Source organism: Pleurodeles waltl, chromosome 6, assembly GCF_031143425.1.
Source record: "Pleurodeles waltl isolate 20211129_DDA chromosome 6, aPleWal1.hap1.20221129, whole genome shotgun sequence".
In the NCBI taxonomy this organism is placed as follows: Eukaryota; Metazoa; Chordata; class Amphibia; order Caudata; family Salamandridae; genus Pleurodeles; species Pleurodeles waltl.
This window is the reverse complement of record NC_090445.1, coordinates 1,101,245,797-1,101,389,975: the sequence shown is the minus strand read 5'-3', so window position 1 is coordinate 1,101,389,975 and position 144,179 is coordinate 1,101,245,797. Positions and strand designations below refer to the sequence as shown.

Genomic DNA, 144,179 nt, shown 5'->3' with positions numbered 1-144,179 from the left:
ATTTGGGGCATGTCAGATAGTAGTAGGATAACCAAAATTGAGAATAGCTTTGCACGGGCCTTATGTGCTTGCCCTACTAGCACCCCATTAACCCCCCTATTTTTAGACCTAGGGTTTAAACGAATAGCTGATTTAATTATCTTACAGCCTCTATTATATTGGGTGAGGCTTTGGGTAGTTCCCGAACTGGCCATATATAAGTTTTCTCTATTAGAATTGTTAAAAAGCCCTAACTCTACGTCCATCCCATGGATCAAATACGTATCCGGTTGGTTTTGCACGCTGGGATTTAGGAATTTTTGGGAGAATCCCCAGCAGCTTGTGAAGTCCCATGTAAAAGTATTGAAAGGAGCTTACTGGTCCCACATACGTATTAATTACATTTCTCAAAAATCGAATGGTCATTTAACTAATTTGTTTATTGATTTTAAATGGTACCCAGAGTTTGAACTATATTTAGATATAATACCTGATTTATTAGGCAAAAGTTTGTATGCCAGATTTTGATTCGGAACATTACCCTTGAAAGCTTTGACGAGCAGATGGGGACCTAAGTTAAGCTCTGATATTTGTCCCGCATGTGGCACTTCTTCCGAAACAGTAGAACATTTTATGTTTTTTTGTCCCGCTTACTCAACCCCAAGGTTTAAATGGATTCACAAAATCTGTCGGGAATTGAACTTAAGGAAATGTTTTTTAGCTTTGAGCATTTTAAAAAGCCATAATTCAATTGTGACAATTTATGCAGTAAGTACGTTTTTAGTAATGGCATGGCGCATACGCATCTTTTATTTACAATGATTTGAAATTGTTCCAAGTCGGGCAAACATGGACTTTACTTTTTTTATTTTTTATTTTGCTATGATATTATGATATTTATTTATATTTATATTGTATTGTATTGTATTGCTTTGATGGTCTGTTGGCCGAATAAAGCTTATGTGTGAAATACAAAGGCAAGCGTTACTTGCGCTTTAAAACAAATGTTATGCCAGGGGGACCATGGAGATATGAGTGGCACTTTTGCTGGGTGGTATTGAGGGAATTAGAAGAGGAGGTAATGGGAGGCAGAGCACCAAAAATGACTGTCGCACTGGGTGCCAGCAGCGCTGAAGGCTGTGATGATGGGTATGTGGTAAGGTGAAGTAATACATTATTTTTTGTTTTTTTCAGTGTTTTCAGAGAATCTGCAGAATTGGAGAAGAAGCGAAGGTAAGGTGACAACATTTCCTATTGTACACAACAAACATACCCACGAGCAATTTTGTGACTATCTGCCTTCTACGTAGGCTAGCAATTTAGAGGGACAGTTTAGCCAGTAGCAGAGATGGCGTCTCGTTGGATGACTGCTGATCAAGCCCTAACTCGGGTTATGGAGGACATTTCTGATGTAGGCTCGGAGACTGAAACAGCAGACACTGAGACAGCATCTGCGGGAGAGGACAATGGGGCAGAATCTGGGAGTGATTTTTCAGTTGGCGGAGTCCCATCCGACAACACCTCTTCCAGTGAGTCTGAAGGAGACAATGACGACAGCCGTGCTGTCCCTTCGCAAGTAAATTCTTTGCAGCGGGACTACATTGGGTTAGCCGAACCCAGAGAGCACGTGCTTGCGGCCTCAAGCACAGAGAGAGTGCTCTCTTGGCAGCCCCCCTGTTTAGTTCAGCCCCAAATTCCACCTTTTACTGGTGACGCTGGATGTAAAGTCGATACAGCTAACTTTTTGCCAGTCGACTACATCCATCTATTTTTGGATGTTGACTTCCTTCAGAAAATTATGCAGCAAACAAATTTGCGTGCAGACCAATTTCTGAGAGAGCGTGGAGGCACTCTAGGGCCCCATTCTAGGGCACGCCAGTGGACTCCCACTTCGCTGGCGGAGTTGAAGAAATTTTTGGGCCTTACGCTCAAAATAGGGTTAGTGCAGAAACCCACCTTGCAGTCCTACTGGACAACTCGCACGGTTTGGGTAACTCCCATCTTCGCACCATACATGAGCAGATATCGTTTTTTGCTACTGCAGCGCATGCTGCATTTCAATGACAATTCTGCTGATTGCCCCGGGACCATCCAGACCATGACAGGTTGTTAAAAATTCGGCCTGTCGTGGAACATTTGTCTGCCTGGTTTCCAGAGATCCATACTCCTGGAAAGAATATAGCAGTCGATTAGTCCTTGATCCTGTACAAAGGACGACTGCTTTTCAGACAGAACATTGCGAGCAAAAGAGCTCGCTATGGCATAAAGCTGTACATACTATGTGAAAGCTCTTCTGGCTATGTGTACAGCTTGAGAGTGTATACAGGGAAGGATTCTACCCTAAACCCTGTAGGTTGCCCTTCCGCGTTAGGGGTCACAGGTAAGATTGTATGGGAACTTGTCCAGCCACTTCTTTACAAAGGTTATAACCTTTATGTGGACAATTTCTATACAGGAGTAGAGCTGTTCAGTGAGCTTGTAAACACAAAGCATTCCCGCAGGAGCTTGTTTGCAAGAAGCTCTAGAATCAGAGAGTACTGCATTGCATTCTAATGAACTGCTTGCAGTCAAGTACTTAGATAGGCGTGATGTATACGTGCTCACTACAATTCATGATGAGAGCACTTCTCCCATCACGGTTTGGGGTCAGATGGCCTAAGTCCACAAGCCCATCTGTATACTTGATTACAATAAGTACACGGGCGGAGTGGACAAGAACGACCAGGTTCTTCAACCGTACAATGCGTGTCGTAAAACTCACACTTTGTACAAGAAACTGTTTACCCACCTGATTCAGATGGCAACATAAAATTAATATGTTGTTTACTGTCAGACAACCACAGGAAGGCTCATGACTTTCCTTGACTTCCAGTTGTCTGTAATTGAAAGCCTCACTGCTGTTACAGAAGCAGCAGCAGCCTCCACCTCATATGTTCTGTAGGATGTGGCAAGGCTGCAGGAGCGACACTTTTCTGATCGCATTCCTAAAACACCCTAAAAGGATTGTCCATGTCGTTGTTGTAAAGTGTGCTCGAAGCATGGAAAGCGGCAGGAGAGTCGGTCCCCAGTGTCCATCACAACCAGGCCTCTGAATCCCTTCTTGCTTTACATTGTATCATACTAAAGCAAAGTTCTGGGAAATCGACTGAGGTTGAGCTGCCTTTGGTCAATCCTTTCAGTGGCAGTGCATGGATACTGAACGTCCATGGGCCACTGCTTCGTTAGGCAAGGAGCCACAGAACTTTATTTCATCTACTTCATCATGGACTTCCTTTTGGACTGCTTGAGAGCTAAATCCACTGTCAGAACGTGGTCGGGGTTCTGTTCAATTAACATGCATTATATTCCTCCTACTGCATATACTAGTGGACAGAACATATGCCACATTGTCACGGAGTACCCTTTCTTCACCAGTATGTCTACCTTACTTTCAACGGTAGATAAGCTCTCTCAGTTCGAGGAATCACTTTGTACGGCATACTTGGAAACCCCCAACTTGCATCCACAAACTAGTATAGGTTCACTTGGCAATTATACAGGATGCACCAGGACTCTGATGGGAACAGAGACATGAATGGGTAAGGAAAGCTTATGGTAGGTGTGCCTTCACAGGGTTATTGCACAGGCAGAAGGAAGATAGTAAAGGTAGTACAGATGTACATCATCTACACCTATGTAGTCAAACCCATTGGTGCCATCCCAGCACTGAAGGAGAATGACTTGTATAGGTCAGTGTTTGACCTGCTTTTCATGTTCATCCTCCATCAGAACTTAGTAGATGTTTAGTTTGCTGTATAAGTGCATTACAGTCACATCACTGCACATAATGTTGGCTGGGACATATGCTACGTTCTCATGGACTCCCCTGCGTACCAAACACTACCCTTTTTCATAGCCTATGACCTTCTCTTTAGGGAACATCATGAGAAATCCCCAGCATGTCTCCCTTAGTTTCAAAGGTAGATATGCTCACTCAGTTCGAGGAATCGCTTTGTACGGCATACTCGGACACCCCCAACTTGCATCCACAAACAGGAAGGAGTTGGATTTAGCACAGAGAGTGTGTTAAAGGCGCATGAAAAACATGTCTTCCTGAGCCTCAGGTGGCTGTCACAGGAGTCATTAGTAAAGATTAATTATGCATGCATTTGGTAATGTTAAGGAAGAAGGAGGCAGTTAGCCTATGACCTTCTCTTTAGGTAACATCATGAGAAATCCCCAGCATGTCTCCCTTAGTTTCAAAGGTAGATTTGCTCACTCAGTTCGAGGAATCGCTTTGTACGGCATACTCGGACCCCCCCAACTTGCATCCACAAAGTGGAAGGAGATAGATTTAGCACAGAGAGTGCGTTAAAGACGTATGAAAAGCATGTCTTCCTGAGCCTCAGGTGGCTATCACAGGAGTCATTAGTAAAGGTTTGTTACGCATTCATTTGGTAATGTTAAGGAAGAAGGAGGCAGTTACTTGACAGGTGGTAAAATGTAGTCAAACTTATTCCGTTCTGTGGCGTGTGAATGTGATGGGCCCTTGTCTGGCAGCGGTAAGTTAATGTGAGTGCAGTGATTGGTTGGATTGGGCCTGTGGCTGGCGATATGAAAGGGTTGTTTGTTGTGCGTGAATGGCGTGTGAATGGACCATAAAGCGGTTGGTGCCTGGAAGCGGCTTTATGGCCCACGTTCAGAAGGCTTGGTTTCAATATTCAGATACTTTGATAAGTATTCATGCTTTGAAACCATAATTTCTGGAGGTGCTAAAACCAACCAGTGTGAGTGGTGGGTTAACTTTAACAAACTAGTACCAGGGGAGTCCAAGAGTGCGTGGCTCTCACCAGTTTTCCTTCACCCAGAATCCTCTTGAAATCACAAAATGGGCTTAAAAAACACATTTGCCTTGCATTCCAATGAGCAGAAGATTTGCGGGGAGCCCCAAGTTCCACTAAGTCTCCAGCAAAAAACTGCTTCACTTTAGTGAGTGGGCAAGTGACCACAACAGGGAATTACCCAAAACGGATTGTGGAGACATTAAAATTACCTTCCACAAAACAGCCTCGTTTTTTGAGACAGTCACCTAAGTATTTGGTCCTGGGCTCGGCAGCCATGTAGGGAAACCTACCAAACGCAGACATTTCTGAAAACTAGATACCCAAGGCAGCCCACGTAAATGTGGCGTGTTTGGATTTAACAACGTTTTCTTACCCAGAATACCCTGCAAAAGTGAAACGTTGATTAAAAGCACTATTTTTCCTTTTTTTTTTATCACAGAAACTACAGGAATGTGCAGGGATCCTCAAAATTCCTACCACCCAGTGTTTCCCCACTTGTCCTGATAAAAACACAACCCCGCTTGTGTGCCTGCGCCTAGTGCCTGCTTCAGGAATGGATCACTCCAGGGTTAACAGTAGCCCTCATGCAAGGACCACCATTGACCCTTGTGTGATCCATTCCTGTCACAGGCACTAGGCCTACCCACACAAGTGAGGTACCATTTTTATCGGGACACTTGGGGGAATGCTTACTGGAAGGAAATTTGTGGCTCCTCTCAGATTCCAGAACTTTCTGTCACCGAAGTGTGAGGATAACTTGTTTTTTTTAGCCAGATTTTGAGGTTTGCAAAGGATTCTGGGTGACATGACCTGGTTAGAGCCCCACAAGTCTTCTCCCCATCTTGGATTCCCCTAGGTCCCTGGTTTTAAAAAATGTACAGGTTTGGTAGGTTTCCCTAGGTGCCGGCTGAGCTAGAGGCCAAAATCTACAGGTAAGCACTTTGCAAAAAACACCTCTGTTTTCTGTCAAAAAATGGGATGTGTCCACGTTGTGTTTTGGGGCATTTTCTGTCACAGGCGCTAGGCCTACCCACACAAGTGAGGTACCATTTTTATCGGGAGACTTGGGGGAATGCTGGGTGGAAGGAAATTTGTGTCTCCTCTCAGATTCCAGAACTTTCTGTCACCAAAATATGAGGAAAACGTGTTTTTTTAGCCAAATTTTGAGGTTTGCAAAGGATTCTGGGTAACAGAACCTGGTCAGAGCCCCACAAGTCACCCGAACTTGGATTCCCCTAGGTCTCTAGTTTTAAAAAATGCACAGGTTTGGTAGGTTTCCCTAGGTGCCGGCTGAGCTAGAGGCCAAAATCTACAGGTAAGCACTTTGCAAAAAACACCTCTGTTTTCTGTCAAAAAATGGGATGTGTCCACGTTGTGTTTTGGGGCATTTTCTGTCACAGGCGCTAGGCCTACCCACACAAGTGAGGTATCATTTTTATCGGGAGACTTGGGGGAATGCTGGGTGGAAGGAAATTTGTGTCTCCTCTCAGATTCCAGAACTTTCTGTCACCAAAATATGAGGAAAACGTGTTTTTTTAGCCAAATTTTGAGGTTTGCAAAGGATTCTGGGTAACAGAACCTGGTCAGAGCCCCACAAGTCACCCGAACTTGGATTCCCCTAGGTCTCTAGTTTTAAAAAATGCACAGGTTTGGTAGGTTTCCCTAGGTGTCGGCTGAGCTACAGGCCAAAATCTACAGGTAGGAACTTTGCAAAAAACACCTCTGTTTTGTGTCAAAAAATGGGATGTGTCCACGTTGTGTTTTGGGGCATTTCCTGTCGCGGGCGCTATGCCCACCCACACAAGTGAGGTATAATGATTATCGGGAGACTTGGGGGAACGCTGGGTGGAAGGAAATTTGTGGCTCCTCTCAGATTCCAGAACTTTCTGTCACCGAAATGTGAGGAAAATGTGTTTTTTTAGCCATATTTTGAGGTTTGCAAAGGATTCTGGGTAACAGAACCTGGTGATATCCCCACAAGTCACCCCATTGTGGATTCCCCTCGGTCTCTAGTTTTAAAAAATGCACAGGTTTGGTAGGTTTCCCTAGGAGCCGGCTGAGCTAGAGGCCAAAATCTTCAGGTAGGCACTTTGCAAAAAACACCACTGTTTTCTGTCAAAAAATGGGATGTGTCCACGTTGTGTTTTGGGGCATTTCCTGTCACAGGCGCGAGGCCTACCCACACAAGTGAGGTATCATTCTTATCGGGACACTTGGGGGAACGCTTGGTGGAAGGAAATTTGTGGCTCCTCTCAGGTTCCAGAACTCTCTGTCACCGAAATGTGAGGAAAAAGTGTTTTTTTGGCCAAATGTTGAGGTTTGCAAAGGATTCTGGGTAACAGAACCTGGTGATAGCCCCACAAGTCACCGCATCTTGGATTTCCCTTGGTCTCTAGTTTTAAAAAATGCACAGGTTTGATAGGTTTCTCTAGGTGCCGGCTGAGCTAGAGGCCAAAATCTACAGGTAGGCACTTTGCAAAAAACACCTCTGTTTTCTTTGAGAAAATGTGATATGTCCACTTTCTGTTTTGGGGCATTTCCTGTCGCGGGCACTAGGCCTACCCACACAAGTGAGGTACCATTTTTATCAGGACACTTGGGGGGATGCTGGGTGGAAGAAAATTCGTGGCTCCTCTCAGATTCCAGAACTCTCTGTCACCAAAATATGATGAAAAAGTGTTTTATTAGCCAAATTTTTAGGTTTGCAAAGGATTCTGGGTAACAGAACCTGGTGAAAGCCCCACAAGTCACCCCATCTTGGATTCCCCTAGGTCTCCAGTTTTAAACAATTCACAGGTTTGGTAGGTTTCTCTAGGTGCCGGCTGAGCTAGAGGCCAAAATCCACAGGTAGCCAATTTGCAAAAAACACCTCTGTTTTCTTTGGGAAAATGTGATGTTTCCACTTTGTGTTTTGGGGCATTTCGTGTTGCAGGTGCTAGGCCTACCCACACAAGTGAGGTACCATTTTTATCGGGAGACTTGGGGGAACATAGAATAGCAAAACAAGTGTTATTGCCCCTCGTCTTTCTCTATATTTTTTCCTTCCAAATATAAGAGAGTGTGTAAAAAAGGCTTCTATTTGAGAAATGCCCTGTAATTCACATGCTAGTATGGGCACCCCGGAATTCAGAGATGTGCAAATAACCACTGCTCCTCAACACCTTATCTTGAGCCCATTTTGCAAATACAAAGGTTTTCTTAATACCTATTTTTCACTCTTCATATTTCAGCAAATGAATTGCTGTATACCCAGTATAGAATGAAAACCCACTGCAGGGTGCCTCTCATTTATTGGCTCTGGGTACCTAGGGTTCTTGATGAACGTACAAGCCCTATACTGTATATCCCCACAACCAGAAGAGTCCAGCAGACATAACGGTATATTGCTTTAAAAAATCTCACATCGCAGGAAAAAGTTACAGAGTAAAACATAAAGAACAATGGCTGTTGTTTTCAGCTCAATTTCAATATTTTTTTATTTCAGCTGTTATTTTCTGTATGAAAACCTTGTAGGATCTACACAAATGGACCTTTGCTGAGTTCAGTATTTTGTTTATTTTTAAAAAATAGTTAGCTTTCCGGGATCCAGCATTGGTTTCACACCCATTTCTGTCACTAATTGGAAGGAGTCTGAAAGCACAAAAAATATTTAAAATGGGGTATGTCTCAGAAAAATGCCAAAATTGTGTTGAAAAATGTGGTGTTCTGATTCAAGTCTGCCTTTTCCTGAAAGCTGGAAAGCTGGTGATTTTAGCACAGCAAACCCTTTGTTGATGCCATTTTCAGGTCCAGCAGCAAAGAGGTTAAGAACCTATAGTGCTTAAATGCAGTTTGGGAACAAATAGAAATATTAATGGTCAAGTTCGGGTTTGTATTACTATTCTAGAAAATAAATTTTTAGAAAGTTGCCATTTTCCTGTTTTAAACCAAAAGGCTTTCCTGCCTGTGGCCAGCTGTCACCTGGCCTCGGGTGCCTCCCTGGTGGTGATATGTTTATTGCCCCCAAACAGTGACACAGGGCTTGGGAGTGGGGTGGTGATTTTCTTCCTGGTGCTAGGTAGCTGAGGGCTGTGCTTGCTCCCTTCCTGAGCTTCAAATGTTCCCTACCATGTCAATGGCACATAAAGCTCACTCTTTAGCCTACCTCTTGTCTCGCTAATCAGGCTGGCACCAAACCCAGAGAGAGGTGAAACACTTACTAGAACTGGTTTAGAGGGTTTACAAAGGGCTTTCCTTTACCTATGAGAAAACACTGGGCATAAAAATAGAACCCAAAGACCTTTACTCAGAATACTCCTCCAGCTGTGAAGAATGAGAAGGACTGCCATGTGGTCTGAAGACCAGAAGAAAGAAGCAAATCCACCTGCCTTAAAGCCAGGACCCCAGAAGTGATTCCAAAGGTCAGTTGATTGACATCCTATTTGATTTACAGACTCAATAAGCTTCCATGGGCCTTTTTCCTTGCAGCTGCCCATCTGACTAGGTGCCCTGACTTTGACAATGGACTGTACTGGAGTGAGTTCTAAGTCTCAAATAGTGTTCTCCAGGTAATGGACACCAGGCTGATGTTAGAGTGTACTCCTCCTACTGTCCCCAAACTGCAAGGAGAGGAATTTAGAAACGTTTTGGCAGCATTTTGCCCAGAGGACCAACAGAGACTAAGGGGGTGATTCTAACCCTGGCGGTCGGTGATAAAGCGGCGGCCAACCCGCCAATAGGCCGGCGGTCCAAAAAATGGAATTCTGACCCTGGCGGGAACCGCCAACACAGCCCGCCACTTTAACACTCCGACCGCCACGGCGGGACAAACAAACAGCGCAGCGGTCACCGCCAACAGACAGGCGGGAGACAATGTACCGCCCACCCTATCACAACTCACCAATCTGCCACCTTTTCCGGGGCGGGAGCCCCGCCGATAAACACACGGCGGAAACAGACTACGAACGGGAAAACGCACACCTCTATACACTCCACGAGGAAGGAGGACAGCATGTAACCCGAATTAAACATCCTACCTGCTCATCTACCACGAGTACGAACGCCGGCGCAGACGTCAACGGTGAGTACTGCACCTACGACACAGGGGAGGGGGGAGGAGGAAAGGTTACGGCACACACATATGCGACCCCCACGCCCCCCGCCAAACTACGTACACACCAATGCAGAGCAACAAGTCACAGTGACACCACCCAAACCCCCCGGAAAAATGCAAAGACATAATTAAATAGAGAAACAAAATGTATGTAAAAAATAGCCTCTGTTAAGTCATGGTCAAATAGCAATAAAAATAATACAAAAGAAAATAAATATTTTGTGCAATCGATAAACCGAGGCAATTAGTCCTGCACATTTAACGAAATTCCAAGTGTCCGTGGGCCAAAGTGTAGCAACACAAGGGCAAAGCCCACACAGGAGACCTGAGTCCGTTGGAGAGAACACTGCTGGGGCATCTGATGATAAAACTACAGGCACCTCAGGGGGAAGGGAAGGGGGGTCACCACAGCCACATGAGTCCACGACGCCAGATCCACGAAGGGGCCACCATGCCCACTGTGCCATCCTGGGGAGTGCAAAGCCACAGTCTCTCAATGTCTCTACAGTGGGTGGTTTGCCCACTGTGCCATCCTGGGGAGTGCAAAGCCACAGTCTCTCAATGTCTCTACAGTGGGTGGTTTGCCCACTGTGCCATCCTGGGGAGTGCAAAGCCACAGTCTCTCAATGTCTCTACAGTGGGTGGTTTGCCCACTGTGCCATCCTGGGGAGTGCAAAGCCACAGTCCATCAGGTGGATTACAGAGACCACTGGTCATGGAGGAGGCATGGTGGGCACAGTGAACCATGAACAGTAGCTCGACACAGAACCGGCACTGTCATTGTGCCAGCGGTGCTTGAGACGGCGGGGCCCAGCGGAGCGGTGCTTGACAGGAAGGGCCCAGCGGAGTTGTGCTTGACAGGAAGGGCCCAGCGGAGCGATACTTGAGACGGCGGGGCCCAGCGGAGCGGTGCTTGACAGGAAGGGCCCAGCGGAGCTGTGCTTGACAGGAAGGGCCCAGCGGAGCGATGCTTGAGACGGCGGGGCCCAGCGGAGCGGTGCTTGAGACGGCGGGGCCCAGCGGAGCGGTGCTTGACAGGAAGGGCCCAGCGGAGCGGTGCTTGACAGGAAGGGCCCAGCGGAGCGATGCTTGAGACGGCGGGGCCCAGCGGAGCGGTGCATGAGACGGCGCGGCCCAGCGGAGCGGTGCTTGACAGGAAGGGCCCAGCGGAGCGGTGCTTGACAGGAAGGGCCCAGCGGAGCGGTGCTTGACAGGAAGGGCCCAGCGGAGCAGTGCTTGAGAGGAAGGGCCCAGCGGAGCGATGCTTGAGACGGCGGGGCCCAGCGGAGCGGTGCTTGAGACGGCGGAGCCCTGTTCAGCGGTGCTCTTCTGCACGGCGGGGCCCTGTTCAGCAGTGCTCTTCTGCACGGCGGGCCCTGTTCAGCGGTGCTCTTCTGCACGGCGGGGCCCTGTTCAGCGGTGCTCTTCTGCACGGCGGGGCCCTGTTCAGCGGTGCTCTTCTGCACGGCGGGGCCCTGTTCAGCGGTGCTCTTCTGCACGGCTGGGCCCTGTTCAGCGGTGCTTGTCCAGTAATTCAAGGGAGCCAGACCTGGCCTGGACTCCCTGCTCAGTCGCACTCCGACCGTGCAGTTGCTGGACCCTTCGGTGACGGAGTCCTGGGCCCTTGGGTGTCCTCCCTTACACCCGGGATTGGGTTTGTGGGGCCCTCCTGCTCTGCGCTCCTGCTGGCTGACTTCTCCGCCCTGCTGCCCTTTCGCTCCTTAGATGAGGCTCTCTGGGCCTTGCCTCCCCTGAATGTTGTGGCAGGTGAAGTGGCCGAACTTTGGTCCTTGGGGGCAGCCGTGTCAGTCTTCTCACGGCGGCCCTTGAGTTTCTGGGTCCTCTTGCCGTGGGGGGGCTGGCTGTCCCCTTGCTGCTGACAGATGTGTCACTGCTGCCAAAGGGTGGACTCCAGAACCCATGCACTACAGTGACACTTGTAGCTGGGCTGGTGGTGGCTGAGGTGCTCTTGGGACTCTTAGCAGATGGAGGGGGTGGGTCAGGGGAGGGAAAGAGGTTAAGATTGGAGAGGTAAAGTTTTTTAGGACCAAGGTAAAGGGTGGGAGTAGTGGTGATGGGAGTGGAGGAAGAGGATGTGGTTGTAGGAGAGTCAGGTGTGCTGTGTTTGGGTGCAGGTGATTGTGACGTAGGCTGTCGTGAGGTGGATGGCTGTTGGGTGGGTGGCTGCCTGCGTTTGTGTGTCTTGGAAGAGGGGGTGACAGACACAGTGGGAGAGGACACAGGGGACGTGTAAATGGCAGTGGGGGTGGTGACTGCACGTGTGCGGACTGTACTGGAGGGTGTGGTGGTGATGGAAGCACTGGCTGATGGTGGTGTGCATGCAGGTGTGAGTGTAGACGTCACAGGGAGGGAGGAGGGAGACGAGGAGGAGGGGGACACAGAGGTGGTAGTGACTGTTGGCATGTCTGCATCTGGGTGTTGCTTGGGTGACTGTTTGTGGGATCTGTGGTGCTTGTGTCTGGATGAGCTGCCCTTGGGTGTTGAGGTGTGTGCAGGCTGGTCTGATGGTGTGGATGGGATAGGCTGAGGAACAGGAGACAGAGACAGGGTGGAGGCAGTTAGAAGAGGGAGGCTGGAAACAGGGATAATGGCTGCCGTCAGTGCTGAGGCCAGAGCATTGAACGATCGTTGATGGGCAGCCTGACCCGAATGAATGCCCTCCAGGTATGCATTGCTCCGATGCACCTCCCTTTCTACCCCATGGATGGCATTCAAAAGGGTAGTCTGCCCAACAATGATGGTCTGAAGGAGGTCAATGACCTCCTCACTGAGGGCAGCAGGGGTAACAGGGGCAGGGCCTGAGGTGCCTGGGGCGAAGGAGATGCCCGCCTTCTTGGGCGAGCGGGCACGGAGCGTAGGCTGAGGGGCTGCTGGGAGGGCGGGGCTGGTGCGCTGGATGGCGGCTGTACCTGTAGAGGCGGGGGGCCCGGATGTTGCCGCCACCGCTAGGGAGCTCCCATCCGAGGACGTGTCGGTGTTGCTGGTGTCACCACCGGTCCCCGTTGTGGTGCTCCCCTCGCCCTCCGTATCACTGGTGCCCTCGGTGTCTGTACCACGGCCCACCGGGTCCTTGTGAGTTGCAGCTCCCTCGTGCTCCGATGCCAATTCTCCTCCGCCTGATGATGCTAATGCACACATGCACAAGAAGATTAAGAAAAAGGGTGGGGGGAGAAAAAATAAAACAGGTTTAGTGCATGCAATGTCAACACCGTTGGCGGAGAGGACAGACACAGGAGCCTCAAGCACTACGCTGCGCAATCGGGGTATACTACTCAGTACTTGTGACCAGGCCTACAGGTCTATGCACAACAAATACACACATGGATGATGCAGGACCATAGATAGCTGTACTTGGCACCCTACAGAGGTGGGGGGCGGGGGCACTGGGCCATGCCTAAAGGAGAGGACTACACTACAGAAAGCGCCCTGGCCTAATGTCACCCACAACCCTCCTCCCCCACCCAGACGCCTCCACTGCGCATAAAGATAGCAGAATGTGCTGATACTCACCCCCTTGTGTCTGCTGTGATGTCCTCAAGCGCCCATCCAAATCAGGGTAGGCCACCGCCAGGATCCGGGACATCAGGGGGGTCAAGGTACGACTGGCACCCCTCCTAGGTTGGGAGGCCATCCCCAGCAGTGACTCGGTGGTCTTCCTGGTCCGGCAGCGGATGTCCTCCCACCTCTTGCGGCAGTGGGTGCCCCGTCTGATGTGGACCCCCAGGGCCCGGACTTCCTTGGCGATGGCACGCCAAATGTCGACTTTCTGATGGGCGCTGACCAATTTGACATGTACAGGGTGGGAAAGTAAATATCATCATTTATCTGCATGTTAGATGTGATTGCCCCCCCCTCCCCAACTTTGCCATGTGGCACATGCTCTCATCTGTCGTGCGTTGCACTCCTCATTCGCTCCCCACCCCACCATCTTACATCCACCCCACTCAACACAGGCATAGCCCATTCAATGTGCACCCAGTGTACTTACCTGTTGGTCTGGAGGACCGTAGAGTAACGCATACTGGGGGAGGACCCCATCCACAAGTTTCTCCAACTCTTCAGACGTGAAGGCAGGGGCCCTTTCCCCAGTCGCAGCAGCCATTGTCTCTTCCAGACCGAGGTCACAGCAGCACTTGCAGTATAGGTCCTCTCCTGTGGATGATCAGGTCTCGAGTGATTAATCTGATAGAAAATGGCGGTCACGCCCGCGGCGGTGCGTACCGCGACCGCCGGCGCACATCCTCATTGGCTCCTGAAACCCATAGGCTTCAATGTTAACCAATGCGGCTTCGTACAGCGGTCTTCCACCGCCTACCGCCACGGTGTGTCACGCCAGCGCAGTGACCTCACATCCCATTGTCCCACTTCACAGGTCAGGCAGCCGCCATTTCAAGGGCCCACATGGCTTAATTTCAACTGCGTCACACAGGCCTAGGCCTTGCATTGCCACACATACACACCTTTCAATACATAGATAACCGTGTGCTATGCAAGCTGTGGTGAACGTACCTGTGATTTGCTTGACTCCATACTCCATGTTGTCCTTCCTAGGCACCGTCCGCTGGGACTTGCGGGGAGAAGGATGAATCCTCGCGTGTACCGACCGCTGGTGGACCTGTCGACAATGGAAGAACGCCATATCATACTACGTTACCGACTTGACCGTGCCACTATACATGAACTGTGTGCCCAGCTGGAGCCAACCCTGGTGTCCCCCATCCGCCAACCCACAGGAATTCCCCCTCTAGTGCAGGTTCTGTCAGTCCTCCATTTTTTGGCAAGTGGCTCATTCCAGACAACAGTGGCAATGTCATCTGGAATGTCTCAGCCTATGTTTTCAAAGATTTTGTCCAGAGTGTTGTCTGCCCTGATGAAACACATGCGGAGCTACATTGTTTTCCCTGAGGAGGCTGATTTGGCCACTGTGAAGGGTGATTTCTATGCCCTTGGACATATCCCCAACATCATTGGTGCCATTGATGGGACCCATGTGGCTTTAGTACCCCCAAAAGACGATGAGCAGGTGTACAGAAACAGGAAAAATTACCATTCTATGAATGTCCAGGTGGTCTGTTTGGCTGACCAGTACATCTCCCATGTAAATGCCAAGTTCCCTGGGTCAGTGCATGACACGTATGTTATGCGTAATAGCAGCATCCCTTTTGTGATGGAACAGCTACAGAGACAACGTGTGTGGCTAATTGGTGACTCTGGTTACCCCAACCTGCCTTGGATATTGACCCCAGTGAGGAATCCCCGGACCAGGGCAGAGGAACGGTACAATGAGGCCCATGGTCGAACTAGGAGGATCATAGAAAGAACCTTCGGCCTTCTGAAGGCCAGGTTTAGGTGCCTGCATATGACAGGGGGATCCCTAATGTACTCACCAAAGAAGGTGTGCCAGATCATCGTGGCCTGCTGTATGCTGCACAATCTAGCATTGCGACGGCAGGTGCCTTTCCTGCAGGAGGATGGTCCAGATGGTGTTGTAGCAGCTGTGGAGCCTGTGGAGAGTGAAGAGGAGGAAGACGACGGGGACGACACAGACAACAGGGACACAGTTATCCAACAGTATTTTCAGTAGCACACAGGTAAGAATCACCCACGCCATTTAACATTTACTTAAAGCCTCCTGCATCTCTACTTTGTGTATTTCCCCACAGTTCTTTTTAACTGATTTTTGATTTTCCCTTCCCTTTTCAGTGCTGTATGACCCACTGCGTGACTTCTGCTTGGTTAGCCCATGGACTAAAGCTTATTGACATCGGTATGTTGTCATCACAAATTGACTGAACATTATTGAACAGTAATGTGTAATACATTTGTAAAAAATACAGGCTGACTCCTGAATAATTTCAGTGCAATGAGTGATTTATTTTTAGTGCTAGATATTGGTACATGATATTAAAACGGTGATGGGTGATGGTGGAGTAATGTCCATGGCAGAGTCAAGTTCTCAGTTTCACAGGTGCATTGTCCATATGCCTGTGGAAGGATGGAGCAGGGTCTGTTTAAGGTTGGACAGGGTGACAATGTGGGACAGTGGGATGACATCAGGGGGTATCTTATGCTGGCGGGTGTCTTGGCATCCTACTCTGTCTTCCTGTGAGATCTCAGGTTCCGCTTGCGGGTGGTTGTTCTTCAGCAGGAGGTGGGGTTCTGGTGGCCTGTCGTTGTGGTGGGGCCTCCTGTCCACTAGCGCCGGCGGAGGTGGTAGGCTGTTCCTGGTCCTGGCTAGTGACAGGGGCCCTTTGTGGTGCCACATGGTCCCGCAATGTGTTTTCTATCCGGTTGAGGGCCTGGACTATGGTCCCCATAGCGGTACCGATGTTCCTGAGTTCATTGCTGAACCCCATGTAGCGTTCCTCCTGCTGTGTCTGGATCTCCGTGAACCTGGACAGTACCGTCGCCATCGTCTCCTGGGAGTGGTGGTATGCTCCCATGATGGTGGTGAGGGCCTCTTGGAGAGTGGGTTCCCTGGGCCTGTCCTCCCCCCCCTGTCGCACCGCAGCCCTCCCAGTTGCCCTGTTTCCCCGGGCCTCTGTCCCCTGGACGGTGTGCCCACTACCACTGCCCCCAGGTCCCTGTTGTTGTTGGGGTGTTGGGTCAGCCTGGGTGCCCTGTAATGGCGGACACACCGCTGATTGACGCGTCCTGGAGACAGAGGCATGGGCCCGCTGGGTGGGGGCTGTGCTGATATTCCCAGAGGGGGTTGGGTCTGCTGTGGCCTGTATCTGTGTGTGGGGAACCGACTGTCCAGAGGTCCCCGATGGTCCGGGCTGGTCATCAGGTTCTAGGTCGACAGAGCTGCTGTCCTCACTGGGGGCCTGTTCTGGGGGTGGGATGGACAAATCTGGACCCTCTGTGGCGGTGTGTTGGCGTTCGGGCCCTGCAGGGGTAAAAGAGTATGGTTATTGCTTTTGTGTGTGCCATGGCGTGCATTTTGTGAGTGCCCTTGTCCACCAGTGATGGCATTCCCTTGTGGGAGGTGTTGTGAGGGTGGTTGGGGGGGTGGATGGGTATGTGCAGTGGTCATGCATAGGTGATGGGTGTCTATGGTTTGTGTTGGCATTCAGGGGTTGGTGTTGTTTAGGGTGGGTTGTGCTGGTGAGACATTGGCAGGGAGGATGTGTGCTGGGGGGTTGAGATTGGGGGTGAGGGTGGGGGTGTGGGTTGGCATGCTGGGGGGGGGTGAAGTAGTTGAGAATCGACTTACCAGAGTCCATTCCTCCGGGTACTCCAGCGAGGCCATCAGGATGCAGGATGTTTACTACCTCTTGCTCCCATGCTGTGAATTGGGGTGGAGTGGGTGGGGGTCCGCCGCCAGTCTTCTGCACAGCGATGTTGTGTCTTGACACCATCGAGCGCACCTTCCCCCGTAGGTCGTTCCATCGCTTTCGGATGTCTTCCCGATTTCTGGGATGCTGTCCCACAGCGTTGACCCTGTCTACGATCCTTTGCCATAGCTCTGCCTTCCTGGCTATTGTGGTGTGTTGCACCTGTGTGCCGAAGAGCTGGGGCTCTACCCTAATTATTTCCTCCACCATGACCCTGAGTTCTTGGTCCGAGAACCTGGGGTGTCTTTGGGGTGCCATGGGGTGGTGTGGATGAGGTGTGGGGTGGTGTTTGTGGTTATGTGCATGGTGATGTGTGCGTAGATGTGGTGTGGGTGATGATGTTGGGTTCCTGTGAGTGTTGTGCTTTGCGTTCCCTGTGCTCTCTCTCAGTGTATTGCGCCTTCTCTCAGATATTTGTGGTCGTAGGGGTTTGTGGGTGATGTGGGTGTGTGTTTTATATTTAATTGGGTGTGTGGGAGTGTTGTTTGTATGTGTATCAGGTGTGTGTATTTCAAATTGTCCAATGTGGCTGTGTTTTGTATATGTGTGTGTATTTTGACCGCGGCGGTGTGTACCGCCAATAGAATACCGCTGTTAAAAGACCGCCGCGTGGATTCGTGGGTCAGCATGGCATGGGCGTGTTTGTGTTGGCGTGGCGGTGGAGGTTTGGTCATCTCCAGTTTATCGCTGCCCGCTGATGAGGCGGGCTTCCGTGGATGTCAGGTTTTTGGCGGTTTCACAGTTGGAGGTCAGAATGACCGTGGCGGTTTACCGCAGCCGCGGCAGTAGAATGGTGGACTTCTGACCGGCGGTAAGGGCCTTTTACCGCCGAGGTCAGAATGACCCCCTAAGATTGCAGTCAAAACTATAGCTGTCAATGTTGAGTCTCAAGCCTGCTGGTCCAATCCGCTAAGGGAGATCTGACTTCCAGAAAAGTTTTTAAGTCCAAATGCAGAGGGCTTCATCGGGACTGAAATAGAACAGCATTCAATGGATGTCAAGGTCTTCTTGGTTACAGACTGCCGCTTGGAGCTTTCCTGCCTTCATCAATGGCTGTACCTGGGCCCCACTCTTCAGCAACCAGCCTTTGTCAAGCCCCGCTTCCAATGCAGCTTGCATCTTACCCAGCCATTGACTCATTGGCAACCACTTTTTCTCCATAAAAGTTTCCAAGTGTGAAGGTAAACTTTCCACTGGAATGATTCTGGTCCATGTATCCGACCTGTGCTTTGTCGCAATCAACCTTAACTTTTGACTTAGACATGCTCCAGCGCAAAGAAAACCATAGTTTTCACTTGGTGAGTAGTGACATTTTAAATTGGGATGTTAAAAATTCACATCTCCAAATCTACTTAATGGATTTGTTTTGTTTTGGTGTCATTTTATATTTTAAAAAGTACTCTATTGTTCTAAGTTTATTTGCAATTTGTCTTGTGTTCTGGTTTAACTTATTACTGTTTGAGTACTACATAAATGCTTTACAGATTTCCTCTAAGTTAAGCCTGACTGCTTAGTGCCAAGCTGCCAGAGGTGTAAGCACAGTTTATTATGTCTCTTCAGCGGTTCACCCTGACAATGATTGCGATTAATATTCGAGGTGGGTTCTCACACCCCTCCAATAATACCCCTATTTCTTTCAGTATTTAATTTGCCAAACCCAAAAGGACAGAAGGTTAGGCTGCTCCTTCCAGAATTTGATATCATGACCAGCAGACCACCACAAATGTCAACTGCAAGCATTTAGATCACTGATACATTGTGTTCGCTTTTTCAAACAAACAAAAATAAATAATGTTACCAAATGTTATACTTGATTGGTTACAAAGATGCCTGATTTAGAGTTTGAAGGGGTTACTCTGTCACAAACGTGACGGATATCCTGTCCGCTGTATTACAATTCCATCATAACTTATAATGTTTGTGATGGATTAACTCCTCTGCCAAACTCTAAATCAGAACCCATGCCTTTATAGATAGTATATAGTAGTGTACAGGCAAAGTTTTATTTCATACTGTACCGTAAAAATCCCAGTTATTGTCTCCAGGGTATAACCCCAACATAGTACAGAGGTAAGTCCAATTTAAGTCACCAAGGTCCACATGTACAAAAGCATTTTGCATTTCCTAACGGTGCGAATTGCAATTTCAAACTGTTAGGAAATGCAAAATGCCATTTCGGTATGCTCGAAAGGCATTTGTTTTGGTGCAAAATGTGATTCCTAATTAGTGGAAATCGCATTTTGGAAATAGCAAGATAGGAAATGGCAAATAGGGACTTCCAAATTGTGAATCGCTAACCGCATGTACAATGGATTTCTTAATTACGACTAGTCACAGAATGGGCATTTAGGAAATGGAATTACCATTGATTCAGATCAAGTGGTTACCAAGTGCAAAATATAAAAAGGCACCCAAAATGCATCAGGCTCTTTCACAATGGTGGCTATTTAAGTTCTGGTGAGGAGAATGAGAATTTTGGCTGAGAGGCAGAGAAGGAGGAGGAGACAGTAGATGATTTTTAAGGTGAGAGACACTCTGAACAATCTTCTGAGGATGAGATTTATGAGACGTACAGACTCAGTAGTCAGGTACTTCTTGATGTAATTGTTGAGCTAAAACCTCAGCTACAGGCACTAACACTCATAAGCAATGCAATCCAACCATACGTGCAGGTATTGTGTTGCCTACAGGTCCTATCTTCTGGCATACCAGGGGCTCATAGCAGTGTTAGGGAGGGTGCCACAAAGTGCCTTTTCCAGGTTATTTCACAGGTTTGTGGACATCATGGTGAACAAACTTAACCAATGTATATATATTCTAAATACACCCCAGTTATTGCAAAAAACAAATTTATGTTCTACAGGGTAGCACAGTTCCCCAATGCCATAGGTTGTGTTGATGGCACGCATATTGACATATGTCCCCACTAAGAAAATAAATTCATTATCAGGAACAGGAAAAGCTCAGGCTCATTCAATGTGCAGGTAGTGTGTAATGTCTCCTGTATCATGACAGTCCCTGTGGCCATTTTCCCAGGCAGCACCCATGACTCGTTTATGTTCTGCTATGTTGGAATTAAAAAAAGACTGTCACAAGGTGAATATGGCAATGGTTTCCTACTAGGTAAGAGAATTACAGACTCAGTGAATATCAGCCAGGACAGTGTGTGTAATGTGACCTAACAGTTTCCCTTCTTTTGCTCTTCAGGTTACAATGCCTTGCATCCCTGGATACTCACACCATACCTGTCTTCAAGGACTAGAAGTGAAAGGTAGTACAACAGGGCACCTAGGACAATACATTCAATCATACACAGGACCTTTGTGATCCCGAAGTCCTGTTTTTTTGATGCCTAAACAATACTGATGGGGCACTACTATACAGACCGGAGACATGCTACAAGGCAATTGCCACTTGCGCCATTCTGCACAATAATGCAATGCAGAAGGGTCTGCATAACATCCCCATAGAGCTTAATTCTGACTCTGATGATGACTTACCACAACTACAAGTGCAGCAGGAGGTACACATTAAGCAGAGGAGTGAGCACGATGCACAGAGATCAATAACAACTATTTCTGAGGTAAGAGTACTTAAAACATCTAATAATGAGACTGCACAACTGATGGTACTTCTTGGTACATAACTGAGAGGCCACATTTTATTCAGGTAGAAACAACTTGCTTCACACAGGATCAACTGTATCCTGTGGATGTAACAGTGTGACAAAATATGCAATAGAGTATGTAAGGCAAAACAAAACAAAGGCAACTTATTTCTTTAAGTGTTCAGTGGTTCACTTCTTTCGGCCTCTGGTGTCGGGTGCCTTGCAGCAACACTGGGCTGTGGGACTTTAGACATGTCAGTCCCAGAAGTGTGTTAGCTTGAACCCCTGTAACTGTATGCCTCCTGAATAGATGTGACCCTGAGGCTACAGCCCTCTTTGCTCTCCAGTCGGGGCAGGATGTTGGAGAATCAGCTTTTGTGGTTCTGTATATTCTCAAGGGTAGTGGTCACTTGCACTAGCCCACATGCCCCATTAAGACAGCAGTGCCCCATGTCAGTCTACATGTTTACAGTCTGCCTTGCTAGTGTTTTTTATCGCTACTGCCAATTGGTTGATGGAACATGTGAGGGTATAAAACCTTGCCAGGTACTGCTTGTGCCTTTGTCTCTGCACAGAGTGCGCCTTCTCCATTGCAGCTAGCCACCATTCCTGCCTTTCTCCAATTGCTGCATCAACTGAGACATTCTTTGCAGACGCCTATTCACCATCCTTATTTGCTTTGTTTGCAGGTGCTATGCGGAGATGATGAACCTCTTCAAGCCACCAAATACAGGAGACCTCTTCAACATGTTGTTTGACACATTATCAGTATGGACTGTAGATGCTTGGCCTCTGCGCTGTCTGTGTGTTCTGCCCTCGAGGGCTGGGGGGGTCCCTGCCTTATGACTATCCCTCATCACCATCCACAAATTCTGGCAGTGGTGAGATGGTTGATCTCTGGGCAGCTGGATTTGGGTGAAGGGTTGAGTGAATGATGCTGTTGTGTTCTCTATTTCAACATGAGTGTCAGTAGCACCTTCAGCTGCATTGGGTCCGGACACGCCCAGGTTGTGATCTGTGGGAATGCATGTGCATAGTTAGTGCAAATAAATGATTATTATTTGTCAGCAATATTGTTGTAACTGTAATTCATGTGTTTGTGACATGTTCATGTTGTACAGCTGTGTTTGGTGCAGCCATCAGGACACAGTACAACAGGCAGCTGATGTGTACTACAACTCCCATGATGCATTGCCAGGGTGGGGCGAGCATCTCAAAGGAGCCATTCCTGCTTTGATGTATGATATATGGATTTGCTAACAATATGTTATGTTGTTAGGAAAGTAAAGATGCCTGCAGTTTTGGAGGTGTCAATATCAGACACTCGTGCCACATTCTCTGGTTCCGGGGTCCCCTCGATTAGTGTCTACATGGGAGTGGAGGGGGTGATTTGAGGGTCCACCACTTATTTCACATCCCTCAGCTGTTCTGCTGGTCACCTTCTACCCTGTGCAAGACCTCATGTCATACCACCATTTGTGTATCTCTGGGATGTCCTCTGGGTGACTCCTAATGAGTTCACCATCTCCCGGATACTGTTCCACATCTTGGTTTCCTGGCTCTCCAGGACTGTGAAGGAGGCCTTCCCAAATGGTTGGTCCATATGGGAGACCCTGCATCTGTCAGGAGCTCCAGCTCCAGCTCGTTCTCTGAGAATTTGACCTTTCTCCTACTGCTAGCTGAGTCCTTGTTCCTATCTTCTGTGGACATGTTCACTCCAGGACGGGTGTGATACACTGCCAGTAGTGATGCCGGAGTACTCATTACGTCCAGCACCTTCCTAGCCTTCTGGGTAGTGCACACACACTATGGCCCTCATTACAACCCTGGCGGTCAGTGTTAAAGCGGCAGTAATACCGTCAACAGGCCGGCGGTAAAAAAAACGACCATGGCGGAAACCGCCAAAACAGACAGCCACTTTAACACTCCGACCGCCACGACGGTAGAAACAAACACCGCAGCGATAAGGCGGAAGACAATGTACCGCCCACTGTATTACAAGGCACCAAATCACCAGCTTTTCCGGGGCGGTACCAACGCCATCAAAAGCACGGCAGAAACAGTCTTTGGAAGGGAAACCACTCACCTCTCGACACCCAACGAGGAACTAGGACGCCTTGGAGCCCGAGTTACAGGTGCTACCAATGTTGGTTTACCTCCTCTTCTACCAGGAGCAGCAAAGATGGCAGCGACGACCACAGTGAGTACTGCACCTAGTACACAGGGGAGAGGGGGAGGAAAAAGAGAGTGACACACAAACGCAACACGCAACACCCCCACCCATCACCCTCACCCACAAACACCATAAACACAAATACATGCAGCAACATTACATTTACACCCAGTAACCCTCTAGAAGAAGGCAAGGACAAAGGGAATGATTGTAACAAGTGTAATCATCTAAAATTCAGATATGGAGACAGGTCGGTAACAGATCAGTATAAGCAAGGATGTACAGCAACTACACAAGTCCGGATAGTGTTCCATTCATTGTCCGTGGACCAGTGGTCCCAAAATGCATGGGCAAAGCCCACACATGATACCTGCCTCAAAACGGAGAGAACACTTCTGGGGCATCAGGTTGAAAAAAAACAGGCACCTCAGGGTGGAAGGGGAGGGGGGCACCTCAGCCGGATGAAGGGACACCACTGCTCCACGAGGGGGCTCCATGCCCACTGATTGGTCCTGGGGAGTGCAAAGCCACAGTCTCACAAGTCTCTCAAGTGGGTGGTTTGCCCACTGATTGGTCCTAGGCAGTGCAAAGCCACAGTCTCTCAAGTCCCACTGATTGGTCCTGGGGAGTGCAAAACCACAGTCTCTCAATTGGATCCTTTTCTCCACTGGGTCTGGAGGGGGCTTGGCGCCCAGAGTGCTTCATCCTCCCAAGGACTGGGGTAGTGGATGCTTTTCTCCACTGGTTCTGGAGGGGACTTTGTGCCCAGAGTGCTTCATCCTGCCAAGGACTGGGGTAGTGGATGCTCTTCTTCACTGGTTCTGGGGGGGGCTTTGTGCCCAGAGTGCTTCACATGGTGTGTGACAGTTCCCATTCCCGCACATGGGTATCAGACCCACGAGATTTCCTGTGAACAGGTAGCATGATACTCCATAGAGGCAGATGCACACTCCACCCTGCCACGACTCAGCCTGCCAACTACTGGTACTGCCAGTGCTGGTTGTGGTGCCTCATGTATGCTGTGCAGGGTCCCGGACGTCTCCTGCAGCCTCGGACGACTGCCCACTGGGGATGATGTCCATGTCAGCTGTGGTGGCACAGTCTGAGTGCGTCGTGGGGCAGGTGGCGGTGGTTGGGCAGTGTCAGCGGCGGACATGCTGGCGGTGGTGCATGTGTCAGCACCTGTGGCGGGAGACACCAGGACGTCTCCTGCAGCCTCAGACGGCTGCCCCCTGGGGCTGATGCTGGGGACTGGAGCAGAGGCAGTAGGCGTGCAGGTGGCAGTGTAGGTGGCAGTGCAGGTGGCGGTGGTTGTGGCGGTGTCCACCGTAGTACAGGTTGCTGTTCTGACCTGCAGAAGGGGTGTTAACAGTCTCTTACCCTGAGGCTCCGTGCCCTGAGCTGCCTTCCCTTTAGCCTTGTGTCCCTTCCCCACCTTGGAAGTCACTGCTGGGACCATGGCACGTTCACTTTTTTCTTGGAGGAGGCCTTGCTGCTTGATTGGTGTGGCTTCTCCTTACGGCATGTTGTCCCCTTCTTCACCTTTGCAGGTGGCGGAATAGGGTAATCCTTTGCCTCATTAGGTGGCGCACTGGCAGCTCTGATGGGTGCGGCCCGCAATGTTACAGGACTTGCAGGGACCACAGTGCTGGAGGATTTCGTGGCTGAGGTGCGCGGCTGGGATCTGGAGATCCTGGCCCTAGGGGACGGACAGACGGGGGGTAGGGAAGAGGTCAATGTTAGCCAGGAAAAGTTTTTAGACACACTGGGACGGGAAGATGGAGGGGGTTTGGGAGTGGAGGAAGGGGTAGTGGTTATAGGAGGTGTACGCCTACTGAATTTGGGTGACAGTGTATGGGCAGGAGGCTGTTGTGAGGTGGATGGCTGTTGAGTTGGTGTGTGCCGGTGTTTGTGTAATTTGGGAGGAGGGATCACAGATACACTGGGAGAGGACACAGGGACGTGTGCATGGTAGTGAGGGTGGTAATTGCACATGAGCGGTGTGTGGTGAGGGGCGTGCTGGTGATGGAGGTAGTGGCTGAGGATGTAGTGCATGCAGGTGTGAGTGGAGACGAGACAGGGAGGGAGGAGGAGGACGTGGAGGTGGGGGACACAGTAGAGGCAGTGGATGTCAGTGTGTCTGCATGGGTATGGTGCGTGTGTGAGCGCCTGTGGGATGTGTGGTGCTTATGTTTGCCTGAGCCACTCTTGTGTGTTGATGAGTGTGCATGCTAGTCTGATGGTGTGCTTGGGATAGGCTGAGGCATAGGGGATTGGATCTGGGTAGTGGAAGTTGGAGGGGGGAGGCTGGACACAGGGACAATGGCTGCCATCAGTGCTGAGGCCAGAGCCTGAAATGCTCTCTCTTGGGCCGCCACACCAGAATGAATGCCCCTCAACACCCTGGATGGCATTCAAAATGGTTGATTGTCGATTGCCCAACAGTGAGGGATCTCAGGAGGTCAATAGTCTCCTCACTGAGGACAGCAGGGCTGACTGGGGCAGGGCCTGAGGTGCCTGGGGCAAAGGAGATGCCCAACCTCCTGGGTGGGCGGGCACGGGAAACTCGATGAGGGGCTGCTGGGAGGGTGGTGCTAGTGGGGGGGTGGCAGCTGTACCTGTTGTTGCGGTGGGCACAGAGGTGCTTGCCACCGCAAGGGAGTTCCTATCAGAGGAGGAGTCGCTGTCGCTGGTGTCTCCTCCTGTCCCCGTCGTGCAGCTCCCATCGCCCTCCGTCCCACTGGTGCCTCCAGACTCCGTACATTCACCCTCCAGGGCCAGGTGGGTTGCAGATCCCTCCTGCTCCGGTGCCACTGCTCCTCCGCCAGATTATGCTAATGCACACAAGGACAGGGTGACAAAACAAAAAGGGGGGGGAGACAGAGGAGAGACATGGTCAATGGCTGCAACAACACCACAGTTGGCGGACACAACACACAGGGAGCAGCCCTATGCACTAGCCCATGCACTAACAGTTCAGGGGGAAATCACATGCCCATGGTGGACTGTGCCTATACCCATTTGATGCACACCTGGAACCCACAGGAGACTGACTAGGTGTAGAGGGCCACTACCACTTTTGGGGTTGGACTGGCACTGAGCCTGCCTAACAATGGATCTACCCTGGCACACTTACCCTGCCCTAGGGGAACAAACAGCCCTCTTCCCACACCCAGAAACCTCATAAAGCGCACAGAGTCAGCTGCATGAGACAGTACTCGCCCCTTTGTGGCTGCTGTAATGCCCTCAAGCGCCCATCCAACACCAGATATGCCACCGCCAGGATCCGGTACATCAGGGGGGTCATGGTGCAACGGGCACCCCTTCTACGTTGGGAGTCCATCCCCAGCTGGGCCTCCACCATCTTCATGGTCCAGCGGCGCAAGTCCTCCCATTTTTTGTGGCAGTGGGTGCTCTGTCTATGGTAGACCCCCAGGGTCTGCACTTCCTTGGCGATGGCACACCAAATACCCTTCTTCTCGTGGGTGCTGACCTAGAGGAAATGTAAAGTAGGAATGGCTTTTAATCCCCCGTCCAGTTATTCTTACTCATTGGCCACAACCACCCACCCTGGGCCGCAAACACATACACTGACCATCCTCACATGCTGGCCTCTGCCCACCCCCCACTTGTATCTTCCTTCGACGCCACTCCATACATTCATGTCCCATCCATCATGCTCACAGTGTACTCACCTGTTTGTCTGGTGGACCGTAGAGTTGCGTGTACTGGGGCAGAACCCCATCCACCAGTTTGTCCAACTCCTCAGCAGTGAAGGCAGGGGCCCTTTCCCCAGACACTGTCACCATTGTCGCTTCCAGACTCAGGTCACAGCAGCCCTTGCAATGTAGGTCCTCTCCTGTTGAAGGTCAGGTATCAAGTGAGTTAACAGATAGAAAATGGCGGTTACGGCTGCAGCGGTGCGTACTGTCACTACCGGCGTACATCGTCATTGGCTCCTGGAACCCATTGGGCCCAATGATAATCAATGCTTGTTGGACTTTTTGCCTTACGTAGAGTCATCCCCAGTCTTTTTGCCTCATTCCTCCTGGTTTTTCTGACCTCTCGCTGTTGGCTCTAGGACTCTGAGCACTTTATCACTGCTGACCAGTGCTAAAGTGCAGGTGGTCTCCCATCTAAAGTTGGTATGATTGGCTTATACCTAATTGGCCTATTTAATTTACCTCTAAGTCCCTTGTACAGTGGTATCTCTATACCCAGGGCCTGTAAATTAAATACTACTAGTGGGCCTGCAGCGCTGCTTGCGCCACCCACTGAAGTAGACTTTTAAACCTGTCTCAGGCCTGCTAGCGTAGGGCCTGTGTGCGCAGTTTTCTGCCACAGGGACCTGGCATCTAAACTTACTTGCCAGGCCCAGAAATCCCCTTTTACTACATATGTCACCCCTAAGGTACGCCCTAGCTAGCCCTATGGGCAGGGTGCCATGTATGTAGAAAGGCAGGACATGTGCCATATTGCATGGCCTGCCCTGGTAGTGACAAATAGCCTAACTGGTGTCTCACTGCTGTAAGTGCTGCCTTCTCATAGGATTGCATTAGAAATGCCCTGCCTTATGTGTAAGGGGTATTGTCTGATTTATGAGGGGTAGCGTAGGCGCTATTGGTATGTTTATGATGGTGATAATAAATGCTGCTTACTGGTGTGGGTGTATTTTTTATTACCATCACAGAAATGCCACTTCTAGAAAGTGCGCATTTATCTGTGCTTATGACTCTGGTGTTTCGCAGCTTGACTCCAATCCACGTCTGGGCAGAGTGACAGTTGGGGCTTTGTGCATACTTTTCAGACAGCCTGTACACAGGGAGGGTGGAGGTGTCACAGGGGTGCATCTGCATACTGAATAGTCTTCCTGGGCAGAGAGAAGGGAGAGGCGGGGCACACCTGCATTTGTAAAGGCTGTGCCCTGGCCTCACACAATAGGGTTGTTAACCCCCCACTGATGTTTGGAGCCTGTGCTGAAAGGAGAGAGGGGGCACTCCCAGAACCAGTTGTAACTGGCTGGAACCTCCTCTCCCTACCATTGTAAAACACTGTAAGAACTGACTATAAGTACAGGGGAATTTTCCCCACAATTTAGAGACTCTTGGAATCATCTTGGAACTGGACACCAAAGGCTGAAAGGACTCACCAGGAACCACCATTGACTGCTGCTGCTGTGCTGACCTGTGACCTGCTTGGTCACTGTGAAGGACTTGCCACTTGCTGCCTTTCCCTTGTGCTGGCCTGTAGCTGGGCCCTCCACCTGAGGACCTTGTCTTAAGATTCTGCTCCCCAGGGGCAGGGTGCTGTGGCCCCTGACCCCTGCATCCATTTCTTCACGAGGGGTCCTTCTCCGTGGTTGCGGCTACCATAGCGCTGATTGCAGCGCGCTTATGGAGCCTTGGGAGCTCGTAGATTCCTTGCTGCATTGTGCCCCTTTAAATAAGATCACCGTAGCGGGCCGGGAAGCTGGAAGAACACTCGCGCACCGCATCGGGTGCAGGTGAGTGTCTGCTCGGGCCCCAGGAGGGGTCCGATCTTCTTGTGGCTTCACGGCAGGACCAGGGGAAGGCGCGGGGAGTGCCCCCTTCCTCCTGGCCTCTGCGTTAGGAGCAGGACGCTCCTTTTCTACTGTTAGGTAAAACGGGCATTATTGTGGGCTCCCCCCCTTGGTGGAAGGGCCAGTGGAGGCCCGGGGGGGCCCCCAGAGATCGCGGGTCCCCGTAGGGGCCTGTCATTAAACCAGAGGGGGTGCGTGGTGCCCCCCTCCTGCCCTAAGTTGTTTTTGCTGGCTTTGGCCCCCCTCGTGAGGGCCGGTTGAGGCTCTGGGGGGCCCCCAGTAATCACAGTCCCCGGAGGGGCCTGTCTTTAAAAGAGAGGAGGTGCATGTCGCCCTCCTCTGACCCCAGAGTATAAGGGAGGCCCCCGTTTTGCACATAAGAGTGCCGGGGGCCCCATTGTTCGCCTTCTAGGCCCTGTAGGTGCCTTCATCCAACCAGGTACTGTTTAAAGGACCAATATAGTTGCAATCCAAAGTTCTTTCTACGGACTTTTGTTTGATTCATATATTACCTACCTGTGTTTGATGTTTTTACATATTTGTATGCAAATGTTCCTTTTATGGACATGCTTGCTAATATGTTTATCTAACCTGCCATATGTTTTCTAATGTTTCTATTATGGGCATTTTATGATATTCTTATGACAAGTGCTGTAATAACGTGTTTTCCTGACTACTGCTTATGTTGCAGAATAATGAGTAACCTGTGTGTTATGTGTGACTACTGCTAGGTTGCAGAGTAACTAATGTGTAACGTTCTGACAACTGCTAAGGTAGCAGGATAGTACTGATATGTGATGTTTGGTCTGATAATTGCCTTGTGTACAATACAGTATATTTTCATATAATCTGGTGTTGTGTTTCCTTTGTGGTGGGGATATTGCGTCACGTGTGTTGTGTGTGTTGTGCAAACGCTTTACACATTGCCTCTGGGTTAAGCCTGACTGCTCGTACCAAGCTACCAAGGGGGTGAGCAGGGGTTATCTTGGACTTGTAACTCCCTCGCCCTGACTAGAGTGGGTAAGTTCTGCCTGGCTGAGGTGCATACCCTAGCCAACCAGAAACCCCATTTCTAACATTGGTCGTCAGCGGTGAGGATAGGACTTGTGCTTGCACAATACCATTGTGACTCATTATTTCACTACAAGGATTGCGTTTAGACCATCGCATGTTTGGCTTCTCTTAACTTTCTCTCTTTGGTCATTTTTCCTGTTTTCAGTTCTCACGCTTGGGTATTATGGTTGTCACATTTGAGTTATTTGTACTTTTTCAAGATGGGGCTTACCTTTGATTTAGAGGACCTGCCGTTTTACACGCAGGAGGAATTAGAGGGGTTCTGTAGAGAGAGAGGGCTGCCTGTAGAAGGGGACCTCAGGAGATCTCTGAATGTCTTTGAAAGGTTTGTGACATATACCCAGGGAGGGAGTGTGCTTAGGGGGTACCCAGAGGATCCCGAGTGCAGCGAGGGTTTCCAATGGGAGGGCTCCCAGACCTCATCCTTAGAGAGTGGTAGAGAGACTGATCAGGAGGGTGAGAATGACCGGTTGGGGACGCCAGTTGACAGGGAAGGCCCCAGTGATAGGGAGTCCCTTGCTGGGTCCAGTGTAAGAAGCAGGGCTACCTCTCATTCCTTGACGCCGGTTGAGCTAAGAGATAGGCGGGAAGAGAGGGACCTGAAGTTGCAGTTAGCGCGCCTAGCTGTTGAGGAGAGAAGGGCTGAGGTAGAGAAGGCCTTAGTACAGGAGAGAATGGCAGAGGCAGAGAGGGCCTTTGTCAGAGAAAGACTCGCTCTAGAGCGCAGTTTGAAGGTTCTGGACTCACCAGCGCTGCAGGTGGAGTCCAGTGTTTACAGCAATGTACATTGCTGTAGCAAAGATGTTCCTCACATACCCATAGATCTGGTACCTAGGTTCCAAGAGGGGGGTGACATACGTCAGTGGTTAAAGGAATATGAGAGGGCTCGGGTAGAGCGCAGGATCCCTGAGAAGGATTGGGGAACTGGCCTAGGGAGTTTTATTCCTGAGGAGAGGAGGGATGCCCTACTGTCTCTGGAAGAGAGTAACAGGAAGGGGTACTCCACTGTAAAGAATGCACTGACTGTGAAGTATGGTTTTTCCCCTGAGGAATACAGAAAAAGGTTTAGGGGTGGTAAGAAACTGTCCCACCAGTCTTGGGAGGAGTTTGTGGAGGATTGCTGCATTGCACTAGATGGATGGGTGAAGGGTAGCACAGTAAACAATTTTGAAGGGCTGTTTAATCTGATTGTCAGAGAGCACCTGCTTCGTTGTTGTTTTTCAGAGTTACGCCAAAACTTGTCAGTGTGTGAGCTCTCTGACCCCAGGGAGCTTGCAAAGGAGGCAAACTTCTGGTTGCGTACCAGAGGGTCTGGTGTGGCATTAGGGAGTGTTCCTAATGAGAGTGGTCTAGGTGTTTCCCAACCAGGTGTGGTGGGAAAGGCTTGTGTCCCAGGTAGGTCCCAGTGTATTGGGGCGGGTAAGGCACCCCATGTCCAGACTCAGAGGATAGGGAATGGGGTTGTGCTGAGGCCCAGGGTACCCGAGCTCCAGTCCCAGGTCCTGGAGGGTTCCATGAGTGAATGCCAGGAGGTGAGCCTAGCCTGTGCCGTAGGGCCAGCTGTTCAGAAGGATCCCAGTTTGTCATTAGGACTTGGGCGGGTGGCTGGTGATATCGTTCCGCCGGTCCTGGTGTCTGGTAGTCTCGCTCTACAGTGGAGGAGGTGGAAATCCAGGCATAGGGTTGAGAGGGGGCTGCGGGCCCCAGTGGAGAACCTGGAGGGTCAGGGGTCAGCTCTGAGGGCAGAGCCCCCCAGGAATGACCTTGGTGAGACCATTTCTGGGCTGGGGGGAATCCTGACTCTGTCAGATGGGCAGAGGTCAGGAGACCTGCACCAGCCAGACTCTTGTGTGGCCCTTGGGGAAGGAGTTTCCCTGGTGGGGGGTAGGTGTGCCCACCAGGGAGTCCTGGTGCACCAGGCAATGATTCAACCGCAGGGTGGTGACTCTGGGTTGGATGATCAGGTTCAGGGGGTAAACTCTGACCTGATGGGGAGTAGGTGTCCTCCCAAGGAAGTCCTGGTGCGCCAGGCAGTGGTTCAACCACAGGGTAGTGACTCTGGGTTGGATTGCCAGATGCAGGGGGTAAACTCTGATCTGGTAGGGGGTAGGTGTGCTCCCAAGGAAGTCCTGGTTCACTGGGCAATGGTCCAGTCTAAGGGTCTCATCCCTGGACTAGATAGACAGGTTCAGGGGGTAAATTCTGACCTGGTTGGGGGGGGGGGTGGTTAGTGTGCTCACCCCCCGTGTGAAACTTCTGGTGGCTTCTCCCGAGGTGGGGAGACACAGGACTCTGGAAGTGGGGTTCAGGGAGGGGGAAGCCCGCCCCGGACCCTGGTGCAACCCAAGGGTGTCGTCCCTAGGTTGGGTGATCAGTCGCCAGGTAGTGATCCTGGGCTGGCGAGAAAGTTGTGCAGGGCTGCTGTACCCAGCACCCTATCAAGTGTGGATTCTGGTGATGCACCTCCTAGGAGAGGAGGGCGGGATCCTAGAAGGAGGGGTAGAGGGAGGAGAGCCTCGCCTCTAGCCCCTGTAGAACCTATGGGTGCGGACCCTAGGTTGGTGGATCCGTGGCAGGGTAGAGCCACTGAACTGATTGGAAATGGAGTGGAAACAGGTTGCTTTGCACCTGGGGCTTCCGCCACCCACTCGTTATGGTTTCAGAGACCAGAGGCTCCTAGATGGCCTGGGGCCTGGTTCTGGCCATTGGCAGCTAGAGAACCCCCGTGGGTTGGTCTAGGCTGCCTGGGAAGCATTGACTGAGAGATCCAAGTGGAGTCAGGAAGGCGTAGAACTGGAACATGCCCCTGCTGTTGTGGGCCTGGGTCCTTGTTCTATCACCCAATCAGGGAAGTACATCAAGGTATTGATTGTTCTCCCCTGGCTTTTGGCTGGTAGGGGGTTGTGTTGGACTTTTTGCCTTGCGCAGGGTCATCCCCAGTCTTTTTGCCTCCTTCCTCCTGGTTTTTCTGACCTCTCGCTGTTGGCTCTAGGATTCTGAGCACTTTATCACTGCTGACCAGTGCTAAAGTGCAGGTGCTCTCCCATCTAAAGTTGGTATGATTGGCTTATACCTAATTGGCATATTTAATTTACCTATAAGTCCCTTGTACAGTGGTATCTCTATACCCAGGGCCTGTAAATTAAATACTACTAGTGGGCCTGCAGCGCTGCTTGCGCCACCCACTGAAGTAGACTTTTAAACCTGTCTCAGGCCTGCTAGCGTAGGGCCTGTGTGCGCAGTTTTCTGCCACAGGGACCTGGCATCTAAACTTACTTGCCAGGCCCAGAACTCCCCTTTTACTACATGTAAGTCACCCCTAAGGTACGCCCTAGCTAGCCCTATGGGCAGGGTGCCATGTATGTAGAAAGGCAGGACATGTGCCATATTGCATGGCCTGTCCTGGTAGTGACAAACAGCCTAACTGGTGTCTCACTGCTGTGAGTGCTGCCTTCTCATAGGATTGTATTAGAAATGCCCTGCCTTATGTGTAAGGGGTATTGTCTGATTTATGAGGGGTAGCGTAGGCGTGTTTGGTATGGTTGTGATGGTGATAAGAAATGCTGCTTACTGGTGTGGGTGTATTTTTTATTACCATCACAGAAATGCCACTTCTAGAAAGTGCGCATTTATCTGTGCTTATGACTCTGGTGTTTTGCAGCTTGACTCCAATCCACGTCTGGGCAGAGTGACAGTGGGGCTTTGTGCATACTTTTCAGACAGCCTGTACACAGGGAGGGTGAAGGTGTCACCGAGGTGCATCTGCATACTGAATAGTCTTCCTGGGCTGAGAGAAGGGAGAGGCGGGGCACACCTGCATTTGTAAAGACTGTGCCATGGCCTCACACAATAGGGTCGTTAACCCCCCACTGATGTTTGGAGCCTTTGCTGAAAGGAGAGAGGGGGCGCTCCCAGAACCAGTTGTAACTGGCTGGAACCTCCTCTCCCTACCATTGTAAAAAACTGTAAGAACTGACTATAAGTACAGGGGAATTTTCCCCACAATTTGGAGACTCTTGGAATCATCTTGGAACTGGACACGAAAGGCTGAAAGGACTCACCAGGAACCACCATGGACTGCTGCTGCTGTGCTGACCTGTGACCTGCCTGGTCACTGTGAAGGACTTGCCACTTGCTGCCTTTCCCTTGTGCTGGCCTGTAGCTGGGCCCTCCACCTGAAGACCTTGTCTTAAGATTCTGCTCCCAAGGGGCAGGGTGCTGTGCCCCTGACCCCTGCATCCATTTCTTCATGAGGGGTGCTTCTCTGTGGTTGCGGCTACCATAGCGCTGATTGCAGCACGCTTATGGAGCCTTGGGAGCTCGTAGACTCCTTGCTGCATTGTGCCCCTTTAAATAAGATCACTGCAGCGGCCCGGGAAGCTGGAAGAACACTTGCTCACCGCATCGGGTGCAGGTGAGTGCTCGGGCCCCAGGATGGGTCCGATCTTCTTGTGGCTTCAAGGCAGGACCAGGGGAAGGCGCGGGGAGTGCCCCCTTCCCCTGGCCTCTACGTTAGGAGCAGGACACTCCTTTTCTGCTGTTAGGTAAAACGGGCATTATTGTGGGCTCCCCCCCTTGGTGGAAGGGCCACTGGAGACCCAGGGGAGCCCCCAGAGATCGCGGGTCCCGGGAGGGGCCTGTCATTAAACCGGAGGGGGTGCGTGGTGCCCCCCTCCTGCCCTAAGTTGTTTTTGCCTGCTTTTGCCCCCCTCGTGAGGGCCAGTTGAGGCCCTGGAGGGCCCCCAGTAATCACGGTCCCCGGAGGGGCCTGTCTATAAAAGAGAGGAGGTGCATGTCGCCCTCCATCTGACCCCAGAGTATAAGGGAGGCCACCGTTTTGCGCATAGGAGTGCCGGGGGCCCCATTGTTCGCCTTCTCGGCACTGGAGGTGCCTTCATCCAACCAGGTACTGTTTAAAGGACCAATATGGTTGCAATCCAATGTTCTTTCTACAGACTTTTGTTTGATTCATATATTACCTACCTGCGTTTGATGTTTTTACATATGTGTATGCAAATGTTCCTTTTATGGACATGCTTGCTAATATGTTTTTCTAACTTGCCATATGTTTTCTAATGTTCCTACTATGGACATTTTATGATATTCTTATGACAAGTGATGTAATAACGTGTTTTCCTGACTACTGCTTATGTTGCAGAATACTGAGTAACCTGTGCGTTATGTGTGACTACTGCTAGGGTGCAGAGTAACTAATGTGTAACGTTCTGACAACTGCTAAGGTAGCAGGATAGTACTGATATGTGATGTTTGGTCTGATAATTGCCTTGTGTACAATACCGTATATTTTCATATAATCTGGTGTTGTGTTTCCTTTGTGGTGGGGATATTGCGTCACATGTGTTGTGCGTGTTGTGCAAACGCTTTACACATTGCCTCTTGGTTAAGCCTGACTGCTTGTGCCAAGCTACCAAGGGGGTGAGCAGGGGTTATCTTGGATGTGTAACTCCCTTGCCCTGACTACAGTGGGTAAGTTCTGCCTGGCTGAGGTGCATACCCTAGCCAACCAGAAACCCCATTTCTAACAATGCTGGATTGCGCCGCAATCTTGTCCGCCTACCGCGACGCTGCACAACGCCAGCTCAGTTACCTCATTTCCCCTTGTCCCTCCTTACAGGTCAGGCAGCCGCCATTTCAGGTGGCCACATGGCAGGCCAAATAATTGCATCACAGCACTTTTGCGATAGAATACGGACATACAGCACTAAACACAGATTACATCACATTTGTTCTAAACACCCATGTGAAACTTATGTGGTGTTTGACCCTCTGCTCACCTTTCTCCTCCATGGGGCACGTATGCTGGGGCAGATGATGAGATGGCGTCATCCTCCGGTATACAGACCCCTGGTGGACCTGTCGACAATGGAAGACAGACACATCATCATCACATACTGACTTGATCGTGCCACAATCCAAGAACTGTGTGCCCTCTTGGAGCCAGACCTGATGTCAGCTATTCACCATCCCACAGGAATCCCCCTCTAGTGCAGGTCCTGTCAGTTCTCTATTTCCTGGCCAGTGGGTCCTTCCAAACAACAGAGGCCATGGCATCAGGGATGTCACAGCCAATGTTCTCTAACGTGTTGACAAGAGTGTTGTCAGCCCTGCTGAAACACATACGCAGCTACATCATATTCCCCCAGGTGGAGGATTTGCCCACAGTGAAAGGTGACTTCTATGCCCTGGGACATTTCCCCAACATCATTGGTGCCATTTATGGTATACATGTGGCATTTGTCCCCCCCCACGCAGGAATGAACAGGTGTACAGAAACCGCAAAAGCTACCTTTCTATGAATGTGCAGATGGTGTGTTTGGCAGACCAGTACATCTCCCATGTGAATGCCAAGTATCCTGGCTCAGTGCATGACGCTTACATTTTGAGGAATAGCAGCATCCCCTATGTGATGGGGCAACTCCAGAGGCACTGTGTGTGGCTAATAGGTGAGCCCAAGGTCCCAACACAGATGACATAGGTGTCTGGCTATGGTAGAGTCCCTAATGGTTGGTGTATGTCTCACAGTTGTCCCTCTATATTTGCAGGTGACTCTAGTAACCCCAACATGTCATGGCTGCTGACACCAGTGAGGAATCTCAGGACAAGGGCAGAGGAACGCTACAATGAGGCACATGGGCGGGCTAGGAGGACAACTGAGCGTATTTTCGGCCTCCTGAAGGCCAGGTTCCAGTGCCTCCATCTGACAGGTGGCTCCCTAAACTACTCACCGAAGAAGGTGTGCCAGATCATCGTGACATACTGTATGTTGCACAACCTGGCTTTGCGACGCCAGGTGCCTTTTCTACAGGAGGATGGGCCTGGTGATGGTCTTGTGGCAGCTCTGGAGCCAGTGGACAGTGAAGAAGAGGAGGCAGAAGAAGAGGATATAGACAACTTAAACAACATCATCATGCAATACTTCTAGTGAGACACAGGTAAGAGACTAGCACTGCTCCTCCCATATAAGACTACTGTAGGACATTGCTCTGTGTGTGGACCCTGACAGTTCACTTTGGCTTTCCATTTTACAGATCTGTGTACCATTTTGTGCCTTCTGCTATGTTTACTGCTGCCCAACAACTGTCTAACATTGGTATGTGAAAATGAACATTGACATTGCTATTTTTCTGAAAGTTTGCCATAACACGTTTGTGAAAGTACAGACTGACTTCAGATTGATTTGTGATTCAAGGGTGTTTATTTCTGTGTTAATAAGTGGAGGGGGCTGTGCAATGGGCTGGGGTGATGGTGGAGGAAAGTCCCGGATAGAGTCCAGTCTATTGGCATCACAGGTGCATTGTCCAAGGGGGCATAGGAAGTGGAGTGATGGCAGTTGAAAGTGGAAAGGGTAACAGAGTGGGACAGAAGGGTGACTATCAGGAGAGTCCTATTTCCTGGCGAGGGTTTTGGCAATGTTCTCTATCTTGTGCCTGGATCTCAGGGACCATTTGCCTGGTGGTTCTCCATCTGCAGGGGGTAGGGTGCTGGTGGCCTGTTGGTCCTGTGGTAGGACCACCTGTCCACTAGCACCGGCGGAGGTGGAGGGCTGTTCATCGTTCAGGCTAGGGTCAGGGGCCCGTTGGTGTGCCACTGTGTCCCTCTTGGTGTTGGTGATGTCTGCCAGCACCCCTGCAATGGAGACCAGGGTGTTGTTAATGGACTTCAAGTCCTCCCTGATCCCCAGGTAGTGTTCCTCCTGCAGCCGCTGGGTCTCCTGGAACTTGGCCAGTACCGTGCCCATGGTCTCCTGGGAATGATGGTATGCTCCCATGATGTTGGAGAGTGCCTCGTGGAGAGTGGGTTCCCTGGGCCTGTCCTCCCCCTCTTAAACAGAAGTCCTCCCAGCTTCCCTGTTGTCCTCTTCCTCCGTCCCCTTAACCGTGTGCCCACTGCCACTGACCCCTGGTCCCTGATTGTCTTGGGTTAGTGGGGTTGCCTGGGGTCCCTGTAGTGGTGGACACACAGCTGCTTGATGTGTCCTGGGGATAGTGGCATGGGTCCGCTGGATGGGTGCTGTGGGGGTGTTTCCTGAGGGAGGAGGTTCTGTGGTTGTTTGTGTCAGTGGCAGGGGAACCGACTGTCCCGAGGTCCCTGATGGGTGGGGCTGGTCATCTTGATCCAGGCGTGCAGAGCTGCTGTCATCACTGTGGGCTTCTTCTGTGGGGGGACTGGATAAGTCTGGCACCTCCTGTCAGGTGACGTTGGGTAGGGGTCCTGTTCGGGGGTAAATGCATAGTTATTGTATTTGTGTGTGCCCTCTTGTCCAACGTGTGAGTTACCCTCTACTCCTGTACTTGGCTCATCATCTTTGGCCTTGTGTGATTGTTAATTTTGGGGCCTGGGTGTGTATCTGTACTGGACATTCTTTGGTGATGGGTGTCCATGCATTGGTGTGTCATGCAGGGCTTGGGATTGGGATGTGTGTGTTGTGATAGTGGGGTATCTGTGGGGTGTTGGGGTGATGGGTGTGAGGGTAGGGGTAAGAGTTTGGGATGGCATGCAGGTAGAGATGGGGGGATATGCTAGTAAAGATATGACTTACCAGAGTCCAGTCTTCCTGCTACTCCTGCGAGGCCCTCAGGATGCAGTATTGCCAAGACTTGCTCCTCCCATGTTGTTAGTTGTGGGGGAGGACGTGGGGGTCCACTGCCAGCCCTCTGTATAGCTACCTGGTGTCTGGATATCACGGAACGCACATTCCCCCGTAGGTCATTCCACCTCTTCCTGATGTCATTCCGTGTTCTTGGATGCTGTCCCACTGCGTTGACCCTGTCGACAATTCTCCGCCATAACTCCATCTTCCTTGCAATGGACGTCTGCTGCGCCTGTGATCCGAATAGGTGTGGCTCTACTCGGATGAGTTCCTCCACCATGACGCTGAGCTGCTCCTCAGAGAACCTGTTGGTGTCTTTGCAGTGCCATGATGTGGTGTGGGTGATGTGTGAGGTGCTGTCTGTTGTGCTGTTTGTGGGGATGTGTTGGGGTGTATTGTTTGAGGTGCGTGGATGTTGTATGAGTGATGGTGTATGTTAGAAATGGGGTCTTTGGTTGACAGTCAGGTTACCCCCTGTTCAAGCAAGGACAGAGTGCTAGGTGTAAAGTATTTGTACCAACACACACAGTAACTTAATGAAAATACTACAAAATGACACAACACCGGTTTAGAAAAATAGGAAATATTTATCTAAACAAAACAAGACCAAAATGACAAACATCCGACATACACAAGTCAAGTTATGAATTTTTAGAGATTAAACTCAAAAATAGCGCTTAGAAACAAAAATGCTTCGAGGAGATGTTAACACGGCGTTGTGACGGAGTTGTTCCCAACAAGCCGACACCAGCGGCGCCGGACACGGAGTCGTGTAGACCCCCAAGTACAGTACCTTTGGTGAAGAGTGAAAACTAACCGATGCGCGAAGTCGGGAATCGCGGCGTCTGTGCGAAACGTTGAATCCGTGCACTTCGAGCGGCGTCGGTCACGACGTGGTGCGGCGACTTCCACGGAGTCGCGGACTTCGGCGGGGCTACTGCGGCGTCGGGCCAGCGAAGAGCGTCGCGTTCCAGCGAAGGTCACGGCATCAGGTGCAGGCGGCGTTAACGGATTCAGCAGCGCCGTCGGTCCAAAGTCGTCCGAAGTCAATTTCCTTGGATTCCACCAGCTTTCCTTTCAAGGGCCCAGGGACTGGATAGGGCACCACTTGTCGGGGCAGGAGTCTCTCCAGTGACTCCAGGTGCTGGCAGAGAGAAGTCTTTGCTGTCCCTGAGACTTCAAACAACAGGAGGCAAGCTCTAACTCAAGCCCTTGGAGATTTCTTCACAAGATGGAAGGCACACAAAGTCCAGTCTTTGCCCTCTTACTCTGGCAGAAGCAGCACTGCAGGAAAGCTCCACAAAGCACAGTCACAGGCAGGGCAGCACTTCTTCCTCAGCTATCAGCTCTTCTCCAGGCAGAGGTTCCTCTTGGTTCCAGAAGTGTTTCTAAAGTCTGTAGATTTGGGTGCCCTTCTTATACCCATTTTAGTCTTTGAAGTCACCTTTCTTCAAAGGGGACTCACACCTACTTGTGAAATCCTGCCTTGCCCAGGCAAGTCATCAGACACACAGCAGGGGGTTGGAGCCGGCATTGTCAGAGGCAGGCACAGTCCTTTCAGATGAGAGTGACCACTCCACCCCACCCTCCTAGCAGAGATGGCTAATCAGGAAATGCAGGTTACACCCTAGCCCCCTTTGTGTCACTGTCTGGTGTGAGGTAAAAAACAATCCAACTGTCAAACTGACCCAGACAGGGAATCCACAAACACGGCAGAGTCATAGAATGGTTTAAGCAAGAAAATGCTCACTTTCTAAAAGTGGCATTTTCAAACGCACAATCTTAAAATCAACTTTACTAAAAGATGTATTTTTAAATTGTGAGTTCAGGGACCCCAAACTCCACATGTCAATCTACTCTCTAGGGGAATCTACACTTTAGAACATAAAAATGATAAAGGAGGGACCGGGAGATTAATGGTCCAGTGTACCAGTGTACATATTTAAAGGTAGCCCCCATGTTATCCTATGAGAGAGACAGGCCTTGCAACAGTGAAAAACGAAGTTGGCAGTATTTCACTGTCAGGACATATAAACCACATTACTATATGTCCTACCTTATCCATACACTGCACCCTGCCCTTGGGGCTACCTAGGGCCTACCTTAGGGGTGCCTTACATGTAAGAAAAGGGAAGGTTTAGGCCTGGCAAGTGGGTACACTTGCCAAGTCAAATTTACAGAGTAAAAATACACACACAGACACTGCAGTGGCAGGTGTGAGACATGATTACAGGTTACTTGTGTGGGTGGCAGAACCAGTGCTGCAGGCCCACTAGTAACATTTGATTTACAGGCCCTGGGCACCTCTAGTGCACTTTACTAGGGACTTAACAGTAAAACAAATATGCCAGTCATGGAGAATCAATTACGTACACATTTTAAACAGGAGCACTTGCACTTTAGCACTGGTTAGCAGTGGTAAAGTGCCCAGAGTAACAAAAACAATAAAATCAGAGTCCAGCACCCATCAACAACCTGGGGAACAGAGGCAAAAAGTTAAGGGAGACCACGCCAAGGATGAAAAGTCTAACAGTGTAGTATGCCTGTGGAGGCTGGCGTTGTGTTTGACCATCTCTCTCTCTGGGCTTCTTCAAAACGGGTTGTTGTAAGGGGTTGTGGGTAATGTGGGTGTGTGCTTTATAGTGTTGTGGGTGTATGGGTGTGGTGTGTGTATGTGTATCAAGTGTGTGTATTTTGAATTGTCCAATGTGGTTGTGTTTTGTAAGTGTGTGTGTATTTTGAGCGCGGCGGTGTGTACCGCTAATGGATTACTGCGGTTGAATGACCGCCGTGTTGATTCGTGGGTCGTGATAGTGTGGGCGTAGTTCTGTTGGCGGGACGGTGTAGGTTTTGATATCGCCAGTTTATCACTGACCTTTGGTGTGCATACTTGGGTGGGTGTCTGTATTGTGGCGGCTTTCTAGGTGTGGGTCGTAATACCTGTGGCGGCATTCCGTCGCGGCCACAGTATCTTGATGGCCGTCAGCCTGGTGGTAAGCGGGATTTACCGCTAGGGTTGTAATGATGGCCAATATTTGTAAACCATCTGGTCTAACTTCATCATTCTGCATCAAAATTGTGACTTTTCCTGATTTGCAATTTCCTATTAGGAAACAAATTGTGAATATGGGATTTCCAAATTTGCGAACTCCTAATTGTGAATGTGAATCCATAGGAATCACTACTAGTGGAATCACCGGTTAGATACATTCCATTTTGGAACTCCCAAATAGTGATTTCTGCTGTACACAATTTGGAAATTGTAAATGTGTTTTTTGTACATATGGACCCAAGTGTGTACTCAATTGTGCTGGAAGTCAGGAACTTCAATGAAGTTTCCACACACCTAAAATAAGAGGGGACACAGTGTTAAGCCTGTCTTTGGTAATAGCTCACTTTCAATCCACAGTTCAACAAAAAGTAGGCACAACAGAGAGGAACTTGATAAAGAAATTAATTTATGCTGTACAATCAAGCCAATACCAGCTGAATGGAGTACAAAATTATATTGTTGTTAACCTTGCTGAAGTTACACTGACCAATGGCAGTGCTTAATGATGTAACACAAGACACGACATCTTAAGCTCATCTACCAACATTACATTTGTGTTTAAAATGTTTTCTTAAATGTACACATTTTTGCAACTATACTTTTTAAGATTAAATGGTGGAAAACACTTGTTTTTTTGCAAATATGTTTATTGGTTTTTGCAAATATAGAATCCACATATCTCCTAAATGTCAAACAATCATGGAAGGAAGTGAAATTCATCTATATATTCTTCATGCCCAGCAAATAAGCTATACTGCATAACATGCTTAGGCCCCACTGCCAGTACGTGTGTGCTTCTAAGAGGGGGCATCAATAGAGCTGACCAAACAAAGTACTGAACATTGCTAGTGGTCAGAAAAATGTGTCAACAATAACCATATTCCTGTTAAGCATAGACAATAAGAAGGTAACAATTATTAACTGTGTGTGAGTGTGTGTGTGTGTACACGCACGTGCATGTGGTTCCTAATTCCCCCGCTATCCACTCCAAGGTCCCCTAAGCCTCTAGATTGCCCATCTGGGTGTCCACTAATTGATTGACCTACCCCTCTGCGACCCATCATCACACATGCTGACACAGTAGCCGGGTTTTCTGAGTGTCTCCCCATCACTACCCAGTATTGTGAGGAGCTAGATGTGTGCTCATATGGGGCATTCTTCAGACCCCGTGCATAACTGCACCAGGGAAGTATCCCAATGGGTTCTCAATGGGTTCTTTCCCCTTTCCACTTCACATGTAGTGCCCTGTGTACATCCAACTCAGCTGTGGTCCACTTCTTCATCTCAGCCTGCCAGAGAGCCCTCTGCCGACTTCCACCCAATAGCTATGCAGTGTTTTGCTAGAACCAGGGTCAGAATCTTGAAGCGCAGGAGGCCCTTGGTCTTTCTGGTAATGTGACCCGTGTTCAGTAGGCACTGGATGGGATCCAGTGAAAGCAGGCACAGTGTCACACCTGACCCTCTCTGTGTCACTTGCAGCCAGTAGTACTGGGATGTCAGTGGACAAGACAAACCCATGTGAAGAAAGTCTACATTGGCCATCCTTCCCCTGTGGCACTCACTTTTCGCCTGTGGGTACATCTTCCTAATTCATTCCAGGGTCAGGTAAGTGTGGTGAAGGTAATTGATTTGAACAAGTCGGAACAGAGCATTGCATGACACCTCTCAAATTAATCGAAGGCAGCGGGCCCATAACCTGTCTGTTATATTGTATAGAGTGGTCTAGTCTTCCCAAAAGGTTGTCACCTCAAATTAGCATAAAGGCAATTAATGGCTTCCCCATTTCTCCCTCCATTCAGTAGCGCTTCCAGTGGGGTCCTCATGGGTGATACGTTACGATCAGTGCCCCATGTCCTCAGCATCAATCCCCTTAAGGCCAAGTAGAGCAGAAACTGCTCCAGCCCTAGCCCATAGTAATCTGCCTATTCTTCAAAGGTGCACAACCCTCCATCCATTGTCAAGTCTGCCCATGTCTAGGTCCCCTATTCCTCATAATGTCTGGTCTGATATGTCATATAGAGGGTTGCACATTTCAGCATCCCCCAAATGAGGAGGCTGGGGGCATAAGGTGTGGTCTTCACTCTCCGTGGATATACTGCTTCCAAGTTTGAAGGCCTAAGTACAGCAATATACTGTTGGAGTCCTTGGGTGGGGTGAAGTCTAGTAGCCATTGTAGGAGGGCCCAACCACCCAGTTCACTTATTACCCCACATATTCCAAGAGTAGGGCTCAAGCCAGCTATTGCATTGACCACTGCAGCTGTGCTGCAGTGTAATACAGTTCATAATTTGGAGCTCCCAATCCACCCACCTCTAATGGGGCATAGCGCTTCCCAAGAGCCCCTGAAGCCTGCCATCTCCCCACACTGGTGCTGTCAGAAATCATTTCAGTTTCTTAAAGAAGCACTTCCTTCTGACCATTGAAATAGCCACAAAGAAATAAAGGGGCCTGGGCTGCACCAACATTTTACAGATGGCAATCTTCCCCATTGGCGATAGTGGCAATCTGGTCTAGAAAGGGAGTGAGCAGTGAATCAATGTTATCGCCTTGCCTAGCTTACCCTCCAGTAAATTGGCCTTCTTCTGGTACACCTGGATTCCTAAATATTTAATGGTATTGAATTCCCATTGTAAATCTGACCTTGGCAAAGTCGCTTGCTGGTCTTTCATCAGTGGTGTCAGGTAAATAAACAGGATTTGTCCCAATTAATGCAAAGTCTTGATACTTGCCCAAAGTCCTCCAATTCTGCCACTACCACCAGGAGCACTCCCAGTTCTGGCCTCAGGTATATTAGTGCATCATCTACATAAAGTGATTTGACCTGCGGGAGCCCAAGTACCATGAGGTCCCTTTGAGGTGCTCGTTCCCCTAGCAAGCATGCCAGTGGTTCCATTGCAAGGGTGAAGTGAATGGGAGACAGTCTTGGCCCCTACCGATTAGTAGAAAGTCCAACCTTACCTTGCTGGTGTGTACCCAGACAACTGGTGGTGCACCTAGAAGTGTAACCCACTTTAGAAAGTTGTTCCAACACCCATTTACCTCATCAGTCCCATGAGATGCGGCCACACCAGCATATTGAACTTATTTTCAGTGTCTAAGGCTGTGACTCAGCCATTTGCTGTCTTGCGCTTCACCCAGTCCATCATGTGGAACAGCCGGTGGAGGTTAAGGAATGTAGTACATCCTGGTATCAATTTGTTCTGACCAAGGTGCACCAGTGCATCATCCACAGTGACCAGGCAGTTGCGAATACTTAACCAAATGCCTGTTAATCCAAATTAAAGTAGGATAAGGGGTGTAAGACATCACATTAATGGGATCCCTGCTGGGTTTCAGAAGTATCACGCTTACTGCCTCCATCATGGAGCTTGGAAGGGATCCATGGGACAATGACACCTCACAAAGCTTCAACAATTTAGGGGCCAACTGAGCATGGAAGGTGGCCAAAACTTAACGGGGAAACTGTCTGTTCCTGGTACCATCCCCTGCATGATCTGTGCAATTGACCCCTTTATTTCTTCCACGGTTAAGGGACTTTCAATGCCCTGCTTAAGTAAAGGGTGTATTATCTGGGACCTTATCCTATCTAAATATGCCTGATCCGCTTCCTGTGGTGCTCCCATGGTGTCCCTGTTATAACCCTCAAAAGCCTTATTCATCTCCTGGTGGGAAATCACCCCTTGTCCTGATGGCAAGTGTATGGCAGCTATATGGATACTGGGAGATTTTGCTTTCATCAGCCATGCTAGAAGGCTGCTGGCCTTATCCCCTGTTTCACGTTGGCATTGGAGGTCAGTTTTGTAGTCCAATTTGAACAATCTGTGCAGCAGTGCCCCATAGTCTTTCTCAAATCTGCTAGTGTCGCCCGCTGTCCGGGTCTGTCACGGACTCACTTTCTAAAATGTTAATGCAGTCCTCCATGCAAAGCGCTTCTGCAGTCAAGACTCTGCATACCCCATATACATTTTTCATGTACATCCCCTTCAGGACCACCTTAAATGTATCGCACTCAACCAGTGCATCTATTGCTGATCCCACATTTTCCCTGAAGTACGGTTCTATGGTCTCACCAGTCTGCGTGCAGAACCCTGCATCATTCAGAGAAGTCATTGGCAGGCACCAAGTCAGGATCTTCTATTTGGGTTTATCCTATGCAAGTGAGACCAACAGTGGGTTGTGGTCAGAGACGTTGTGCCCCAGGTATTCTGCCCGTACAAATTTTGGAATGTGGGTTAGGGGGCTATACACCATATCTGTGTAATGTCAATACTCCCTGCTCTCAGGATGTAACAGCCTCCAAACATCCCCTAATTGCATGTTGCTTGCCCAAGTATGTATCTGGTAAGAAACAGCACACGATTGTGCACCCAGAATTGTGGGTGTGGATCTATTTTTCATTAGGTCCAGGACACCATTAAAATCTCCACACCATATGGCTGACAGTGCAGGGTCATTCAGGAGTGAGGGTATCAGGGATGTGAAAACATGGACTTCCCCACATTCAGGGCATACACTGCCACCAGCACCAGCGGCTAACCATCTAGTAGTCCTTCCACCACTATATAACTACCCTCCAGGTCAATCCTGGTGTGTGAGATCAAATACCGGACTCCAGGGGATATCTGCAGCAAAGCACCAATTGCACTCCCTAAAAAAGTCCTGCCAAAGACCCCACCAGCGTTTAGGTATATTGGAAAGCTTTTGTGCTGTTAGGTGTGTCTCCTGCAAACATGTTGAGTGTACCTGCCATCTATTCAAGTCTGTGTAAACCCTATGCTTCTTTACAGAGGCACTCATGCCTCTCACTTTCCACGTGAGTAGTCTGCATTCTGGTGTAGCCATATTGGGTCTGTGTACCTGTCCGCCCAGGAGGTCTCTGGTTAAGTGGGACAGGAGGTGGTGAGTTTTCGCACACAACAAACAACACATGGAATCATACAGAACATTTCCCTGAAACTCCTCCCCCCAAGCCATCGCTCAACGGTGCTGAATCCAGCCACAAACAGTAAAAACAACTTGAAGCCAGCGAAAGGTCTCTGTGGACGGTGTGGGATATCAAATGGCAAATAACATCTCTACAGTGAGCTATCTCAAGTTAAATCCAGCACCACACCATATCAAGTACCCACCCCAACATCTTGGTGCACCAAGTTCCCACTTCACCGGCCCGGAACACCTGTTCATCCTGTTTCCTTCACACCATTAGGGGAAAAAAGGATACAAAAACACAGTCATCACTACAGCAGATCAACTGTCAACAGAGAGATCTGTAAGGCCACCCAGTAAGTCCTCCACTATCTCAATAGGGAGAAAGCCATATGGTGACGGGAATGCGTCAGCATCAAGAATCTCAAAACCGGGACCAGGTGACCCTGAACAGTCCAGCTTGGCAACCACCTGTGCCCTCTCCTGCACTGCCTTGGATGGTTTGGCTCAGAGTCTGCAAGCTGACTAGAGTCTGTTCCTTGTCATGTTCTAGGCACCACCTGCCTCAGTGTGTCCCAAGAGGGCTTCTCTCACCTGGCTTCCAATTCCAGGCCTCCCATGATGAGAGAAAGCAAAACGTCTTGGCCCTTTTGAGAACATTCAGATTTGCCAGAAAAATGTATGCATACTTGAGCCCAAGATGCAAAAGCCTTTGTTTCGCCGAGTAGTAGTATTCCCTGTGTCTCTGTACATACGCCGTATAGTTGGATAAAATTGTTACTGGGTGATTATTCACCTGCCACTAGCCTTCGGTTCTGACAAATTGCAACATGTTGTCTCTGTCGCAGAAGTTGAACAAGTGTGCCACCACTGGTTGCATGGGTGCTCGGGGGCAAGCAGCCAGTGAGATTGATCTGCAGAAAAGAAGGTGGTCGTCTTTCCCTCAAATACTGTTAGTACCAGCAATTTCTCCATGTACGGGTCCAGGCTCGGGCCTTCAATACTCTCCAGCAGACACATCACCGTGATATTATTGTGGCATGAGCGTTCGTCAGCGTTATCTGCCTTATCTCGATTCAGCTCTACCTCTCACTGCCCAGACTCAAGCTGTGCCTGCGCCATGGTCAAGATGGGTTATATTTCTGCTGTAGTGGTTTCGTAAGGTGCCACTTTTGATTTCAATTTCATGTGCTCCTCTTGTAGGATACCCATGTCTATTATCAAGATGTCCAACTTCTTTTCTTGCAGTGGTAAGGAGCTCTGTGAATTTGACATTAGTGTCTTGCATCACATGCACCGTAATGGCCGGTGCCAGAGGCTGGGATACCCCAAATGAACTGAGAACCAGTATGGACCACTTCCATTTTAACATTTGGTGCTCAAAGTGTTGTCGAAGGTGGTGCTCAGGCCCAACCAGTTTCTTATTCATAGGGTAGGTTCTCTCTCACCTCCCTAGGCCCCTATCCATGAGTAGCGGCCCGTGACTTCCTGGCCTACCGTCTCCTTCACCTCTGCTCCTTCAGCAGGCCCAAAGGGGTGGAGGAAATGCAGTCCTTCTGCTCCTCAGAGTCACTCCCCTTCAGCAGGATGCACTGTGTCACATGTGGACCAGCACATATTCAGATCCTAGAGTGGGTGACCAAGCCGCTGTTTCTTTAAGTTCAGGGGGGAGTGTCCAACAGCAGCAAAGCCACACAGCCCTCTCTTTGTGCATTTGCAGGGCCTGTTGTACTGAGGCTATAGCTGGGCAGCTACACCGGTCACTGCTCTGGCCCTCACGGTTGCCAGACCATATCCTCCACATCAGTTCCCACCACCAGAGGGAGTGGGGAAGAGCTCCTCATCCCTTATGGCCTGGGTGTTAAGATGCGAGGTAACTACTTTGCACTGTGTAGGCTGGCATCAAGGAGCAGTCAACATGGAGCTGTGATGTGAGGTCCAGGATCACGATGCATCTTGCATTGGTGGAGTTGATGAAACGCTAACAGAAGCTTGCGATGTGAGGTCCTTTATCATCATTGAAAAAGCCACCAGAGCTTGCAGGGCCTTGCACTGGGATATGTTGTGGATGAGCTGCGTCACAATGGGCCAGAGTTGACAGTGAGATGCATTGTGCTGCATCGAGATTCATGGATTTGCATCAAATCCAAAGAAGCCCGTCATGTCCCTGTGACATGAACAGGGGACAGTCAACTGACCCTTGGAGATCCTTGGAGTCCTATGTCCAGAAAGGCAGGCTGAAATCAGCAGGGCAGTTTACAGCAGGAGAGGCGCAGCAACAGCAGGCCTTGGGCAGCAGACTCCTTGGTCAGCAAGCAGGTGAACAGGGCAGACTTCACAGCTGGGCAGTCCTTTTACCTGCCCAAGGGCACAGCTCCAGAGATGATCTCAAATGTTGGGTCTGAGGGTTCACTTTATATACCTGATGCCCACTTTGATGTGGGAGAAGCTTCCAGTGTCCTCCTCCTACAGAGCCTGGAATTTCCTTCCTTTCCTTACCTTGCCCCAGCTTTGTCTGGGAAACACAAGACTAGTGCTAAACAGTTTGTAAGTGTGCTGAGGCAGAGTCTTTGTAATGTGCAGGTGTGTTAGGTGACAGCTCCTCTCCCTCTTCCTGACAGAGATGACCCATTCTGCCAACAACTAATCCCCCTTTGTCTCGTTGTCTGGGAGAAATATACAAAGACCGACTGCCAGCTGCACCTAGCCTTTTGACTCAGGATACACGCTGCATGCTCCAAATGGTATGGACAAAAAAATTGGCAACTTCTTAAAGTGCCATTTTCAGAATTGTGATTTAAAATCAAACTTTACCATTAAAGTGGGTTATAAAATGCAATTCCTCCGATACGAAACATGGCATTCCTGAATGCTCCCAAACAAAATGTATCACTTATTAAATGTACCAAGGTAACAAAATGTTATCCTATGGGAGAGGCAGGCCCCGTATTAGTGAAAAACAAATGTAAGCATTTACACTACCAGAACATGTAAAATTTTGATTTAAATTCAATGCATTCTGTACTATGGGCTGTATAGGGCCTACCCTAAGTGTGTCGGATATGTAATAAAAGGGAAGGTTTAGGCCTGGCAAAAGGGTGACTGTGCCAGGTCGAAATGGTATTTTAAACTGCACACACAAGCTGCAGTAGTAGGTTTAAAAGGGCTACTTAAGTTGGTGGCACAATCAGTGCATAAGGCCCACTAGTAGCATTTAATTGACAGGCCCTGAGTACATGTAGTACCACTTTACTAGGGACTTGCATGTAAATTAAGTGTGCCACCTGGGTGTAAGCCAATTTTACCATGTTTAAAGTAGAGAGCACATGCACTTTAGCACTGATTATCAATTGTAAAGTGTGCAAAGTCCTAAGATCAGTAAAAAACGAAGTCAGCAAAAAAGAAGGGGGAAAACCACACCAAGGATGTCAGGTCCAACTACTGCTATGAAACAGGCTACATTTAAGGTTGCTTAGGGATTTAAGGGATCTGCAAAAGGAATCTTTATGTATCAGCATGTTTCTGAGTACATTAGTAGCTACATAACGTTTGCAATAATTTTGCCTGCTGCTGAGTATACCCTGTGAGTGTAAGCCACAGATTTTTTTCATTTAATGTTCATTACAGAGAATATTGAGTTAACCCTAGGTAACACTTTCAATTATTGCTGGATTTTCCAATTAGTTTTGTGTCTGCTTCAAGAGCTCCTTGTTACTTGCAACAGAAAAATGAAATATGTCATGCTTGTCTCAATCTTTTGTTATTCTAAGTTCCATAAAATTGATTATGATGGACAGTAATAAATACTTAGGGCCAGATTTAGAGTTTGGTGATAGGGTACTTCATTACAGACTTGATTAATATTCTGTCACACCATAGTAGTAGTTGAGGAAATAGCATCAAAAATGTTGACAGCAATCCTGCGAAGCCCATTGAGGCCCATTGAAAACAATGGCATGTCTTCTTTTAACTCCTGCTCAAACAGGAGTTAAAAGTGCCGAAATTAATGACACAAAGAAATCTTTTGTGCCGTTTTTTCGCCCCCCCCCCATAACAGGGGAATGCCCCTTTTGCCCCTGACGCAGGTATAATGTAGCGCAAGGGGTTACAAAGTGGCGTAGTACATGCATTGTGCCACTTTGTAAATCTGGGGCATCGATTTTGTCCTCGTTGGGCCACATTAGTGTACAAACAAATTCTGCTAATGTGATGCAAGGAGGTGCTAGGGGTCCTTAAATCAGCCCCTAAGACCTTTAAGATGGTCCTCATGGTGAAGGACACTGACTGTCCATGGGCACTGCCACATAGGTCTAGTGTAGGAAACTTTCACTGTGGCAAAGTCAGGATTGGGCCAGCCTGGAACCTGTTGTCATAAGAATAGCTCCCAACTCAGAATCCATTATGGTTCCACTCTATTTCAGGACAGTAGTAATCCAACTAGCGTTTTTGAGGAACATCACAAAATGGCAGACTTTCATTGGAAAATCCTCACCACAATCTAAAAGACTGCAAGAATAATATTAGCAAGATGCAAAGCTTTAGCATCTATGTTCAGAATGTTTTCCAATATCTGTATATATACTCTATCCCTACGTAGACTGGATTGAGTAGGAACAAAAATTCAGTGCTTCATTCTTGACATATTTTAATTTGTCCTGAAACATTCCGTGGCTACCTTTGTCGAGGCACCCGAGAAAATTGCAGTTCTGGTGCCCCTTAGGGACAAACATGATATGCCCGAGACAAGGAAACATTGATAATGATGTAAATGACTATTGATAATGGATGGCTTGCCCATGTTTTTGTCCAATGCAATTATTTTTAGAGCCTGTGAAAGAATTATTTGGAATGTTTTTGGTGCTCCCATTTATCAAAAAACAAGGTCAATTTAGAGAACATTTAATAAAATATGAGGCCCACTTGTCTTTTCTTTAATCACTGTAAGACAACGGCTTACCGGTGCCAGTTCGGGTTTTTATGCCTGCAGTGCTTTTGAAGAAATACTGGAGATGCATTCTATCTCATTTTATGAAATTTGTACCTTTACTGGTTTCTTGTAAAGAGGGTACAAAGCATAACGCATGCGGGACCAAATGGAGAATTCAGTAAAGACAATCTGTACCTTAATTTTTCTCTTGCTCTACCCTGTAAAAATATAATTTATGCTGCAGCCTTTCTTTAAAGCTATGTATAGCACAGGAAAGAAAAACGTTGTAACAAACAAAGCAGGTCTTTGTACAGATAAGCACTTTTTTCTAGTGTTAAAAGGGGTTTTATCTGTTGTTCTGAATATAGGGAGGGACAGGAAGTACAAAAAAGTAATTGTAATTTTTTTAAATCCAGATTTCAGATTAAAAATGAATACAAAAAAGTAAAATGAAATGAGAAGGTCTGCACCTGTTTATATTATTATTTGCAAGGAAGATTATGCCCTCAGTCATCTTTGCTGAAAGGCACCATGCAACTCTGTTCGAAAATACCTTTAAATATTTAAAGTGGGAAAAAGACAGACTGTCAGCCTTGCTTTAAGTTGCCTTCGGTGATTTCCAATCACATGCACCAGTTAGAACACCTAGGGCCAGATGTACTAACATTAGCAATTGTGATTCCTAAATTGTGATTCTTAGTAAATGGCAATTTAAAGATCACAATTACTAATGCACTAAAGAATATTTGTTTAAAAATAGCAATTCGTAGTGGGATTGCAAATCAACCTACCTCGTGAATATTAATGGGGTAGGTCACAATTTGCGACCCACTTGGAATCACAGAACTCAGAGCAATGGTGGCATTCTGGGGAGAGCAGATCACAATGTTTGGGTCTGCTCTTAATAAAGCAAACTTTATTTTAGCTGCAGCCCGTTAACCACAGCTTTTGAGGTGTTAGCAATTGTTTCGCAGTTGGAAAGAGATGCCCTAAACAAGCCCCTTCCAAATACAAGATCACAATCCTAAATTGCAATTCAGTAACAAGTTACAGAGTTGCAATTTAACTTTCATATATGAAAAAAACGTTTTTGTAGTCATCGATTTCAACCTCAAAAAAGCTTTGTACATGTGGCCTATAGGTGTTAAACAACAAGAGTGAAGACGAAGGGAGGAAGCCCTCTATTAGGCCTAATGGAATCCTAAGCCTGGAAAATTTGCATGACTCCATTTTAATTTGTTGGCTTGGTGTTTGCAGGGGATAGGGTTAATCTAAGAAGCCACCCAGTGTTCTAACTTTTCAACTATCAGTTGAGTCAAAAACTTTATAGAAATAATGGGGATGGAAAACTGTCTGGTCTCTCCGCCCATTAGTATAGCATTCCACTCCTAAATAGAAATCTAACTTAAACAATGTAGTTTGATTTGCCCTAAAACACACAACAGAACATTCAACAGTGGAAGCTTATTGGGATGCTTTAAGTGTGATCAAGCATGCAAACAGCATTTGTGCAGACCTCTTTTTCTGTAGGTTAGAACATTAAAGGAGGTCTATTGATTTTACCAATGTTTGTTAACATTTTCACTACTTCTCATCTTAAAAGTATGTTGGATCTATGATCTGCAGGTTACAAAACACAGGCTTCTGGATAATGAAGTTCATTCACTCTTGCGTCATTGTGTGAAACAATACCAGTGAAAGACAAACATTTTTTTTTTTTTGGTACACTTTAATCGACTCAACTAATATTTCAATTACGCCAACTGTATAAATGACATTACAAAAATATTTTTATTGATTGCTTACAAGAGCCATTAGTGATATAACGTATGCATGTGTTCTAATGTGTTTAAAGAAGCAGATTGATGTTAAAATGTCTCATCAGTTCAAACAAATAATTGTTGCAACCCAGGGGTCAACTCCAAAACTGTATTAGCATTTTGATTACATTCCTGAAACTTCACAAATCATTAATTGATGTACGGATCAACATGTTTAATTAAAATATTCAAAGTGATTGTAATTTGAGGCACACAGTTCAAAGCCCCCACTAACTTCCTTGTTTCTCATTTTCTCTCCATTCTGTTTTATATTCTATTTTCTATTTTTTGTAAGTGATTGTTTAAAATTGCAACAATACTATATTGCAAAGGCATGCCATTTCTGTTCATGTATTCATAGGAAAACAGAGGTTACAATCCACTTTAGACTATTTTTAGACTATTTACGATAAGTGCGTCCTTGCATTGTGTCAACATTTATGTAGAATTTGTATGCCCTAGTGATTATAAAGTTACAAAAAATTACAAATGCAGTTCTTCTGCCTCAGATAGCTCTGGCGCATTTCACCAGGGTGAAACGAGCTGATAAACAGGCCTTAAGATACAATAAAGGAACCATTGTACTGTAATTACTCAGTTTGGGAAACCCTTCATTTTTGATGGAAGTTTGTTTTTGGCTAAGGCAGGATTACATGTTTGTTTTGTTCTTCACATTTCAACTATCTTAAAACCACACTTGGAAACAGAAATCTCTATCTTTTTGGTTTGAAAATCACACTTTTGTGGTTCTCAAATGAGGACAATATGCCCTTGAAAAAAGTAAACTATGTGGTCATATCGGAAACTTTGGTGCAGGCTGGATGTATGGACCGATGGCTGTACAAAACCTTTTCACTGTATTGCACCAATGATCTAGATTGGACTAGTAATTCGGATCACACAAAAAAACCTGAGGGTAGAGAACAGTTGACTGCTTTTAGAGCTGAATGAGTAGTGCGATCCTTGGCTCAGCCCTACTTCAAAACAGCCATGAGTGAGCAGCACACGATTGTCTTAAAAATACCTGCACGATGTGCTTCACCAGACAATGATCTTGTATTGAGTTATTTGAGCAGGTTCTCTTTCACAACACCTGTAAAAGTCAATATATGTGGAAAATAATGTGGTAACATTTCATGTGTGAGACATTTATTCAAAATTAATTATTTGGGAAATGTAACCCCCCCAATGCAGACATATATCTACTAGTGGGTTCATTCAACCCTCATCTACAGAACTGTCACATTAAACCGTACTCCCATGGAGCCTTTTTCCACCCGGCAAAATTAGTTGCATTGATGGACCTGTAGTTGTTGCCTGTGCTGCCATAAAACACTTGTGTACCTTATGATAAATATCCCATAAATGCGTGGTTTTGTAGGGGCAGTAGAACATTTCACTAGATAAATTGTTCGTAATTATAGTTATCACATTTTCCTGTAATAGAAACTCGGGTCAGAAGGAGATTCTTAGGTTTTACAATGTGTATAATGCTTACGTTCTAGGTGAATATATTGAGAGATAGCTAAAATTAGAATGCCATACCTAATAATATGTGGTGATGCTATTTTAGAACTTATCATCTTAAATAATCTAAAGTCCATATGGTCTCTGAAGGGTATTCTCAAACCTACTCCTGACCGAGTGCTGAGACTGGAGACTGGACTCTGAATTTGGAGGCCGATGACCGGATTGTTCTAGTAATATAAAATGTTTGAATAATCAGCGTTGCATAACAAATATTTTTGAAGAAATGGAAACTGAGAACTCTGTTTACAAGTACTCAAGATCATGACTAAACCCAGGTAATCTTTAGTAATACCCTCAATAGTATCGATCTAGTTCAAATGCATTTTATCTATTCACAGGTAAAGAACTCTGAATAATTTACTGGACATGGGAGATGCCTGATCTATACTTATACATCAGTATAAAAGATCCCCTTTGATATGAAGTTATGGGGCGGCTACAAATGTACTATTGAGTGCTACTCACGGGACCATAATTATGCATTTGTTCAATATTTGAAACTTGCACTGAACAAAAAATGAAAAGCGGCTTATCCTCTGATCCATCCTATGGCTCTATTTATAAACGATCCATGAATATTCTAGGAAACCTATGAGAGTTCTAGATTTCCCATAGTACTTTAATGCACACATTTTAAGAGTGTGACTTTCATGCATCTAAGTGCTACTTAAGTTCAGTTTTTGATCACTAGGAATTAAGTCCATGATGAATCTTGGTATAAAAAAAAAACATTTTGTACTTTACTAAAGGGAATGATGATTTTTAGTGGACAGTCTGAAATTTGTAAACAAAAATGGATATGCATTTTTAGCTATGGCATGTTTTTAATTTTTAATTCCAGAAGCTGGCAAACCTATACTACTGCTGTTAGTAGTATTGTAGCAGCAGGTACGGATAACCTTCCACATTGTTTAACCTTCAAAATGTTAATTATGTAAAGTTTGAATGCGAGTAAAATGAACATTTGAAAGCTTTATAAATGAGTACATTTTTTTTGTTGCAGAAATGGACTACAGAAAGACACGGACTTTAAAATTCACAAATAACGAGTCTCTTATCCCCACACGACCTGTCATTCCATTTGCCGCTGCTGGGCATCTCCACACAGTCTTCAATCCCTTTTTCATTATTTGGCTCCTTTGAAGCCCAGTTGGAATAGCCGATTTCCTCTCCACTGGGGTATCTGAAATCGCCTTCTGTGCGGAGGTCATTTATTCCTAGAAAAGCTACTTTCTCTGTTTGGACAATTATTTCCTTGATGGCATTATTCTCTGCAGCATTCCGGGGTGAGGCGATGGAACCTCCCGCATTTGCACATATCACTTTTGCTGCCTCATAGTTGAGTTCACGATGATGGGTCACAAATAACTTTTCACCTACACTCCTTCCATTCTGTAACAGGATGGCTGAAGGAAAGAAGTGAGACAGGCATTACTCATCGTAAGAAAGACAATAAGGGCCATTTAAGGTTTGGTCGTTTGTATACCAAACCTTTGGGGCATCAGGGGGACCCCCTCTGCTGCTCCACTGGCAGCCCACCCGTCAAATCCAGTTTTGCTGCTGGTGTGGCCCAAGCAATTTCAGGGCAATTGCTCAGTTCCACCTGGCTAGCTGTGTTATGTCGACATGACAGACGTTTGATTTGTTTTTCTAAAAGGCAAACCCACAAAGTGATACAACCATGAAATACAGAAACACCATCAATCCCTAAAATGACACAAGTGGTCAAATTAGCAAAGGCAATACATACTAATGGATCAGGAGTGCTGTAACAATAAGTGATATCATAGTACTCCTACACCCAAAGAGCTCCCAAATGACGATACATCGGTTGGTGAAACTTGCCCGGGTTTGTGGTATTTGGCATGAAGCTTGCCCTGTCTTTTAATCCTCTTCAGGATTTGCAGTTTCCTTACCCCAATATTAGCATTTGTTGTCCTTTGTACCTGTCTCAGAAACAAAGACCCTAGCCTCCATTTATCATGTAGAGCCACACAATTTAGACTCCATCCTTTACATATAATCATTGTGCAATTTCACATTTATTTTTGACAAGATCTTAATTGAGTGGCTTAAATAATATTCAAGTGTGTGAGCATTTAAAAGCCTTCATGAAAAGTACCTATTGAGAAACTGAAACTTTAGAAACGTGCTCATTAATGTTCATTTACCTTGCTTCAATGCATTCATTATTCATATTTACATTTTATGTTCTATTTGCAGAAGTAACATGCATTTCTTTTGTTCATGATCTGCATTTATTTTGAAGATTTTATGTGTGCATGTATAATCATATATTTGAAATGCATAATAAATAATAGTTAAAGTTAGCCTGACTAAAGGCCATCATTTTGAAACGCATTTTGCTTGGTTAGCATGTTCTTTCTTTTACAGGTGCATTCTCATGATTTCATTAACCAGACAAAGGGGTATTATTGCATGTATTAGTTCATTGATGGTAAGGCCTGAAAAGAGAAATTTTCACAAGAAATGTGAGAACCATATGAGCAGATGAAACATCCTATTCATCCTGAATAAGGAACAGGAATTTTCAAGGTTGCAGTAACTGTCTACGTTCTGTGGGATGGGAAATTCAGGTGGTGTTGGAAATGCATGACACTGGAAGTGAAATGTTTGGTTACTGGTAGGGTGGGAAGAGATATGATTGTTGTTGAAGTCTTATTGGTTTTGGCTAATGGTCACTCTGTCAGAAGTCAGAGCAGATTCCCTTTGACTTTGAGGGGTGCAGAACTCTCTGCTTCCTTTTTTCTTGCAAGTGTGAAGCTTCATGCTAAACACTTAGGCCCATATTTATATTTTTTTAGCTCCACATTTGCGCCAATTTTGGACGCAAAAGCGTCTCAAACTTACAAAATACAACTGTAAGTTTGCACAGTTTTTGCATCAAAAAGCGGTGCAAATACAGGGCTGAAATGTATGAATATGGGCCTTAATCCAATTGTAGAAGACTTCTACTGCGGTCTTCACTACGCTGACACCTCTCATTTCCGAAATTCCTTGAGACCCCACTCTATAAACCATCTTTATTGCAAAATTAGAACCTTGATTAGATGACTTTAGAACTTATTTGTGTTTGGGGAGAAAATCAGAGTTTCTATAAGGAACACTCATTTCCAATTCTCAGTTTCTCTATTGCTGTGGCTGTGATTATTTTGTATTGTATCCTACTGAGACTGAACCTTTTGCAATAGTTCAGTTTGCCAGCTGCAATCTTGAATCTTTTTGTTATTTTCCTGACATGCATATATACTAGACTGATTATTAATTGGTAGTAAAATTACTTAACTTCAACCTCTGATTCCTGGTCCTTATTGTGTGGCCAAATGGGCTTTACAAAAATTAAATTGTTTTATTATTGCTAACTCCCTTGGTGTCTCCATCAACTTAAAAAGATTAATCAGATGAGAGATTGTAAATCACGCACCTGCACGCTCTCTGGTGTCCGTGCACAGTGAATAACTTTTTTTTATTTAAACCATGCGGGACCCTTTTATGGTCTTTCTTTTATGGTCTGGATGGGGGTGGAGGTGAAGGTGTGCTCACTCTGCTTCCTTTTGTGGCCAATGTATTTTTGTGGCTAGGCACTACGCCCATTCTTCCAAAGCCCCCCAACCCACACCATGGAAGACCTTAAGCCATGAACGGCATGGGTTGCTTGCAGGGATTGGTCTGCAAAAAGGTCCTGTACCTAATCTGCAGTGGCTGCCCAGCCCATACTGTGCGGGAAGGACTCCTACCTTCCCAGCTAAGCCAGACAGTTATTTTAGTGTGTTTGGCACTGTTTCAGTGTTTTTTACAATGACTGCAAATTCCATGTCAGAAATAACTTGCGTCAGGAGCAAAATGGCAGTTAAATCTAGCACCTTACCGAAGTTCTCAAAGCAACTTTGACATATGACTATGTGAGTTGGCCAATCCAATATGGCACTTTTTTAAAGAGTAGCTTTTGATTTTTGTGACACATAGTTCCCTCCACTGATGCCCTGTGGTTGGCCACATTTAGGGCTGGCCACCCATACCATGTCACTTTTTTGCAGTTGTAAAATAGTGACTTGCCAGTTTCAAAATTTTCAGCCCTAATGCAGCTAATGACATTGTCTTAACGTTTTAAAATTTGATCCACAAGATTGATTACCAAGTTAAAATGGCAGAATTAAACAAAAGTGTAAACCATTTAAAGTGAGCACTGTATGTTTTTTTACCATTAAAATCTAAAAAAAAATGTAATGGTCAGACACCAAGCGAAAAAAGCACACTTTCTGCAAAAACTTAAACTTTCAAGCTAAATATGGTGCAAATTATTTTAGCCATTTCAGACTATGGGAGCTAAAATGGGAAATCATACCTGTGTTCTGAAAATAATTTAAAGAAATATATAGAATGGCAAAGGGAGTCCTCCCTGACTTCCAGGGGCATCTGGTTAGCCACAAAATGGACATGTTGTGGCAGCCATAATAGGACTTTGGGACAAGTTACCATTTGAAATGCATTGTAGAGAAAGCCTGTTTTTGACGCTCTCGAAAAGGAGCACATATAAAGAGTTATAACAGCTTTTAGTCACAATATAAATCACTTGTTGGTGGTATAATACTAATTTTAGGGGTTGTGATGGTGCTCCAAAACCAAACATGAGTGATTTTTTTTCCCTAATTCACACTATCTTTATCTGCCAAGTCTGACACACTAAGTAAAACATACTACCAAAAGCAGCAGTGTTTGTTGAATTTGCAGTGGTCTAATGCATCCTTCCACAGTATTCTGATGTACAACTAGAGTGCTAAAGTTCTTGTCAATGACAAAATAGTGACACACCTGAGTCCATCTCGATTGAATCAAAGCTGCAAAACTTAAAACATTTCCTGTAATGAAATGTGGGGGTTTGTTTTGTCATAGAATTGAGTGCTACAGGAAACATTTTTGTGAGTTTTCAAATATCCATTTCCGTAAAAGATTCTGACATGCAGACCGAAACATATACTTTCAACACCAGCAGCAGCCTGCCAACTAACTTCCTGGTGCTCAAGTGCAGTTTTACCACAGTGTACTAATGAGCAACTAGAGTGCTAACATTCTTTATTTATGGCAAACGTGTGGCATTCCTAAATGCCATCTTGAAGAAATCAAAGATGTAAGGCTAAAAGCAGTTTTTACAGAGGACATAGCAGTAAATGTAGAAATGAGGAAGCTTGATGATAAAGAAGCAAACCGCTCAAGTAACTCGTGGAACAAAGACTCAAGCGATGAACTGGAGAAAAACATATAATGGCAAGTAGTTTGAAAGGCTTTTGTCACTATTGAAACCCAGTAAATATGTCCTCATTTTAGCTTTCTAGAGCACTATCCATAATTTCTATGAGACAAAAAGGTATGATATTAATTTCTAAAGGAAATGCTTTTGGTTTCACAATTTTTGATTCCAATAAAATGACTTCAGATTTGCTTCATTTTTAGTATAAATTCAGAATGTTAGTGCTCTAGTTGCTCATTAGAACACTGTGGGGAGGGAGGGATTGGGGGATCAACTCAGACAACAGAGGGCAAGTGAGAGAGGGCAGGGATAGAAGCTGCAAACTGACAATGAGGGGGCAGGCAGATGGGACAGTGGCAGCACCGCAGACAATGCAAGGCAGTTGGGAGGGGCAGGTGCAGAACAATAGACCATGGATGGCAGGGCAAAGTGGGAAGCGGCCTACAGGCAAGAGTGTCTGGGGCAGCACTATCACCTATGTGGGGCAAAATGAATGGGGTAATGGCATGAACGTGTACAATTCAGAGCAGGAGGTAGGAGATGGGCAACAAGCTGACCACATAGGATAGGTGGCACCGGTAGTGGCAGCACAATAAACTATATAAGACAGGTGGGCGTGCAGTGGCAGCACAATGGACCATGGAGGGCAAGAGGTAGGGGACAAGGGCATGCACACATACAATGGAGGGCACCATGAGGGAGGCAGTAGCAGCAAGCTGACCATGCAGGCAGGTAGGATGGGCAGTGGTAGCCCAACGGACCATTGAGAGCCGTAGGGAGCAGCATGCCCATGGCCATGTAGGGGAGTGGCAAAGGAATAAGGACACTGACTTGGACAACAGAGGGCAGGGGGAGAGGCTAAGGGACTATGGATGTCAAGTCGCCAAAATGCCGGGGTATCGGAAAGTAACATCAGATGCACTTTGACCTTCCCTTTCACTCACGCATGCACATGCTTACACATGCACACACAATCACATACACATACTCTCTCTCACATAAACACACTCTCACTGGCAAGAACCCATACACATACATTTAAAAGCAATTTTCACTTACCTTAGAAACTAGGGAATGTCATATTCCAGCTAATTCTACTTCATGTTTTTGCTACAGTAAGAAGGAATAATGTAATAATATTCACTATTAGCATAATAAGAAAATTACCGGAAAAGGAGATTGGAGCACCAACCAAGCTGCTCCTGTGTTCCTGGCACCGATTTTGCCACCTCTGTGGCAAGGGGTTGCAAAGGCAGTGCCAGAGTTCAGAAAGAGCAAGTCAGGGGTCACAGCTGAGACCCATGGTGACCCCTAAATGACATCCATGTAAAGAGCTGTGGCAGGGACAACAAGCTGACTACACAGGACAGAATGAAGATGGAGTGTAGAGCAACAGAATATGGAGTCCTGGGGGAAAGGGGCTGGGCATGCATAGGGACAATGAATGGCAGGCGTCACGGAGACAAGGGCAGCAAGCAGACCATGCAGGGCAGGCAGGAGTGGCAGTTTCAGCACAACGGATCATGGAGGGCAGGAGGGAGAGGGCAGGAGCCTGCATGTGAAGGAAACTGGGGAGGGGCCAGAGCAGCAAGTTCATAATGGAGGCCAGATGGGAGTGGCAGTGGAAGCAGTATGCACCATGGAAGGTGAGAGTGAGGGGACAGACAAACACACATTGACAATAGAGGGAATGTGGTTGGGGTTGTGAGTAGCAAACCGACAAGCAGGGCTGGTGGGGCAGCCAGTATCAGTGCAATAGACTGGCTGGCAGGAGGGTTAGAGATAGCACAATTGACCATGGTGGGCAAGAAGAGAGGGAGTGTGGCTTGCACAAAGGACAACAGAAGGGAAGATGTAGGGAATGGAATCAGACACCATAGGACAGGAGAAAAAGAGAGAATGGGGTCACAAGCTGAGTATGTAGAGTGGGCAAGAGTGGCAATGGTAGAATAACAGACCATGGAGGGAAGGCGGGAGGGAATATGGGCACGGACTCAGATGATGAATGGGAGGGTGCATGGAGAAGGGCCAGTGGCAGCAAATGACCATTTTGGGCAGGTGAGAAGGGCAGTGGCAGCTCAGTGGACCATGGAGAGCAAGAGAGAGGCACAGGAGGAAAACAAGCTATTCAAGTATGGTAAAGAAGAGGGCCTTGACAGAAAATGCAGGAGCGAGGGAGCTAGGGCAGCAAGTAACACATAAAGGGAAGGTGTAGGGGAAGTGGAGCTCAAAAAACCACTCAGGCCTGGAAGCGAGAGTGGGGACATATAGAGTGAGACAACAGAGGGCATGCAATAAGGGGGCGACAAGATGACTAAGGAAGATAGGCCTGCATGAGCTGAGACAGCACAAAAGACCATGGAGGGCATGTATAGTTAGGTGTTTAAATAAGTTAAAAACTAAGGGGTATAGTTAGGTGTTCAAGTAAGTTAAAAACTAAGGGGCAGATTTAAGAGCCCTTTGTGTCTCCTGATGCCGCATTTGCACCATTTTTTATGCTATCAAGGCCAAAATCACTGCACCAAATTTACAAAGTAACGCAATGAATGCATTGCACCACTTTGTAACCCTTTGCGCTACATTATGCCTGCGCCACACATAATGTATGCAAAGGGGGTGTTCCCCCATTATGGGGGTCAAAAAAATGGCGCTATTGCGTCAATTTTTTGGGCACTTTTAACCCCTGCTAAGAGCAGGCGTTAAAAGGAGGCACACCATTGTTTACAATGGGCTTTGCAAGATTAGCGTCAACATTTTTGACGCTATGACTGCAAAGCTCTGAACTAGCATCAAAAATGTTGACTCTAGTTCCACTAAGTACATCCATGGTGTGCCGTATTTTATATATGGTGCACACATGGTGGCGTTAGGAGGAGCACTAAGGGGCGAAAGAAAATCGGTGCTGCTCTGGGTGCAATGACACTTTTCTTTAATCAGGCCCTAAGGGCCTGATTTAGATTTCAGAGACGGATTACATCCGTCACAATGGTGGCAGTTGTGACGGAGTATCCATCTGCTGAAATCTAAATCAGGCCCATATTCTGAACTGCTTGATCATTTTAGAAAATAAAATAAGTAGTAAAGGGCATGTGTTGTGCTCCAAAGCCCTTTGTAGGTGAAGCTGATTCCTGGTTTAATTTGACTATTTAAGTCTTCAACCAATAAAACAACTGTGCTACAGCATTTAATTATATTTTCCAAGTAGAGGTGTAAATAATTTAAAATCAGGATACTAACATGCCTAACCTATGTGTTGGTTGGTGTTATATCTGTAACAGCAGTGGCCTGGGATCTAAAAGCAGCACTGGAAAATGTGTTTATACCAGTCCCACACTGCACAGAGTGAGAAAAGTGAGTCTGAGTTTGTCCAGGAGTATTTGGTAGTGCATGTTATAAACCTATCTTTAAGATAATTGTTGATGGTCCCACACGGCTGTAGTCCTAGATCGGTAGCAGTTGATCTCTCGAACCAGCCCAACTAAAGGTAGGCCTCTGGTGTTCAGTCTTCTGGGGGGTTTCACTATTGCCAATAGTGCCAATCCAATGCTTATCTGTAAAACTTCAAGCTATGGCATGAAAATCTCAATTGGCATGCTGAAGTGTAACTATTTTACTGTTTGAATATAACCAGATGTATTTCAGTTTGAAAAAAAACAACTTCTCTGAAGATTTTAATGTGCAAAGTCTGAAGGCAGCTTTAAGTTGAATGGGGTGTGTGTTTAAATAAAACTGTATACATTTTGACAAAGCTTGTAATAAAGCATGCGGTTTGCGCATGTGTGATTTCATATCTAGGAATTAATCACAAAAAGCATTTGAAGATTGCACACCTACATTTTGCTTTTAGTATTTTATTGTGCAAACTGACTAAGCAAGCGGTCCATAAACTAGGGAAGTGCTGGAAATTGCAGAATGGACTGCCTAATTTGTCGGGTTACGTTTTGCTGTCTATCCCTTGAAGATTCAGTTCCCATCCCAACTTGGGAGTTTGTAACAGATCAATTGTTTCAGACAGATATCATAGACACAAACCACTGATACATAGCAAATCGACTCAAAATTTGGCGGTAATATCTTTTTCATTCCTCTTCAAAATTGTGATTCAGTAGGAACACCTGTGTTTGAAAAACGTTTTCTGACCAGTAAAATGTTTTTTAACATATCAAGAAGTGTTTTAGTGATCGTACACCCTGGAATTTATTGAATACTGCTAGATCTAATGAAAAGAAATACGGAAATATAGAACAGTCTCAAATTTGAAGTATTATTTTTCACCTTTCTTCAGCTTGGTGGAGGCATCCCGCAATAAATTCAGTTGTAGATTCACAGCACTCATTTGTCTCTTGAGCAGGTCAAGTTCTATGGATACAAAGATATGATTAGGACACGGGTTTCTTTGTAAATATTATGTTTATATGCAATCAAATGCGTTTGCTAGCAGTAAGATAGCGTCAATTTAGTACATTTAGGTTAAAAAATGTGATGCACAATTTCGGCTCATTTATGTAGGGCAAGCAATACTCTGGGGAAATTGGTGAATTCAAATATAAATTTAGAAACTTTTGCATACATAATACAATTAATGTCACACGTCAGTTTAACCTTTCTTTTGTTGTGTGTATGTGTGTATGTATATATAAATAAATATATATTCACTGAAAAAAACAGAAGATAGAGGGATGTTATAGTTAGATTCTGAATTTACTCGCACAAAACTATAGAAATTCATCTGTTGTACTTAGAGTTATTTCAAGTAACTAGAGTTGCCCTAAGATAACTATAACTCACACCCCTCGCCATGCACAGTTTCTCTTCAATAATTTTATTGCAAATGTTGCTGTGATAATATCAATGATGTCATAGAAAATGTTATGAATGACGTAATATGTGGGGTAATTGGCTGTCCATGGCGAGCACGTGAGTTATAGTTATCTTAGGGCTTGAGTTGTAGGGCCAGATGTACATAGCTATTTTCATGTCGCAAATAGCCGGATTCGCAGAATCAGGCCATTTGTGACATGAAAATAGCATTTTGGCATGTACAAATGCCATTTTGCAATTCTGTAGTCTATTCACTGAAACGCAAAATAGGTTTGCGAGTCGCTATTTGGAAGGAGCGTGCTGAAGGCGTCGCTTCCAAATAGTAAGTTGCAGTGGTATGTAAGATTGTTTTGCAACCGTGAATGTGGTTGCAAAACAATTGCAGTTACCACCAACTTCCAAGTAGGTGGTAACCCATTCACAAACAGAAAGGGGTCCCCACTGGAAGCGAAAATATTTTTTCAGAGCAGGTAGTAGTCTCATGGACCACTGCCTACTCTGAACAAAATGAAAAGAAAAGCTTTTCATTTTTTGTTTGAAATGCATCCCGTTTTACTTCAAGGAAAACAGGCTGCACTTAAAAAAACAAAAAAAAAACTGCTTCATTTAAAAAGCAGTCACAGACATGGAGGCCTGCTGTTCCCAGCAGACCACCATCTCTGTGAGTGTGGCCATTCCCAATGGGTTCGCTAACTAGCAGTGCCTCATCTCCACCAAGAGATAGAGATGATTGGGCAGCCGAGTGCATGACATATTATACTTCTCAGGGAAGTCGTGGTCACTCAGGTCCCATCCGGTTCTCTCATTCACAATTCGGTCTCATATATAAATGAAAATAAGAAGCAGTATGAGTTTTAAAGGCTGGTTTAATAAAACAACTGCATTTTAGATAGCAAATCGTAAGCTGCAATAACCAGGACGACACAACATGACCATATTAAAATCGTGACGAGGAGACTGAAGCATAAGAATAACGCTATCATATTGTCACTAGAATTTATGGACTATTTCTTATCTTAGTCATAATCTGAGCACAGCATGTTAAGCTTTAATTCTGCCTTTCAGGGTCTCCCGGGAGGACATCAACCCTCATACCTGAGCAAAGGCCTGTAGTCTGCGTTAGCATCTGCAGCGAAGCATTCAGCAATCAACATACAGTCGTGGTACCCTGGCTGGAATCTCCCTCTTAACGTGTAATGGGACTAGGAAGTGTATTTATAATAACACAGCTAATGTTCTAAGAAGATGTCCCTATGTAAGGATGTGTATTCTCTTCGAATGTTGGAGACTAAACTTCTACCACGTTCACAGGCAATGTACCAAACTGTAGCCTTGACTGAAGCACAAAGTGATCAAGAATGTCTTGTTTGAGAACACAGTGCTGTGCTAAGCAAAAACAGTTAGATAGATGAAAATAAAACAAGACCGTAAAACTGGTTATTGTAAAAATAACAATGCGAAGCCGAATAAAATATGTCTAGGTCAACGTGCACAGCGAACTAGCGTGTTAAACTAACGTGCATGGAGCTATAACTAAAATGGCTACACAACACCCTCCCCTTGTCAGTTGAAAGTGGTTCAAAGCCAAAACTAAAATTTCATTAATAAAAAGCTCAGCCTAAGATGTATATAAAAACCAGGTCAATTTTGACAAGTTAAAAGGACACACAAGCATACTACGTGACAATTTAAAACATGAGCATGTGACTTATAACCGAATTCCAAAGACATGTCAACTTAGAAAAGTTCCAAACTAAGTACGAGTCATAGAAAACAGGAGATCTTCCACTTCGGCAGGTGTCAGAACCGGAAAGTCTGCACCAAAAATGATCAAGGAGCAAGTGTGTTCCATATCCCCAGTGTTAACGAAGGTGGCATCCCGTGGAGTGCCCATTGATGAGTTGTTGGCAATTTCCTCCAGGAAGGGTAACTCATAATTAGCTTCAGGTAGCAAACGCAACCTCAGTGCGCATGTCTGGTAATGAACCCTCAGCGAGAACATAAACAGATCAGCATCTATTGCAGGGGGGCGCTGCTGTGAAAGACAAACTTCCAGTGCATGTTCGAAAGAGCACCAGAGGCACCGAAACATGGACTGCACACAATACAGAACCAGTTTGAATGACAAAGACCAGTTACACTCCAATTGCTCCAGGATTGTTGCTCCAAAATGCTGCATCATACGCTCACGACACAGCTGCGCTGATGGGAGCGCAGTCATTTGTCCTTGTTGCGGCGGGACAGCCATTGCACATAAACAACAGCAACAGCAGGATGCCAGCTAACAAAGCCAAAGTTATCGGAAATCCCCCAAAAATACTACAGAAAATTGAGTGGATAGCTGAAGGTATCAAACCGAATATGGAGGAGAAGGAGTGAACAAAACCAGAACCAACGGCTTTGAAAAATGTGTTATTCCAGTCGTGCTGGACGCATTAAATATTCATCCCACGAGTTCACCAAAATGTCTCAGAAAGTTCATATTGAACTGGGACTGTATTTCTGCTGATGACTTTGCCACTTGAAGTGCGTAGGGCTGGCGCAGATATAAGGGCCACATGCTTTTGAAACAGTAAAGCCTTAAGTCTGCTCAACTTGTCAAAATTCACGTTTGAAGTAGCAATGTAAGGCCAAATATCAGCTACCTTCTTAAATTTAGTGGGGGGAAACAATACGTTCCCGCAGCATGTAACGACCTTAGAGACCGAAACAACGTAAACTATTCTAGCTTGCATGCCACAACAGCTTTCACTATTGAGAAGGACGTAGGTGCCATTTGAAAGCACCTGGAACGTGGGTCTAATCAAAGGGACTGGGACTCCCTTAAGATAACAAGCCAAGTTTGCAGCCGAGGCGTTACACGCCCCATGCAAGGACAGCTGTTTACAAATCATCGAATGGCTGACTGAAGTTTCGCATTCACTGCTGCTAAGAAAGACCTCTTTCATGCCATTGAAGCATTTGTACGAGAAGGAAAGCTCCCAACCTCAAGGATGTAACTATCTCCCAGCTTTTCATATCTGCCTACCGGAATGTGTTTTAAACAGGAGGTGAATTGTAGTGTGGAAATAGGCAGATTAAAGTCATTTTCCAAGTTTTTTTTAATGTTATTTATTTACTATAACGTCCGTGAAACCTCTGGCTTTTACAGGGAATTTCTATGTTTTTTTAAAGAGAGTGAGGGGTTTGCCCACAGGGCCTGGCCTGTGACCAGGCCCTGTGGCCAACCACTCATAGGCATCTAATACCCACACTGAAGGCAGTGAGTGGCAGGACAGAGGGCAGCAAAACAGATGAAAAGTCTGCTCCAAGCGAACAAGATCAGTTTTCCTGCTCCTGCATGCTAGGAGCAGACTGTCAGTTTGCTCTCGCTTGGCAGGAGCTGTCAAAGCTCCAGCCAAGCAAAAGCAAACTTCTATCTTCCAAGGGTGGGCACCTCCGGAGATAGGGAACCGTCTCTGGGGAGTGGCAGGTCCCAGGGCCATTAGTGGCTCCAGGAGGGGGGGCTGCGTGGTCTCACTCCTGTTAGTTGCATAGGGCTGGCCCAGGGGAGGTGGTGGTCCCTGGGGCTGTAAACATCCTTGGAGGGGGGCTGCATGCCCCTCCCCCTATTTTCATATTTATGGCCCCAGGGAGGTGGTGGAGCCCGAGATCCACAAGGGCAAATTAATGGCATCTGCGTGATCCTCCTCCGATTTGATTATCTAGCCTTGGGCAAATGGTGGGCCTCGGTGCATTTGGGAGGTAATGGAGAGGGGCTCAGGGACGCCCTCATATATATATAATTGAAGCCCTGGGGAAGTGGTGGTCCCCGGGGCACTGATTAGTTCATGGAAGGGATGCGTCTGCACACCCTCCTTTTAAATTAATAATATGCATGCCCCCAGGACCCAACCCACCTGATGGCCTAAAAGAGAAACAAGTAGGAAACGGAACTTGTTTTAAAAAAAAAAAAACAATCTCTCCAGATTCGCAGATTTTCTGAGATTTCAGAGGGAAAAAAATGCTTTTTTCCCTGGCATGGTCCCTGGAGCTGAGTCCTAATCCCAAATTGGCCTCCACCATGCCCTGACTGAAGTATTGGCAGCTGATCAGATCTCAGCATGAGATCACTGGGATCCGCAGAGGATCCGCATCCCTAGATATCTAAGTTTGATTTTTCTCTTTTTGCAACTTTTGAGTTTTATTCACAATCATGTCTCAGCCAGGGGAGCCATCAGTGGGAGCAGCAGAGATGGTGTTTGAGCAGGAGGGTTTGGAGACCTATTTCGGCCTCAGCTCAAAACGTTCTGCAGGGAACTCAAATGGCCTATTAAAGGCCTCACTAAAAAGTAGGAGCTGCAAAAGGAGCAGAGGGCCTGGTTGGCAGCAAAGGAAGCTGATGAGCACACAATGGAGGAGAATGCTATTTTGGAGGGAGAGGAGCAAAACCTGGAGGAGGATTTGAAGGAGAATCAGGGTCTGCCTGGGAGGAGGGCACCTTTCAGGGCAAGCAGCAGTGTTTCCTCAAGAGGTCTGACCTCAGAGAAGTTGGAGTACAGGTAGGAGGCTAGGAAGGTCCGGATGGAGCTGGAGATGCTCAAGCTGAAGCATGAGATGGAGGTTCAGTTGGGACTAGCCAGTTTTAAAAGAGAGGCAGAAAAAGAGAATGTTGCCATACATGCTTTTATCTCAAGAGCTGAGCTTGAAGGAGCTGGATCGAAAGAGCAGGTCTAGCACAGATGGTGGCAGCAGTTGTCCAGTGCGTCTGAGGGGAAGGTACATATACCCCAGGATGTACTGAACGATATTTTTGTGGGGGATAACATAGAGCAGTGGTTCAGGAATTATGAGGCAGCACTGAAGATGCACAGGGTCCCTGAGAGAGATTGGGGGTGGAGGGAAGGCCTGTGGAAGTATTTCTCAGTGGAGGGGAGGGACACCTTTTTGGCCTTAGAAGAAGAGGTCCAAATGAGGGATTGTGCCATGAAGGATGCCCTAACTAGGAGGTAGGGTCTCACTCCAGAGAGTTACAGGGTAAAGTTTAATGACAGTACTAAGCTTGGGGCCCCTACTTGGGTAAAAAATGTTGATTCTTTCTGAATAGCACTAGAAGGTTGGGTGAAGGGCAGCGAGGCAACAGACTATCAGACTACAATTTAATTGTTGTTGTTTTCCAGAGCTGCACCAGCACTTGATTGACAGAAAGCTTACTGACCCCAGGAAGCTTGCCAAGGAGGCAGACCGCTGGCTCAGCATCAAGGTCCAAAAGAAGTTGTATGTGGGAGACTTAGCCAAAGGTGGGCAGGGTCCCCAACAGAAGAAGGAGGGGGGGACAAGGAAGAAAGTAAGGAGTTCTCAAAAGTCCTCAAACCAGTTCCCACAGTAAGGATTTCCAACCCCTTACTGAAAAGAAAAGCTGGTTCCCTTCAGAAAGCCTGCAGGGAAGGGACTCCTGTAGTGTTTCGACTGTGGCCAGGAAGGGCATTTCAGGCCGAGTCTCAAGTGTACCAAGTGGGCACAGCCCCCCACCGGTGGGCAGACACTAGGGGTGGCGAGTGTAGTGCTTGGGGAGGAGTCTGCCCCATTAGTGGTGGGGAGCCAGCTGAGTTAACCCTAGACTCCCAGGGTGAGAGTGAGGTGGTCCAGAGAACCCTCATGCCTGACAACATTAAGAAGTATAGGCAGTGGGTGAACATTAATCAGAGGTCGGTGTAAGCTCTGAGATACACAGGAGCCATTCTGACAACTGTCCGCTGTCATCTGGTATATGAGGAGCAGGTAATCCCACCAGGTTGTAGCAGGAGACAACAGTGGGCACCAATGCTTGGTAGCTCAGGTTCCTTTTGAATGGGATTGGGGTCAAAGGTTCCTTGAGGATAGCTGTGAGTCCATCCATGCCTGTTGACTGTCTGCTAGGGAATGACCTGAAGCATACTACCTGGAAGGAGGTAGAGCTCGGGTCACACTTGGAGATGTTAGGATTGTCAGAGTGGTTGTGCATGACCACGCGATCCATGACCACCAGAGCGGGGCGATCAGAATGACCTGGAGACTGAAACAGTGGCCCAGGTGCCTACCATGGGGAGGAGGTGCAAGGGGCCATGAAACCCACTCCTGAGATTCCCACAGACCTGGAAGAGGCTGAACCTGAGGGGGATGCCCCGGAACCTACAGACAAAGAAGTGGCTGAACTGGTGGACCTGCCTGAGAGGACCCATTGGCAGTGGGAAGGAGGCCCTACCACGGAGTTCGGCATAGCACAGAAAGTGTGCCCCACTCTTGAGGGCCTACAGAGACAGGCCGAGGTCCAGGCAGCTGGTGATGCCTCTTGATATAACCTGATTTACTGTGAGAATTATTTCCTGTATAGCAAGCCTAAGGTTGCTGAGCCTGGGGTAACCCGTATGCCGGTGGTACCCCAGTGTTTCAGAGCCTTCCTACTGGGTCTGTCTCATGATGTGCACTGGCAAGTCATTTGTGGCAGGACAAGACCTTTGACAGGCTTGTCACCCACTTCTATTGGCCCCAAATTAGGAAGACCTCAGATGTGTTCTGCAGGACTTGTTAAACCTGCCAAGCAAGTGGCAAATCTGGGAAGATGTGCAAGGCTTCTCTTCAACCATTTCCTGTCATGAGCACCCCTTTGGAGTGTGTGCACATTGACATTGTGGGGCTTCTGGATCCCAAGACAGCCATTGGCAACACTTTTATCCTGTCTTGGTGGATCATGCCACCCGGTATCCAGAAGCTATCCCTCTGAGGACAGTGACTGCACCCACATTACCAGGTCACTTATGGGGATCTTTACCTGTGTAGGTTTTCCCATGTAGGTGACATCTGACTTGGGTACCTATTTCATGTTGTTGTACATGAAAGCCATGTGGCAGGTGTGTGGTGCTACCTACATGTTCAGTACATCTTACCACCCCCAAAGCCATGGGTTGGTTGAAAGGTTCAACTGTACCCTGAAGGGCATGACTATGGGTCTCTCAGAACCCATGAAGCATAAGTGGGATGTCTTGTTACCATGCCTGTTGTTCACCTACTGGGAGGTACCACAGAAGGGGATTGCCTTTAGCCCTTTTGAAATTCTGAATGGGCACCCTGTAAGGTGGAGGAGGTCTGGGAGCAAGCTCCTAAGAAACCACTGCAGCATGTTTTCACTTACATGCTGGCCTTCAGGAACCATAGAGCCTGCTTCCGGAAACTCACCCAAGAGAATCTGGAGGCTAGCCAGGAGGACATGAAATGCTGGTACGACCAGAATACGACTCTGGTTGAGATTCAGCCTAGCCATAAAGTCTGGGTGATGGCCCCTGGTAGAGCACCAGGCCTTCCAATACCTGTGGTAAGGGCCATTTGAAGTGAAGGAGCACAAAAGTAATGTCACATACCTTATAGACATGCATACTCCTAGGAACCCTTTGATGATCCTGCATGTCAACGGCCTCAAACCGCACTTCAAGAGGTCTGTGTTGACCATGCTCTTGGTCACAGACAATGAGGTAAAAGGAAAAAGTAAACCTCTCCCTGAACTCCTGTTTTCGAAAGAGCAGAATGGGTCAGTGGAGGGTGTGAACCTCTCCCCTACTCTGACCCTAGAGCAGCAGAGGGACTGTCACCAGTTACTGGGACAGTTTGCCTCTATGTTCTCGCTCACCCTGGGAGTCACCCAATGGTATACTCTTGACATTGACCCTGGGGACAGCTTACCTGTAAATCACAAGTCTTACAGAGTGAGAAACAGCATCAAAGAGGAAGTCCCTAAGATGCTGGAGTTAAGGGTGATTAACCACTCCAACAATTCATGGTCCAGCCCAGTGGTTCTGATCCCCAAGGCTGCTCCACCTGATGTCACACTGGAACCTAGGTTGAGTGTTGACCACCAGGGGCTCAATGCCACCACTAAGACTGATAGGCACTGCATCCCGAGCTGATGAGCTCATTGACCGGTTTTGGAACTGGCAAGTTCCTCAGCACATTTGACTTAACGTCTGGGTATTGGCAGATTGCATTAACCAAAGGCGCCAAGTAGAGGTCGATGTTCTCAACGCCAGGACATTACCAGTTCTGTATTATGCACTCTTGGCTGAAGAATGCCCCACCACATTCCGGAGGCTGGTCAACCAGGTCCTGGCTGGGTTGGAGAACTTCAGTGCCACCTACCTGGATGACACTGCGGTCTTCTGCTCTAGCTGGGAGGACCACTTGCACCGCCTCCAGGAGGTGTTGAGGGCTCTGCAGAGAGCAGGCCTCACTATTAAGGCCAGTAAGTGCCAGATATGGCAGGGGTCTGTGGTATACTTGGAACACCAGAAAGGGAGCAGCCAGGTGGTGTCCTCATAGGCCATGATTGACACCATTCTGGCTTGGGCATCCCCAAGACCCAGACAGAGGTGAGAGCCTTTTCAGGTCTCACAGGGTACTACAGGAGATTAATCAAGGGGTACAGCACCACTATTGCCCCTTTGATAGGGGTGACTTCTAGGAAGCAGCCCCATCAGGTGAACTGGACAGAGGCATGTCAGACCGCTTTTGAGACTCTGAAGGAGGCCATGTGCACAGCACATGTGCTCAAGGCTTCTGAGGTGTCCAAAGAATTTGTGGTACAGACAGATATACCAGAGCATGGTGTGGGAAGTGTGCTCTCACAGCTAAATGAAGAGGGCCTCGATCAACTTGTAGTCTTCATTAGTAGGTGGGTACTTTCCCAGGAACAGAGGTGGAATCCAATAGAAAGGGAAGCGTTTGTTGTGGTCTGGACACTGAAGAAGCTAAGACCCTGCGTGTTTGGGACTCAGTTCCAAGTTCAAACAGATCATATGCCTCTCGGATAGTTAATGCAGATGAGGGGTAAGAATCCTAAACTATTGAGGTGGTCCATCTCCCTATAGGGAAAGGACTTCACGGTGGAACAAACTAACGCTGATGATCTATCCAGGTTCTTCCACCTTAGTGATGAGAACTCCCAAGAGGTTGGGTAGTTCTCCCCATTTTGAGCTGGGGGGGCACGTGTTAGACCTGTCAGCTCTAAGCGTGGTTTCCCTTGTCTTTTTGGCTTCTGACCTCCTGTTTTTAACCCTGTGCCAAATTTCATTTTTGCTGGTTTTAAGACTCTGAGCACTTTAGCACTGCTGACCAGTGCTAAAGTGCAAGTGCTCGCTGTCTACATTGTATTGGTGAGTGGTTTAACCATGATTGCTATATTTGATTTGCTTGTATGTCCCTAGTATAGTGCACCATGTTTGCCCAAGGCCTGTAAATCAAATGCTATTAGTAGGCTTGCAACACTGATTGTGCCACCCACAGGAGTATCCCTATAAGCATGTCTCAGACCTGCCACTGCAGTGTCAGTGTGTGCAGTTTTAACTGCCAGTATGACATGGCAAGTGTACCCATTTGCCAGGCCCAAACCTCTCCTTTTACTACATATGTTACCTCTAAGGTAGGCCCAAGGCAGCCCAATAGGCTGAGTGCAGTAAATTTAAAAGGTCAGAGATGTACTGGTGTGTTTTACATGTCCAGATAGTGAAATACTGCTATATTAGTTTTTCACTATTGCAAACCCTATCTCTCCCATAGGGTGACATGGGGATTGTCTTGAAATATCTTTTAAGTGTAATTTCCCATTGGGAGCAGGTAGAGATGTTGAGTTTTGGGTCTCTGAACTCACAATTTAAAAATACATATTTTGGTGAAGTTGGTGTTAAAGTGTAATTTTGAAAATGCCACTTTTAGAGAGTAGGCATTTTCTTGCTTAACCAATCTGTGCCTCTGCCTGACTGTGGAATACATGTCGGGGTCAGGATGACGGTTTGGCTGTTTGTGAATATGCTCTAGACAGTCATACAAAGGGAGCTCAGGTGTGCCCTGCATATCCTGATGGGTTGTCCTGGGCTAGAGTGGAGGAAGGAGCTGACACTTGCACCAGAATAAGGCTGTGCCTGTCCTTACACAAACCAGTTTCCAACTCCCTGGAGTGAGTCTGTGGCCAGGGCAGGAAAGGCACGGCTTTCCTTTGAAGTTTGCCTACTTCAAAGGCAGAAATGAGCATAAGTACTAGACTTCAGAGACTGCAACTTCAGAATCCTTCTGGGCTGAGGACATTCTGCCAGGAAGAAGACTGACACTCTGCCTGTTGCTTTGCTGTGCTGGCCTGCTGCTTGCTGCTTCTGTCCTAGGAGTGAAAGGACTGGACTTTGCTTTCTACATCCTGCTTCCAAAGAAGGCTTGGAGTGAGCTTGCCTCCTGTTAGAAGTCTCAGGGATATCAAAGACTTCATCTGCCAGTACCTGGGCTCTGATTTGCCAAGTGGTGCCAAATCCAGTTTCTGGGCCCTTGGAAGTGAGTTCCCGGAGTAACCAAGAAGAAACCAAGGGGCATATTTATACTCTGTATGCACTGAATTAGCGTAATTTTTTTACTCTAATTCGGTGCAAAACTAACTCCATATTTATACTTCGGGGTTAGACCCGTCTAGCGCCACATTTATGGAGTTAAAGTCATTTCTTGGACGTGGAAGCCTACCTTGCCTTAATGGGGTGCAAGGTAGGGGTTCCCATGCAAAAAACGACTCTATGGCCTTAACATCATATTTATACTCCTGTGCAAAAATGGTGCACAGGAGTGAGGAGGGGGTCAAAAAATGGTGCAAAGCTTGCTTTGCCCCATTTTTTAACACCTGGGTCAGGGCAGGCGTTAGGGGACCTGTGAGCCTATTTCCATGGTGGGACACCATGGAATAAGCCTGTTGGTGCCCTCCCCAGGCCCCAGGGACCCCCCTCACCCACACCAGAGGGACTGCGGTGGATGGGGCCCCCATCCCAGGTAAGTATAGGTAAGTACAGGTAGGTATTTAATTTTATTTTTTAAAGTTCCATGGGGGCCCTGAAATGGGCCCCCATACATGGCACAGGGTGCAATAGCCATGCCCAGAGGACCCTTGTCCCCTGTGCTGGCAACTGGGGTGGTGGGCATGACTCCTGACTTTTCTAAGGCAGGAGTCATGTGGTATTGATGGTTTTGTGTCCGAAAATTACTCTAGACAGGTTAGAGTAATTTTTTTTTACTCTAACCTGCCTAACGTCATTTTTTAGTGCAAAACCCCCTTCTTCCATACCTCCAGCCCCACCCGACTAACGTCATTTTTCTTTATGATAGCCTACCCTTTGCACCATTCCATAAATATGGTGCCCAGCTGGTGCACAGAAATGGTGCAAGCCGGTGATAAACTTTTTGGGGCAAAACTGCGTTAGTGCAGTTTTGCACCAAAAAGTATAAATCAGGGCCCAAGTACATAGACTCCCAACTGGATGGTGGGATGTGAATTATAGGGCCTGATTATGTGTTTGGCAGATGGTAAGATCCGTACGCCAAACTTCTGATGGGGAGGTTGCCGACTTACTGGTGACTCGCCCTTTTACGATATCCTGCTGGGCTGATCGGTGGAAACCTTGGTTTCCCGCAGTCAGCCTAGCAGGAAAGTGGCAGCAACATTGTTTCAAGCTCGTAATCAAGCCGGCTGCAACGCTGCCAGCCACAGGGGACACCGGCACCCTTGTAATGCACAGTGTTTGCAAAGCAGACAGTGCACATTATGAGGGTGCTGGGCAGGGGACCCCTGCATTTGTTCTCTGCCAGTCTTTTCATGCCGGTGAAACCATCAGGAAAAGGCTGGTAACTAAGTAAAAAGTTTATTGTTTAGTTACTTAAAACCATAATAAAAGTGAAAAAAAGAGATAAAAACTATTTAAAGAAGAAAAATACATTTTTGATGTTACTAAGTATCCATCGAGGGGTTATACACATTGTCCAGTCATTTCAATTTGAGCTCCGTAGGATCTCGTTTTAAAACTTAATAGAGTGTTGCTACTTAAGATTTTGCTTTCTCCAGTGTGAGTAGAGCATTGCTTGATGCCATTATAGTCCATTGTTAGGCATTGAGCTGTGGGCTAACCTCCTGTGGATTACAGAGGTGGGGCGGCGCTGATTAATTAAATCTTGCTTTTTTGAAACCTGCATTAGAAACTTCACCAAAGCAAGTTAAATTGCAGGTCCCCAGGTGCAAAGCGCTCCATTACTGCTTGTCACTGTGTCCGTATGCCTTTTTCATTCAATTTGATCTTTCGGAGGGCTTTTCGTTCTAGTGCAAGATGGTTGCATGAGCAGAGGACATGGAGGAGGTCTTCTGTGTCCTCACTACACAGGCGGCAGATAGAGTTGGTTACGTCCCTAAGCCCGGGGGCCTCATTTAAAGCAAGTAGTAGTAGACCTTGTCGATACTTCAACAATTCGTCCTTTATTCGTCTCGAAAAGCCCTGGCCTAGGTATGACTGTGGTGTCAAAGAAGTGTAGGTGTGCAAAGTCATCCATGCATGAGACCTCCGTGAGAAGGCTGCTTTGTCCTCCAGTAGTGACGGAAGCCTAAGTCATTTCCCAGCTGCTTTCTTAAAGGTGTTGTGCAGGATTGGGGTCCTCCACAAGTCGGTAAGCACGGTCTTCTTAAGTGAATCATCGAAGTGGATTCTGAACGGGGAGGTGTTCTTGCATTCAAGCTCTTGTCACATATGGTAGTTAAGAGTGCCCAGGGAGGCACCACAGGCTTTGCTCCAGAAGTTTATGTAGGCAACGCTTCGAGCCAGGAATTGGTTCAGCAGACCAAACTCCAGTCTCATTTGGACAGGTGAGGTGTATCTGGGGATGTTAAAGATTGTCCCGTAAACTTTGATCACTGCATGGTTTAAGATGTCACAGTCTCTGCCTCTTTGTACTTTACTCCTGTATGTTATTGTGGGGAAGAGCTTGGCTTTTAGCACTTTTAAGAGGGGTGTGTACGAGGGCCCATTCAGGAGGGTTTTTAGTCTTTTTAGAGATAGCGCTACAGCTAGGCTTTTTCCCATTAGGCTGTTTGTTTGGTGCGCGAAGTTCCCCAATTTGTCAACAACGACTCCAAGATATTTGTACTTGTCTGTTTGAACAAGTCATGTCTCACCCCAATACCAGGCTCTCGGGGGTGCCTTTGGTCTAATTGACAATGTGTGCGTGTTTTGATAAAGTTTGATGTCGAGGCATTAGTGGCTGAATAGTGCTGAGTGGCGTTTAGTAGTCTCTGAAGGTCTATTTCTGTGTGGCTGATCAGTACGAGGTCATCGGCATACATGAGACATGGTAGTTCAAGGCCCCCAATTTTTGGAGGGTGCGAGTTTGTGAGGGTGAGTGCACCTGCTACGTCTGCTAGATATAGATTAAACAGTGTGGGTGCCAGAACACAGCCCTGTTTTAGGCCTTTGGTAGTAGGGATCCGCCTTGAGTGATGAGTGCCTGCACCCAATTTTATCTGGACCCATGTATCCGTGTGAAGGGCTCTTATCAGGCATAGGAGTGGATGTAGAAGCCCCCAGGTTTCAAGCTTCTTCCACAGCAGATTCCTGTCCACATGGTCAAATGCAGCCTTGAAGTCGACAAAGCATAGATGGAGCTGACGTTTCAGTGTTACAGCTTTTTTGGTTAAAAGGCCAATGGCCATGATGTTTGTGATAATGCCGGTATGTTTGAAGAATCCCGTTTGAGTTGTCGGATTATTCCCTTTTCAGTAGACCATGCAAGCAGATGATCCAATAACAGGCCTGCAAAGTACTTTGCGCCGTTGTCAATTAAGGCAATCAGACGATAGCTATCGGGGAGCGACCTGTCCCCCATTTTAAATATGGGGGAGATTATGGACCCCTTCCAGGACTGCCAAATCATTCCTGTCAGACCTATTTCCATGTAGAGGGGTTCAAGACTCTTTTCCCAGAAGGGACTATTGTGCTTGAAGACTGCGGGTGGGAGGCCGTTTGGTCCCGGGGCGCATTCTCGCTGGCCCTTAGCTATCTGATGTTTTATAGTGACTAAGTCAGTGAGTAATGTGAGCGTAGTCTTTAGTGAGGGCCTGTGTAGGGGAAGACTTCCTGGCGAGATCATGCTTGGTGTGACCATGCTAACTGATATCGGTCCGTTGAAATGGACTCCAAGATGTTTGGCCCAGACTGATTCTGGTATATGAGATGTAATGGCACCATGATGTGGACGTGTGAGGTTGCATATTGTACTCCAGAAACGTGCGCTGTTATTACTCCTTGCATCCGAGAGTAGCCTGGCCCACAAGTCTTCATTGTGGCTTCTATTGATAGCCCATTTTTGATTCATCAGTGCCTGTTTGTGGTGCCTTAGGCTTGTCAGAAGGTCTGGATTGCCCGGGCTTCCACGAAGTCGCCTTATACTGGAATTGATTTTTCTCTTTGCTCCCCGTAGCGCTATCCTGTGGGCTTGTGCCAGGTGGGTTACGGCTGCATGAGGTGGCAGTTGCCTGTTAGTGATTGGTTCCGGAAAAATTCCATTAAGCCTGGTTGTAAGTTGTACCCATTTCTCCACTGTGGAGAATCAGGTCGTAATCAGCATGGCGGCATGGACTTCAGTGCCATCCTGGCTTATTACGACCTGCATCAGTTGGGAACATTGGTCCCGGCAGAGACAGAAGTCATTTGACGATGCGACCGCCAAACTTTTAAATTGGTGGTCGGACTGCCAAACCGGCGTTGGACATGACCACCACAGCCAGTCTGGTAGTCAGTTGACCGCCAGACTAGTAACGAGGCTCATAGTTACCTTAAGGCATGAGTTATAGTTACTTGACATAACTCTAACTATACCTGCTGAATTTCTATGGTTTTGTTAGTTTAAAATGTGAGCCAAACTATACTGTTCCTGTAACACTTAATTTTAAGAGAATTTCTATGTTTTTTTCATTCAATTTCCTAACTATAATGTCCCTATAACCTTTCTTTTATTTCAGTGAAATATATATACATATATCTATATGTATATATCTATATATCTATATACATATATATATATATACATATATATATGTATACATATATATCTCTACATCTATATATATATATATATATATATATATATATATATATATATATATGTATATATATGCAAAACAAAGTTGTCCTCCGGACAACAGTGCACTCTCAACAGGTTGCAGTATATTTTGGAAAGCAGCAAAACTAGTAACATTCAAAGAATTCTTTACACATTTTCCAGGCCTTACGCGTTTCAGACATCTCGTCCTTGGTCACAGGCCAAATGCTTGGGTTTAGCAAAAGATTGCATGCACCTGATTACTTGATTAAATGCTCTGGTGAGTTACACAATGCATCCTGGTAGTGGTAGTCCTGCACATTTATATTACATCTTTAGTAGACAACAATTTTTGCCTTAGTAGGTTGCTGCAGCCAAACATGCCTGTGAACAAGGTCATAATGACCGAAACGCGTTGGGTGTTTTGGCAATTCTTGTGAATTATATTGAGCTCAGCATTAAAGCACTTGGAAAATTTACACCTTTGGAGTGCGTTTTTTCCTTTTTCAAAGTTAAGGAAATCGTTTAAATATATATATATATATATATATTTAGATATAAAGTGGTTATAGGGACAGCTGGGGGAACCTGGAGCCCCAGCCGGCTGCTGACTCCTACGGGAGCCAGGCTTGCAGCAAATAGCAGCTCCCTGTGTGCAGAAACAATATTTTCATCTCTTTCTCTGCCCGTATGTTAGTGGGCAGGGAAAGAGATGAAAACTCCGCTTTCAGCAAGCAGGAGCATTTTCAAAGCTCCCGCTTGCTGAAAGCGGACTGTCTGCTTTTGCTTGATAGGAGCTGTCAGCTCACGCCAAGCAAAAGTAAAGAGTTACCTCCTGAAGGTGGGCTCCTCAGGAGGTAGCAAGAGCCAGCCCGAAGGGTGGGAGTCCCAAGGGCCATATATGGCTCCAAGAGGGGGACTGCGTGACCCTCCTCATGTTTTCAATTTTGCCCCAAGGTGGTGATCCCGGGGCCAGCGGTCCACTTTGTACCCCATCTCTAAATCATTCTGTAGCCCTGGAGAGGTGGCAGTCGCTGCGGCAGGAGGAGGTCCACAGGACCCCCTTAGACTTGTTTAGTATATTGCCCCAGGGAGGTGGTGGTCTCCAGGGCATGGGGGACGTGCGTCCCCCCCATATGTTGTAAAATTTGCCTCAGGAGGTGGTGGTCCCCGGGGCTTTAGTAAACCCTAAGTGGGGGGCCCTGTGTGCCCCATCCCTAATATTATTTTAAAAAATGTGCCTTGGGACCTGGCCCAACCTGGGCAAAATTAAAAGCAAGCACGGGAGACCTTGCTTGCTCTTTTTTTTTTATTCACATTAAAATTCATAAATATTCATGAATTTCACTGTTAATTTTAAAAAAATGCTTTTCAGCCCTACCAGGGGCATCCCTGCACCAAGGTTAGGCGGTTAGGGTAAACTCTCCCTCTCCCCTTTTCTTTTTTTATTTGTTTGTTTTTGAGACTCCGCTGAAGCTGGGTCTCAAAATGTCTGCTAACACGTCCTGGTTGAAGTGTTGGCAACCAATCAGATCTCTGCATAAGATCAGCAGTATTTGCAAAGTCGCATTGACCCTAGATATACAAATTTTGATTTCCTTTAACTTCTCTTAAACTACTGAACAGATTTACCCTAAATGAAAAAGTGATGACCTGCAGACATAAAGCCAACTTTTTGCCAAATTTGGTGTAATTCTGCCCAGCGGTTCAGTCTGCAGGCATGTCTAAAAAGTCTATTAGATTTAACATGGGAAATGCAGGTTTGTTGAACCCACTGTTCTCAGGCCCCGCTTTACGGATCATCAATGCACAACAAGACCCAACTTGACACCATTTTTGGAAATTTTTGTGTAGATTTGTCAAACGGTGTCAAAGATACAAGCAAGTAAAAAAAGCTTTCTCTATAGTAGGTAATAGATATACTTACATCTATCTCTCTCTATATATCTATCTCTCTCTCTCTCTCTCTCTCTATATATATATATATATATATATATATATATATATATATATATATATATATATATATATATATATATGTATATATATATATTAGGCTCACATTTTAAACGTACAAAACAATAGACATTCAACTGTTACAGTTGGAGTTATCTCAAGCAACTATAACTCGTGCCCTAAGGTAACTATAACTCATGCCCCCGCCTTAGCCAGGCCATCTGGCCAACCCCCTATAACCACCCAACCTTGGGCCATGGACGGCCTATGGCCATGCGTCCTGCAGTTGGCAGCAGGGCCTGTGGCCAACCCCCTTAACCATCCAACCCTGAGAGAGAGAGAGAAAGTGAGAGATTGAGAGAGAGAGCGATTTAGGCCTTGTTGAATGATGTACTTAGAATGAGATATTTCTGGACAAGTTGAAAAGAAAAATGTTTCTGTCAATTAAAGACAGTAAGATCACCTTTCAGTATGTAACTTAAATATTTATAGTTGAAAAGCAACTAAAGCAGGAAACGAACAAAGACTTGCTTAGCTAGAACCCTTAACCTTTAGTGTGCATATCTGAGACCTTAACCACTAGGCCAGAGGTGACTCCTTACTGTGCAGTGTCTGGACTTAGCTATTATAGTCAACCCCTCTCTCTCACTGTCTCACTTCCATCCCATCATGGGATGGAAGAGAGAGAGAGAGAGAGAGAGAGGGAAAAGAATGATAGGGCCGTGGGGAAGCCTCAAGGCCCACATGGTCCTAGACAGCCTCCTGCGGCTCTAAAAACAGCTCCTTCTTTGCAGGAGCAATGTTTCCATCTGTTTTCCTGCACACATATTTGTGTGCAGGGAAACAGATGCAAACTTTACTTCCTGCAAGTGAGAGGTGTTTGACAGCTCTCACCTGCAGAAAGTGAAGTGTTCTGAAGTGCTCTGACATGGCGGGAGCTATAAAAGCTTTCATCAGGTGAGAACAAACAGCTATGTCCAGTGGGTCAGCTCCCAGGGACATAGCAGGAGAACAACAAGAATCACTGGCACACTTTTTTGGGAAAAGTTTGTGAAGATTCTTCAAACGGTGTCAAAGATATAGGCAAGTCAAAAAAAGTTTTTCCTATAGAAACATGGTCCTAATTATAACTACCTTGTGGTGACCGCATGTATATATGTGTGTGTATGTGTGTATATATATATAAATATATATCAGAAAACAAAATTATCTTTCTATTTCAGCAAGGGAAAACCGCACTCTGTCGTTGTGCCAAAAATACCTTAACTTTTAATACGTTAGTGAGATCATGAACAAACAAACAGGAATCCCCTGACGCATTTCGGTCTCACCGGACCTTGTTCACAGGTGTAAATATATATGTGTGTGTTTTCAAGGTACATAGATGTGGCATTAGGAATAGCAAGTCTATATTTAGCTACCTTCAGGATATTTATATTTTGATAGCCAGTATTATTTTGTATGACAATATCTTTGCACTCAATATTCTGATATACAATTTTTGTAAGTCCAGAGTCCTTCCAGACTCCAAAGTTCTTCACTTTCATCACTGGTGCAGGAGAATTTCCTGTCTACTAACAAAATGCCTGTTAGCCAGATAAAAAGGTGCAGCCGCGAAGAATTCTCTTGTAAATGTTTTAAGTTTCAACTCATATAATACTGTCTTCTGGTGAAGTTAAAAGAAACAGAAAGAAAATTTGGCTTTGATCCTTAATTTAATAGGGGAGAATTATTATAACACTAGTCATCTTTGTAGCAGTAAACAAAAATGCTAGAAGTTCATGTACGCTCCATGAAAGGTGCATATAAAAGTTAAATAGCAGAGGGCATTGTACTGCTCCCAGGAAATCCCAACTCAGCACCAAACTGCTGATTACAACCTTGTTCTCTGCCAGCCTTTTCATGGGGGGTCCACCGCCATGAAAAGGCTAGTGGAGAACAAGTGCAGGGGGCCACTGGGGGCATGGCATGGGCAGAGCAGGGGTCACTCTGCCCAGCACCCTTGAAAAGCATATTGTCTGCACAGCAGACAGTGCACAGTTCAAGAGTGCTGGTGCCTGCTGCGTGCAGCAGCATTGCCGCCGGCTCTAATATGAGCCGGCAGCAATGATGCAGTACCTTTCTCACTGGGCTGTCTGGCAGAAACCTTGGTTACCACCGGTCAGCCCAATGGGAAAGTTGCAATGGGGCCGGCGGGGAGGTCACCAGCACCGTGGCGATCTCCTCATCTGGAGTTTGGCAGACAGACGTTTCCATCTGCCAAACTCGTAATCAGCCCCCAAATGTAGATACCACTATAGGTCAGGCTCTTCCATGAAGAAGTTTAGTTTGCCAAGCTAACCAAGCGGGTGCTAGTGAGCAAGCCAGGTAGTGAAAGCCAAAATCAGAGTTTCTCTAGCAAGATGGCAAGATGCTCTGATAAAGACTGAAAGCAGCTGCTAGATCCAGTGAGATCGGTGCTCTGATACCGTAGTCAACTTCCCGCCTACCTAGGTCATTCATTACATCTGTAATCACTTTGTAAGTGCTTCTAATGGATTATTAGTCTGTGATTTCAACTATCCTCCTAGTATTGGTTTGAGGGTTTTTGAAATGTATGAAGTAGGGTTGCGGATTTGCTACAAATAGGAAAGGCCCGAATGATCCTTATCTATTTTTTCAACAATGAGGTGACTAGAGCTCTTTTGAGACTTGATTGACCACACCTGTCACTTAGCATGCATAGGTAGCATCTGTTAGTGAATATTACAGCAAGTAGTAAGATCAACTTAAATTTGTTATCTCGGCAGATTTGATTTCCTCTGGGATAAGTTTTCCTGAACTTTCGCCCTTATGATGCGTAGTGCAACTCAAGTATTCTCCTTGGTACTCTGTTCATTTTGCTGATTTTCTAGTTGAAAAGTAGGCAATTTCAGCACCAGGCCGGCATGTCATATTTACAGTTTCCATAGTTGTTAGGCCATCTCAAAGGTTTCCAGACGTTTTGTGGAAGTTCCTTTAAAGAGCTGATTGTCAAAATAAGCATTTTCACTTAATACCCAATGTCATGATATACATTTACAGTATGAGGTGTTTTGTTTTTCTTACTAGAGGTTAGGAGATAAAAGCAACAAGCTACGTTTCCCAAATGTTCATAGCAGGCACCCCATTTTCCGTGTCAAGAAACCAGAAAAAGCAGGTAGAAAAGTTGCAGGATACAAGTTCAAGTATGCTTTATAATACAATCTCCATGACATCATTAGAGTTGTCTGTTTAGGCAACATTGCTGACTGGAGTACCTTAGGAAACCTACCAATGTATCTGAGAGAATATCCCATGAAATTTGTCAGTTGGATGGCTGCAGCCAGAACTTCCACTGAGTGCAGAACTCCTTTAATACATAGCTGAGCATTTTCTTTACAAAAGCTCATTATGAGGACTAAAGTCCTTTCAGTGATAGCAGGTCAATTTCATGATGGATTCAATGGGAATAATATGGAAAGATATGATGCAATACTTAAATAGCTATGAAGTTTGTAAATTAAACAGTGAGTACCTTCCACAAAAAGCACGTGTCAGGTGCATGAAGGTAACTTCATCTCTTCTGGTCATAAAGGTTTGAAAGTTTTACCAGCTAAAGCGGATGAACTTTTTTGATAACATGTTGCAATCCTCCATAATGGCTTGTGGCCTTTTTGCGTCAGATGGTATCAAAGAAAGCTGAATCATTTGGTGAAATTGGCTATTGACAAATACAGAAAGGAAAGAAGTTTGGCAAGCAAAGCATGGAGATCAGCAAGTGATTCTCTGACACAGCTGTATTATCCTTGCACTTTGTATTCAGAGAATGTTCACAGCACTCTAACCTAATTGTATAAAAGAAACAGTCATCAGTTTTTTTTATCATGTTCTTCTTTGAGGAATTTCTTTAACTGTAATGCCTGCACCAGCAATCTGTGGAACTATGGAATACTTTTAAAGATATACAGCATTTGTTCCAGAAAATCTGCCATCAGTTTTTTTAACGTGACCCAAGAGGAATAATCCATAATTCGGTAGATGGTCCATCATTCCACCAGGAGGACAGAGTAAATTACTCCGTCCCCATGGCTGAGGGCTATCTGCCAACTTTATAAATGACGGCCTGCTTGCCGGTCATTTATAATGCACTGACAGGAACTGCCATCATGGCACATCCTGTCAATGCATTTCGCAGTTTAGTGCTGGGCTGCATCAAATTAAAATAATGCCTCCCAGGCCATGATAAATGACTCCCATGGTGAGGGAAGCATTATGTAAAGATGAAAACGGAGTCCAAAACGTAAGTAAATTCGTTGTGACTTTATTTGTAATAAAGAAACCACCCTGGCGACATCCACTCTGGAAGGTCCTTCCCCGCAGCTTCTTTCCAACTCCCCTGTTATTTAAAAAAAACATCGCCACACGGAACGTTCGCAAAACGCATCTCCCGTTGACCCGGTTCACGAGAGCGGCACGCGAGTAAATGGAAGTACCGCGTGCCGATGTCGCGAGCCGGTATCACCAGAATATTACATGGGTTTTCTTCTTCCAAAAAAAACAACACATGGAAGAGACAACATAATACAGTACATTGGAAAACTATATAAACTACACTTAAAACATTGCAATAATACAAACTAAAGTTTCACTATTCAATTCTGTTTAGGAAATTACAATGGATTTTAAACATCGACAATAAAACAAATAAAAACAAGTTAATAACATAAAACTATAAGAGGCATAGTGCAATTAAATTTAGAACAACAATATTCTGTAGAAAAAAAAACAGGAAAAATAAATCAAGAAACTGTAAAGTTCCCGTCTCACATACATACTTCAGCGTACAGTGAAGAAAATACGTATGGTTCATGTCTAACCTGTGTAGTACCAGTACAATGGTGAAAAATATCACCACACCTATTCATCTAAATCTGTAAGGCTTACGTCTTATACGAGTACTTCTGCGTACCATGGAGTAATCATCACGAACCTTGCCTGCACCCTCACGCTCTTTGCACACATCAAATTGAATATCACAATTTTTATGACTATCAGCTTCACCGACTAACAAGCTCGTATTGGCTGGTGAACGAAATTTCACAACCTTAGACTTATTCCACCAATGACCACCCTCAACCCTGACGGCATTTCCACATACTTTATTGACTAACACAGGAGACGAAAACTTTGAGTCACCTTTCTTGATGAAATCCCCAAACTTGATTTTCACAAAATCTCCAGCATTCACAGCCAAATCAGACACTTTCCTCCTTTCATCATAATGGAGTTTTTGTGAAGTTTGAGCCCTTGCTACATTATTTCTTACAAAATGATCTAAACTCTCAACACACACCTCTTGTTTCAACAACTTGAACATCCACGCAGGCTTATACTCAGTGGCTGGTTTCCTTCCACGTAATAATTCGAATGGAGATACCAAAGTGGAAGATTGGGGTGTAGTCCTATAGAACCACAACATTGATTGAGTAGCAGAGTGAATATCAACTTTGTTCTGTATGGCCCATTTTATACAATACCCCAGGACCCAGTTAAAGCGTTCCACAAGGCCATTAGTTTGTGGATGAAACAAAGAACTTTTTAGATGTTTAATACTACTACTCCTGAAAAACTGTTCCACTTCATTGGAAACAAATTGAACTTCATTATCAGAAACAATGCACTTGGGGAAACCCTCACTCATGCACACATCTCTGATGAATCTCACAACAGCTTTTGAGTTGGGTTCACTAATGAATCTAACTTCTGGCCATTTTGAGTAACAATCTAACAGAACTAAAGCATACTTAGAATTTGACGGCAGGGTGTAAAAGGGACCAATCAAATCAATACCTACTTTCACCCAGGGTCACTCCGGCAGTTCAATAGGCATTAAGGGTGGTACACATGTTTTAAGGACTTTATCGCTAGATGCACAAATAACACATCCCTTGACTACATCATCCACTTCTCTATCCATTTGGGGCCACCAGAAAAAGGAACGTACCCTACGTTTAGTGAAAGTCGAACCTAAGTGTCCCTCAAGGGCTTTCGTTATGATTTGATGTTTGAAAACATGAGGAGGTATCAATTTGTCCGATCTCATAACTAATCCACCCTCCAACGATAATTCTTCATTAATTTTTAAAAAAGGTTGAATACCTGGTTCCAGCGATTTCTCCTTAGGCCACCCTCTGCTGATAAATTTAGAAACGGTATTCAAAACAGGATCACTGTCTGTAGCAGAAATCCATTCTGCTTCAGAAAATGGACCTGCATCATCTAATTCTAGAGACGCAATTATGCAACTTTCATCGTCAAATTCATCTTTCAAAACATGAGTCGTGGAAACTTCGGGAAACCTAGACAGATAATCAGCCCGCGCATTTTTCCCACCAGATATGTGTTGGATATCAAATTGAAATTGGAGAAGACGAGCTGAGAACCTTGCAATCCTGGGTGAACAATTCTTCACATTCCTTCCACTAAGTATAAAAATTAGAGGTTTGTGATCTGTCTGGAGCAAAAACTTAGTACCCCAGAGACAAGTGTGGAATTTCTCTATCGCCCACCAACAGGCTAAGAGCTCCTTTTCAGTAACAGAATAAAGACATTCTGAATCTCTTAGGACTCTGGAAGCGAATCCTACAGTGTTTTCACCCTCAGGGGTTTGTTGCGTAAGAACTGCACCTAAACCAACATTACTGGCATCTACGGTGAGTACAGACTTCAGCTCAGGATTAAACGGTTTCAGCGCCACACATTTGGAAAGCTGAAGTTTAATCCACTCAAATGCTTCAACGCAATCACTATTCCAGTCAAAATCCACTTTAGCTTTCAGCAGGTTTGAGATCCGCCTGACTCTGGAAGCAAAATCCCTTATAAACCGTGAATAGAATTCACAAAGACCTAAAAAACTTTTAACACCGCTTTTATCAGCGGGAGGAGGCGCTTCGAGAATGTTCTGAACTAAACCAGGTTTGGGTCTGACACCCGAACTAGAAATCACATGACAAGACAGAACTTGTCCGAGTGTGGCATCATGGGATTGACGATCTGGCCCAAAAATCAACACATCGTCTTGGAAAATGGCTACTCTATCAATGCCTTTAAGTAGATTTTCAATTACTCTTTGGAAAACAGACGCAGCTGATGCTAAACCGAAAGGTAACCTGCAATATTGATAGGTTCCCCACGGTGAAACAAAAGCTGTGAAGTGCCTGAATTCAGGTTCCAATTCAATTTGGTGGTAGGCGTATGCTAAATCTAATATAGTAAAAAAATTAGCACCGGCAACCAGAGCTAAAAATCATTGATTTTCGGCAAAGGATGAGAATCAATCCAAATCTCTTTGTTCAGAGCACGTAAGTCTATGCATACTCTAAGCTCTCCATTTTTTTTGTTTGCGACAACTAAAGGAGAAAGCCAAAGTGAAGACTCAATCTGTTCAATAATACCTGACTTTGTTAAAGAAATCAATTCCTTTTCCAAATCTTCACGTGCACTAAAAGGTACTCCCCTCATCTTGTGTTTAATGGCAAGGGCACCTTCTTTTACTTTTATTCTGTGCTTAAAACCTTTAATTTTCCCAAGTTCTCCAGAAAAGACTTTGGGAAAATTGTTTAATACATTTTCCACTACATCTGAAGCTCTCACTGCAAGAACTTGCTCGCGTGTACCCGGTTTTAATATCATACCGAACAATCCTTGGTGAAACCAACCAAGGATATTTAGGCCCTTGACAGCAACATAGATTTTGCCAGAGATAACTCTTCCTTTGAATTTCAATACATCTTCAAAATAACCCAACAACTCAATTTTCCGTCCTTCATATGACACTGGAGCTCTGTCTGGAGGTTGAAGAACTCTATTCCATGTAGCTTGAAAAAGTTCTTTAGTGATCATTGTAATACGTGCACCAGAATCGACTAACAGACGAAGAACTTTGTTTCCAACACCCAATTCCACATATGGATCGACACAGTCTGAAGAATCACGCCACTTGACCACATCATCATTAACCACCAAAACCATGTCTTGTATATCAGAGACAAGATCACTTTCTTGAACATCCTGAGCTTCTTCTTTGACAGCACCCACATTAGTTTTCTTAATATTGGAGCTTTGACAAACCTTAGCAAAATGGCCCACTTTGTTGCACAATCTGCAAGCAACGAACTTGGCTGGGCAAGGTTTACTTCCTTTTTTGTGAAAGTTGTTTCCACATCTGAAACAAAAGTTGGACTGGGAAAAAAATGTTTTAGAGTTGGTGTTTCTCAAGGAGGTATCTCCTTTTTTTTGAATGACTGAACACTCCTTATTGTACTCAGGACAGACATGATCATGAGGTCTGTCTTCAAGTTCCTTCACTGATCGTACAGAAGTTTCAATACTTTTAGCAATTCTGATACATTCGTTAAGGCTTGGGTTCCCCAAGGTCAAGAGCTTCTGACGAATATTTTTGTCTAAACAGTGGCAAATAAATTGGTCTCTAATTAGCTGATCACTAAAATTTTCAAATTCACATTCTGCGACCAAAGATCTTAAAGGTGAAATGTACGTGTCAATGTCTTCATTAGATTTCTGTGTTCGTTTGAAGAATTTATGTCTTAAAACGACTAAACTTGGGGGCTCATTGAACCTCATTTCCAGTTTTTTTACTGCTTCTTGGAATTCATCAAGTTCTTCGTCTTGCTGTATTTGTATGTCTGGCAGATGTTTAAACATAGATCTCCCCTCAAAGCCAAGCGAGTGTAGTAAAAGACATTTCTTTCTTTCTGGTCTAAATCTTGTAGCTCCTAACGCCCCCAAATATGTTTCAAATGCATCAAACCAACGTTTCCATGTAATAGGTGGTTCACCAGGAGTCTCCAGGAAAGGTGGTGGTGGTGTAACAGCCTGCATACTGATTCCAGAGAAATTTTGCTGTGTTAGCAAACTGACAATTTGACTGAATATTATTTAAAAAATCCTCTAATGAATAAAATAAATTAAACAGTATTCTTTAGGAAATATAAGATGGCGTTAGGTTTGATCTACAACAGATCCATTAATGAGGTTAGCACTCTAGTAGTTAAATAGCCCGTAGCTGCAGTGAAAGCAACAAAAACGTCTGGATTCGGACACAAAAAAAAAACAGTTCCAGTGTCTAAGGTTAGTCTTCTAGCTGTTGAGGCGGGGTTTCGACTCACTGTGCAGCTCACAACGTGTGGAAAGCTCTTCCAGAACTGTGGGTTCGTTGTATGGGTGGTTTCCCTTGTTCTCTCGTCGCCACAAATGTAAAGACGAAAATGGAGTCCAAAACGTAAGTAAATTTGTTGTGACTTTATTTGTAATAAAGAAACCACCCTGGCGACATACACTCTGGAAGCTCCTTCACCGCAGCTTCCTTCCAACGCCCCCGTAATTTTTAAAATAATTGCCACACGGAACGTTCACAAAACGCGTCTCCCGTTGACCCGGTTCGCAAGAGCAAGAGCGAGTAAATGGAAGTTCTGCGTGCCGATGAGGCGAGCCGGTATCACCAGAATATTACACATTACTTCTTTTTATTTAAAAAAATAAAATACTGTTTCATTGGCAGTATGTATATCTATCTCAATGATAGCAAGGTATACAGCCGACCAACTTAATGGTCTGCGCTCCCAATATAGATGTGGGTAACACAGGTTTGGCTACAGTAGTGACTACTCCATCAACACCATAGTCAAATCTCTCCAATGGCCTGATGGAGTAGTGGGTGTCCTAGAAATGGCTGTATGTCCACCCAACCAAGTAGGATGAGTGGACATATAGCCATTTTTTTACTGTCCATCACATCCAGGCAAATCCTAGTGATGAGGAACAGTTAAATGGTAATAATGCTCCCATCACCATGGGAGATGACCACCATGGTGAGGGGAGCATTACTTTTTTATTTTAAAGGATAAAATCCCATTACATTTTCTTTTTTTAAACTAAAGGCCCTAAAGGCCTAATTTAAATGTTGGCGGTATGTATACTGTGTTGCAATGGCGAAGGAACATACATACTGCCAATATGATGGTCCACCAGCCCGATTATATGCGGGTGTACCATAGGTTTGACTAAGTAGATGAATATTCCTTCGCCGCCATAGCCATACCTCTTCAATGGTTTGATGGAGTAAGGGCAGTCGAGAAATAGCAATATGTTCATCACCCAATTAGCAGTTGTTTTTTTACTGTCTGTGACGGCCAAGGGATTCCTGGCGATAAGGGAGGTGACATGCGAGGTGCATCCTTTGGCTATGGGAGCATTATTTTTTTTATTTAAAAAATAAAATGCATTTTTGGGATTTTCTTTTTGACAACAAAAAAAGAAAACTGTTTGCTGAAGGGCTGCATCAGGATGACGCAGCCCTACACCATACTGTGGAAAGCATTGGCAGGAACCACTGTGACAGCAGTTCCTGTCAATGCATTATAAATGACTGCCTGCTTGGGGGTCATTTATATATTAGTCAGGTGGTCCCTCCTCCTTATAAATTAGGCCCAAAGTCCTCATGTCTGTTATATGGACTATATTTCCTGCAGGTGGTTTATGTTCTATATGCAGTGGTTTCCCTTCTCAATAAAGTATAGACTGCTGCTGAGTCCGCTTTTTACACGTCATGATGCACTGAAAGCACTGTTGTATCCAGATGTTATTTGGGTCTGTTTGGTGTCTTGAGGTATATGATTTCTAGCAGCAGCAGTGCAGTGAAAAAACAGTTGTAGCAGCATTGACACTACACTACATACTAAAATAGAAAATAACATTATGCAAAGGAAATATATTTATGTGGTAGATCAACGGAGGCAAAATGATTTGTGGGTCTCTGTAGAACGTGCTCTGACTAGATCTGATGACCCATACCTGAACAAGACACAACCATTCCACATGGTGATTCTGTGCTTTATAACTGGAGGGCACTTACCTAAACCACTGATATCCCCTTTCTCTCCCTTTTGTCCTGGCGGTCCAAAGTCTCCTTTCTGGCCTGATGCACCCCTGGAACCGGGGTTTCCTTGAGGCCCAGCCTTTCCTGGAGGACCTTGGAGACCCCTCAATCCCTGCAAGCCTGAAACAAAAACAGTTACAATTCTGTCAGTGTAATGGTAATTTGAAGATTAAGTTTCAGTTGCAGTTTAATAAGCTCACCCTATTTAATGATGCTAAATGTTTGGTGTCTCTATGTCACAGGCCAATCTAGTACTGGTGTTTTTTAAAGATAGAGGTGTTTCAGGGACAACTGAATTACGTTTCTCTAATCAAGGTAAGATGAAAATTGATTGTTTACAAAACCTTGTGTAACTTCCCAATGAATTTCGTAAAGGTTCTTCAAGATAAAACTAGGGCTGGGTGCAACTGATGTAATTCTCTCTTACATAACTACTCATTTTACTACAAAAATACTCATAATCATACCTAGTTGTGTGAGAAGCCTAGTCCAGCATTTAGCACTATTTGCTGTGTACTTTGAGCCTTCACATCCTAAATGGGCCTGAGGATGCATCTTACACTAAGCAAAAAAGCACTAAATCCTACAGAACATGAAGAGCAGCAGCCAGCAGCCACTCATTCCCACTTAGTTTGTTGTTTCTCTGTTCCAGCAAAATGATTTTTACCCCAAATTTCTCTTAATTACTTAAGCTAACGCAATAGTGTGATTTTGCATCACAAGAGTAATGCGTAATTACTAAAATTACTCTGATTACTCTGATTACTCTGCTGTAATTACAATTTTTTCAGCCCTAGATAAAACCTTTATAATCCTTCAGTGTCACATTTAGTTTGTGCTGACTTCTTATTGCAGGCATTGTGACGTTCTAGCCCCTAGTGATGATTCATAAACTCATCCATCATGAGGGAGGATCTCTAGAACAGCAGACTGAAGGCTAATTCTTCTTGTCGTACCTTAAATATGTAGGATAAGGTGTGTCTTTTCTACTATAATTTTAAGAGGAAGACATTAGAAAAATAAATGTTACAGGCCATTGAATTTCAATAATGGAGTGAATGTTCACTGGAATTAAGAACATTATCTTCTTAGCAGAGGTTACAAAAAGCTTGAGCGCCTTCTTCTCTAGAGGACTATTTCATCTAGCTTATGTCTCCTTTGTGAAATAAAAAGAGAAATGTTTAAATGTTTGGGACTGCGCAGTGGTTCACAGGACCACTGCCAACTCTCAAACAAACAAAAAGAAAAAGAAAAAGGGCTGCACTTATTTTTAAAAGTTCTTTATTGAAAGGCAATCAAAGACATAGGGCCTGATTTAGATTTCGGCGGATGGGTTACTCGGTCACAACAGTGACAGATTGCCCATCCGCCCAAATCTATATTCCATTATTTCCAAAGCGTTTAGATTTCAGTAGTCGGGCTATTTGTCACCATTGTGACAGAGTAACCCATCCACCGAAATCTAAATCAGGCCCATAGTGGTCAGCCAACGTCAGCAGATCATCATCCCTATAAAGGCCTCCATTCGTAGTGAGTCGCAACTTGTGACCTATGTTCAAGTTTTTTTTAATGCACAATTTTGCGTAACAAATTATTTCAGTACTAATGACATTTATGATGGATTATATTTGCAATTGCTGAATTCATAACATTGCACTTAAAACAATTTTATTTAGACATTTAGAAGTGTGCTCATTGATGTGATTTAGATGTGCCACATTTTCATGAAGACTACATATTAATTAAAAGGGATGTTGTTCTGACGCACTGTCCATTTTGCTCCTGCTCATTCCGCCTTCCAATCAATGACCCCCTGTGTTTCTTTAAAGTGCGTGTTTTGTGAATTAAAGTTTCTAATTCTAATAGTGTTGCAACAGCTTGTCATGCAGCCGTGCATAGCCTATTGTTTACAAATCTTGCTTATTAATTGCCCTTCCTATGACGACCTGATCAGTGCTTAGTCTGTAAATAAAAACGTGCCGGTTCCCAAAGCCCTCCTCTTAAATACGAGGCTGCTGCAATTAAATGTGGGAACAAGGATGAGGCAGCGTAATCCTGAAGCCATCTAGGGCCTCTTCAATCCATATAAAGACACTCCCTGCCCCTTCAGTTCACTCTTGCAGCTTTCTACTTTCTGCCTTTGTGAGGCTTTTTTCATTATTCCCTTCCTCCATCTTTCCCATATGTGTCTTTTGCTCTCAGCAAATGCTTGAGGCAGAAGTATAAGCCCCGGCCTACAAAATTAAGTGCTGGTGCTCAGCACCGGAAACAACAAGCACAAATTAAGCACTGGACCTGATTCCGAAGCCTCTGTTTTCCTAAAAAGTAGGTTTGTATTGCCTGCGCTATTGTGAGACTGCTATTTCTGTGTTTTAATATGTGTTTTCACTAATCCTGCCATGCTGAATTTGCAGTGTTTGCTTATTATCTATTCATAAAATGTGTACAAAAAAAACTGTTTTTTGGGGGTGAGCCAGATTACTTTCCTGTTCAACCAAAGACCCAGTCTGATTTATTAGAGGCTTTTCTACTAGAGATGCTGTCACGTTACTTTGTGATTCTGACAACTATAATTTAAATATATTTGAAAATTTCTCTTATGATTTTGCTGTTCATTTGGCCTCGGAATTATTTGGATTTCTGGACATGTACTCTGCATCCATGCCTCCATAGCATTTCACTTTTATTCTGTGCTGCTTGATTTTTGAGATATTTATAACAACGCCCTTTAACATTTCCTTTATATAGGGCCCAGTTATTGATTGGTCCTAGTTGCTTATTTAACACCCTGCTAAATTTGATGTCTGGCCTTATGCTGAGTATGGTGGTGTTTTTATTACAAGCTCAAGGGTGTCGGAGCGGAACTTCCAGATGTAAATTTTGAACGAATCTAGTTTTTGGGCGGCATTAAAATTGATGGTTTGATGTTCTGCTCCCACACCTACTTCATAAATATTAATTGGATACGTAAGACTGTGACCCACTACAAATCTGAATTTTCGGAACCAGCCTATTTGTGCATAGGTGAGAAAACTATTTCCGGGTTGCAAACATGCTTGTAGCAAATTGTGATTATTATTTTACAAACAGTAAATAGTGCATCTCCTCTACATTGATCCACAAATTGTATGCTCAAACTATTCAAAACTGTAAATAATCATTAAGGGCAATTTACACATGAAAATTACCATCAAGTGGCAGAAAGTGATAACTAGAAAAAAACTATAAAAGCATCCCCAGAATGAAATACACTGTTTGGGAATATCAGCCCTCATGGTACCGTGTGGCGAACATGTGTTTGGGCACAGGGAAATAGAGGACAGGGAGGAGACACAAGATAGTGTCACATTGTTTGAGCAAAATGAGAAAGAAATCTATGGAAAATTTAGTTTGAACCGGTCGGTCATTTTATGGCTAATGGCTGAGCTCGACCCACAGGCCAGAAACACCCAGTGCAGTCAGGCAATGCCTACTCATGTGAAGGTCATATGTTTGTTACATCTTTTAGTCTCTGTTAATTACCAGGGTATAGATGTAGTGGTAGGTGGTATTTCACAAAGTGCAATATCTCTGGTATTTAGCAGCCCTATTTTCCAGAAAGCATGCCCAGAATATGCAAATTTTACCTTCCGAAATTCATACAGCATCATCCAATTCCCTGATATTGACAGTGTAGATTATATTTATGTATCTATATTTCTGCCAAAATATGTATTCCCTGAACAGACAGGTAGTATATCATTAAGAATGTTGGATCTCAAACCTTTTACTTCTTATAAGTATTCACATCTCCGTGAGCAGATTAACCCTGTTGAAACGTAGACCATATGTGTGTGACAAAATAAAAGGACCATCTTGAAATACATACAGTACCTGGTTCTCCTTTCTCTCCTTTGGCACCTCCGATGCCATCTCTCCCGTCTCTGCCAGGTAGGCCGTTGCTTCCAGGGGTGCCGCATGCAATCACTGGGCAGCTGTTTGTGCTTTCTAAATTACTCTTCGGAACATCCATGGCCTCCGTGAACCATGACACTCCCAGCGTGAAGATATAAATGGACAACAAAATATTCATGGTTGGCTTACCTTAAAAGTCCTGCAAGGAATCAAAAACATTCCTGATTCTTCAAAGGGACCTCTTGGAGCATTGCGTTTTAGCTACAGTCTTACACCAGAGACCAGATACATGACAATCTCAATGCCTCAACTCATCTATTCGTGGTACACATACATATATCAGTCATTATTGCACACGCCTCACAATGCCATATTCTAGTATGTCTTTAATTTGAGTTCGTTCTCGCAGCTGACAAGTACTGGCATTCAGTTTTGAGGACCAGCCTTATTTTTCATCATCAGCCTTTGACCCAGGCCCGCATAAGAGAAGGACCGGCAGAACAGCAAAATGGAAAGAGGCTTTTACCGTTTCATTTTACAAACTTAGAAATGGCTCTAATTCGCCAAACATGTTCTCCTGGATATGGTTGTGCGGCTAGATACATTCTCTAGTTTGTTTCTCACTCATCCATCAACATGGGAACCTACACTTATTGATCAAACAATTGCCTTTGCATCGCCCCATTAAAAAAAAAAAATTCAAGAGGAGAGAAATGCACTAAAAACACGATTCACACATTTTAATAAAACAGGATATTGATGGCGAAAATCCGTTTTAGACTCATGCGATTTCATGTGTTCAGATTTCCTAAATGAAGACAAATATTTTGAGTTAGTCCCAGTCCCCAAAATGTATTACCAGTGCTCCACACACAAATACCTGCACAAATCATGTAAGCTGAATTCCTTTTATGCTGCTAGTGGTATTTTCCAGGGGCAATTAATAATGTAGATGAAACATTATTTCAAAATTCTCCTTGCTAAAAAAGCCATGTAGCTGAGTCAGGACAATGCTGTGTTTGCATGATTTCCACCCTAAATAATCTGTTTCCTGCACGGAGAGCAGGATGTTTGGTATGGTTTTTCTCGAGAGTTGCCGCCCATAATATTGGGATCTCTTTGCATCATTCTCTAAAGACCTTTCACTGACTGGCAAAAGCATTTAGTAACCCGGCTCAATATACTTCATGAAAGGTGCCTAATTATTCTGCAAACTAAGCCAGGACTCTGCTCCATTGTCACAGCAATCAGCAGAGAAAGCTAAGTGATCCAATCCGTTAATCCTCCTCAGCGCTGCGACCAATCTGGTTGATTTCAATATTCTTAGAAATCTGGCCAAAAAGAAGTTTGCCTTGCAGAACCCCTGAAAAGATCGAATGTCATGTGAATGTCATGTCAATGTTAGAAATGGGGTTTTTGGTTGGCAGTCAGGTTACCCTCTGTCCAAGCAAAAGCCCTCACTCTAGTCAGGGTAAGTCACACACTATCCAAGATTATCCTGTGCCCACCCTCTGGTAGCTTGGCACGAGCAGTCAGGCTTAATTTAGAAGGCAATGTGTAAAGTATTTGTGCAATAAGTCATACAATACCACCATATAACACCACAAAAATACACCACACAGTGTTTAGAAAAATATATAATATTTATCAGGATAATTGTAGGTCAAAAAGAATAAAGATGCAATGGAAAATTGTAGAACTATCACAGGAAAGTGATATAAAGTGTCTTAAGTCTTTAGAATGCAATACAGTGTCTTTCAAGCACAAAGTACCTGGTTTCTGGTGGAAAATCTCCTCAGAGGGCCACAGGAAAAGGGATGCGTGGAAAAAGGGTGTGTGCGTCGATTTCTCCTCCGCACACAAAGACTTGCGTCGTTCTTTTCCACGCGGGGAAGTCGGGCGTCGTTTTCCGGCGCGCAGACAGTCTCTTTTCGTGGATCGCGGGGATTACCAGATGTCCCGGGTCTGTGCGTGGATTCTCCTGCTTGTTTTCCGGCTGCGCGTCGTTCTGCGGGGCTGCACGTCGAAGGTTCGATGTCACGGCAGGCGTCGCGTCGATTTCTCCTTGGAAGTCGGGCGGCGTTGTCCTTGCGAGGCCGTGCGTCGAAATCTTGGTCTCACGGCAGGCGTTGCGTCGATTTCTCCTCGGAAGTCGGGCGGCGTTGTCCTTGCGAGGCCGTGCGTCAAAGTTTCGCGTTCACGGTAGGCGTCGCGTCGATTTCTCCTGGAAAGTCGGGCGGCGTTGTCCTTGCGAGGTTGTGCGTCTCCTCTGCTCCAGACATCGCTACCGCCATCCCCGAAGGCTACAAGATCTCCAGAAAAGACCGCACCAACCAAGTAGGAGGAGGTGTCGCCATCATCTTCAAAGACTCCATCAGCGTCACCACCTCCACCGAAGACCCCCCCCTCGCCGCTGAACACCTGCATTTTCAGATTCGCACCGACCCAAGGACCACCCTCAGAGGATCCCTCGTCTACCGTCCTCCCGGACCTCGCGCCTCTTTCAGCGACGCCATCGCCGACTTCATCTCCCCGCACGCCCTCGCCTCACCGGACTACATCCTCCTAGGCGACCTCAACTTCCATCTGGAACAAAACAACGACCCCAACACCACCACCCTGCTCGACAACCTCGCCAACCTCGGCCTCAAACAACTGGTGAACACCGCCACCCACATCGCCGGACACACGCTCGACCCTATCTTCTCCGCCAGCAAACACGTCTTCTTCAGCCACACCTCTGCCCTACACTGGACCGACCACAGCTTCGTCCACTTCACATTCCGACGCGAGACCTCCCACCTCCGCACTCAACCCATCCCTCGTCGACAGTGGAACAAGATCCCTGAAGAGCAACTCTTCTCCGCTCTCGCCGCCAACCAACCCACCCTCACCACCGACCCCAACGACGCAGCTCTCAACCTCACAAACTGGATCTCCAACTGCGCTGACAACCTTGCTCCCCTCAAACGCACGCATCGACAGACCAACACCAAAAAACCTCTCTGGTTCTCTGACACCCTCAAAGAATCAAAGAAAACTTGTCGTGCCCTTGAGAAGGCCTGGCGCAAGGACCACACCGCTGACAACATGACCGCCCTCAAGAACGCTACACGCGAACACCACCACCTGATCCGCACTGCCAAAAGGAACTTTTTCACCGACAGACTAGACAAAAACAGCCACAACAGCAGAGAACTCTTCAGCATCGTCAAAGAGTTCTCCAACCCCAGCGCCAGCGCCAACGCCGTCACGCCCTCACAGGATTTGTGCGAATCCCTCGCCACTTTCTTCCATCGCAAGATCAGCGACCTCCACGACAGCTTCGGACACCAGATCCAACCATACACCACTGAACCCGCTTCCCCGGACATCACCCTCAACAACTGGACCCACATCAACACGGAAGAAACCAAATCCATCATGAACTCTATCCACTCCGGCGCCCCTTCGGACCCCTGCCCGCACTTCATCTTTAACAAAGCCGACGACATCATCGCCCCGCACCTCCAGACCGTCATCAACTCTTCTTTTTCTTCTGCTACCTTCCCCGAATGCTGGAAGCACGCTGAAGTCAACGCCCTACTAAAGAAACCTACGGCTGACCCAAGCGACCTGAAAAACTTCCGCCCCATCTCTCTTCTACCTTTCCCAGCCAAGGTAATAGAAAAGACCGTCAACAAACAGCTGACCACCTTCCTGGAAGACAACAACCTGCTCGACCCTTCACAAACCGGATTCCGAACCAACCACAGCACGGAAACCGCCCTCATCTCAGTCACAGACGACATCAGAACCCTGATGGACAACGGTGAAACAGTCGCCCTCATTCTCCTCGACCTCTCAGCTGCCTTTGACACCGTCTGTCACCGCACCCTAATCACCCGCCTACGCTCCACCGGGATCCAAGGCCAGGCCCTGGACTGGATCGCCTCCTTCCTCGCTAACCGCTCCCAAAGAGTTTACCTCCCTCCGTTTCGCTCAGAACCCACCAAGATCATCTGCGGCGTACCTCAAGGCTCATCGCTCAGCCCGACACTCTTCAATGTCTACATGAGCCCCCTCGCCGACATCGTACGCAAGCACGACATCATCATCACCTCCTACGCCGACGACACCCAACTTGTACTCTCCCTCACCAAGGACCCCGCCAGCGCCAAGACCAACCTACAAGAGGGTATGAAGGACGTCGCAGATTGCATGAGGCTCAGCCGCCTAAAGCTGAACTCTGAAAAAACGGAAGTCCTCATCCTCGGCAACACCCCGTCCGCCTGGGACGACTCCTGGTGGCCCACGGCCCTCGGCACCGCACCGACCCCCGCAGACCACGCCCGCAACCTCGGCTTCATCTTGGACCCTCTTCTCACCATGACCAAGCAAATCAACGCCGTGTCCTCCGCCTGCTTCCTCACTCTCCGCATGCTCCGCAAGATCTTCCGCTGGATCCCCGCCGACACCAGAAAAACCGTGACCCACGCCCTTGTCACGAGTCGCCTGGACTACGGCAATACCCTCTACGCCGGGACCACCGCCAAACTCCAAAACCGCCTGCAACGCATCCAAAACGCCTCGGCCCGCCTCATCCTCGACGTACCCCGCAACAGCCACATCTCCGCACACCTGAGACACCTGCATTGGCTCCCAGTCAGCAAAAGGATCACCTTCCGTCTTCTCACCCACGCACACAAAGCCCTCCACAACAAGGGACCGGAATACCTCAACAGACGCCTCAGCTTCTACGTCCCCACCCGCCCCCTCCGCTCCGCTGGCCTCGCACTTGCTGCCGTCCCTCGCACCCGCCGCTCCACGGCGGGTGGGAGATCTTTCTCCTTCCTGGCGGCCAAGACCTGGAACTCCCTCCCCACCAGCCTCAGGACCACCCAGGACCACTCCGCTTTCCGGAGACTCCTAAAGACTTGGCTGTTCGAGCAGCGATAACCCCCCCTTTCCCCCCTAGCGCCTTGAGACCCGCACGGGTGAGTAGCGCGCTTTATAAATGTTAATGATTTGATTTGATTTGATTAATGTCCCAGAGCGTGTGCTAATCACATAGAGCTTCCATTCCTGTAACTTCACGCATCTCAGAGTTTGAAACTTTAGCACACATGGATTATAAATGCAACAATAAAGCAATAATTGTCATGCATAAAGCTGCTCGTAAAAGAAGGAAGACATTTTACCATTGTTGGCAGGAATATCCCCTGCCATGAGACAGGATTGCATGGGATCTGGAATACTGAGTTTTTGTTCGGCCCAGCTAATGCTTTAATCTAGACTGGGCGTTGAAGCCCAGGTTTGTGTATAATGATTCTGAGGTCCAGAACCCTTTGTTTGGCCAGGAAGGACACGCCAAGCTTGCCCTCTAAATTGAAGCACTACTGTCTTTGTCCTGGCTTGTTGACAAAAAGTGGTGATGACAGCCTAACAGTTTTTGTGCATTATGATACTGAGCAGATCTTGATCCTGGATCTTGTGGAGTGTGCTGCATAATGGCCTGCTCATATAAAGTTCTGCTGATATGTAATACGGAGACCCTTGAGTTGACATTCTCTTTGCATGTCACGCGTGAGTGTGTTAGATGTGGTTGGTAGTAAGTGATCTTGTGAGATTATTGTAGCTGGGACCAACTGGATCAATTTTCAGTTGTCCATGGTGCAAAATGAAGGTTGGAGTGCAGCTTCTTCAGAGAGTGGGCATGTATTGCCTGTGTTGCTTGAGGTGAAGGGAGGACTCCAAGAAGCTGAAATGTGAAGGTTGGAGCCAGGTCTACCCATAGAAATTTCATGACAGTGTTTTGAGAGGGTATTGCTGATAAGTCATTCTTAAGCAGTAATGTTTGGTAAATGGGAGAGGGGGTGAGTAAGTCAGGAGATCTTGTTAGAGGACAAAGTTTTTAAAGAATGGCTTGTCCCATCTGTATTCCCCTAAGTATTGCTTCTGGAAGGCTGATGACAGCCAGCAGCAGAGGTTTTAGACTGCATTGTGCTCTTGGCTCAGTGACTTTTGCTTGGAGCTAGCATATTCTGTGGCATAACAAAACTTGAGGGGGCCCGTCTGCAAAGTCCACTGAGGGATTTTCCTCCCCCTGGTCCAAGTCAGGGGACAGAAACCCATGCACAGTGTACTGTGTTTAGGGAGCCCTGTGGAGCTCAGGCCCCCTGCACCTTGAGGGATATGGGGGTGCTCATTACGCCACTGAGTGTATTTACTATTTGCTGTGAGAGCCACCACCTTGCACAAAGATTGTGCCTGGATTGTGCCTGCCCTGCAGCCAGAAAATGTAATTTGAAAAGGAACCACCCAAAATTGGCTCCTAGGCTTCGAACAGTTAATCAACATCAGCTATTTGCAGATACATATAAATGATAGGATCTAAACCATCCCACATTGTTTCAGTTCAAAGTAAGGGATTGCTCCACAGAGTACTTGAAGAGCTGTTATTGTTCATGGGCAGTGTCTGTCTCAACACCTGTCTTCAAGAGATTAGAGGGCACCACATGAGGTATGAGTAAATTGCTAGAGAGCAATGAGTCTGCATAATGTCTGAAAGCCTGTCTGGCTTCTCTGAGAAGGGAGTGTGTTTTGCATTCCAGGAGGAGATACTGTCCAGAGATAGAGTGTGGAGCCTCCCAAAGAGCTGATATTACCAGGAGTGTAACTGGTGCTATCCGAAGGCAGGAGGAAGAGGGGTCATGTCACCTTCCTGTGTGGTTCATATGATCAACTGTGTCCCATATCGACAGCATCCAAGTGACAACCTGCCATTCAGAATAATGGCTATGTTACCAGTGGGACCTGTTTTACTGCCCCTGATGTTCTGCAAATCCTGCGAAGCCCATCAACACTGTGGTAGCGAGGGAATCCCACTGACCTGGAAAGAATTAAGTGAAGATCTGAACTGTGCTCCTGTTGCAATAACATCCTGCGACTAGTTGACACCGCTTTAGCAATGGCCAACAAGTGCCATAAAAGTGGGAAAGCTGGTCATTTCAACAGCACACGCAAACAGTCTGACAAAGTCAAGGACACTGCAAACAAACACAATCATCCCTGAAAATGGTGTCACACTGAAAACAGGACAAGTCCAGATACATATCCCAATAGAAAAGCCAGGTTAGAAAAATGGAAGTAAGGAGGAGTTCTTCAGAAAGGTCTTTCTTGACTAAATGAGTCAGAATAAAACAAAGACCTTCTCAGTGACAGACAGGTGCCTGTCTATTGATGATGAGGAAGTTGATGATGATAAGGAAGAAGAAGAAGACTTCACTACGTTACTGATTGACACTGATGTTAGTGGTGTGAAAATAGCTTTTTTGGAAGTCCTAGTTGTCTTCATTAATGTCATGACTAATGAAGAATTTTCTCATTTAGAAAGGACCTCTTTATTGCGACCCACCAAAAGATAGATGTATGGAACAAAAACGCCCATAGGTGTGCAAGGGTTACTTTAAGTAAGTGTTGACACATGAAGCCGTTCATGCGGACCCTACTTGTATGTCACAGAAGCAGCTGCTGAAACGGTCATTTTACTAAGCTTCAGAGCTTATTTAATTCTGGGTTTACTTTAAGGCCTTTATCACCTTATTGCCTGCGTGTTGCCATCAGAAGAAAAGGATGCTGAAAACCTATTTCTATATTTGTTTACAGGAATATGAAAACTGACAAAATGACAGATTTGCTTGCCCATTGCTGAAATCTGTGAAACCAGTGGCTCAACGCAGTTCCGAAATGAAATCCATCATGCAAAAGCAGGCCAAGCTGACATCCACATGCTGCTTATACCGGGCATTATAGAGCCTGGGGAAGGGCCATCCCCATAGGTTTCAGCTGTTGTTCTAGTGTCCAGGAGGCAATCTGCTTGACTAATAGGTATACTCGTAGACATGTGTCTACGGATTCAGGCCATATAGCTAAAGAAGCACCTTGTTCTCGCATTCAGGGGATGGTTCAAAATAAAGTGGTGCACAATTCTTCTCAAAGATATACCTCAACAACTGCTGGGCCGCTGCTCCAAACCCTCGGTGGCGGAAGACATGCAGGCAGGATTTAAGGGACCATGCTACTCCCCAGCTCTTGGAGTTTAAATAACATCCATGACCCTTCCTCAGCCAAGGCCTATCTCATCTTTACAAATGTGAATTTGAATGTCAATGGACGTGAAGCATCCCCGTGATGAACAAATGTGATGATGGTCTAACTTCTAGGATAAAGACTGTCTATCAAATCTCAAGTGATTTATGTGCCTTGAAAGGAGGCTGTTAGATCTGACTATTAACAGGGTACTTTGTGGTATTGTACTTTGTTGCTTCTATCTGCCATATTTCATGTTTTCCTTTTACTGCTGGCATTCTTCTCTATATTTCATCTCCATTCCATGTCCTGAAGTTTTAGTTTCATGTTCCATTTTTCCACCTTCCCCTTAATATTCCCTTTTCAGTTATTTCTTCAATTGCATATTGATTCTTTTACAGAGAGTAATTCATCTGTTGTCTTTTCAACCGGTGTGTTGGCTCTGAAGGATACAGACTTCCCTTACTTTATATATATGTTATCATTCATACCACATTTTTGCAACGAGTTGTTTCCTGTAGTATCCTGTTATAGAGTCCACTGGCCATTGCCAAGCTCTCACAAATCGTCACATCTGTATTGTTTTCAGGACTTCTGTGCCATCCAGCATCTCATGGCCGCCTTATTGGACCTTTGGGCTGCCCCACATGGACGTTTATGGTGGGTACAAAGGTGCATTGAGTGAGAGAAAGATCTCATCCTCCAGCGTGTTTGTGTTAAAACAATTGCTTTGCTGTACAGAAACATTTCAAGACATTAATCCTGCCTGAGCCACACAGTAACAGGCAAACCTTTTTTGCCATTTAATCCTAAATAAGATAATTGTTTGATCAACCTCAGTGTTTTGTGAGGCCAAGTTCAGTGTTCTGCTGTATCTTTGAAATTAGTCTTTCATCCAGTGCCACACTTAATGCTCTGCAATATTCTCCCCTTCTCTTAACATAAAGAAATGTATTTTCATTTTTCTGTGGTCTGTTTGCAGCACTGAGAGCTTGTGAACCACGCAGCGTGGAAATAAGCGTCTACCATTTCTCTGTGAGCCCGGACAACCTTCTGTGAAATGCGAAAAGTGGATGAGGTTGATTAAAAATTGGATGTTTAATACAGACAGCAACTCTTTGACTCTAACAGAAAAGGCTATGTTATCGAATGTACTTGCAATGGAGGGTGAAGAAGTTGTTTTGCATCTGCCACCTCTACTTGCTCTGCAAGAAATTGATACTAGCAAATAGATTATGATTGCTTTACAGAGGCCATGGATATGTCTAAATTAAACTTCACAGAAAAACACCACACACTTATGGAGAGATTTAGAGGCCTATTTACGAGAAAGTGTCTGATAAATTCTGATGCGCCACTTTTCTTGCGTTCCCCCTACCTCCCCTAATGACACCATGGTTGCACCATATTTACAATACAGCGCACCATGGCAGTCGTTACCACAATAGAGTCAAAATCTTTGATGATGTTGTGGCATTTTGCTGTACTAGCTCCAAAAATGTTGGCGCTAGTGCAGCACAGCACAGGGAGGCCCATAGATTATTATGGGTGCGTCACTTTAACGACTGCCCTGAGCAGGTGTTAAAATGGTGGAAAAAATGGCACAGTGAAATCTTGGAAATTTCACTACACCTTCTTTTAGGACTCCTTGCGTGGGAATGCCCCCCTTGCATACATCATGCCTTGAGAAGGCATAATATGGTGTAAAGGGTTGCAAAGTGGTGCAATGCATGCATTGGGCAACTTTGTAAATATGGTGTGGGGGAATAGCCACGTTAACTCTGCATTAGCGTCATAAAAATAACGGCACAAAGGGGCTGTAAATCAGCCCCTTAATTTTTAGGCTCATCGCCAACTTGTTAACATGCCTATAAAGTTGAATGTAGCCACACTGAGGATTCTGGCTGCTAAATGTGACTTTGGTGCCAATATGTCTATCTGGGTACAGACATTCAATAGGTGTTCCAACAAGAACATTCAGGAGCAGCTTTTGGGATCTCACAATCACAATCCAATGTTACTGGAAAGCACAAATGCATACAGTCACCCATACCCTGTAAAACACCAATACAGCATGTCTTTACCAGTTAAAATCACTGTGATTTGTAAATGAGGATCATATTTTTAGCAGTTTAATTCACTAGCGATCCCATTTATTTTGGTGCCTGGGCCTATTTTCTGCCTCAGTCCGACCCTGCTGATGTTTGATTGTTTGGCCTCAACAAGATCAAGATAGTAACAAACTTTCTTCATGGGTAATAATCAAAGAAGGGCATTAAAGACCCCTCCTCATAGAACGTATATCTCGATGTCTCTTTCATGGGAATCTATCACACAAATTCAATCTCAATTAAAATATTTTCATAGTAGTTTACAATGACAACTAAGAAGCCCTTTAAGGCCACAATTCCAGTTATCAGGTAGTGGAAACAACAAAGCTGTTTAAAAAACACTATACCAGGTGTGGAGATGATGGTACACAAACCCCCTTTGGCAGGCCGTGCTCTAGAAGCCTCTGAGGGTGTACAGTAAGCCTCAAACCTGGTTAAATGTATTCTCTTTATAACGCATGCCTCTTGGAAGCAGAGGGCAGAGGATCCTTCTATGAGATGAAGCCAGTCCTGATTGTTCAATTTACTCTTGAGACAAGCCACGTTCCAAGGCAACATTTTTATCACATTTACAGGCTTTAACACAGCCTTGTGTCTAGTAGATCTATGATATGTTTTCCTCCTTCCTCTACAGTTACTCCTCAGGTGGACCCGGCATTTAAGATACTATTCCCAGAGTCACACCCTAAAGAGCTTTTGGAAATATTCCTCGATCTAGGACAGTCAATATCTTCAACTATTTTTTCAGCCATCCTCATCTGTCATGATACACCGCTGAAGCATCAAAAAGTCTACAACTGTGATCCAATCATTCAACATTGGCTTAAGTATTTAGGTGTAAAGTGATTTCTGATTATCATTGCTATCACACTCAGTTGCAAACTTATGTGAAGCAGTATTAGGCACCACATCATCCTTTCTGGCAGGGCTTGGTGTTTTATAGAAATAACCTAGAGCGACAACTCTGATCTGAGAACTAAGGTTCATGCACTGACTTAATCTAGACAATAACAATTCTACTAATCTAATAGGTTTAAAATTCAAAATAAAATAATCTTCCCTCCATGCTTTCCCCCCTCCCCATACAAATCTTTGGTTTATCTTGACCTATCCAATACACCACTTAATTTTTCAGGTTTGCCCAGTTTTTTCTCTGTGTGGGTGCAAAAGAAGTACCAATTCACTGAGAGTGGCTACAGGTGGCAGATCTAAGATGCTGTGGCAATCAGTATATTAATAGCTAAAATTCAGGGTTTCACAGGACGTATCTTCAATTTGAATCATCTGTCTTTCTGGTCAATATGCCCCTTTGTTAACTTGTGTATATAAAGATGGTTGTAACCACTCTTATCAGACTCAGACCTCTGATACCTATCCCAGTTAATTTGCTTCTCAGCCCCTAGTCTTAACTAATCATTGTTTAAGATCAATTGTCCTTTGACCAATTTGATCTCCTCAACTTTCCTGTAACATTTTGGCATAGCATACTTCATCTCCTGTAATTGTTAATTCATATTATCCATTGTATCACCCCCCCCCCCATCTCAAGACTGGACATAAACACTTGGGTTTATCAATAATGGCAGATTTAAAATAAAGTATACATCTATTTTACCCAAATATTTGATATTTAATTTGTAACATGAGAAGCTCTATGGAACAACTGCAAAGTTGCATTATGGCAAGGCATAGGACAGTCTTAAAAAGTTAATGAAACTAAGAAAAATATGTTTTAAATAATTTTGTGATAAATAATAATGTAAATCCATGTTATATATTTATTTTAAATGTAGAACCAAATTAAAGAAATGCTATACCACTATTAACTTACCTTTGAATGAAATCTTTAAATAAAGTAAATATAATACATTTGGAGAAAATATTATTTCAAAACTTTCAATTAAAAATACATTTCCACAGAAAGTTAAAAAAATACTTTTTATGCATTAATAATTATTGAAAGTGATGTACATAATTTATTAAAAGTAATTTAATTATATTTTAATTACATATTCCTACATTAGTATTTTAATGTAAGAAATAAATTATTTAGAAATAAATTTAAAAGATGTACTATTTAATTTATTTCAATTTGTATGCATCTATGTTTCTAACAATCTTAAATAATTTGATTGAATCTAATGTTATTTCAGGTGAGGTTTCTTTTTAAGTCCCTAATTCCATTATTTTCTAGAAGGTGTAGGTTGCAATACAGATGCTTGCCATGTGTGGTGCTACTCTTACTCTGTTTCTGTGTTGGTGTACTTACTAGTGTTTTAGATCCCTTTTTGGCTGTAACAGCTGTAGAAATGCAGTTTGTGTATAGGTAGAGGCTTTCACTTAAATGGGTGGGTTGCTGTCCCACAATAAAAGCCCTTCCTTGAGCCTCAATGACCCTTCATAAACACTTCCTACTCCTCTCTAATGACCCTTTTTATTCATAAGTATTCTCCATTTTCCAGGCACTCCCTTATTCCTCCTACATTTTCTATTATAATGCATGAACTCTGCAGTTGGGGTGGTAATCTCACCACATATAAATACAGGAGAGGCTGAGATATAAACTGTGCTCTTAGGTTTGTGAACAGTATTTTGTGCATGTTTTAGTACTACAAAACTTACTACAAAATGTAGTTTATGAATAAGCCCCCTTTTCATGCAAAATGTTGAAATATTAATTCATTGAACATTAGCTCTGAAGAGGTGTCATTTTATTTCCCTTCCTACTTTGTTTTTTTATGGGAGTGTTTTGCAGTACCTGTCAATGGCAATGTGTGGGTCTTTGCTTACTTCGAGGATGGGTCGGAGTGCATTTAAATTTAATTTAACACCGTTAGGGCTGTAGTAACTTTGGAGGTGTAGTATGGGAATTGCAATGGTATTACCTTTCGTGGGTGTGTGTTTGTATCAGCATGGCCATTCCTAATCCTTCCTTAATTTTCTCTTCATCCTTCCCATTTAATAAGTATTTCCCTTTTTCCAGTCACTCTTCCTTGTCCCTCCCACAAACACTATGTAATCATTTACCTTTCAGTGGGGAGATCTCCGCCACTTTAGTAGAAATCTCTACACAGATAAGAGGGGAGAAGTCGACTTTTATGAATAGCATTTTTTAGCACATGACAAGTACTGCTGAAATACTTTTTTTTATACACGAATGCAGTTTGTGAATATGCCTCCATATTTACATATCCCCGTCCTGTTGGCCAGGATTGTTTTGCCAAAAGTGCTTCAGGCAATACAGAAAAATTCCTTACTGCCCGAGGTGTAAGACAAGGTTGTGTGCTTGCCCCTTCCTTATTCTCCTCTTCATAAACGCATGCATCCCTTATCTTATGGAGTGCTCTAACGACTCTCCTAAATTAGGAGGGCAGAAGATTCCCTGCCTTCTTTTTGCCGATGACACCCTGCTGGTATCTCAAACAGCCACAGGCCTCTCAACCCTGCTCTCAAGATTCATGGACTTTTGCAATGACTATGGCCTTGAAATTAACCGATCAAAAACTAAGTGCATGGTGTTTGGCGATAGGAAAGGCAGAATGCGACGACCTATTTATTTAGAGGGTGCCGCACTGGAAAGAGTCAGCGACTTTGATTATTTAGGCCTGAAATTAGAAGACTCGCACAAGTGGCAGTGCCACATCCAGAAGGCAACTTTACGATTGCAACAGCGAGCGAGTGGCATTGTAAGATTTGCAGCTAGATCCCCCAGCTTTGCCATGACGCCCGCAGTAGAAATCTATAAACTACAAGCAAGAGGGGGAGCAATTTACGGAGCTGAATTGTGGGGCCATTGTTGCCTAGATGACTTGATAAAAGTGGAGAACTCTTTTTTAAGGTCACTGCTAAGAGTTCCTTCCAGCACCCCACTGCTTCCAATACGAATGGACCTAAATCTCCCTTCCATCAGCCAGATTGTTGCACTTAAGCCTCTGTTGTACTGGATTCGCTTATGGTCATCAGATTCTCTCGTCCACTATAGATGTGCGTTAGTTAACTTGATGGCCAATAACACCAGCTCCAAAATCAAGTGGTGTGCATATGTAGAACGGACCCTCTCGCTACTTGGCTTGGGGTCTTATTGGAAGGAACCATTATCCATCCCAAAGAACGCAACCCAGACATTAAAGGATGCATTCTGGCTCCACGTTCAACTTTCTCAACTGTCTGCTGTCTCTCCATCATCCATGACGGGAAATTTTCTATATTTTAAATGCCATATGAATATGCCCAATATATGGATATAGTATCTTCTCCGTTCGCTCGTGCATTATACATTAGATTCAGGGTGGGCTCCCTTCCTTTGTGTTCCCTCACATTTAAATGGTCTAATTTTAGTTGTTCTTCTAAGATGTGTCCGATGGGCTGTGCCAGAGAAGAATCAGTAACTCATATTCTCTTCCAATGCCCCGCATACCGCAAACAAAGAGCCGTTGGATTATTCCCCTATGCAGGATAATGGGTTTTAAAAACTGCTCGCTAGCTTTGAGAATTTTTTAATCTGATTTATCGGTTTTAGTGGTTTGTTGTTTGTCAAAATATTTAGATTTAATCTGGCGTATCAGACTGAACACGCTCAAAAAAGCAGAGGGAAATTTAACAACGAATGTGGGGAGCAACAATTGATGAATCTATTATTGTATGCACCTACTATCTTAATTGGTTTAGATGTATCCCCTATCTGCTGTTTTTATTTCGTTTTGTTCTTAGATACTTTTTAAATAGAAACGTCTTTTTTATCTGATATGGTTTGCCAGGCTTGTATTTTGATTTTTTAACACCCACAATGTCCTTTTACGTAAAACTATAAGGTGCGATTTTCCAGTAGGGAATTGCTCATGTTTAAATATTTCTCTCCTCTTTTTCTTTTTCTTTTTAACCTTTTATGACTAAAACTGTTTATTATGTAGTTTGCTGTTCCTTTTTTATGTGATGTGCTTTTATGGTATTTATATTTACCGAAATAAAGCTAATAATGATGATGATGATGAATACAGTGAAAACACTCTTCAGCAAAAGTAATTTTCAGAAAAGATGGTGAGTGCCATATATTTTTCTTTTGTGAAAAAAGTAGGCTTAAATGTAGCGGATTATTTCTGAAAAACAAAGAAATCAATTATTGTTACATGCAGAGACCGTTGTGCCTGAACACAAGGACCATTAATGATATATTGTTTATACATGTGTATAATGCAAATTTGTGGTTTTCATTAATAATCATAGAGTCAAATGCTATGATAGCATCAGTGCTTACCTCGGTTTGGTGTGAGTTGCAACAAACCCCACATTTTTAAAATGAAGGACAGGCAGGATACCTCCTTTTATAGGCCAATTTCATTTTTGAGGCACACAAGAAGTCCTACAGCATGACTCTGAAGGGTGGAGAAGAAGGTGAAAGATGGCGTTGGTTTGATCTGGTAGGAGATGCGTCTAATTTTCTGTTGCATGGCAAGAGCTACGTCGAATCTTCATTCGGGAAGTTGAGCTGTGTCGTTCCAGTTCGGCTGTGCGTTGAATTTCTGGTCGCAAGACAGGCTCTGCATCGAATCGTCACTCATGAAGTCAGGCTGCGTCATTCCGGTTCTGCTGTGGGGAGATTTCCTTGTCGCAAGGCAGGATGTGCGTTGTTTCAGGCAGGCTGTGCATCAATTTTCAGCGGAGGAAGGAGTTTCTTTAAGCGGTGAAGTCTTTTTGGCCCTGAGATAGTAGAAACCAGGAGGCAAGCTCAATCCAATACCACTGAGCACTGCCTCCACTTGTTTGCACTGTTTGTCACGAATTGGGTAAATAACAGCATGAAATGTTGCTTTGCTATATACTAAACAACCCCTTGTTTTACAGGGTGACCTTCATTTTTAGTTTGACCGGATGCACAGTTCGCTTAATGTAAGTGACTGCTCCTTAGTATATTGACTAGGGTGACTTATTATTGTCTGTATTTTTTGTTATAGGAGAAGTTGTTTGTATTTAGGTCCTGATGAAGCGTCAACAGATGCTGCTGGACCACCGAGACGCGAAACATGTTGACCAATGATTAGAGGTTCTGCGATAATTTCCGGCCTCTTATTTACATTTTGCTTCAGAGAGTGACTGAGCATGATTTCTCAACTGTCACTTTCGACTTGTTTTTAATCTTGGCCTACACCTTATATTAGCTGAATAAATTGGTGATGTTGTTCGAGGTTTAGAGCCAATTTTAGATTATCCTTCTCCTGGTTATTTAGTGTCTGCAGGTAGGCAGTGTCCACAGTATATTCTATTACGGCTGTCACTACTAAAGATCTCCGGCAAAGAGCCCCCTTTTGGGGAGTCCGTCAGACATTGCAGTGTCGGTCTAACGAGGAGCATTCCAGATGATGAAGCATGAGATCGGATTTGATGTGTGAGGGCTCTTGCTCCTAAATATTTAGGTTTCCCTGCTTCTCACCCTTGGAACAGTGTACTATATGTTTTTGTGATTAACTATATTGGGAGATTGTACACTGGACCATTAATCTCCCTGTCCCTCTCTTTGATGTTTAAGCTCAATCGAAGCCCTTGGAGAGCACTTCTCAGCAAAGTCAAAGGGCAGCAAAGCAGCAGGGCAACAGCAGGGCAGCAGTCTTTCTCAGCGAAGCAGTCCAGATGAGTCCTTTGGGCAGCCAGGCAGTTCCTCTTGACTGATTGCAGATTCAGGTCCAGAAGTGACTGATCTGGTGGGGTCAGGGACCCAGTTTATGGGCCCAAAAATGCCTTTAAAGTGGGGGAGACTTCAAAGAGTGGTTTTGAAGTGCACAAGGTCCCCTGCTAGTACAGGTCTGTCTGCCAGGGTCCCAGTAGGGGGTTTGGCAGTCCATTGTGTGAGGGCAGGCCACTAGTCTTTGAAATGTAAGTGTCAGGCCCTCTACCCTTCCAGCCTAGGAAGACCCATTCAGTATGCAAATGAGAACAGGTGTAATTGAGTATCCTGTGTTTGCGGTTGTCTGGGTGAAATGCATAAGGAAGCTGTCAACCAGCCCAGGCCAGATGTTGGTTGGAGACAGGCTGCAAGGCACAGATGGATTTTAAGTGCAGAGAAATGCTCACCTTCTAAAAGTGGCATTTCTAAAATAGTAATATAAAATCCAACCTCACCAATAAGCAGGATTGTGTATTACCATTCTGGTCATACTAAATATGACCTGGTTACCCCTTTCTGATTAGAATTTCCACTAAAACAGTATATGAGGGTGGCCCGAATGCTATCCTATTAAAGGAGCAGGCCTCACAGTAGTGGAAAACGACTTTAAGACTTTTCCAGTACCAGGACATCTAAAAGACACATGTATATGTCCTGCCTTTTACCGACATAGCACCCTGCCCTACCGGTTACCTAGGGCATACCTCAGGGGTGTCTTATATGTAGAAAATGACGTGTTTAAGGCTTGGCAAGTACTTCTAAATGCCAAGTCGAAGTGGCAGTGAAACTGCACACTCAGGCCTTGCACAGGCAGGCCTGAGACATGGCTAAGGAGATACTTAAGTGGGTGGCACAATCAGTGCTGCAGGCCCACCAGCAGCATTTAATTTACAGGCCCAGGGCACATGTAGTGCACTTCACTGGGGACTTACAAGTAAATTAAATATGTCAGTTGGGTATGAGCCAATATTACCATGTTTTTAGGAAGAAAGCACATGCACTTTAGCACTGGTTAGCAGTGGTAAAGAGTCCAGAGTCCTAAAGCCAGCAAAAATGAGGTCAGAAAAAGAAGAGGAGGAAGGCAAAATGTTTTAGGTGACCCTGTAGAGACGCCATTTCAAACAGTGATCATTTATGCAGACTAGATCAGCTAAGTATTTGTGACTTGGTGCATGAAGCATAAGAACTTTTATTATTATGATTATTTCCTAGGTCAACAGAACTCATTTTATTATCCTTAGTAACAAAGGATGCTAAGTTAGCCTTGGTGAGATTGAATTTGTGCACTTGCATAAGCTATCTTTAATCAAGTGCTCTGATTACTCGACAATCTTGGTGCGCCACGAGCCATTCTTTACAGGTACTCTTTCTGGAACTCAGTGTTTTTCAGCTAATAATAAAATTCAGAGCATGTTTCTTTGCCTCCAGGGTCTACTTGGTGGATGTTCAGTCAAATGCGGGCTCGCATTTTCATCGTTTTATGGTGTCACTTTCATGTACTAATATTGGAATCGGGACATCATCCAGGGGCAATCACAGAAATATTGTAACAGCCACAGAAATAGTGTGTTGATCGTGACAGCTTGGTGAGATGGGCGTGCTATGAGTCAGTGAGTTAGCGCCACTGAAAGGGCACTTGTTTCGTACATATTGGTACAAGTAATGATACACAGCTTACCATTCGAACTGGTCAGGCTTAGATGTTCATTCTATCAAAGCAGAGAACATGTTCTTCACATACATGGCTAACAATCCGCCCTGCCAACAATCAACTAGAGTAAGTTTGCAATGAAATCTTCGATTTGCTTCGATTCCCGTAACTAACTCCCAGGAAATTCTGTCGATCCCAAAAGGTCTGAAATACACGACGATGAGATCTGACGTTCTTCAAATCGTTTGTGAATCTGACTCTCACAGGACAAGGCCTTTCTTGAGTAGCACATTCTGAACTTCAAGAACTAATAGTTCACTTTTAAAAAAGCGATCGGTAAATTATAGAAAAAAATATGCTACTCCACTAATAAATACAATCCTAATGTATGTTTGTTGTGTTAAATAGTTAATAAAACAATGAGCGGCATTTTTGCTGCTTGCATAACAAAGAGAAAATATGTTTTTATTGCGGGCATACAGAACGTATTGTGCAAAATGCAGCTAATTCAGTTCCAATATTTTTGGTATTGCTTAAAATGGATTCCAGAACTAAATTAATTTATTCCATCTTTCATGTGTGAAAAGTGGACTAAGATCACTTTGGTTCATTGCTTAGTAAGCAAAACATGTAGTATAAAAACACGTTGATCAATTGTCGCTCTGTACAGAACTTCAAGCACTACAAAGCTAGCTGAAAGTGTGCTCAAAATAATCAGACATTGAATGGCCCAACATATCTTTTTGTTTGGTCTGCCTGTGCATATAGTGACACTGTCTCCTTAATGGTAAAATGGTGCATCAGCCACACATGGAAGTATCTCTGCTACTATGAGTGAATGGCATGGTTCAATGTGATATGGCTTTTTTTTACCCTCTTGACTTTAACTTCACCTGTTCTCCTAAGGCTCTCTCTATTTCTGTTTCTTTAACTATATTCCTTTCACAAGTTGTTTCTAAATCTCACCAATACTGGTTAGTTGTGCATTCTTTACTTTTGGTGTCCCCCTAAAACCTTTACTGAAGTTTTTATGGATTTCTTTGTCTTACGTCACCACCTCATCTGGGATGTCACCCGAGGCCTCTTCTTGACGTATGTCACTTGTTTTCCTTTGGATTTGGAACCTGATCTTTTCTTGGTCAAATCAGCACTCCTTTTACCATGATCATTGGTTGATTTCCTGGGATTGCAATGTCACAGCTTCTGAGTGAAGCACAAAGAATATCTACAGATGTGTCTATAACTGCTTTGGGCTGCACCTTCGCTCTGTCTCTGAGCGGGCACATACATCTTTTATTCAGGTTGTCAATGGATTGTCCAAAGTGGCACTGCTACCATTATGTGGGGATCTCATAATGTCTTTGAATTTCTTGATTTTTGCCTTCCTTACCTCCGATTGCACCTTTGAGAAGGAATAGGCCACTACTCTCACAGAACATTTGTTAGGCTATATGACGTGAGATTAAGGATCAGTAAAAATGTAAATTTGCTTTATTTCCAGCATTTCGCATTATGATTTTTTTTGTAAGATTCTGCGAAATTAAGCCATTACCCTACATGGCATAGTTGGAAGTTGCTCAGGTAATGAATTCTACGTGGGAGCATGGAAACATCGAGCACATACAGAGCGTGACTGGCTCTTATTCACACCCCTTTTATTTTCTGCACTTTTTTTAGATTGAAGAGCATCCTCACATCTATTTCTGACACATGTATTTTGCACTAAAATAGTGCAACATTCCAGATTTGCATTTTGGTAATTTCACTTAAATTTATTCAACTGTTTGTGCAATCACTCAAAGCAAATTTTGCACACCCTTAACATACAAAATGGATGAAGGGTGCACTGATCATCTTAGATACCTCTACAGACAACTCTCTGCATACCATGATCATTGCAAATGTATGATTCCTGAACCACGACCAGACGATATCAGGACCTTTTATTTCCCCCGGACTCTTGTCACACAGGTCAAATTACAACCACACACATTGCCAGCCAAGGTCCCCCTGTAAGCACTCCAGACGTTCAGAGCGCTATCGTGCCACATTAGTTGCAGTTGCATGCTAAACGAATTCTGAATAACATAACTTGCATAAATAAAGCGTGACCCAGCGATAGTTTTAAAATCAAGACTACTCACGAGCTCTGATTTTCTATATGTAACCGCGTTCGAAGGATAGCACTGGGCTCTGCTTCTCTCTAGCTGTTTTTTCCCACAGCTCACCGTTGGAAGCAGCTTCAAAGACTGATTAAAACCTGATGTACCTCCTATTTATCATAAATGCTTAGGGATTGGGGAAACCCGGATATGAAAAAACACAGTTTTGCCACAATGTAATGGATATTGGCTAATTCAGGAAATATATCCCCAGCTCAACTCCACAGACAATACCCTGGCCCCATGACCAAAGATTAGAAGGCGGCATTATTTTAGATGAGAAAGCATTTTTTTGAAGAACGGATGTTTGTGCACACTGCTTGAAGGTATTTATAGTCTCTAAAATGCAAATTAAAGATAGCACAGGACGTGACAGCAGGTGCGTCAAAAAGCAACATGATATACTGTGCCAAGCAAAATGGCTGACTTTGTCGGCCCACTTGTTATTCTCAATACTTGGCTCCTTCTCTTTGGTGATCAGCTTTTTGTTGGAATTGATTGGCATACAATTTATTATTGTAACTAAAACGATGGGCTCTATTCACAAAGGTAAACTTAGACATTTGGTCTAAACTTAGACTAAACGTCTAAGTTTATGACTTTGGGAATTCACAAGGGGCATTTATTAGTAGAATCTTTAGATTTGCACTCAGATACTACTGTAACAGGCCCATCATGCTTTAACTCACTGTCATTTACAGACGCACCATTTCCATTGAAATGGCCACTAAATTTGCACAGATAGTTTTACAGATAAGAACTATGATTGCACACAAATGGAGTAAAGTGTCCTGAGCCTTTTAAAATATTTGTTTCCATCATAATTTGGAATTACAAAACAATGTGCTTCAATTTTGCTTTCCTAACTGATGAGTGTGTTCATTTACAGCTATTTACATTTTGATGTGTGTTGCACAAAAATTACACTTTACAGCCCTTCCTTTCAAACTCATACTCTAGCAAGATTGCCATACAACTCGCTTTATTTTTCTTTCTCTGACTGCAAAGTGGGAGGCTTTTGTAAACACCAATCCCCATGTTAAAAAAGTAGGCAGCAATTTCTCAGAAGACATAGCCTGACATTTGAACTTTGTCTTTAAAGAGCAGCAAATGTGATAGGATCAATACAGAACTTAAACAATATTGTTAATTATTGCTTGGACTTTCACAACCAACCAAAAATTGGTTTGAAATCTGACCCAGAGTTTGGGAAACACTGACCTACAGGGCAATCAGGCAGTGCCCTAATGGCTGGGCTAAAAGGTCAGTGTGTGGGCTGTGTTTTTGGCTGGTTGTAGGAATCTTTTATAGCCTGCTGGGCTGGTATTTACTTTTGTTTCTTGATATTATCACAAACATTGCCTGCAACAAGCACACATCCATTCACTGTTCCATTCCGTGAAAAACATCTACACAGTGTATCTTATCAAGTAAGTTCAAAACTGCTCCAATTTGTTAACTTGAGCCTATTTTTTGCTATCTAATTCACCAATGGGGTTATTTTTATTTTGATGCTAAGGCCTGACTTTCTGTCCCATTCCAACCCTGTTTCCTAGCCCATAATCCATTTTATGCTTTCACTATTCGCTAGCTCAATGTGCAAGAAGTTTAATAACACAAGAAGTTCACTAATTGTGACTTGACAATTTAAAATGTTTCATCTATTGTATTTTCTGCTTAGTTGGTTAATACAAAGCTAATGTGCTATTTTACAATCCATTCAAAGTGCTCAAGACATAAGAAAATGAAAATATTAAGAAAACAAGAGCTAGCTGGATTCATAAACCAGGCAGTCACAGACATAGGTTATGCTGTGAATCAAAATGTTGAGTTGACCCACACAAGGTTCAATAATGAACATGTTGGGCTACTGCAATATGAAATCTGGAAATAGAGCCCTTTTTGCTGAACAGACTGCATTAGTAGAGCTCTAATTTATTCTCACAGAAGAGTTGGTCTGATGGATAATCAGGCAGGTCACTAATAGTGGGTGCAAAGTGTGCACTGACTATTTGGGTCCACCTTTCATTTTGCAATCCATCTGATGTACTAATAGGTTGCGTCTTGAAATATCCATTCACAGTGCATCACTGAATGAACATGAGGGGGCTAGTTGTTAGGGCAGCTGACTTTGTATCCTGGTGTGCCAAGTTTGACTCTTGCCCTAGGTGCAACATTCCGTGGTTCAGGGCAAACCAATAAATCTTCCTATGCCTAAAAATGTGTCACTACTTTTTTTTTTAGCAAAGTACTGTAATCCCCTTAGCCAAAATTGGAGCACTCACTCTGTGCCTCCTATTTGTGGGTGGTTGAGGGTGCACCTGGTGTTCTTCACTCATAGCATACCCATCACAGATTAGACTCTCAAGGTCCCAACCTTGGACAAAATGTGTTTTAGTGGAAAAGAGGGTCTTACAACTCACTCAGACATCAAAGCATATAGGGGGTCATTCCGACTCCCGCCGGCGGCGGTAACCGCACGCCCGGCGGGAGCCGCCGAATGACCGCACCGCGGTCAAATGACCACGGCGGCCATTCTGGCTTTCCCGCTGGGCTGGCGGGCGACCGCCAGAAGGCCGCCCGCCGGCCCAGCGGGAAAGCGCCTTCAACGAGGAAGCCGGCTCCGAATGGAGCCGGCGGAGTTGAAGGCGTGCGACGGGTGCAGTGGCACCCGTCGCGATTTTCAGTGTCTGCTTGGCAGACAGTGAAAATCAATGTGGGGCCCTGTTAGGGGGCCCCTGCAGTGCCCATGCCATTGGCATGGGCACTGCAGGGGCCCCCAAGTGCCCCACGACACCCGTTACCGCCATCCTGTTCCTGGCGGTGAAAACCGCCAGGAACAGGATGGCGGTAAGGGGGTCGGAATCCCCATGCCGGCGCTGCAAGCAGCGCCGCCGTGGAGGATTCCCTGGGGCAGCGGGAAACCGGCGGGACACCGCCGGTTTCCCGTTTCTGACCGCAGCTGTACCGCCGCGGTCAGAATGCCCATGGAAGCACCGCCAGCCTGTTGGCGGTGCTTCTGCGGTCGTTGGCCCTGGCGGTCGGTGACCGCCAGGGTCAGAATGACCCCCATAGTGTCACTCCCCCTGACACTATGCAAGTCAATAGGTATCTCTGCATGGAATTCGAGTTTTAAAAGCGGTTGTCCGATTCAACAAAATTATTTAGTGATCCTAAGACATGTGGGTGCTCCTAAACCTCAGGCTATCATGCCCTTCCAAATGAATTAAAGATGTCCGATTTGACTTGATGCTTCAGTTATCAGAGTGCTACCTTAAATCTTCAAAAACAGAATCCTTTCTTAGGTTTGTGGTTCTTCTATAGACTATTGAAAAGAACTCCTCCCTAAAGGAGCAATATAGTCATGTTAAAGGTGGGAACACATGTTGAGCAATGTTTGTTGTTCATGTCCAAGAAACAAACTATGATTTTATAACTTTTAATCAGATGGCTTATGAAACTTGAATTTTAACCAGAAATACATAAGACCTAAACATTTTCTTATTTGCTTTCTTGGACAAAATATGTCTGGATGGACACTACTGGTGGATGAAGAACTTCCCCAAAAGCACTTTGTCCACAATGAATGCCCATTGGCTATGGCCCAGACATGTCAGAACACACCTGATAAAGTAGATGCTGACCACATGTACGTTCTCAGTGACAAAGACAATAAGTCTTAGGAAGGCATTGGAACCCAGATTCATGGACCTTAACCAAGAGTGACCCAGAGCATGAGAGAGAAAAACACAAAAGACGAAGAGGAGGACAAAACACTGTGACAAATTGAGAAAACAGGGATGAAAACAAACCTGCAAGAGTGAGATAAAGTGCAGAGAGTGAATTATGGTGGATGAAAGAGGCATGAGGTGGAATCAAGACTAGGCAGTTGTTGAAGCAGATATGCAAATTAAGAAAATTATTAATGATTTATATTTTGTTACTAATGTAAAAATGCATAGAGAAAATTAATCGTAGAAAAATAATGTGCCTGTTTGAAAAATATGCCCTCGGGGTATGATCACCATGTGTATTAAAACAACTGAAAAATGAGAAAAATAATGGAAATATATGAGAAAATGTAGTAATATGTCATAATGAGACGTATAACCTCTGTGTTTTGTATTAAGTTAGTTAAACTGGAGGCCTAGTTCCACTGGGCCTTGCACACCCTGAACATGGAGAAACCGGACGCCTTGCAAAGGACTGGAAATCATGAACTGCAGCCTTGAACGGCTCGAAGTTCAAGTTATTTATCTAGAACATTCTGCAATGTATCGACAGACAGGAGATGATGAAGGCAATTTGATACAATTACATGTAGAGCAGGCTAAATGTACTTTCCCAGGACTTGAACAATAGAGGCACTGACTGGAGAGCCATATGCAACAATTTTGATACCTGAAGGACCGGATGATGAGGGCATCTCAAGAAGAACCAATCCGTTTCGTGTAATTTGAAGTTATTAAAATTTATAGATTCAGTAAACAAAAACTATAGGTTAAAGTCATATCTGTTGACCGACGGACCAATTAGCCATTAGGGGACTGGCAGACCCTAATAAAAAGTCATGACAAGGGGTGAGGAATCAGAACTGTGGGAAGAAAATTGATGAGGTCAGGAGATGCTGTCCGAGGTGCTGATATTGGGCGCATACTCTGTTAGCCTGATCTGTAGCTGACTATCTAGTGACCTGAAGACGAAGACTGACTTGTTGCTGATCCATCCTGGATAGGTAGCTATGAAAATGTGACTGACGATTTTGTGCCTTTTCTTCTAGATACCAACTGCGCTGTTATAGAGATTCACACTTAGGTAGATTTTTCCAAATTAATGTTTTCTCTAAATTGTTTTTCATATGAAGACCCCCATGCTAATACTAATCTTGGTTAGGTAGGCTGTTATGGGTGATGTTGAGGGTGACAAATGAATGGCGAACTCAATTGCTGAATTACATCATTAATGCTGATATTCATAGCTTATGGTGTTGCTTTGTCGCATATGTTTTTTTTAAGAGATAATTTCTTTTAACTGATGAATTGATAAAGAGTTGACTTGAATAAAGTTTGAACTAACAGATGACTTAGAATTGTAAACAATAGGGAATAAAACTTGTTAACCCTTTTCCTGAGTAGTGGTTATTTCTGATTAGTGTGGATTATATTGTGGTTTCATAAAGCGTTTATCTTGATTATTGATGTTGGTTATTGATTCAATAGTCACTGCACAACTAGAATACTCCATGCGATTCAAAAGGTTCATCGACCTATACGCGTCCCCTTGTAAGTTTACTTGCTAAGGACCAGGCGCGCTAGCACCGTCTTTTTATTCAATAACCCTGATATTTCATAGCACTGGACCTTGGCTTCTGAGAAATCTTTGGACCCCAATATTTATTCTTTTAAACATTGAGCATTGGACCAACTGCTCAGAAGGTGCTTCCTCTTTGAGATTGAGACTGCCTGACAATGTAGAAGTTATCTGTTTAACATATTCCCAGTTAACATTATTTGCTAGGACTGGCCTATAGACCCACCATTGAGAAGGTTGAAGGTCAGAAAGCAAGGTCACATTTAGTGGTCCATCTCAGTTCAAAGGGCTCTGGGAGCTTGTAATGTTGTATAAGGGGATCAACATTTCTCTTTTTCTTTTGCTCTCTTGCTTAGGGTGTGTTCATTTATTGTTTATTTTGTGGGTGACTGACTTTGGTAAAACCCTGCATAAAACATCTGTAGTAGTAGATTTCCAAATCCTTCATGTGATGGGGGAAAAGACATTTCAGGACAGCATTTACTTTGGCTTCATCCTCCTTTATTGTATTTGTCAGAGACTATTTGGTTCATAAACTTCATGCTTTAGTCGCAAAACTGGCCTATTGTTACTGGGAATCAAGGTTTTGTTTTTAAAAAGAAAATGTCAAACAAATAGGTGATAGGGTTGTGATGGTTCAAGTCTGTGGCTGCAACTTGCCCCTTCAACATCCACTACCCATACCCTTGTCTATTACAGAAGTGAGAGCATGTCAAATCACTGCATTAATAACAACACGTGTGACATGAAATTACATGATTTGACTGAACACACTGCATGGTACAGTGGCGAGTTGTAGTTAATGTAGCATGGGTGAGTGAGGTGAGAAGAATGTGTACAGAGGTGAGTGACATGTGAATTTTAAGATGGGGCATAGGTTGAAATGTGAATTTTAAGTATAACTTATTTTAGTGTGAAAGTGGTGCTTAAATTATAAATTTCATATATATCTGTACCTGTACAATTTATAATGTTTGTGTGTGCTAAATTGGGTTTGTACACTAAACATAAATAAAGTTTGTCTAACTATAACTTTAGTTTAATCTTTCTTTTTTTGGAGAAAAACAAACAAAATATATATATTTTTTTGCACTGAAAAAACAAAGGTGAAAGGGACATTATAGTTAGGTTGACGTTTTACCCACACAAAATCGTAGAAATTCAGCAGTAATAGTTATAGTTATGCTTATGGTAAGAAACTACAACACATGGCCTACAGTTAGTTCCCGGCATGAGTTATAGTTTCTTCCGATAAGTGACTCAGACCTGCCACTGCAGTGTCTGTGTGTGCAGTTTTAACTGCCAGTTCACCCTGGCAAGTTCACCGACTTGCCAGGCCCAAACCTTCCCTTTTACTACATGTAAGTAACCCCTAAGGCAGGCAAAAGGCTGCCTCACGGGCAGTGTGCAGTGTCTTTAAAAGGCAGGACATGCCCTGGTGTGTTTTACATATCCTGAGAGCGAAATATGGCTACTTTTGTTTCACTATTAAAAGGCCTATCTCCCCCATAGGATAACATGAGGAGTGCCTTGAAATATCTTTTAAGTGTCATTTCCCTTTGGGAGCAGATAGAGATTGAGGTCTCTGACATCACAATTTAAAAATACATCTTTTTGGTGAAGTTTGATTTTAAATTGTAAGTTTGAAAATACCACTTTTAGAAAGTGTGAATTTTTTTGCTTAACTGGCAGTGGAATCCATGTCTGGGTCAGGATGACAGTTTGGCTGTTTCTGTATACTCTCTAGACAGTCACACAAAGGGAGCTGAGGTGTGCCCTACGTATCCTGATGGCCGATCTAGAGTGTCTTCCTGAGCAAGAGTGGTGGGAGAAGCTGACACTTGCACTTGAACAGGGCTGTGCCTGTCCTCACACAAAGCAGTCTCCAAATCCCTGGAGTGTGTCTGAGCCAGGGCAGGAAAAGGCAGTGACTTGTGCACTACAGATACTTCTGTTTGAAGCTTTCCTGTACAGGTCTGCTGCTTACTGCTTCTGTCCTGTGAGTGGAAGGACTAGACTTTGCTTCCAAAGGTTCGCCAAGGGCTTAGACTGAGCTTGCCTCCTGGTAGAAGCCTCAGGAACATCAACAACTTCATCTGCCTGCACCTGGGCTCTCTTGCTGAGAGTCCTGACTCACCAAATGATGCCATATCAAGTTCCTGGGCCCTTGGCAGTGAGGTCTGGTGTAACCAAGAAGGAGCCTAGTACATCGATTTCAGAGCGACTTCAGAACTGACCCCACTATCCTGCTCCGTGCCAGTGCTGGCACCGGAGCATGGTTCCCATTGAGTGTTACAACTGCAAGTGATGCTTCAGGCCTGACTCTGCTGGAGTGCCTCTGAGGTTCCACTACAGCATTAGTCCTGAGTGCTGTGTACCTGACGTCCTAGAAACCCGACTATGACCCTGCCGTAGCATTTGTGACACTGTAGAATCATGGCAACACTGCAAAGTCAACGCCTTGTGTCTTGACCTGCTGGATTCATCATCCCCGCCGGATCATAAGGAACAGGTGCCTTGCCACCAACGCTGCATCACCTTCCCTGCAACTGTAAGGAACCGACGCCTCACCTCCTCTGCCTCACAGTAAGGAATCAGTGCCTCACAGTAAGGAACAGACGCCTCACCGTCTTTGATTCCTCATCGTTTTCAAAACTACTGTGCCTGGGATTCGTGCGCCTCTGTGACTGGTCCGTGCTCCCTTGAGAGTAGTGTCAGACTGTTAAGAACGACTCCGCCAAAACGATATGACAGCACTAGTTGGAGCTATTTTGTTTCTAAGGGCCAGATGTAGCAAAGAAAAAATTTGTGAGTTGCAAATTGCGAGTCCATGCGACTCGCAATTTGCAACTCGCAAATTGGTATGCAGTACGGTGTCTCAGACACCGTCTGCAACTCGCTATGGGGTCGCAATGACCCACCTCATTAATATTCATGAGGTGGGTCGCTAATTGCGGCCCCATAGCGAGTCTAGGCACTCGCAAACATGGAGGCCTGCTGTCGTCAGCAGACCTCCATGTTCGTGACTGCTTTAAATAAAGCAGTTTTTTTTTTTTTTTTAAGTGTAGCCCGTTTTCCTTAAAGGAAAACGAGCTGCACTTAAAAAATAAATCTGAAACCTTTAGTTTCGGTTTTTTTCAGGGCAGGTAGTGGTCCCTGGGACCACTACCTACCCTGAAAAAATATTTGTGGGTCCATTCACAAAGTGGAAGGGGTCCCACGGGGACCCCTTCCAATTTAGAAGTGGGTTACCATCCACTTGAAGTGGATGGTAACTGCGACACCATTTGCGACCGCATATGCGGTAGCAAATGGTATTGCATACCACTCAGAATCACAAATAGGAAGGGAACACCCCTTCCTATTTGCGATTCTGAAATACATATTGCGACTCGCAATATGCATTTCTGCATAGGGAAACGCGCTTAGCGAGTCGCAAATGGCAATTTTTGCCGTTTGCGAGTCGCTAAACGTTTCCTGCATCTGGCCCTAAGTGCTTTAGTAAGATTTAATCTTTAAAAATGTGTATCTTTGCTTGTGTATGTTGGATTTTTGTCCTTTTGGTCTTGTTTCACTCATATAAATATTGACTATCTTTGTAAACTGGTGTGGAGTGCATCTATGGTGTTTTCACTGTGTTACTGGCTGCGTGTACAAATACTTTACACTTTGCCTCCTCTGACTGCTTGTGCAAAACTACCAAGGGGGTGAGCAGGAGTTATCTTGCTTGTGTGGCTTCCTTACTCTGACTAGAGAGAGGGTCCCTATTTGGGCAGGGTGCAAACCACTGCCAACTAGAGACCCCGTTTGTAACAACATCTATTTTTTTTAAATGGTATTTGCTAAGCCCCTGCAACCTTTGTTTTTTTTCAGTGAAAAAAAAAAAAAATATATATATATATATATATAGTCATTCAAAAGATTACAAACATTTAATTATTTTAATAATTACGTACCTCAATCAATCAATCAGTATTTGAAAGGTGTGACTACTCACCCATGAGGGTCTCAAGCGCTGGGGTTGGGGGGGAGGGACCTCACCTGAAGAGCCACATCTTGAGGTTTTTGCTGAAGATGGTGAGAAACGGACTTTGTCTGAGGTGCAGGGGGAGGTTGTTCCAGCTCTTCGCTGAAGTGTGGGTAAAAGATTGTCCTCTGGTGGTGGTTTTGCAGATGTGCGGGATGGGGGCCGGGGCCATCTGGGCGGAATGGAGGGATCTGGCGGGGGTGTGGAAGGAGAAGCAGTGGTTCAGGTAGGCTGGTCCTGTGTTGTGTATGGCCTTGTACGTGTGGGTGAGAAGCATGAAGGTGATTCGCTTCTCGACCAGTAGCTAGTGGAGGGTCCTCAGGTGTTGGGAGATCTGTTCTCGGCAAGGGAGGTCCAGAATCAGTCTGGCGGCGGCAATCTGGATGAGTTGAAGTTTTTTGATGTTCCTAGTTGAGGTGCTGGCATAGACGGCGTTGCCGTAGTTGAACTTGCTTGTGACTAAGGTGTGGTGAATGCACTGCGACAGTCTGCTAGGATCCATCTGAAGATCTTCCGGAGTGTGTGCCAGCAGGAAGTGACAGAGTTTACCTGGTGGTCATGGATAGGGAGGAGTCGTGCATGATTCCAAAGTTGTGGGCGTGCTCACTCGGAACAGGGGTGGGCGCTGAGGGATGTGGGTCACTGTTAGAAATGGGGTTTTTGGTTGGCAGTCAGGTTACCCCCTGCCCAAGCAAAAGCCCTCACTCTAGTCAGGGTAAGTCACACACAATCCAAGATTATCCTGTGCCCACCCTCTGGTAGCTTGGCACGAGCAGTCAGGCTTAACTTAGAAGGCAATGTGTTAAGTATTTGTGCAATAAATCATACAATACCACCATATAGCACCACAAAAATACACCACACAGTGATTAGAAAAATATATAATATTTATCAGGATAATTGTAGGTCAAAACGAATAAAGTTGCATTGTGAATTTGTAGAGATATCACTGAAAAGTTATATAAAGTGTCTTACGTCTTTAAAAAGCAAACAAAGTCTCTTTCAAGCACAAAGTACCTGGTTTGGAGTGGAAAATCTCCTCAGAGGGCCACAGAAGAGATACGTGGAAAAGGGTGTGTGCGTCGATTTCTCCCCAGCACACACAGACTTGCGTCGTTATTTTTCACGCGGGGAAGTCGTGCGTCGTTTTCCGGCGCACAGACAGTCTCTTTCTGTGGATCGCGGGGATTACCAGATGTCCCGGGTCTGTGCATGGATTTTCCTGCTTGTTTTCCGGCTGCGCGTCGTTCTGCGGGGCTGCGCGTCAAAACTTCGATTTCACAGCAGGCGTCGCGTCGATTTCTCCTCTGGAGGTCGGGCGGCGTTGTCCTTGCGAAGCCGTGCGTCGAAGTTCCGGTCGTCCCGAAGGCGTCGCGTCGATCAGTGTCGGTGTGCGGCGTTTTTCTCACCGCCGAACAAGCTGTGCGTCGAAAATATCGGCGCACGGAGCGTCCAAGTGAAAAAGAGAAGTCTTTTTGGTCCTGAGACTTCAGGGAACAGGAGGCAAGCTCTATCCAAGCCCTTGGAGAGCCCTTTCACAGCCAGACAAGAGTTCAGCAAGGCAGCAGGCCAACAGCAAGGCAGCAGTCCTTTGTAGAAAGCAGACAGGTGAGTCCTTTGAGCAGCCAGGCAGTTCTTCTTGGCAGGATGTAGTTTCTGGTTCAGGTTTCTTCTCCAGCAAGTGTCTGATGAGGTAGGGCAGAGGCTCTGTTTTATACCCAAATGTGCCTTTGAAGTGGGGGAGACTTCAAAGAGTGGCTAAGAAGTGCACCAGGTCTCCTTTCAGTTCAATCCTGTCTGCCAGGGACCCAGTAGGGGGTGTGGCAGTCCTTTGTGTGAGAGCAGGCCCTCCACCCTCCCAGCCCAGGAAGACCCATTCAAAATGCAGATGTATGCAAGTGAGGCTGAGTACCCTGTGTTTGGGGTGTGTCTGAGTGAATGCACAAGGAACTGTCAACTAAGCCCAGCCAGACGTGGATTGTAAGGCACAGAAAGATTTAAGTGCAAAGAAATGCTCACTTTCTAAAAGTGGCATTTCTAGAATAGTAATATTAAATCCAACTTCACCAGTCAGCAGGATTTTATATTACCATTCTGGCCATACTAAATATAACCTTCCTACTCCTTTCAGATCAGCAGCTACCACTTCAATACTGTATGAGGGCAGCCCCAATGTTAGCCTATGAAGGGAGCAGGCCTCACAGTAGTGCAAAAACGAAGGTAGGAGTTTTACACTACCAGGACATGTAAACTACACAGGTACATGTCCTGCCTTTCACCCACACAGCACCCTGCTCTAGGGGTTACCTAGGGCACACATTAGAGGTGACTTATATGTGGAGAAAGGGGAGGTTTAGGCTTGGCAAGTACTTTTAAATGCCAAGTCGAGGTGACAGTGAAACTGCACACACAGGCCTTGCAATGGCAGGCCTGAGACAAGGGAAAGGGGCTAATTAAGTGGGTGGCACAACCAGTGCTGCAGGCCCACTAGTAGCATTTAATCTACCGGCCCTACGCACATAGTGTGCACATTACTAGGGACTTATAAGTAAATTAATAGTCCAATCAGGTATGATTCAAGGTTACCATGTTTTAAGGGAGAGAGCATATGCACTTTAGCACTGGTTAGCAGTGGTAAAGTGCGCAGAGTCTAAAATCCAGCAAAAACAGTGTCCAAAAAGTGGAGGGAGGCAGGCAAAAAGTTAGGGGTGACCACCCTAAGGCTGTCAGGTCTAACAGTCACCATGAATCGTCCCAAGCTGAGGTGGCATTTCCGAAGATGATGAACTCCGTCTTGTCGGAACTGAGCTTGAGACAGCTTTCTGTCATCCAGGTGGCGAGGGCTTCCATTCCTGCGTGAAAGTTCCTTTTGGCCATGTCTGGGTCTTCGGTGAGGGAAATGATGAGTTGTGTGTCATCAGCATATGAGACGATGTTCATACCGTGGCTTCTGATGGTGGCAGCAAGAGGGGCCAGAAATACGTTGAACAGTGTGGGACTCAGTGAGGATCTTTGGGGGACTCTGCAGTTGACTCATGTGGGTCTGGAGGTGTAAGGCAGGAGTCTCACCCTCTGCGTCGTCCTGGAGAGGAAGGAGTGGATCCATTTTAGGGCTCTTCCGCAGATTCCTATGTCGTGGAGCCTGATGGGCAGAGAGCTGTAAGAGACCATGTCGAAAGCTGCTGAGAGGTCGAGGAGTATGAGTGTTGCGGTGTGGCCGCGGTCTAGGATTAATCAGATTTCATCAGTGGTTGCCGGGAGTGCTGTCTCCATGCTGTGATTGCTGCAGAAGCTGGACTTGGAGTTGTCCAGGGAGTTGTTGGCCTCAATGAAATTCCATAGTTGTGCGCTGATTGCTTTCTCTAGTACTTTGGCAGGGTACGGTAGCAGCGAGATGGGCTGGAAATTCTTTAGTTCTGATTGGTCAGCCAAAGGTTTCTTCAAGAGAGTGCATATTTCGGCATGTTTCCGGTCCTCATTGAAGGTGCCCATGCTGATGGAGCAGTTGATTGTGTTACAAAGCACAGGGGCAATGGATGCGCTGGCTCTGATGTTTATGTGGTGCGGTCAGGGGTCCGAGGGGCTCCGGATTGGGTGCTGTTCATGATGTTGACTGTTTCCTCTGTGGTAAGCGTGGACCAGTCGTGGATGGTCTGGGCGGGTCCTGGGGGGGTGGGTCGTTCACAGGTGCCAGTGCGGGTGACAGGAAGCTGTTGTAGATGTCCTGGATCTTGTGGTGGAAAACGGAGGCAAGTTTGTCACAGAGGTCCTGTGATGGGGAATGCTGTCGACTTCGGAGGGAGGATCTGTGAACACGTTGCTGAGTGAGAAGAGTTCCTTCGAGTTGTGTGCGGAGGAGTTGATGTGCTCCTGGAGTGCGTCCTTTCTTGCGTTCTTGATTTTTCATCAGCGGGTAGCGGTTGCAGCTGTGAAAGAGGCGAGGTCTTCGCTGGATTGCATAATTCAAGGTGGTAAAACCTAACTGCAATGTAATGACTCCCAATGTATGTCCTGCAGTGTAACGACTCCCAATGGAAGGCTGTCAACATAATCGTAGCATACCATTGCAAACTGTTTTTTTAAATTCAAGAATATCATTATGGGACTGCCATGCAAGAGGGTTTGTGTTGGTCGGATCTATTTTGATCTCACAGTTGCCTTGGTTAGTATGCAGAGGTGGTGTTGGTCTTACATTATAGTTCAAATATTTGTTTCTTTTATGAAGATTGTACTTGGATATGGAAAATGGTACGTGAGACTGCAGCCACTTCATCTGAAACTCGGTCTATCTTCATTCAAATCTGTGATACCTATTTTAATATAGTGTATATCTTGATCCTCAAGACACATAGCTAAAATATGAGAGATCTGGAAACTTGAATGCAATTTTAACAAGTTATAAGAAAGTAGCTACATCTTTGATATTTGAATTTGGGACTCTGCAGATGTTTCTGTCGAAATCACAATTTAAATAGAGAATAGAACTGTCTAGAAAGTGTTGCACGGCTCAATACCTTTTGGCCTTGGCCACTAAATCATTATGGTATGTCCATCTGTGTTGTTGCTCACCACTAAGTTTTAGATATTCCAGATGGAATTGCATATTATGTCATCAATAAAGCAAACGTTTTTACGTTTTTTTCTGGAGAGAGCCACAATCTGGCAGGTTCCATTCACTGTGGTAAACTGTTTAAATTGCAAGACATAGTACAAAGCCCGATTTTTGAACATTTTCCATAAAACAGAAGCATTGATAAAACTATTGATATGTAAACATAATAAAGAAAATGCTTCAAAGGGAACGAGTTAATATTTAGATTTGAAAATCAACTTAAAAAATAGCAATACCTTCGTGATACGGAGAGAAACATAAAGAAAACATGGGAACTCAACCGAATATTCATGAAAATTAATCCAGATCACCACAGCAGGAAATAAATAATTTTATTCACAGTATATGCTTGTGATTCACAGTGTGATTAATTGCAAAATTAATGTTCTATTTTGAATCTAAAATTCCTGAAAGGTCCAGAGCACCACCAACGAAAAGAGTTTCTTTGACGCCCGGATGTGGAGGCACTTTATGAAATGCCAGTTTCTATTACTGAGAGTGTACAGAATCTTGGGGGGTGAGGCAAAACATAATAGATGTCGCTCCATCGGAGGCAGTGAGAAAAATATACCAAAGTGCTACATCTGGGACAAAACTCCTAATTAAATGAACACATTGACTCTTTGAGTGCCTCGCAAGGGTTGGAAGGATTGAGTAATTGGACAAGTTGTCGGCTGTTAGAAAGATGTCCATTCAAGGCCGGTGCAAGGAATTCTGCTATTGTAGCGGACGGGGAATTCTGTGATCCTCTCTTTTGAAATTAGGATACTTTGATGCTTCCATTCCATGGGCTACATTGCACATCATCCTAGTGGTACCGAGCAGTTACTTAGAAAAGTCTAGTTGTTGAACATGATGCTTTAACAGGAGATTTGTGAATGGTAAACACAATTACAGCCGCTTTTGTGACCTAATTAATGCTGCAGGAGGGAAAAAAGCCAAGGGGTGAAGCAACCTAACACACTGCAGCCCACCTCCTAAAGCATTATGGGGCAGATTTAAGAGCCCCTAGTGCCTCCTTGCGCCACATTAGCGTCTTTCTTTTTACTCTAATGTGGACCAATGAGGCCAAAATCGCCGCGCAAAATTTACAAAGTTGCGCAGTGCTTGCATCGCGCCCCTTTGAAACCCTTTGCACTACATTTAGCCTTCGCCAGGCAAAATGTATGCAAAGGGAGCGTTCCCCGTTAGGGATGCCGACAAAACAGCACAAAAAATCTAAAAGATTTCTTTGCGTCATTTTTGTTGGTACTTTTAATGCCTGCTCAGAGCAGCTGTTAAAAGGAGGCACACCATTGATTTCAATGGGCATCAACCTGCTTTGTAGGATTAGTGTATTTTTTTTTACGCTAATCCTGCAAAGCTCCGAACTTGCGTCAAAAATGTTGACGTTAGTTTCCTAAATACCACCATGTTGTGCCATATCTTAGATGCGGCGCACACATGGTGGCATTAGGGGGGCACTCAGGGATGCAAAGAAAGTGGTACTGCACTAGGTGCAGTGCCACCTTCCTTAAATCAGGCCCTATAACTCTTAATGCAAATGTGAACAGTGCTATCAAGGAGTAATTGAATAGTTAATGGACATTTTCAATTCGTGATGTGATGTTATTCTCTGTTGAAAATTAGCTAAAGAAATCGCAGAACAGTTCCTCCAGAGACATTCACTTTGTTCCTGTTAATTTGCCCTGCAGGTAAAACCAGAAAAATGATATTCGTTTGTACCTCAAATGTTTGTTTTTATAGGTGAATCCATTCTGTGCTTAATTTGCAACACATAGATACATAACTAAAAAAGTAAGTGCTAGGGCCCACAGTTTTCTTTAGGCGCCTACCACTTATCCTGCTATATTTAAAGGTTGTCAAATACCAAGGCCACTGATTTTTTAATTCACTTGCCTTCGTGCCTTTTTACACTTTTGCTCTTTCAGCCTTTCACTGTTAGCTCTTTTGTGCCCTTTCACTCTTTGATCATTAGCATCTCACTCTCTGTTCTCTTGCATTTTTTACCTTTTGCTCTCTCGCCTTTTGTGGCTTTTGTACTCCTTGCTCTTTTTACCTTTTTTGATATTTCGGCTTTTCACTCTTCATTCTTGTGTGCCTTTCCACTCTTTGCTTTCTTGCCTTTTTCTGACTTTTGACTCTTGTCACTCTCATGTGCAGCTTTGCTATCTCTTGGTGCCCTCCTCCCGAGCTGTTTCCTAGCTCCCTGCCAAGTATCCTCTCCATGCTCCCCTTTTCCGTACCTGTTTTTTTCTGCATATCCACTCTTTCTGCCCTCCAGTTAAGCCCCCGCCCACCACCTCCTGTGCTCCTATCCTATCCCAGAGCCTACTTAATGGCCGCTGCGCAGTTCAGCCATCAGTAGTTGCCCCGGTCCTGCCCTCTCTGTACTTACCTCGCTCACCTTTTCTGCCTTTTTCACTCCTTGCTTTTTTGGACTTTCAATTCTTGCTCTTATGTTCCTTTGCACTATTCGCTTCCTTGTTTTTACAACTTTTGCCCTTCACTTTTCAGTGCTGCTTTGCCATCTTTCGGCTCCTCTTTCCAGTACTCCATTTCCCGCCTCCTGCACCTCTTCTTTCCTCTCCCCACTCCTCATTTGTTCCATCCCTCTTCTAATTTCCACACTACTGCTTAGTCATGCCCACTGGCCCCTGCACTCCTCCCAGGATCTACTTACTGGAGGCTGCATTACAGAGTCACTGCAGATGTGCATTGAGCGGATGCCAAATGAACACGTCTGCCCCTGGGCCATACCACCACCACGTAGCCTGTCCATCTGCCTCATTACTTTACTCTGCAGCATTCCTTTGGTCATTCAACCCGGGATGCACATACCCACATTGCTGCTGCACAACATAGAAGGAACCCTTCCTTGCACTCGCTGTTGCTTCATGTGCAACCACCCGCACACCACAACAACACTACCAGCAATCACCAAACCTACACACAGCACACCTCCCACTAGCAAATGCACACCACAAGATAAACTGTCATGCATGCTCCTCAATAATACCTGCCTACTGATCAAACATGCCGCGGAAATCTTGGACATCCTGCACAACGACACCCTAGACACCCTCTTCCTTATGGAACTATAGCTGAGCACTGTGTCAGCATCGGACATGCCATGGCCATCCGGCAAGATGCAAGATCAAACTACAGGACTGCCAATACAAAATAGGAGGAGAAATCACAATAATCTTCAAAGAAACGTTTAACTGAACCACTAGCACAAAAAAGTTACTTCCTTCATGAAATGCCTAAATTTCAAACAGTGAAACTTAGCAACATACACCGTGAATCGAACCCTTATTTACTGACCACATGGACCACAAGCCAACTTCATGGACAACATTGCAGATTTCGTTGCCACCCATTATCATTGACTCACAGGCCTATATGCTGCTTGGCGACCTCAGCTTCCACCGGAAGACTAGAACAATCCCGTTTTATTGCAGTCCTTGAAAGACTAGGCAAAGCCTAGGGAACCTCAGACTGACACATCCTTAACCCTATTTTCGCCACCATCAACAGCATCAAAATCACCACAACTACGCCTCTCTCCTGGACTGAACACCATGATCCTCCACTTTAAAATCAATATCCCTCATCAAACAAAATCTGCTACCATCAATGTAGCCAGACACAGCTAGAGCAGCTTCTCAGAATCTAACTGGTTTCACACCCTGCACATGAACCAGCACAATCCAACCGATAGTACAACAGCAACATGAAACAGTTCGATGACTGTATCAAATGATGTGCTGATTCCCAGGCACCCCATAATCAGAAGAACCAAAAGAGAAAATGGACGTAGACTAGCCGGTACACCGAGGAACTCCGCTCAACCGAACAACACTGCAATGAACTGAAAATAATATAGAGAATGAACCACAAAGAAACTGACATGGACACTTACAAAGCAGCACTAAGACGCCACTTCTAGCAGAACAAAGAAACCATGAAGACATCCTAGCCAAGAGCATAGTTAATAGCTCAAATGGCTGTAAAAAACTTTGCAGTTGTCAAAGACTTCATCACACCAGCTTTCACCACAAACAGAAACAGAAACACGCTCTCACAATAGCTATGAGAAAACCTATTGAAATTTCTCAACAACAAAATCAAAATCAGCTACAACAATTTGATCCCTCAACTGAACCCCTGCAGCCTCACATCCAGCCTACCCACTATAAGTCTGGGAAACACCCTGATGACAGTCAACATGGAAGAAATACCGAACATCATGGGAACCACCTACTCTGAGGCACTGTTGGACCCCCAGCCCCACTACATCTAGAACATGGGTGCCTCCTCAGGCAACAAAGACCTCACTAGCATCCTGAACACCTCGATCATGAAAGCAATGTTCCTGGAGACCTAGAAATATGCAGCGGTCAATGCCCTTTTAAACAATCCTTCTGGAGACCCTTCCCAGCTCGAAAACTACCACCAAATCTTTTCCTTCTACCCTACCTAACCAAGTTCATGGAGCAAGCCATCAACAAGCTACTCGCCCGTTACCTCAACACACACAAACTCTTAAGCACGAACAATCAGGTTTCATACCCAATAACAGCACCAAGACTGCCCTCATCACATCAACAGAAGACATCAGGATGATTCTAGCCAGTAGCCCACGTCCTGCCCCACCTCTCAGTGGCATTCAATACATTCTCCCACTCCACCCTGATCAGAAGATTACATATAATAGGCAACCAAGGTCCTGCTCTCAATTGGATCTTCTCCTTCTTCACAGGAAGAATGCAAAAAGTCAGCATCCACCCTACACGTCAGAAGCCAAGAACCTCATCATACTAAACTTAGGTGGTGATCTTTGGAAGGAAAACTTCTGCTTGGGATTGCACCTGGTGGCCAACAGACCTCAGTTCAACACAAACCCTCGCCATCCATACCATGGGAGGGTTGTCATGCAATCCTAGAGAACAAGCTCAGCATGACAGCCCAGGTAAACTCAGTGTTGTCCACTTGCTTCCACATCCTGAGGTTCTGTGAAAAATCCTCAGTGATTACTAGAGAACATTAGGAAAACGGTCACACAGATTCTGATAACCATTAGACATGATTGGGTAATGCACTCTATGCAGGAATCACCAAACAGCTCCTGAACAGGATCTAAACCATCCAAAACACTGTAGTAAGACTCATCCTCAGCCTACTTTGTCATACCCACTTCATCCCACACCTCAGGGAACTTCACTGACGCCCCACTCACAAATACACTTAGTTCAAGCTCCTCACACACACCTACAAAGCACTACACAATGAGGGGCTGCCTACCTCCACCGCTGCATTCACTTCCACCAATCCCCTAGGCACCCCCATTCAGCCAACTCTCATTAGCACTTGAACCCTGTAGTACACAAAAACAAAACCTGGGTTTGCACCTTCTCTTACATCTCCCAAAAGCATGAAACGGCATCCCTTATCATATCAGAGCCTCTTCACCACTTCTTGAGTTGTGTAAGAAGCTGAAGAGCTGGTTCTTAGAATAATCTCATCTGCGAGACAGCCACCTACCTGTAGTGTCTTACAGATATAAGCGTTAGGACTCAGAGAATGGGGCTGATTTGTAAAGGAATTACGTAATCAATAAGGGAAGTGTTAAGGTGTGATGTTCAATGGTTATTAGATATTGGAAAGTCAGTTGAATGTTCTACGCTGATAAATAAAGACATTAATTACTACCAGACTACGACCGCTGTCCCTGAGAGTTTGTGAGGGACATCATATTACATGTGCGTGCCACATGCACCCAAACCACAGTGAAGAAGCCTACAGTGGGGGTATGTGGAATATCAAGATTTGCTGAAAGAAGGTGGTCAGCACCACAACCCTGAGCCATCATTCATACAACGAGAACAACATCACCATTGAGTGACAGTGAACAAGGTAAATGTGGAGTTATCATAGACAAAAGGGACTGAAATGCACGAGAGGGCATTGCCACTTGAAGATTAATGAAGTGCAGAAACAAGAGAGTTGAAAAAGCAAAATAACTCATATGGACATTGTCCCAAGATCAGCCTAAAAGTCAAGGGTGCCCTGTAACTTTTGTAGTTGATAGCGGTGCATCGATCAACAACATGCTGATCAAGAAGTTTAAAAGTTTGTCACCTGTACCGCAACTGATACTATCATATATTGAGGTGTACACATGGGCTGCTTCCAAACATTGTGAAGTCAAGAATCAGTCATGGCAACCTTGCAGCACAAGAAGACATCCATGCAGGCCTCAACTCTTCAAGGTATTCTATCTAATGCATGGTTGCTTAGCTGTGCAACTGTTAACAAGGAGCTGACATCCATCAATAACAATCTCAATGCACAATTTGTAATTGTTCCTGTCACTGTTCCATGGCATAGGAAGACTCAAAACAATGAAGATGCAACTTCATATTAATGAGGATATACGGCCTGTTGCACAGCACCATCGAAGGATAGCATTTCATGTACAGGAAGCAGTGAAGAAGGAGCTGGAAGCTTTATTGAAACATGATATTATGAAGTACTGTACTGGTCTCATGCCATGGGTGTCTCCCATTGTGATAGTGTCAAAAAAGGACAGTGGAGGTGCAGTGCGCATCTGCATGAATATGCGCCACGCTAAAAAACAATTGAGAGAGAGAGACATCCTGGTTCGCACATTGTGTAAATGATCATGCAGCTAAATTGAGCCAACATCTTCTCCCGTCTTTATCTGAACAAGGGCTACATCAGTATGAACTGGAAGAAAATTGCAGGTACATTACCCCTTTTTCGAATCATTATGGACTCCTGTTGGTTTATTAAAAAACAAAAGACTAAGGCCCAAATTTATACTCTGTTTCCGCTGAACATGCCTATTCCAAGCCTTAAAAGGATAGTCTGGCTGTGGTACTGGCCTGTGAACATTTTCATGTACTTCTGTATGGGAAGCATTTCATAATTATCATGGACCACGAGGTGCTACTCACCATTTTCTGCAAACCAAAAGATGCTCCCTTGAACTGAAAGGTGGGGGTTGTGCCTGCAAGAGTATGATTATACAATTGTGCACAAGCCAGATAAGAATCAAAATCCTACAGATTATTTCTCATGAGTACCTATACAGTGGCACAGTTCAACACGGAAAACTGCAGAGGAATACATCATTTTTATCATAAAGTCCAGCACACCTGCTGCTCTGTCCATTGAGCAGATTGTCATCGCTACCAAGCTGATAAGGACATGCGTGTCCTTATAGACATTATTTCAGCGCAGCCAGGGAGACAGAAGCGGTCATTACAACATTGGCGGAAAAAGCCGCGTACCGCCGTGCAGAAGACCGCCAACACACCACCGCGGAAATCCGCCCCAGCTATTATGACCCACAGCTCGGAATCCGCCAAAATTCAGACACCCACACAAGTCCGCCACACCAAAGGTCAGTCATAAACTGGCGATACCAAAACCTCCACCGTCACGCCAACAGAAATACGCCCACACTATCACGACCCACGAATCCATGCGGCGGTCTTTCAACCGCGGTATTCCATTGGCGGTACACACCGCTGAGCTCAAAATACACACACTTCTCCAAAACACAGCCACATTGGACAATTCGAAATACACACACCTGATATACATACACACACCACTCCCCCACACTCAATACAATATAAAACACACACCCACATCACCCACAAACCCCTACGACAACAAATCACGAACGAAGGCCAGAGAGAGACACCACCATCAACAACACTAGCATCCCCAGGCACACCATCACCCACATAACTTCCACACACCGCACACTACACAACACTACATATCAGCACACTTATCACCACACACACCACCCCACACATCACTTACACCACCCCATGGCACGGCAAAGACACCTCCGGTTCTCGGAGGAGGAGCTCAGGGTCATGGTGGAGGAAATCGTCCGGGTAGAGCCACAGCTATTCAGAGCACAGGTGCAGCACACCTCAATTGCAAGGAAGATGGAGCTATGGCGAAGAATAGTGGACAGGGTCAACGCAGTGGGACAGTACCCAAGAAATCGGGAGGACATCAGGAAGAGGTGGAACGACCTACGGGGGAAGGTGTGTTCCGTGGTATCAAGACTCCACCTGGCGGTTCAGCGGACTGGCGGTGGACCCCCACCTCCTCCCCCACAACTAACAACATGGGAGGAGCAGGTCTTGGCGATTCTGCATCCTGAGGGCCTCGCAGGAGTAGGTGGAGGAATGGACTCCGGTAAGTCAAATCTTAACTATTACACCCCCCCACCTGCATGCCAGCACATACCCCCACCCTCACCCTCACCCCCATCACTCTAACTCCTCACAAATGTCCCAACATCACAAACCACACATCCTAACACCAAGCCCTGCATCCAACAAGAAAGCTTGGACACCCATCACCAAAGCATGCCCAATGCACATACCCATACACCCCCCTAAACCATCATCACACAAGGTCCCATACAGGAATGCAAACACTGGGGTATACGGTCACCCACCCATTGCACACCATGCCACACACAGATGCAATAATCATGCTTTTATACCCCTGCAGGACCCCTACCCAACGTCACCGGACAGGAGGGTCCACACATGTCCACACCACCAACAGAAGAGGCCCACAGTGATGACAGCACCTCTTGCCAACTGGATCTAGATGACCAGCCCGGCCCATCGGGGACCTCAGGACAGTCGGTTCCCCACACCCAGTCACAGGCCACCACAGAGCTTCCCCCTCTGGAAACACCAGCACAGCACCCACCCAGCGGGCCCATACCTCCGTCCCCAGGACACGTCAATCAGCTGTGTGTCCACCACTACAGGGAACCCAGGCTAACCCACCACCCCAACAACAACAGGGACCTGGGAGCAGTGGTAGTGGGCACCCGGTCCAGGGGACAGAGGCCTAGGAACACAGGGGAACTGGGAGGGCTGCTGTGCGACAAGGCGTGGACAGGCCCAGGGAACCCACTCTCCACAAGGCCCTCTCCTCCATCATGGGAGCCTACCACCACTCCCAGGAGACGATGGCAACAGTACTGGCCAAGTTTCAGGAGATCCGATGCCTGCAGGAGGAACAGTATATGGGCTTCAGGGAGGAACTCAGAACCATCAATTCCACCCTGGGCACCATCGTAGGGGTGCTGAAGGAAGTACTTAACACCAGGAGGGGCACTACAAGGGGCCCCTGACACTGGCCTGGACGATGAACTGCCCACCACCTCTGCCGGCACTAGTGGACAGGAGGCACCGCCACAGGACCACCACACCAGCACCCCACCCCCTGCAGAGGGAGAACCACCTCACAAATGGTCCCTGAAATCCGTGAAAACGACAGACAGTAGAGAGGCAGTAGTGTTTAAGTACATGTAGTAGGCAGGTCTGTATTCTTACCTGTGTCTCACTGGAAATATTGCTGGATCATTGAGTCCCTGTTGTCCATGTCTTCTTCCTCTGCTTCCTCGTCTTCACTGTCCACAGGCTCCACAGCTGCCACTACACCGCCATCTGGACCATCCTCCTGCAGAAAAGGCACCTGTAGTTGCAAAGCCAAGTTGTGAGGCATACAGCAGGCCACGATGATCTGGCACACCTTCTTTGGTGAGTAGAATAGGGATCCACCTGTCATATGGAGGCACCTGAACCTGGCCTTCAGGAGGCCGAAGGTCCACTCGATCACCCTCCTAGTTCACCCATGGGCCTCATTGTACCGTTCCTCTGCCCGTGTCCTGGGATTCCTAACTGGGGTCAGTAGCCATTGGGGTAACCAGAGTCACCTGCAAATGGCGAGCGACAACTGTTAGACACACACTAACCTGGAGGGATATTCAGGATGTAGGCGTCATGCACTGACCCAGGGAACATGGCATTCACATGGAAGATGTACTGTTCTGCCAAACATACCATCTGTACATTCATTGAATGATCACCTGCCCTTGAGGGGGGATTCCTGTGGGATGGCGGATAGCTGACATCAGGTCTGGCTCCAACTGGGTACACAGTTCCTGGATTGTGGCACGGTCAAGCCTGTATGTGATTATCACATGTCTTTCCTCCATTGTCGACAGGTCCACCAATGGTCGGTTCACCGGAGGATGCTGCCATCTCCTCACATGTCCCAGCAGACGGTGCCAATGAAGGACAACAGTTAGCACAGAGTCAAACAACTCAGAGGTACGTACCCACAGCTTACACAGAACACCATTCATAATCTAAAAAGTGGCCTGTATGTGTGTTGAGCCTAGGCCTAGGTATGTGTGACGCAGTTGAAATTGTAGGCATGTGGGCCCCTGAAATGGCGGCTGCCTGAACTGTAAAGTGGGACAATGGGATGTGAGGTAACTGCGCTGGCGTTGTACACCATTGCGGTAGGCGGTCGAAGACAGCAGAGCAATGCTGCATTGGTTAACATTGGACCCTGTGGGTCCCAGGAGCCAATGACGATGTACGCTGGCGGTGACGGTACGCACCGCCGCGGACGTGACCGCCATTTTCTATCTGTTCAATCACTCAATACCTGATCTTCGACAGGAGAGGACCTACACTGCAAGTGCTGCTGTGACCTCGGTCTGGAAGAGACAATGGCTTGAGTGTCTGGGGAAAGGGCCCCTGCCTTCACATCGGTGTGCATGAAACAAAAGTGAGTGCATGTGCCACATGGCAAGGGTAGGGATGGGGGCCAATCACTTTGACGGTGGAGCTGGTAATAACTTTCTCTTCCCCCTGTACAAATCATGTAGGTCAGCGCCCACCAGAAAAAACATATTTGCCGTGCCATCGCCAAGGACGTCCGGACCCTGGGGGTCTACCACAGACGGAGTACCCACTGCCGGAAAAGATGGGAGGACATTCGCCGCTGGAGCAAGAAGAAGGCTGAGGCTCATCTGAGGATTGCCTCCCAAATTGGGAAGGGTGCCCGTCGCACCATGACCCCCCTGATGTTCAGGATCCTGAAAGTGGCATACCTGGAGTTGGATGGGCACTTGAGGGCATCACAGCATTCTGCTGATTTTGCGGGCAGTGGAGGTGTCTGGGTGGGGGAGGTGGGCTGTGGGTTTCCCTAGGCCAGGGAGAGTTCCGTAGGCAAGGTCCCTCCGTAAGGCAGGCCATGTGGCACCCCACCGCACCTCTGTAGAGTGCCAACTACACCTAGTCATGCCCCTGCATCATCCATGTGTGCAGGTGTCGTCCATAGCCTAGTAGGCCATTTCCCAGGAATTGAACAGTGGAGCCCAAGAGCGCGGCATAGTGCAGGGGGCTTCTGTGTCTGTCGTGTCTGCCAACGGTAGCGGTAATGCATGCACTCAACATGTCTTTCTTCTGTCGTCGTCCCCCTTTTTGTGGTCTCCCTGTTCTTGTGTGCATTAGCATCATCAGGCGGAGGAGCAGTGGCACCGGAGCACGAGGGGGCTACATCCCACATGGCCATGGAGGGCCACACTACGGAATCGGACTTCACCAGTGGGACGGAGGGCAAGGGGAGCTCCTCGGTGGGGACAGGAGCTGAGACCAGTGACACGGACTCGTCCTCTGATGGGAGCTCCCTTGTGGTGGCGGCAACATCTGTGCCCCCCCATCTACAGGTACGGCCGCCACCCCCCCTTCCAGCACCACCCTCCCAGCAGCCCCTCAGCCTTTGCCCCATGCCCAGTCAACCGGGAGGGTGGGCATCACCTTCGCCCCAGGCACCTCAGGCCCTGCCCCAGTCACCCCTTCCGCCCTCAGTGAGGAGGCCGTTGACCTCCTCAGGTCACTCACTGTTGGGCAGTCTACCATTTTGAAAGCCATCCAGGGAGTAGAAAGGCAGTTGCAACAAACAAATACATTCCTGGGGGGCATTCATTCTGGCCAGGAGGCCCTTCAGTGAGCTTTTCAGACTCTGGCCTCAGCACTGATGGCAGCCATTGTCCCTGTGTCTAGCCTCCCCCCTCCAACTTCCTCCACCCAGACCCAATCCCCTGTACCTCAGCCTATCCCAAACACACCTACAGACCAGCATGCACACACGTCAACACACAAGGGAAGCTCATCCAAACATAAGCACCACACATCCCACAGGCACTCACGCATGCATCACACACATGCATACACACCAACATCCACTGCCTCCACTGTGTCCCCCTCCTCCTCATCTCCCTCCCTGTCTCGTCTACACTCACACCTGCATGCACTACCTCTACAGCCACTACTACCATCACCAGCACACCCACCACCACACCCCGCTCACGTGCAGTCACCACCCCCACTACCATTCACACGTCCCCTGTGTCCTCTCCCAGTGTGTCTGTGACGCCCCCTCCCAAGATACACAAATGCAGGCACACACCCACCCAACAGCCATCCACCTTCACCCAAAGTCAGCAAACGAACACCTCATACAACCACTACCTCTTCCTCCACTCCAAAACCCCCTCCAGCTACCCGTCCCAGTGTGTCCAAAAAACCTTTCCTGTCCACCCTTGACCTCTTTCCCACACCCCCCCCCTCCCCGTCCGTCTCCTAGGTCCCGAACTAGCACCTCAGCCACAACATCTCCGGGACCAGTGGTGCCTGTAGTCACCGGAATCTGGAGTGCACCGGCCACCAGGGCAGCCAGTGTGGCACGGAGCCACAGCACAGACAGTCCCCCACCTGTGAAGCATCAGAAGTTGGCCAATGCCCGGCGGGAGAGGGGGAAGACTCCAGCCACCAAAGCCGCTCCCAGGGGTACAGGTGGGAGTGTGGAGTCAGCTGCAACACCTTCCAAGGTGGGGAAGAGTCTCAAGAAAGTCAGCAAGTCAGGAAAGAGCAACACGGCGGAGAAGACCGCCATCATCCCAGCTGCCCAGGATGCCACCGCCAGCACCAGCCCAGCTTCCCAGGAGGCCACAGCCAGCACCAGCCCAGCTGCCCAGGAGGCCACCGCCAGCACCAGCCCGCTGGGCCGTGAAGGACCGCCAGCACCAGCCCCGCTGGGCCATGAAGGACCACCAGCAAAAGCCCCGCTGGGCCATGAAGGGCCGCCAGCAAAAGCCCCGCTGGGCCATGAAGGACTGCCAGCAGCTGAGTCACTGCAATGGAGACCGCCGCTCCAAGCACCGCTGAACATGGCACCGCCGCCTCAAGAACCGCTGAACAGGGCACCACCGTCTCATGCACCGCTGAACAGGGCACAGCCGCCTCAAGAGCTGCTGAACAGGGCACCGCCGTCTCATACACCGCTGAACAGGGCACCGCCACCTCAAGAACTGCTGAACAG

At 45.8% G+C, this 144,179-nt stretch overlaps 1 protein-coding gene across 1 annotated transcript; it reads right to left on the bottom strand.

Moving 5' to 3' along the window:
• Nucleotides 1–52,910: 52,910 nt before the first annotated feature.
• Nucleotides 52,911–117,064, bottom strand: LOC138300610 (mannose-binding protein-like). The gene is made up of 5 exons (XM_069240205.1): nt 116,959–117,064; nt 96,304–96,523; nt 92,407–92,550; nt 64,077–64,160; nt 52,911–55,938 (listed from the first exon to the last, which is right to left on the bottom strand). Exons 2-5 carry the CDS (start codon nt 96,500–96,502, stop codon nt 55,562–55,564), a joined length of 804 nt encoding a protein of 267 aa, XP_069096306.1. The 5' UTR covers nt 96,503–96,523; nt 116,959–117,064; the 3' UTR covers nt 52,911–55,561.
• Between the last annotated feature and the right edge of the window lie 27,115 nt (nt 117,065–144,179).

Coding starts and splice junctions, on each gene's coding strand:
- LOC138300610 (XM_069240205.1), bottom strand. CDS start 96,502: ATGAATATTTTGTTGTCCATTTATATCTTCACGCTGGGAGTGTCATGG. Junction 92,551..96,303: donor AGGAGAGAAAGGAGAACCAG/GTACTGTATGTA, acceptor TTTTTGTTTCAG/GCTTGCAGGGATTGAGGGGT. Junction 55,939..64,076: donor CTCCACCAAGCTGAAGAAAG/GTGAAAAATAAT, acceptor TCTTTCCTTCAG/CCATCCTGTTACAGAATGGA.